This window comes from Poecilia reticulata, chromosome 14 (genome assembly GCF_904066995.2).
Source record: "Poecilia reticulata chromosome 14, P_reticulata-male-v2, whole genome shotgun sequence".
Taxonomy (NCBI): domain Eukaryota; kingdom Metazoa; phylum Chordata; class Actinopteri; order Cyprinodontiformes; family Poeciliidae; genus Poecilia; species Poecilia reticulata.
Genome location: NC_088843.1, coordinates 2,416,801 through 2,527,289, shown reverse-complemented (window position 1 = coordinate 2,527,289; position 110,489 = coordinate 2,416,801). Strand labels below are relative to the sequence as shown.

General features: G+C 37.0%; 1 protein-coding gene across 2 annotated transcripts; it reads left to right on the top strand.

Annotated features, from left to right (window-relative positions):
• Positions 1–12,554: 12,554 nt before the first annotated feature.
• On the top strand, positions 12,555–67,033 carry gabrb2b (gamma-aminobutyric acid type A receptor subunit beta2b). Of its 2 annotated transcripts, XM_008426911.3 has the most exons (10): positions 12,555–13,049; positions 13,204–13,301; positions 13,891–13,958; positions 35,365–35,585; positions 41,715–41,797; positions 56,089–56,226; positions 57,575–57,727; positions 59,514–59,758; positions 60,992–61,132; positions 61,353–67,033. In XM_008426911.3, the coding sequence occupies exons 1-10, from the start codon at positions 12,874–12,876 to the stop codon at positions 61,698–61,700; spliced, it is 1,671 nt and encodes a 556-aa protein (XP_008425133.2). In that variant the 5' UTR covers positions 12,555–12,873; the 3' UTR covers positions 61,701–67,033. The 2 variants fall into 2 exon arrangements, with proteins under 2 accessions (XP_008425133.2, XP_008425134.2); XM_008426912.3 differs by lacking the exon at positions 13,204–13,301 and having other exon boundaries at positions 12,962–13,049.
• Positions 67,034–110,489: the final 43,456 nt, after the last annotated feature.

Below are 110,489 nucleotides of genomic sequence, written 5' to 3'. Positions count from 1 at the left end.
GAATGTGAAGGAGATCTTACACGTCTACTGTAGGAACAATTTCAACCGAAGTCATGCTGAAGACCCTTTGCTAAACAGTGTAATTTCTGTCGCACTGCTGCTCCCTCTCAGCCTTTACACTGTATGCCTGCCCTGCACATGAGGGAGAAGCAAAGACAAAAAAGACAAGGAAAAAAACACGAACATTTAGAAAAGTATGATTCACATGGTGGTTCGGTGGTTGAGTGGAGTGGGTGGTAGGTACATTTAGTGCACTATGAAACTCCATAGACCAGGAGCAAGGGGACAGAGCATCCAACCAAACTGAGGAATTACCACAAAGTACATTTTTTTGCGAGTGTAACCTCAACACAGCTGAATAAATGAGTCCTTCCTTTTATTCCGTTGTGTTCAATGATTTGCTTTCAGCAGAGACCAGGGTTGTTGTCTGTTCAGGCACCAGAGCCGTTCTCTAGCTATGTGGGGCCCCAAAGAAAAACGTGACGTCGGGTCAGGGGAAGCCTCACGTCATCATCATGATAAATACTAACAATGATAAGAGGAAATCAATCTGTCCACTTGACGGTTCTTTGAATTTGTTTTCTGCATTATTTTAAAATGTTTATGGTCTAAATTATTGAATTTGTGCGTTGCCTGTTAAAATACCTGGTAGTAGTGAAGTAGTGTAGCGTTGTGCCTGAACTCTGTAACAGACTGAATGAAACAGGAAGTTGGCACATGCCCACTGACGTCCCCAGTCTGTCTAATAAGGAATCACTGTGCCATATTTAGTTTTTTTTATCGGCTGTAAATGCCCAGTGAAAATGTTCAGGGTGAGGTAGAAGGTTTTGTACCACACTGATAAGGGGCGATGCTGAGCCCCAACTGCACAGTTACCAGTTGCTCTTATGGGAACCCCCCCCCCCCCCCAAAACTATAAACAATCAAAAAAATACAGTCTTATCATTTTGTTTAACAGTATGAAATAGCTGTTTAAACTAGAAAAATAGCTGTTCCTAGCGAAACAGCCGTGAGAATGCATATTTGCAGAATGACTGCTGCAGAAATGCAAGAAAAAGTAGAGAAAAGTTTAAGGAGTAGAAGAAAGCAGAAGAAAGCAGAAGAAATAGAAAAAATAGTTGAATCAGTTGAATAGTGAATATACTATATTAATATATTTAATAGTGAATTAATAGTGAATTATACTGCATAAATTATACAATTATATAATATATAAATTATAGCAGAATTCAGCAGAAGCAGGAGTTTGTGTGCAACCTGAATTATTTGAAAAAGTCAAAAAGTGAAACAGAGTTTAAGAAAGAGCATAATTGAAACAACAGGAAATTAGTGCAATCCCAGGAATAGTTGAAACAATTGAATAGTGAAAGTAATAAGTATAACAAGCAAAGCCAGTGATGCAGCACCTGGGATTGCACAACTTCTCGCTAACTGCACTGGTTGTTATTCTATGAGAGCATGCTCCGTCTGTCTGTACGTCGCAAATAACATGGTTAAAAACATTTAATGTCTTAACTGATTTCCCATAATTAATTCCAAGTATTTAATGTACTGTTTTTATAGTCACCAACTGTGTGTGTAACGTGTTTCGTGTGCTCAGGAGCGATCGAAAACGGCATGTTACTCGAGACGGCAAACGCCATACAGATTCGAGGTGGGGTATTCAGTTCTCTGCCTCATCGCTGGGGGCGCTCATGAACCCAGATATTGTAACTCCACAAACGAAGAAGGGAGAACGTAACGGCAGAGAACGCCAAGCAGAACGTCAGAGACATTCAGGAGCACTTGGATATTTTCACTTCGAAAGATTTGGCACCAGCTTTTCTTTATTATCATTATTATTTATTTTTTTAGCTTTTAAAAAGAGGCTTGAAGTCATATATGAAGTATATGAAGACACTTCCTCTACCAACATTACTCTAAAAAAATGTATTTTTCCACCACAAGGTATTTCATTTAAGTACAACCAACTAAAGGCTGAGGTCATGGAAGCACGGTAAGCTCTTTCTAGAAACTTGACCTGAGCTTTGCTTTGGTGGTCCATTATATTGTTCTGGTTTATAACAAGAACAATATGATCAAAGTCAATATTTCAACAAACTTGTACCATGGGTTCAATGTGTGGACAGAAAATATGACCCTCACCACACCACCAGCCAGAACCAGAGCAGGATGGATCCACACAGTAATGTTGACTCATCAAACCAGGCTATGTTTTTTCTAATCTGTTATTAGTTTGGTGAGCTGCTTTTAACTGAAGTCTTAACTTTCTGTTCTGAGCTAACAGCAGTGGCACTCTGTGTGGTTTATGCTACTGTAGCCCATCTGCTTCAGGGTCTAGTGGCATTGATGCAGCAAGTGATTAAGTTTCTGCAGAACTACGTCATCAGCCAGGCAACCAATTCTGTTCTGTCCTCTTACATTAGCACAAACTTTTCACTGGATATTTTCTCTTTTGTAAAACGGAGAGATGGTTGTGAGTGGAAATCCCTGTACATCAGCAGTTTCTAAAATAATAAGCCCAGGCTCTCTTGCTGTTCAAACTCACTCACATCCTTTCTTCTAAATCGTGATGATCTGTGTGAACTCCAGATTATTCTCTTTACCATGCAGAAACGTCTGAATGCATTGGCGATTCATTTACTTTATTTCACGGGGAAAATGTACAACTCCAAAATAAAGTCAAGCTTTAATCTGCTGTTTCACACTATAGTTTTAGCTATATTAATATTCATAATAATTTACTGTGAGTTAACAACCAATTAAGCATCTGTACCTAACTGTTAAATACACAACACAACAGTTTGGTTTAAAAAAATTTCAAAGGTTAAAAAACTTTAATAATACTGTGCTGGAGTGACATTTATTGCACTTCCACAAATAATGAGGAAGAAGATTAATCACAACACCTTCAGTAAGCAAAACTTCCACCTGGAGAAGAAAAGAGCAGATTTCCTGAAACAGAGAAAAAAGGAGCATCAAATGTTCTCTGCACAATGTTAGCAAGCTTCTGTAGCCTTATGTCTTGAGTGATCAATGACCTAGAATACATTCTGTCTTTTAGCTATGCATTACTTTTTCATTATAAGGGATATCATAGTCATAGTATCAATAATTCATATGAGGGAGAAAAATATAGGATTTTGCTGTGGCAGGATGAAAATGTGAAGACTGATTGCGCAATAAAATCCCTCAACTCTTGTCTTCTTTTCTCCTTAAGCCATAACTTACACAATGACCTTAAAATATTACTTGAAGAAATGCAAACAATGGCAGATTAGATTTGCATATGACAGAATTAGATTAAACATCATGGGTGGATCTGGTTTAATGATTTAAATTGCCTCTCAGGTTTTAAACAATGTCTGGGTTTGTACAGTTCACAGCATAGACATGTGTTCAGAGGAGTTGTGATGAAACAGGCTTATAAAGTGCACCGTGTAAACAACATTAAACTTGCCAGTAGACATATTAGGCATGCCAACAGTTAAAAATGTTTCCTAAATTTACGTCGAACCCACAATCCAGAAGTTATAGTTATCGCCATATAGCAGCGATTGCAGTTAGAATTTTTATTAGAAGTAGATCAGTGTCAATTTTTGAATCTCTTTTGGATGGTTGACAGTGTCCTCTGACCTTGGTGTGTTTATCATCTTGATCCCATTGGATCGTCTGTCCCATCACTGTGTGCTGCCCATGACAGGCTTCTGGCCTCATTTGTTTTTGTGCCACAGAATGGGATTGTGGATGATCCTTGGGCTGGGAGAAAAACTCATTTTGCCTGTTTCTCATGGATTGAATATGCTTCATGCGTTTCTGAAATGGGTTTGATAACTGATGGGTTCACATGAATAAGGGAAACACACAAACACACACAGTGTTGCATGATACCAATTGTTGCTGTAATCCCTTAATCCATAGTAGATGGCTTTATGTTGCCATAGACACACCCAGTGATGGTAATAAAATGCTTGTTTAGATATTAATGTACTTTATTCTTTAGAATGAAATATTTACACACGTTACTTAACTGAACGGGTTTGCCAGAAGCTACAACAGTATGCTTGCTCCCACACATGGTACATATTATACAGGTATCTAACCTACTTAAATGTCCCACTGTAAATTTGCATGTAGAGGAAAGAAACTGACACATCCACCTGCCAGTTTCTTTCCCACACATGCAAATTTACAGTTTCTTACAAAGGTGTTCATACACCTGTACATTTTTCATATTTTCTCACATTGCAACCACAGACATCTTTGCACATGATTGTGATTGTTTTGTGACAGCCCAAAGCCAAGTAGTGCATTACTGAGAGGGGGAAGGAAACTGACACATGGTTTTCAAAATGTTTTTACAAATTAAAACCAGGAATGTGTCTCATTTGCATATTTTTATCTTCTTTTGATGGTCCAACATAATACCCAGTGAAACCAACTTGACTTATAAGTCACATATTTAGCAAAAAGAGTCAATTTGTGGGTGATTTAATCTCAGAATAAAGACAGATCCTTTCCCTAGTGTTTCTTTTTTTGATAGAATAGTGAAAAAACAATCCAAACAATCAAGAACAAAGCTGTAAAGAAATGTAATAAAATTGTCAAAGTTCTGGTCAGTCCATCAACTTAAGTTCAAGAATTGTCTGAAGACTCTTTATTGAAGTGTTTTAAAAGCAAAAACCTTTATTAAATGACAGACATATATAACATCAATTTTAAAGTCAGCCAAATTCAATTTAGGGAACTGAGAACACGTTAAAAATCATATTAAAGAGCGCAAAAACTGTGGAAGAGTTTCACCTCCTAGCTTGACGTCAACTCTAACAACACACTAGGAACCACAATAGAAAAAGTTTAAAGCATATGGATGTGCTGGGAAGGTCTATTCAAAGTTCAAACCTAAATCCAGCTGAGTCTTGAGCTTAATCTGCAATTATTTTAATATGCAAAGCTGGTAGAGACGAACTTTAAGATTGCTAAAGTGAAAAAAAATAAAAATAAATGTATCACTTTTCTAGTACTTCAGAATTTGTGTTGGTATTTCACATAAAATCCTAATAAATAAAATTGAAGCTTAAGATTGCGATTTTGCAAGTCACTGTCGTCTGTCTGATTGCTTGGTTGACTGGTTTGTTAAGTGGCTGATTTCTAAAAGACTAGTAAGTGTTTCCTCTGTGGTAATCTAAAGTACAGACAACTACAAGAATCCAATACTTGACTTCCTGACTGGATCAATGGCAATCTGGACACTCCATCCTGGACCATGCTCTGTCAGGCATCAAACCTCCACAGTAAGTGGTGCAAGGAAAGGAGAAGTAAATGTTTTGACTGACTGTATTGGGAGGCAGCTAAGTGCAGGTTGTTAGACATTAAGTCTAGATCCTGAAAGCTAGTAGCAGTAACAGTGAGCTCCGGCTTTATTGATTATCCTGCTACACCAAGCGCAGTCTTGATATTTCACTACTTCCTTTTGGTGCAGTTCAGGCTTCCATTGTAAATGGTCATTAGGTTTTTAAAAACCCAGTTCAGTGAATAATTCTAAATAATGGGTGGGGGGGTCATTACATCCTGTAGATAATATTTCTGCAAAATATAAAGTACTGTAACAATGTGTTGGACTGGAGCTTTGAAGTGAGATGAGAAAAGCCCAGTGATTATGATGGATTGCAATTATGAATGCCCCATTCCATGAGAACAATGCACCTCATATGCCAGGGATGTGGGAAGCAATTCAATTATGTCATTTTAAGAAGTACAATTACTTGTAAGATAAGGAAACATACTTCGAAATCCACTGGGTTTTGGAGAAGATAAAAAAACGCATCAGCAGGAGTTTGTTAATGAGTTCATTACTCAACAAAAAATGGTTTTAATTAAATAAGTCATGATATGCCTTCTGTGTTTGATTCTACTTAACACACAAAACAAGACTGCAAGGCTGCATAGCTTGCAGATGAATGTAAGAAAGTTTTCTAAACCTGCTGACCCTTTCAAGGTAGCAGACTCTGAATTGGCAGGAAAAGAAGTGTTAAGCTGCATGCTAAAGTAGACGCAAATGCAAAGAAAGGACAAATGAAGAAATACGAGATACATATGCCTTGTTCAAGTCATGTTTATTTTTTTCTGCTCCATGGACAGGTTTAATGTCACATGTTTCTGAATTATTGTGATGTAAACAATCAAACACAATCCAAAATCACTCTTGACTCAGTATCCATTTTTCACATTGTGTATTTTATTTCTGGTTATTACTAAAAAGAAGAGCATTGTCTACACCCAATTCTGGCCACACCACAATGCTTCTATAAATACATGATTTCTCCCACATGAGATGGACCCACTGTATTTTATGAGCCTCACCATGTGGTATCTATGGTAACCACTTAGAGTAGAAGAAACTCAGCATGCATGGTGCAATTTGAGTTTGAGTGTGTTTCAAGACTATTAAGAACCGAGTGTGTTCACAAAATTGAAAAATAGAACAAATGTTCAGGTCACAGCCAGTAAAATGACTTGAACCCAATGTCAGGTAAAATGTGAAGTTAGAACCAAGCTAAAAGTTCAGAATGAGCTTCAATCACTACGTAGTGAACAGAAGGTCTAAAGTTGCAACAGCAATTTTGAGATACTGTTTTGGGAGTCGGTGAGGCAAATGTAATAAAAGAAATAAGTGCATTGACTAGTGAATGGTTAGAACAATATCTTACCTTTGTAACTCACACTGTAGTAGACAATTCAAGTAATTTGAAGAATTGTCTAGGGATCATTTAAAATTAATTATTAGAAAATATTAGACTTAATTTCAATAGCAGTACTGCAGAATCTCTACCTAGTTCAAATGCTACGCTACAACACCTGCATTTGACATCAGGGACAATCTTACCATGCCAGAAAAATCCAGACAATAATTCAAAGAAAATGTGATTTTTAGAAAACGGTTGACCTTTTGAATGTTCAAAACCCACATCCATACTCATACTTTGCCATTCAGTTGACCTACCAGTCATGTTTTTGGACAATGAGAGGAATCCAGAATAGCCAGAGATAACTCATGCATGCACAGGGAGAACCATGTAGAGAGACTCAAGATGAACCCAAAGCCCAGCTGATGCAAGGCAACAGTGCTAAAAACAACCCAATCATGAACAAACTCACCGGACACAATAAGAGCAGTAATTTAATCTTATCAGCACTTTCATGTTTAAGTGGCTCAAATCAGACTCCTGTGTAGCAATGTGCAACATCCTACTGATGTTTCAGAACCATTTGCCTAAGTGTGTGTAAGGAGTCCATGCCTACAGCCTCTCTAACAGAGCCCAAACAAGAAGGGTGATGAAGACAAATTCTTATGACCTTCTCGCCTCCTCTCACGATCTTCTGTATTTGTCTAGTTGCAGCTTGAAAGGCTGGATTTGTTATGGGGCCACAGCTGAACTGAACCTGTTTGGTCTACCATTTAAAAAAATGTTAGAACAGAGAAAAAAAGGGTTGAACCTGGATTTTGTTTCCAATCACAGTTGAAAACATTAACAACTCGGATCTCAATGACTATCAAACAAATGAGTATGTAAAAAAGCTAGTGGCAATACAGAAAACCTACTAAAACTATCAGACATGTTGTTTTGTTGATGACTGTTTTTCTTCCTAAAATTAAGAAAAATCCTTCATCCTGTGAAAATAAAGTGCTGACATTTTTAAACATTGCAGTGCATTTGAATTTCCTCTTTTAGCCCATGTATGAATAGAATGTCACTATCCAGTCTCTATGGTTACCCACTCTGGAAAAAAACCCCATCAATGTTAACTTAAAGTCAAGGAGCCTGCAGAGGTAGTACTTGGCAGACTAAACAGAACTATATTTTCACACTGATGTGATCTGATTAAGCAGATGCTTATTTTCAGGAGTATTGCTTCATTTGAATTTTCTTTTACTTGACAAATAGCTGCATAAATAGAGTCTGAAAGCTGATGTTTTTGTACTGTCAACATACCATCTATTATAAATGAACAAGTCTCCAATGTTTATAAAATTGTAATCCCCTACGGTCTCTTTGAATGTCAGCTTCACTGCATCATGGGAGCTCTTGATCTTTGTAATCTGCAGGTGGTTTGGAGGAACAGCAAGAGCAGAGGCCAACCACTGCGTTGTCATCCTGTGTCACAGTCTAATCACCGCTTTTGATGCCAAGACACCAAAATAGGGTCGTTTGGCAGAAGTTGTCCAATAATCCTTCCCTTCGTTTCCCTTTTCTATCAGTCCCTCCATCTTTCCTTCCATCCAACTGTGGCTAAAGCTGACACTCAACCTGGACTCGAGTCAGCAGTTCTGGCAGAGCTGGCCAGCGTCTGTCAGGGGCAGGGTGAACAACTGAGAGAGAGATGAAAAGAAACAGAGTTGGCCAGCAGTCCATGGTTTTGGTATTGGTCAGATGGGTAAGGACATTGCAACCTTGAAAAAAAAGCAGGTGGCGCCTCCTCTGGTAGTAGTAAGGTAATGAGGCATAAGGAAGGTAGTTGGTGGAATTTGTTTGTTTAACAATGATTAAGAGGTCAAAACTGTTGCCATGAAAACGTAAGGGATATGAGGAAATAAAGGGTTAATAACAGCTTTCGACTGGATACCTGACGTGTTGTGTACCTCAGTAAGATTGGACTGCGAAAAATGAGGCACATGCAGTTTGTGCAATCACTTAAGCATTATATAATATCCATGGTCAGTACTTCAGCAAAATGGATGTATAAAAAAAACCTTTAATATTTAACATTTGTTAAAATGAGTTACAGCTGCAGTACAACTTTTATAAAAATATGTTTTTTCCATATTTATTAAAACTGTCACCATGTCGTCACAACATACTGCGAGTCAGATAATCTGTGAAAAAAAATAGCTCCTGCACCTCCTCCCAGTGCTACTAATGCACCGCTCCCAGTCAAAAACAGCCAATCAGAGCCAGAAGGAAGGAGCACTGTAAAAACAACTTACAGCTACAGAAAAATCATTTATCGGTGGCTATGGTAACTGGCCTTAGCATTTGTGGCAACCTATGTTTTGGTGAACCAGGTGCAGCTTAGCAAAGAGCAAGCAGGAGGGGGGTGAGCACTAGAGTTATTAACAGTGCTATCGCCCTCCTCCTGGCTCTGATTGGTTGTTTCCTTCCAACATATTGAGTATATTAACGGTGGTTCACATACATAATTTTAGTGAGCCATATAATCAAGATGTACTATATAAAAATGGATAAATAAAAAGATAATGTCACGTTAAAGCAAAAATCTGATTTGATCAATTCAGTCGCACATTTGTTTTACCATTTAGAGACGAAGGCTGCATCCACTCTATTAATGTAGTGTTGGGTCCATCCATCCATCCATCCATCCATCCATCCATCCATCCATCCATCCATCCATCCATCCATCCATCCATCCATCCATCCATTTTCTTACACCCTTGTCCCTTAGTGGGGTCGGGAGAGGTGCTGGTGCCCATCTCCAGCTAACGTACCGGGCGAGAGGCGTGGTCACCCTGGACGGGTCACCTGGACAGGTCGCCAGTCTGTCGCAGGGCAACACAGAGACACAGGACACACAACCATGCACACACACACTCACACCTAGGGGCAATTTGGAGAGGCCAATTAACCTGACAGTCATGTTTTTGGACTGTGGGAGGAAACCGGAGTACCAGGAGAAAACCCACGCATGACCAGGGAGAACATGCAAACTCCATGCAGAAAGACCGGGGCCGGGAATCGAACCCAGAACCTTCTTGCTACAAGGCAACAGCTCTACCAACTGCGCCACTGTGAAGCCGTGTTGGGTCAGATACTAAAAAAAATAAAAATAAAAATAGCAAGTTAATAGAAGGCATGCCTGTAAATATGAAAGCTCCCCTGCTGAGTTAGAGAGTTTTAATCAGCAGTGTCAATGCTGTAATTATACCATACATAAAAGAGAAATACAGAGAGATGTTTTAATTATAGGCAAACGAGAAGGCAAAACCAGATGAATTGTGTTTGATTATTCCACATATATATATATCCAAAAACATACTCAATATGTCTGAGTGGTGTAATAAACTATATATATGTATATATAACGTATGATGCAGATCATTTTAAGCTCTGGTGCAGATAGGTGAAACAAGGAGGCAATTACTGTACTTTATCTGGGCCATGTGCTCTGGCATGCAGCCAGTCTATCAACACAGTCCTGGGTAGATATCAGCCTGCCAATCCATGGGAGGTGTTACCTGCTGAGAGCAGACCAGGTGCAAGCTCCACAGTAAGACAGCATGAAGTAAAGGTTTATCAAGCACTGCATGGCAATTCACCCTCTTTTCGTAGCACGGTCATTCTGCACACGCTGGTAATGTATCAATAAGTAAAAGCCAATTGTGATTGATTGCTATGGTCTTGTTGGCTAAATAAATGGTAAAGACTTTTACATGTCTTGAAAAAATTTCTTGGTAAACATTTAGAAATGTACATCTTTCAGAACTTTATACAGATGGTAGAATTTAGAAGGCTATTTGACAGTCTGATTCCATTTGTTGCTAAACTTTGTTTAAAACACGTTAAAAAATAATTTGAATTCTGACTTTTCTGTTCTGAAGAACTAACTTTGGAGCTGTGAATTTGTGTCTTTTTAAAAACAAGGTGACTTCCTGCCATTCTCTTGCTTAAAATCAAATTTAAACCATTTTAACATTTAATGTCATTCCCACCTAAACAACAAAATGTCCATCATCGTTGACTCCTTTTACCATGTTTAAGGTTTTAAAATGACATCTCAGAACAAGAAAACAGAAAAAAAAACACTACTAATAGAAACCTGGATGACTGGTCAGACATCTGCTATCTGTGTATTCAGGCACTTCTCAGCACATTTCTTCATCAATTTATGATGCTGTTTACTAAGTTTATTTCCAGCATTAAGAGTATTTTTTCAATTTAGCAAAAGAGCCACATTATACTGTCAGAAAAGTGTGGTGTTTTATTAAAGGGCTCATAAAATCTATTATATTCCTCTTCTTGCAGAGATAAACACAACAGATAGCAGATCCAGTTTGAAAATATTAAACAATAAATACATCAGTACCTATAGTTTTATCTGTTCCATCTTATTAGTTGAAACACTGACTTCTTTTAAATCTCGACTAAAAATCCACCTGTTTAGAGTTGTATTTGAAACTTAATCAACTATAAATTTAAAGATAGCATTTGACTCAGCTATGTCCTTTGGTTGCCCCTCTCTTCTCCATTCACTGGGCTGTTTGTTTTAATGGGTCGGTGCTTCTCAAGTTGATATGCTGACCTGAATTTCATTCAGTCATCACATTGAACAAAGTTCGACACAACTGCATGTCACATTTTTTCTTCAATTTTTTATAAAAAAAAATCTTGTTCCTCTTTTTCTCCCATTTCAAAAGCCAAACTTTGTTTTGGCCAATCACACATAATCAAAATAAACTACATTGAACCTTCTGGTTTGGTACTGTATTCAGTACAGAATGTTCATCTGTTTTATTTGATAAAAAGAACCTATGCATATATTAATTTTATTAGTTCAGATGTATATAAGATGCTAATTTATGTTGATCTTTTTTAGCTCAGTATTTTTGCACTTTTACAGATTTTAATAGAAGCTTCAGGTCAAGCTAAGTTCAGAATTGTTCTTGATCATATTGAAAAAGAATTGGATTCCATATTCATGAGATGAATAGATCAGCAGTCTAGAGATAAATAAAGTCATTAATTATGCATTTACAGTTCAGAACACCCTGCAGATTATGCTTCGTTCTTTGACTTTATAATGTGCTCATTCCTCTGACTTCCAGCTCTGATGGTACCATATCCATGACGATTTGTGTCCAAGTTCACACAGCGGAGCTCATCCTGCTAAGCAGTGCATGGAGCCAGCCAGCAGCGAGCGTGCATGGCTGTGAAAAAAAACAGCTACGGAGGAACCGGCTCATGCCCCATCAGCCCCGAGGCGCTGCATGGACACTGCGCTTCCCTGGGCATTAAGGCTCTCCTCTCATCAGAAACCCGGATGAGTTGAGATCGATGCGTGAGCAAATGTTGGTACAGAGAATCATTTGTAGCATGAAACCCCAAAGTTTACTACATTTTTTCACAAGGAAAGAGGCACTGTGAAGTGCGTGTTGGGGAGTGAGGTTGGAGACGCATTCAGCACCATGGACAGAGCAACTGGATGGGTTTCTGTAGCAGCAGGTAATTTATATGATAGATAGATAGATAGATAGATAGATAGATAGATAGATAGATAGATAGATAGATAGATAGATAGATAGATAGATAGATAGATAGATAGATAGATAGATAGATAGATAGATAGATAGATAGATAGATAGATAGATAGATAGATAGATAGATAGATAGATAGATAGATAGATAGATAGATAGATAGATAGATAGATAGATAGATAGATAGATAGATAGATAGATAGATAGATAGATAGATAGATAGATTGATTGATTGATTGATTGATTGATTGATTTAATGTTATTTTGTCGGGTCTCCCCACCCCGGTGCTCCAGTAACTCTGCTGGAGCAAGCAGGGTTGCAGGACTTGTTTTTACGTCAGGTTCAGGAACAGCGAATGGAAAGAGAACACCCCACCCACATTTCCTCACTTTTTTCCTAAACTTTTTTCCTGCGGTCCCCCACACCCTTCTCCCCCCTTTTTTTCTTAAACACTTAAAACCGAACTTAAATATGGGAAGACCCCTTGTCCTTTTGGGTAACACGGAGTCATGATTCTCCTTTAAATTCTTTCTTGTCTGGATCTGCCACTGGCATCAACAGCAGCACCGCTGCTGCTTCTTGATGTTGTGATCTGAAACACGCATGCGCCCGGTATTGGAATTACTGCACTGGCGAGAACAACTTAGACCTCGTCAAGTCTTCACTAAAAGAAACCGAAAACCATATAATTTTAAAATTGCAGCCGTACGCGCAAGAGGGATGAGGACGACGTGTGTCTTGCTGATCTTCTTCATGGCAGCTGTGATGCGCGCTCAAAGGTGAGTGAAAGGGGGTCGGAGGATGCTCCACTCATTTTACTAAGTGTGACTGTCTCACAAGCGGGATGCAAAAACAATTGGCATGTATTGCACAGCAGTTCTCCGTCTCTAAAGCTCTGCTCTCTGCTTTCTCTTTCTTTTCTTCCTCCTATAGTGCCAGTGTAAATGACCCTAGCAATATGCCTTTGGTCAAAGAAACGGTGGACAGACTGTTAAAAGGTTATGATATACGACTGAGGCCAGATTTCGGAGGTAATTAGGTCCATTACAAACATTTTGTTCCAGTTTGAGCTTTGCCAGGCGGGAGTAGGACGGCGTTATTAGTCCAACTTGGTTTGCAATTCCCGAAAGTACTTATATCACTAATCTAAGAATTTTGATGATAAAACATTCCTAGACAATCTACATGATACAGTCTGATGATAAGTTGAAACATCCTGCCGTAATGCTGGCTCAAATGAGTAACATATACTCAGACATCAATAACACTAAAATACTAAAAAAATAAACAAGAAAGAAAGAAAATGTGTCAGTTATCTCCGTGTTGATTTCTTTTTAATATCTCAATATTTTGGCGATCAGAAAAGCATATTTGGAGGGATTGTGATTTAATGTGTGGAAGACACTTTGATTGCAGGTCGGCGCATCTAATCCTAACCCTGGCGTGAGCACCGCGAACTAATCATCCGCCTGACAACAGCTACATTTACAAGTGTTAATCTGTGTTCCCATTACACACCTATTTTAAACTCTTTCTACTGATGAAAGTCAATCATTTGATTCCTTTTGGTGGTAACTCCTGCTGTTTTCTGATGCTTACTGTGTTTTTCATCTGTCCCAGGTCCTCCAGTTGGAGTGGGAATGAATATAGACATAGCCAGCATAGACATGGTGTCAGAAGTCAACATGGTAAGAAAACCAACAACATTTATAATTTAAAGAAACTGGTGCCCGTTGTAATCGCCTCCTGAGGGAGACACCCCCCTTCCCCTCCCTCCTCCCTCAATGCGCAATGGGGAAACCCTCCGTTACGGGAACTTACGTGACACTGACCTGACCACGTTCAGAATACAAGGGCCATTAAAGTTGCAAGGATGATGTCACGACTTTATTTTTGCTGATCCCTTAGAAAGTCTTGATAAAAAGAGATGTTTTACTTTAAGTTTTGCACTTAACATTTGTGAAGCGGAGAAATTATCATTCCAAGAATCACCATCTTTATAAAATCAATATTTGGAGAGTACTTTAACCCATCTTTTAATATGTTCTGAAGGAACATTTCTTGATCAAGGCGTGTTTTTTTTTAAAACTTATTTCCTGATGTAGAAGGTTTGTCGTAACTGTTTCTCAAGGAGCGGAGGCAGTGGATGAACGTTGGTGTTGCGTGTCTGAGCATCGGAGGTTAAGTTTCATACAAGTGCGCCTCTTAGTGTTGAAATTGTAGAACTGCACTTGATTATTATTTTTTCCGGACAGACCAGGCTGCATCTCATCACGGTTGAAGGTCACTCTTGACATGATTAAGGTGACAAAGTGAGAAAAAAATATTTTTAAGCTAACATGCATTCTTAGATCCATTGTCATCAAAGTTTTTACTTTTATTTTGGTTAGATACTTCTTCCTGTGCTTGACCTACACTGAGGTAATGTTTTTCTATTGCATATTTTTAAATATGCAATAAATATGCAATGGTAGAATCACCAGAAAGCTGATAGAAGTAAATTTTTATATTAGTCCTGCAAAAATTTTAGTTACAGATAAGATCAAGCCTGATATTTTATGTCTGTTCACTTGTATTTACACAGAAGACTGGCTTGGAAACTGGTTCAAGCAGATAAATATGCATAAACATACAGAACAAATTTTCAGTAACCTCCATCCATCCAAAAGAGATGTTATAAACAGAAGAGTCAGGCTTCTGGAAAGTCTTCATTTCCACACATTACCTTTAGCATGAATTATTTCATCAATGCAGCATGGCATGGATACAGCGTTATTAGTCCAACTTGGTTTGCAAGTGGTATTGTGAAGTCATGAGCCAGGTTGCTTTGATAGCAACTTAAAGGTCATCTGCATTGTTGGGTCTGGTGTCTTTCATTTTCCTCTTGACAATACTTCATAGATTCTCTGTGGGTTTAAGTCATGCTTGTTTGCCGGCCAGGCAAGCAGAGTAACACCAAGAACAAGCTTTTAGTACCTTTGGCAGTGTAAGCAGGTGGCGAGTTCTGCCGGAAAATGAAATGAGCATCTCCACTGAGAAGCTCCCCAAAATTCACTCATGGATTTTGCTCAGCAATACTCAACAGGAATGCTACTCTCCCTTTTGCTGATGCCTTCTTTCCTACCACACTTTTTCCTTTCACTTAACTTTCTATGAATGTGCTATAACTTTTTAACATTATTCTAATTTTATGAGACACTGAATTTTGGGTTTTCATTCTCTTTCATTATCAAGTGTAGCTTCTTCTGATTTATTTTTCAACCCCGTACGCCTTAGCCTTTTCCCTGTCCACATAAACAGTTAGTTAGACATAACTGTTGCTCTTCTGCAACATTTGACAAGAGCTAAGACCACAATGTTTTATTCAAAAAATAAAACAATACTCAAGGAGAATAACTAAAGTTAGGCAAAAGTTATTTTTCCTGAAATTAATTCCTCCTTTCTTTTTTAACATTAACAACTTTGAGAAGATGTTAAAGTACAAAGTTACACCTGTGCTCAAAAGTTGCTTGCTTCAAAACAAGTTAGAGCTGAAGTTTTCTGTATACACACACCCATCCAAACAAAAAAAGTCCAACTCTGCTAACATACAAAGCGAGTGCCGTGCAGCCCCTTTGATCATCCCGTTCCTTTGAGAGGGTTTGGCTCGCTCAACACCCTCTAATGTGAAAGGGAGTCATTACCACCTGACCCATCGCAGCCTCGTAAAAAAGAAAAGGCCACGTGTGTGTGTAATGGTCTCATCCTCTTTGATCTGCTCTCCCCACTAATATAAATGTAGCCACTTTTCAGAATAGCAGCTGGTGTAGAAGCACTTTCCTTTCTTCCATTTCCTGTACCCCATCTGGCTCTCTATCCGGCACTTATTTGGTGCATGGGTAGAACCGCCCTATGTTCTGTCTTTTAGTGAACAGATAGGGAACTGAGTTGAGGGTAATGGAAATATGTCACAGAGGGATGTTTCCAACAGTGTCCTTTTTGTCGTTATGGCAGAGCAGGACATCAATGCTTTGTTCTGTATGAATGATGCAGAAGGTTATTTCTTGCCTATGTACACTGTTGGAGACTTCACATTAGAAGCAGACACAAAATGAGGCTAAATGTTTTCTCCTAAAACAATCTCATGTTATTCAGTTATTACCAATGTAATAGGGAAGAAAAAAAAGTCTCGTTTACTACAGATGAATTACCATCCAAAAGGTCAGTATGGAAGTTCACCTGATGGCAATTCAGCTTGTTTTTGTCAAAAAAGAAAAACAGGAAACAGTCTTCAAATCCACAATACAGACTCAAATGTTTTTTTTTCAGTTTTACACTCAGAACAAAAAATGAAATGCTACTAGAATGCAAAGATAGGATAAAATTAGAAAACATTTGTTGATGTTCGGTGCTTTACAGAAGTCATACTAGACTTTATGTTTCAGGTTTTGATTAAAGGGGGAACCAAGTATCTACACAGCATCCTTCATGTATATTTATTAAACATTGCATTGCTCCAAATTTATGGTTGTAAAGCTGCAACATATGAAAAAGTTAAAGAGAGGGATACTTATGCAAGTATTCATATCTGGACTTCTGCAGCCTTTTGTACTCATGCATCATGTAGACAACATGAGGCCAAAATGTCATTCAGGCCTGGAGCCGGACATGAAATAAGGAGGCTGTTGCTAGTGTTTCTTGCACGTCCAGAAAAGGTCAGAACTTTCTGAGCATCACAGTACAGATCCTAGGCCTGCTAAGGGTAAAACAGATAGGGTGCGATTGTATAAGACCTGTGGGTCAAATGTTCACCCCTCAGCATGTGATATAAATAGAAAGAGAAACGGATGGAGACAGACATGAGATGGAGCTCTAACATTATCAAGTTGCCACATGGAGAAACCACTGTGCTGTTAATGTTGGGGGGAAGGTAGTGCACCTACTGGTGCTGAGGGTTCATTGTGCATGAGCCAGAGGTGGACATACACGTAGTCCTACACACACACCACATGCTGATGTCGCGTAAGATGTCTGGGCAGAGCACTTTGGCTACTAAAGCCTTCAATTTTTCTCCTGAAAAAAAAGGATGGAGAATAAGAGAGTGTACCACTGCTAGATGTCTCTCTCTATTTTATCTCCAAGCAATTCCCTTCAGTGATCCTCTGCTGCCATTCTACTCTCAATATTTACTTTTAGTTGAGCCCCTGAACACTTGAATTATAAGCCAGCAGCTTTTACAGGGGAGGAATACTCCTGTCTAAGGATGAACTAAAACGCTCATCCTCATCCAAAAGGCAGAAATACTATTATTGATGCACATAAAGGTCGAGAGGAGCTTATCGATTGTTGGAGGAAGGCTATGAAATTCTTCCCCAACTACCCCTCCACTCCACCACAATGTCAGTATGTTGTGATTTCCTTCTCTCAACATGTCTACTGTAAACGCATAAGCATTGCGCTGCAAAAACAGCCCGACTGCTTACATTATACAGATGTGATACATTATGATGTACTTTGCAATATTAAAAGGAAGGAAGTTGGATGAAGCACTTATGTGTTATTGCGTTATACATCATCCAGGCCGAACAGCCATTAAATTATATTAATTCTGTATTAGTGTTGTGTCTAAATCTGTTTTACAGTCACTGTCAATATCCTGCTCTTTATTTGGACAGATCTCCTAATTCATTAGTGGCTGGAATCAGTACAACCCGTCATCTAAAGGCTAAAGGATTTTGGAGGAATTTCCATCAGAGGCTCTTAACCTCTATATCATAAGATGGCTGGAAAAATCTCTCTTTAATTAATAGAAAGTTATATTATTGATCCTGGCTATATAATTGTGTTTATAGATGTTTAGAACAAAAATCATATATCTTTGTTAGCCATTTGGACTTTTGACACTAATTATGCTTCAACTTAAATGGGATGTATCATAAACAAAAATGGATTTATACTTTTGTCAGTATGTTTTATATTAAAGAATAAAATAACAGATTGCTCCATATTCTACCATAGAACCAGTCTTTGATACTTGGCAGGTACATTTAAATTTTATTAAAACAATAAAAAACTATACCATAATTAACATGTTTTGAGTAAATAAAAGATATTAGAATCATCTGAAGTCCAGAAGCATCTTTTCCGCCTAAATATGTTGCCTTTTTAAACGTGCTTTCAAAATAAATCCAGTCACACCAGCATTAGATGTGGCTGAAAACCTATTCATAATGTTAGAACATGTCAAATGAAGAGTTCTTAACCCTTTTTACCAACAGCAGGTGAGCAGTAATTAAGGGGGAGAGAAACAGCACACAGGACTATTTTCTTTAAATCCTGAAAAGGACAAGAGAACAAGGATTACACAATTAAGAGAGTGCCACTCAAACCCCAGGATGAAGAAAGACAAACCATGAATGGATCTGCATAACGAAAAGCCTGACATCAGAGAGTATCATCGACAATGTGAAACAACTGTGTGTGCTCTCGAATGAAATCTGCTTTCAGGTTTTATTTGGTTCCTTGTTTTTTCATTGCTTGTAGTTAAGTTGACCTTTAAGTTTTCACTTATTATATTCTTAAAAACATCTGCTCAATATTTAGAAAACATTTCCTAACTGTGTTCTTTATATCCACTTGTCATGTACAAAATATGAACAAAGTAATACAACTAATGAATTGTAGGGGAGTTAAGCATTTCTTAAACCAAGACCTGTTAGAAAGATTTCCCAATCTATTGTTTGTGATTGTCTGAGAATATTCTCTATACTCACTAAAAACTAGTTTAAATACCACACACATTTCACGCAGATATAACTTGTTTCCTAGATTTTCATTAAATACGATTTGAAGCCTAATTTTGAGAGTTATTAACAGTTCCAGTCTAATTTAGACCATCTGTATTATTAGTTTACAATCACCTGAAAACAAGTCCAAAAATCCTTATAACAAAAATAGCAAGAGTACTACAAACAAGCATACTGAAAAATACACAGTACATGTTCATGTATGTTGTTCTGAACCCTAAATGAAAATATACAATTGCCCAATTTTTGTGTAATTTAACTTTACCTTTTGCATAAAAGGTAGCCAGGGTCTCTTGTTTGTTTTGCAACTAATAAGGTTAGGAACCACTTAAATAAAAAACACTGGAATTACAAACTAGAAAACAGAACATCATGTACTGAGGAAAGTCTGAGGGGAAATGGGGAGAAGGAAGAATACATGGATTGGGTGAGCAAAGTGTTGAATCGACCCACACTCAAACTTGCATTATTGATGTGTGAAGGTTTCAATACCCTTGCTGCTCTACAGAGTTTAAGTAATCCATTTGGATCACATTCTGGGACTGCTTTAATGCAATAAAAAGAGCATGCATTAATACAGTATATCTTACTAAAGAAAGGGTTTACATATTTTATTCATGCATATATAAAGAAGGGACAGTGACCATGGATAACACAAACACTGCAACATACTGCAACCACAAGGCTGCTGGTTGCATTTTGAATATGATCTGGCAGATAAATGCAACATGGGAGACAATAAAAGAGGACGAGTTCTTTCTAACCCTCCTCACAGGGACATAATAAACATCACACAGTATATTTACTGAAACAATTAAAAATATGGACAGTATCTTATAGGATGTGCATCAGTTGATTGTGAGGATACGCCTCATTGTATTCAGTTTTAACTTCTCTAAAATGCAGCCTGAAGGACTAGACTAGAAAGATCCTGTGGGTAAAGCAGTGCTAAATTAACAAAGCACTGAAAATTCAATATTGATATTAATACATTTCTAAATCAGTATATTTGTCATTAATAATAATAATAATAATTGTAGAAATTATTATACTAAGATTTCTAGAAAAACTTCATAGCGAAGATGTTTTGATGTTTTTGAATTGACAAACACTTGTAATAAGTTATTCAAGAATTTGCCAAATGCATTTAATAAATGCAACATCTTAGATAAATGCCACTTATTTCTCCTCAGCCTCCCCAAGAACTTGTCACTGTGTAAAGCTCAGAAACTATATGTAGTGTTTGTAACCGAGAATATAACAGACCCGAACTGTAGATCAGACACTGGTGCTTCAAACACTGAAATTGTGGGTAGATATATTAGTAAAGTTGTGGATTATTTTGTTTTTATTTATTACTTCTACCATTTCTGTTGCAAATAGAGGATTGTGGCACAAAACTTCTAACTTTTACTGTCTTTAATTCTTAATTAATGCTTTATTTCCGTGGATATTATGTTCTTTTTAGGTTTTAAAACATAGCTACTTAGGATGCAGTTTAATTGATTATTTATCCATATAAACAGAGGCTAAAATATCTGAACACATTGTTTTTCTCAAATAATAGATTTATAACAATTCTACTGACATGCAATTGACACAAATTGTTGACAACAACCCATGTAATCCACCCAAAATAAAATCCAAATGAATGTTGCATGCTAAACATTTGGTTAAGTGGAAAAAAGCTGTAAAAACAATTCTTGTAAAAATATCGTCTCCAAACCTTGCTGAAGAAAGACGAGTAAACACGCCTTTCAAGTTAAACATTTTCACTATCCTTCTTAGCAGTTTTCTGTTACTGTAGTTCAAGAACAGACTGTCTTATTTGAAAGGAAGCTTGGGGAATTCAAAGCATACTGCCTCTTTTCTGTACACTACAAATGGGAAATATAGTTCACAGTTGTCTCGTGTCGTATGTCTCATGTTCGCATTGCGCCCATATTCTTTTTATCTCTGGTTTCAGTCTCATGTCTGTTTTTTTCCTCTGCTTGTTTGATGATGACACCGTACTTGGGCCCTGCTGCAGGGCGGATTAGACAGAGTTGCAAATCAAAGTGGGTTAATCGGCTAGAGTACCGTTTCAGGAGTCATCTCTCAGCTTACTGGCCACACTGCTCCATTTAAGTGCTGCAGTTGACATTTACACATGTTTCAGGCTTTAGGGAAGCAAAGACTCTTAAGAAAAATACGAATCTTTCAACAGAAAGATTAGCAATGTGATCCCATCGTTGTCTAATTTACATATTGGTATTTCATTACGTAGGATATTCATGTGCTGATCACCATAAAACCACCATAGGTGGGATAAAGCAATTGTTTTGCAAATCACAAGTAATTTTCTTATCTTTGTGGCCAACTTTTGAGTCGAGCACCAAGTGAAGGCATGAAAGTCCCAAGTTGAGCTGAAAGTCCTGAATTTTAATTTCAAATCTCAAAAAAGTCACATGACCCTTTACGTAATTTAATCAGAATAAATCTGATGCCGAGATTTATCAACTGTTTTAGACAACCAGCATAAGGGAGTAGACTTTAAAATGTCTGAAAATTAGTGATGATGTCGCTTCTTATAGATATTAACAGAGGTGAAACAAATATTAAGTAATTTCACAAAATACTGAGCACATTGACCCATCGCAATCGGATTTATGTGCAAAATAAAAAAAATATTTTCAACTGCAACACAAACCCGCTCTACAGTAATAAATAATTAAACCCACATTAATAAAAAAAAAAGCAAAGTATTTATGCAGCTGTATAGAAAAGATTTGTATGAGTGGGTTCATTTATAGAACATGACTGCAGGATCAGCCTGGATGCACTTTGTTTGTCGATGAGGCTGAAAGTAGAGAGACTTGCCTTGTGTACATATAATAATCATTGTTAATGTTATTAATTAACATTCACACTTTTTCCACTTTGTCTATTACAACCTCTTTCCCATGGTTTGCACTGCAGAACTCTGTTCTATTCATTGAATGTTGTTTGGTAAAAACCATTAACTCTTTTTTCATCATGAGAGTTTTAGTGCATGATTAAATGAGAAGTTCATTACATTTTGACATTGATTCTGATCACTTTCTAAAAAACTGTTTGAAATAAATGGCCTCAGGATTGACCTTGGTGGTGGAGTGCATTCTGAGTGCCTTTTTAACTCTGATGTGCTAAACGTGAACCAACAGATATTTGCTTTTAAAACTTCTGCCTGGACATATTTTGTGTCATGGCTTCAGGCCAGGTGGTTGTTTATGTTAAAAGCATCAAATTGTGTCTCATTCATAGTTTATTGTAAACAGTCTGCTCCCAGGGACAGTTGTTCAGTATGTCGTAATGCGTTAGCTCTTGTCAGATCATACTTGTTCCATTATTTATTTATTATATATTTGGTCACATCCACGATTAACTCAAATGTAACAAATGTTTTTTTGTCAGTACACCAATATTACACCGCAGACTCATGTCCAGAGGAAGGTCATCTAAAAAAACTAATCACTATGAAACTGTAAGAGGGAAAACAGAAAAAGGAACATGTGTTACTTGTATATAAGCCTGTGGGTGAGCACAGAGTTACTCCATGATCTGATGTGAGAAGTACAACATATGATATAAAACCTAATACCTAGATTCCATCTACATGCTCTGAAAAGCACACAGTACACTTAGTTTCAAAGTTTAAATAAAGAATCCACGATGACATTGTAATCTAAAGGAGGTGTATTGTGTTTTTGAAATGGGCTTCTGGATGTATGTGTTACTAACAAAGTGAGTTTGTAATGACTGGTAGGATCAACAATTACATTCTTACAGTTTTAAGTGCCTGCAGTTTGGGACTCACTTCCTGTTGATTTAAAGCCTGTAACCAGTTTTAATACGTTCAAAACAAACAAAACTCTGGTTATGTCAAAAACAGAACTGTACCCATGTTTGATGTTTTACATTTCTCTGTTTGTTTACATTATGTTGTGCTATTTTAAATGATTATCACTTCAATTTTTATTTTTTAAAAGCCCATAAGTGCTGCTGTTGCTATTGCACTATGACGCAAACATGGGATGATGTTTTATTCAGTTTGTCGATGTGTGTCTGTCCCCATCAAATAAACTTTATAATAATAATAAGTGTTTTTATTAATATACGTCTTTATTTCACTGACATAACAGAAATCCATTTGGTTGATTGCAGGTATAAACAGTAGTCTGGTTGTAATCTTTTCTCTTAGCTCTGGTCTAAAGGGGCTCAACCCGTCAGGTTACTGTTAAACAAGTTTAATGGAGGGTTTGACACAGGATGATTTATTGCATAATTATAACACCCCCTGAAGTGACTGTACAGGGTTCAAAATCATATGTGTAAACATTAAACCTTCTGAACATTGATATGATGAAACATTAGGATGTAATATTGATTGTTCTAAATTTCTTTGATCTAAAAGTGATGATTTATAACTGAGGATGATTCTTTAAGTACACTGTATCTGTCACTTGTATTTGAATTTAGAGCTGTGACTCAGAGAAGATCATGACTGTGACATTAATGTGTCATTGACTGTTAAATGAGTTCATAAGACATTTTTGCCTTTTGTGTCTTTTCCAACGTTGAGCACCAGAGCTTTCTAATGAGCTTAATGTCTTTCTGTGAACCTTCCTTCACTTTAAAAAGGACGGTGCCATTAATGCGTTGTGTAAACACCGGTTACACACAGTATCAATTTCCCTCTTCAGATTTAAATGTTTATTAAAATGCTATTGAGAACCTAATAGTTTCTTTATCTGTACAGTCATGGCCAAACGTTTTGAGAATGACACAAATATTATATTTTCACATGATCTGCTGCCCTCTGGGTTTCATGTCAGATGTTTTCATCACATACAGAAATACAATTGCAATCATATTATGAGCAACAAAAGCTTTTATTGACAGTTAGAATGAGTTAATGCAGCAAGTCAATATTTGCATTGTTGACCCCTCTTCTGCAATTCTCCCTGGTATGCTCTCAATCAACTTCTGGACCAAATCCTGACTGATAGCCGTCCATTCTTGCACAATCAATGCTTGCATTTTGTCAGAATTCCTAGGTTTTTGTTTGTCTCTTGATTATTGACCACAAGTTTTCAATGGGATTAAGATCTGGGGAGTTTCCAGGCCATGGACCCAAAATCTCTGTTTTGTTCCCTGAGCCAGTTAGTTATCACCTTTGCTTTATGGCAAGGTGCTCCATCATGCTGGAAAAGGCTTTGTTCATCACCAAACTGCTCTTGGATGGTTGGGAGAAGTTGCTCTCGGAGGACATTCTGGTACCATTCTTTATTCATGGCTGTGTTTTTAGGCCAGACTGTGAGAGAGCCGACTCCCTTGGCTGAGAAGCAACCCCACACATGAATGGTTTCAGGATGCTTTACAGTTGGCATGAGACAAGACTGGTGGTAGCGCTCACCTCGTCTTCTCCCAACAAACTGTTTTCCAGATGTCCCAAACAATCGGAAAGGGGATTCATCAGAGAAAATGACTTTACCCCAGTCCTCAGCATTCCACTCCCTGTACCTTTTGCAGAATATCAGTCTGTCCCTGATGTTTTTCCTGGAGAGAAGAGGCTTCTTTGCTGCCCTCCTTGAGACCAGGCCTTGCTCCAAGAATCTCCGCCTCACAGTGCGTGCAGATGCACTCACACCTGCCTGCTGCCATTCCTGAGCAAGCTTTGCACTGCTGGTAGCCCGATCCCGCAGCTGAAACACTTTTAAGAGACGGTCCTGGTGCTTGTTGGTCTTTCTTGGGCGCCCTGGAGCCTTTTTGGCAACAATGGAACCTCTCTCCCTGAAGTTCTTGATGAAGCGATAGATTGTTGACTGAGGTGCAATCTAGCTGCGATACTCTTCCCTGTTAGGCCATTTTTGTGCAGTGCAATGATGACTGCATGTGTTTATTTTTAGATAACCGTGGTTCACAGAAGAGAAACGATGATGCCAAGCACCAGCCTCTTTTTAAAGGGTCCAGTGGTGTCATTCTTACTTAATCATGACAGATTGATCTCCAGCCCTGTCCTCATCAACACCCACACCGGTGTTAATGGAGCAGTCACTGAAACGATGTTAGCTGGTCCTTTTAAAGGCTACAATGAAGTTGAAATGTGTTTTGGGGGATAAAGTTCATTTTCTAGGCAAATATTGACTTTGCAATTAATTGCTGTTAAGCTGATCACTCTTTATAACATTCTGGAGTTTATGCAAATTGCCATTATAAAAACTGAAGCAGTAGACTTTGTAAATATTAACATTTGAATAATTCTCAAAACTTTTGGCCATGACTGTACAAACCACTGTACAAGTTACTGATACCAGCATTCTGCATCCTAAGACTGAATTTTTGTTAAGATTCAAAACGTTTTAAATTGCAAATATTTGTTAATCATAAACTTAATCAGCTTATTCTTTTGAAAAAGTTATATAAGCCCAACATTTTTAAAAGAGTACTTAGTGCCTAACATCATGCATTATCTTTAATATGAAAAGAATATGAGTTAAATATAACAATATAAATCAGGAGCTATTGATTTAAGGTGGTGAGCTATAATAATTAATTAATCCAACTTTATAATGTATTCTATTATGTTTTGTTGTAAACATGTGTGCAGACATTAACTAAGAAGTTAAATGTTTCTCTGTCTTTGACTGAGAAACCTATTTTTATTTATTTTTTCCCCTTATTGCTTTTAATATGCAGTTTTAAATAGACAGTTGAAGAAACCTGCCGCAGTGGGTCTAAACCTAATCATAGCAGCTTCCACTGTGTTTGATTTATATGAAATATTTAATGATGGCAACAAAAGGAAAAGAGTGAAACAAAAGTAGAAATGACCATTTGTGTTGACTGTTTCAGATGTATTGGTGTGTGTGTGTGTGTGGGGGTGTGTGTGTGTGTGTGTGTGTGTGTGTGTGTGTGTGTGTGTGTGTGTGTGTGTGTGTGTGTGTGTGTGTGTGTGTGTGTGTGTGTGTGTGTGTTTATTTGAACATAGCCTTTCACATTATTCCAGCAGCGCTGTTGTTGCAGTCTTATAATTGGACAGTTTGTGTAATTTGGCGTTTGTCTGGCAACAACACAGATTTTCACAGTATGTAGAAACCCTTCACTGTTAGTGGACTGCAGTTCTGGTTTCAGCTTTAACTGTGATCATCAGAATTCACACAGTTGATGTCTGAGCTGGAGAGGTTTTAAGTGTGGGTTGGTCTTCACAGCAGCTGAAAATTACACTGAGAGATGAATATGTGTTAGTATTGAGAGGCAGAGAGCATCGCTTGCTTTAGGTGCCTTCTTCCACCGCGCCTTTAGAGGTTTATAGAACAATCTAACACTGTCATGTTTTACATTTTTATAGAGCAAAATCAGACAAACAAAAACTGTCATTGTTCACTGTCTCTTATAATAGCACAAATAGGGAAAGATGGCAAATAGTTCCGTGGTTAAATTGAGCAGGGAAACATCTATATCCAATAAATCCATCATTAGACTCCAGCAAACCTGGAGAAAGGCTGAAGAGAACAACCATTTAAACCAGATTAATTGCAACAAAGAAACTTTGTAGGTACTCAAGACATCAGGGCTGAAGATAATCAATTACCCACCTCTGATCTGTAGTTCAAACTAAGAATAACTTTAGCAGTTAAACTAGTGCATCTCTATTTAGTCCAGTGGAAGAATCAGATATGTTATCTCACATCCGTCCTGGTTTTTGAGTGTTATTAGTTTTGTTTGACTTTCATAAGCATCTCAACAGATGGGTTAATAATATTGCATTTCTTCAAAGTGAGTGCATGTCGGGGTCAGAGGGCATGGTTGTTTGCTCTGTATGTTCATGTGTTGCAGTGTGCAGGTCTGGTCTGCCCAGCTTCCCATCATCTTCAGAGTAGCTACAGTTTGAATTTCTTGCAGACACCTTTAAGCCATTTTAAAGTAAGACTTTTGAGTACATTTATATTTATAGTTACAAAAATGTAGACCAGTCAGTGATTGTTAATTGCTGATGATGTTGAAAAAGTGAAATACAGAAAGATAACTTTTTTTAAGTGTTAATAATGAATTTGCTGGTCTTTCTTGTTCCTCAATTATCTATGATTTTGTGATTTTGCAGAAAGGGAAACAATGAATCAATTTAAAAAGGCTTTTTTAAAATGTTACTACATTTGTATGTCACCTCCAAACACACCGGCTCTCCTGCCAACACACAGCAGGCTTGATGCCCCAAAGGCCCCCTGTGTCTCGTATAGGTCACTCCTACTGGGGGGAAATATTGCTTCTTCAAGGGTGTTCTTGCTCAAGGAAATAGTGCAGACAAGCCATCAAACCTGTAGTCACAGAACTCTGGACTTTGACAAAAAACAGAGAAGTTCACTCAGAACCATTCATGAATTGGTTCTTGAAAAAAAAAGTGTTTTGATCTGTCTGAAGATGTTTTCACATTTTAGATGAATGAAGACTGTATTGCATTTTCACCTTATGGACAAAGTGATTTGTGCTTTTTGGAATTAGACAGTAAAACTTTTCCCCTGATCTCTCCAGACTTCTATAATGCTTCATTTGTGGCATCATTTCAATGGGATGTTTTCTGACACCAAACCGTCTCAACTACATGCTCTTTAAGCAGAGTCAGAAAGAAAATCATTTATTTTATTTGACACCTCTTTATATAGTGTCATATTACACCATTAGCTTGCAGTGCATTCTATTAGAAGCTGAAGTGATAGGCCAACATGAAGTAGCACATTAAGAAAAATCATACATGGTTTTATTTAAGTAAATAAAAGGGGAAATCTGAACACTGTAGCAAGACTTTACATCTAGAACCATCTTTACTCAGATTAGAAAAACTGAACAATTAATTGCCTTCAAAAGTCACTTTCCTGTGTTTAATCTCACTCATTTTTCAGCTGCTCTGTGAAAGCCTCAGTGGTTTCTTAGAGAACACATTCTGCATGCTGACACTTATAAAGACCAAGAAACATGCATGACAGGTCAAAGTTGAAGGTGTGTAGAAGTTTAATGCTGAGTTTGGTTATAAAACTATGTCACACTCTTTAAATATCCTTTATCTGAAAGTGGAAACTAAAACTGTAGACCTACCAACATGCTGCTGTCCACCTAAACAAACTGGCTTTGCAGCCAAGAGACCCACAGGAACTGTGGAAGAGCTGCAAAGAAGAAAAAGGACATAGAGTCAACAAATCTGGAAGAGCTTCACTGACACAGCTGTTGTTGAAAGTAATGTTTAATATATTCAATTTAAAACTAATTCTGCATCACAGTGAACATACTATGCATCCAAACTGTGGGTTCTGGTTTCCCATAAAATCACAAAATTGTATGAAGTTTGTGGTTTGAATGTGACAAAAAAAGGTTCAAGTGCAGTTTCCCAAAAGCCAATGAAGTGATTAATCTACTCCTGTCATCCACCTCTACACTAAAACACACATACAATTTATTCCACCAGAAGCCGGAATAGGGACATATTCCTCCTAAAACATATTCAATTTTTAACCCTCATTTCTGTAGCCAGCTAACCTTCTGTTTCATGGGAATGACGGCTGGAATTGAACATTCCTGCAAGCTCTCTCCCGTCTTCCAGTGCAATTCAAATGCACCCTAATAATCTGCCTTCTGCTCTGCTGTGTAGCCCCCCACCACCACCAGTCCATGACCTCCCAATCTGAATTGCCACTCCACTCAACTCATCTCCAGAGACGGAAAAAGCCTGCAGATGCTCCAATCAACTCTAATAAATTCTATGTAGTCAGTTTAGCTGCACGACTGCCAACTGGCAAAGCTGTGAACTTCTACTTTGGGAGAACTAAAGGATAGGGACGGGAGAGAGGGTCGTTTTCTAAATTTGATTCACCTTCAGTGAGTTCTCTTGAAAGCCATGTCCAGGCCCAAGTAAATGATAAAAGAGTATGGAGGGAAAATGGGATGTGTACTAAAAGATGGAAGGGACACTGAAAAAGCATGACAGCATCCATGTAATGGAAAAAGAGGTTAGACAAAGTACAAGTAAACAAACAAGAGTCCATGCTTTTTTTGTGCTGAAATACATTATCTTGTTTTGAACAAGCCATAAAATAAGGAAATGGGTTTCAGAGGAAAAATATAAATAACATATGTAGTCTAAAAGCTTTGGCCATACTAATATCCTCTTAGGACCTTAATTTCAAGGCACACATAGGAAGCAAACACTTTTTCTATTGCTGACCAAAATTTAAATTAAATGTGTCGTAGCTCAGATTTTGCCTGCGGTGGGACAAACTAGCATGCAAACTAAAACTTTCTGTGTTTAGTTTGCAGGCTTTTCCTCTGTCTACGCTTTTCTCCAGGTTTCAATACACAGTCCAACAATCAAAGATGCTTGGGTAATTGGAGACTGGTGAACCTTCGATGGGGTTGTTTGTGTGAACGTTACATGTCTAAAGTTTCTCTGTGGCAGCTTTGATGGACTGTGGGATCTGTGCAGAGTTCACTCCAATTCCTGCCCACTGACCACTGATAATAAGAAGCAGCCCCCCCCATAACCATGAACAGGATGTAGACGACAGGCTAATGATTGAAAGTCTAGAAATTCAATGGCCACTTACATCAAAATACCCTGTCATTACTGTAAAAAGTAAGCTGTCCCAATAAACCATGAAGAACTGGCATCTACTATTATCAGTGAACAGCTTGAATTTGTTGAACCTCTCTGCCTTAAAAAATGTTTTATTGCAGTGATTATTATTTATCTTTGATGATTGTGTTAGATTTTCAGCTTTTCATTGAGCGTTCTTGGTGTAAAGAAACGAAACCTTTCATTTTGAATATGGCATGAGTTCAAAATGTTACAGGTACATCTTGAAAATTGGAACATTACATGAAAGTGGAATATTTCTTGGTAGTGATCTCAAAGTGAAACTCATTATCTAGAAACACCAACAGCTAATGATATATTCCAAGCCTTTCATTCCTGTAAATGTAAATGGATTACTGTGCAATAGCATGTTGGTCAACGGTGTCGTTTATATCCATAGTCCATACTCATTAAACTCGCAAAACAATAAAAGACTGAAATATTTCACTCTTTGTGTTATGTGTCTGTATGAATTGAGTACTTCACTTCCTGAGATGACTGGCAAGAAATATTGCCTTTTATGCAATAATCAGATTTTGCTTAAATCTACCTACAGATTAAGTCTTCACGTAGCCTAAAGATATTTTGATTACAATTTTATTTGAATTTTCTTCTTATGCTTTCACAATTTTAAGAACTGTTTTAGTGTAGAGAAATGTATATCATGTTCCACCATTTTGCATTTCAAAACTAATCATTTGATTTTTGTACTTGTTTGCCATTGATATTGTAGGTTTTTAGAAAATTGAATAATTGTATCTTTTAATTTCAAGTGTCACTATTTGATTGTTTCCTCACCTTCAAGTCTTCTGTCATTTTTCAGTTTGTTATATTATTTGTTATTGTGTTTTTAATCTCTGCTCTGCATTTTTACACCTATATTCAAGAAACAGAAACTAAATCTAGAGGAGAAAAACAACTGGAAAAGAAAAAATGTATAGCTAGAGCACAGAACAGAATAGGACAGAGAAAGAAGAGGGTGTGCACAGGAAGGTCACTGCTGGTTCTGAAATCAGAACCAGAGAATAAAAGCAATTTGCATCACTGCTCCACTGAGCTTTGAAATGTCTTTCATATACCCCCAGCTAAGCCTCTGTGCCTTCCTTCCCTTTAAGCAAACTTGTCATACTTTCCCACATCTGTCACAGAAAACAAGATTTAAGGTGAAATGTAAGGATGTATAACCATGATATCCACTTTCAGTCAATTAAAAAAAAAAATTATAATGACAAAATTTTAGGTCCATGGACTTTATATGAAAATAAAAGTAAGATACCCAATTTTCAAATGAATCAGAAAAAAGAAAGGTCAACCAAAGAAAACTTTCCAGTTTTGAAAAATCTAATTTGACCTGGTTGCCATTATATTTTTTAATTGTATGGAATTGATTAGAACATGTTAAAATCTTTAGATATAGTACATAATATCTATCTGATAAATCCAATATTAGCTCATATTTTGGATTAGGGATTTATACATCCTGTTCTGGGAGACCTATGAAAATTACCATGTCACTGGAAATGATTTGTTTTCAGTGCTGGTCATTGTGACCTCAAGCCTTCATTCAACATTGAAAGCATTTTGATTCCTAATCTAATACTTTCTCATAAACTGCTCTTAGATCCTAGTGCTGCACTGAAAATGAGTCAAAGTTTTATACTAGCAGTGGATCTAAATTCTGGTCCACCTGCATCTGTATCTGAAGTGGATTTAGCTCCATTGTTACTCGTCTTTTGGTAAAATAATTTTAAATGACTTGCATTGCCATCTCTACTCCACTGTCCGTTCATTGCTGACCTTTAGCAGTTGTTGGTGGTCTTCTTTTTGTTGATACTTTTCAGTAATTATAGCAATGTAACATTATGCTTGTAAAACGTTTTTGGATATAATTTCCTGTGGGTGGCAGGTGTAGAATAAAAAAATAAAATAAAAATCCTTGTTGATCTCAGAGGTCAGGGTAATGGGCTCAGACTGGTTTAGAATGATGAGGCAAAAGTAGCTCAAACAACCATTCATCGTAACCAAGGTTTGCAGAACGTCAAATATCAAATGCATGTTAACCCTCGAAGCACTGGAATGAAACTTACAACCTTCCCATTGCATGACACCCACTGTTCCCACTGTTCCCACTGCGCTCCTGCTGCAGAGCACAATCAGAAAAATAAACTCAGTGAACTTCATTAAACTGAGTAAGGTTATATTCTAATATGTTCTGTTCTAATAATGCCTGTAGAATTATTCTTCCATTGTTTTTCCTCTTCTTTCTTTTGGACCTGCATGTTTTTAATAAAATGGGGTAAGTAAAAAAGACTAAAAACACCTTGTGGCATACTTCCAAGTGGTTTGCATTAAAACATGGATCTGATCTTAAAATTAGACCGTCAAAGAGTTACATATTTAGCTCTTTCTACACCTTCACTTGCTATGGGTTCTGAGCCCACTGGCATAAGACAGTCCATACAATAAAATAAAATTGGTTACGTTTAACAAGTTTAATTATAAACAGTTTGGTAAGAAGTTATCTTAATTAGGAACCTATTACCTCTGCAGGCAATGGGAACTGGGTATTATTACATTTTGATAATGAATTCTGTAACAGCCTTGATGGCACATTGTCTTCCTTTGTAGCTGGGGAGCTGCTTTCATAAATTCAACATCTTTATTTCATAATCGCTGCCTCGTTTTCCATTCCTCTCCTGCGATCTCTTTTCACATCTCCATAGTTTATGTACTGATGCTCATTATGACAGTTTTTATGACAACCCCCAGCTCCAACACACACCCCGTCATTGCAGTTTGGTTGGAGATGTGGAGCCTCATTTTTTTTTCCAGTTTCCCACAGAGAGGAAACACCAAAGACACAGGAGCTGGATGTTCAAAGTAAAATCTCAATGCTGGCACAGTAGCCACAGTGCAGATATGATGTGTTGCATTTAGTTGACTGTGTACGTCTCATTTCTTGATTCTGTACTGATAGCCTGACATAAAAGCTTCATTATGCATATGTAAGAGAGGCATTTCTACAGTTTCGCACGTCAAAGTAAGTGCTAAAGACTGGCGATATGTTTTAATGACTGTAAAGTAGGTAGTTTTAGAGGATGGCATGGCAACAAGCATATCTTCGCTGCACACGCTGTGGTGCTCAGCATGCTGGAAAGAAGAGTGTGAGCTGTTACATAATCACCAACCTGGGACCAAAGAGCAGAGCAGGCAGCACATGCAGTCAGAGATGTGCTTGTGCAACCCAAATTGCAAACATCAATTTGCAATTGATGCAAACTTTCTTCAAAGTTAAAAACAAATTACAGTAAAGATGTTATTCAGTTATCTTCCATACATTTTGATGCATTTTGCCTTCGGGTTGGAGCAAATTATTTTTGTATATAGTGCCCCTCTTTTTCTCTTTAATCCATTTCTTTCTCAAACATATTTCACAGATGCCCTCCCATGTAAATAATTGAATAGTACCATGCTGAGTTTTAACTCTGATCTGCTCAGATCAGGATTTTCTTCCTAGACCAATTATGGTGTCGCATGCTACTGCTCCCACTAATGTCTTTAAATAAAACTCTGTTCTCAAACATGGCTGTCAGCCAGTAGCAAAATATGCTACAAATAACAATAACATGACAGAACCTATTTAAGTCAAACATAAGGAAGGCTGCTCCCATTACCCTGACTCGCCTTAATCAACATCCCAGCTTACAGATCCCAAGGTGCTGGTGGATGTCAGATCCATAGCCAATGGGCGTATTCAAAAATGCATGTTCAGCCCCTTTGTGGTGAAGTGGCTGAGCCTGTCATGACAAAATGTTTCCTGAAACAGCTATTTTATTTAACCTAGTTTTTATGGAGGATCTGTAGGCTTCTTGCTTTATTCGGTTTCAGGAGAATCTCACTCCTGGGTTTGTTTCTGACATGTCCTAGATTTACTATCAAGGAAAACTTTTGTAATCCGTTAAACTGCTTCCATTTGTTTATAAATAATTAACTTACAGTACAGGCTTCAGTACGATATGCTTGTGTGTGAGAAAGTTTATATTCACAAGTATTGAGAATACGTGTGCTTAAATACAAGATGTTTTATGAAATTGCTGGATATTAACAGAGCAAACAGATACTTGACTGCAAGGATGTTAATACTTTCTGTCCAACTGCCCATTATTTTAATCTTATGTGGTTTATAACCTTAATTTGAGGTACAACAACAACAAAAAAGATGTCTATGTCACAGTGGCACTTTGTGCCTCTCTAATTCTGAGTTTCAATGACAATAGTTTAATCAATAAATGGAAATGCATATATTAAGAATCTGACTAAAGTCTGACAGTAGAAGCTTTGCACAAACAAAGACACTCACACACAGTTTTAATCTCAACTTTTTTTTTTCCAAGTTCATATTCTGTCCACAATTCATTAAGATCTTTATCATTCACTATATAACTATTGTTCTTGGTTCTTAATTTCAGTATTTGGTGATAAAGGTTCACCAGAATTTATTAATTTACTGTAAAAGTAAGTAAAATGTAAATAGAGTATTTCACAGTTGAGACAGTGCACCTCAGAGCCAGCGAAGGGATTTTATTCAGGCATCACTTTCTAACAATGCCCATCATGCATAAGCTACCGTTTAAATACATATTTTGGTGTTTCGAAGTAGGTACAAAAATAACTGGTTGTGTTTGCAAGCAGTCACATAAAACTTATAATACTTTAGTGTTACATATCTTGAGAGAATTCTGATATCTAAAACATCCCTTTGAAATTCATTCATTTGCTTGAGGCTCACATTTTTCACTGTAGCTCCTACAGTGAACACCTTTTGATGTTGCTGCAAAGAAAATCTGCCTGTAATTTGCAACAGGGAGCAGAAGAGGAATCTACAACTCCAACCAAATAGTTTGATCTTGTAAGCATGAGAAACTGCTGCTCTTCCTGTTGTGGAAATACCAACCAGGATGTTCACATAGAGCTGGAGAAATGAGAATATGCACAACTGGTTGAATCAACAGAACCGATATCCTTCTGACCAGCTGGAGCAATGATTTTATTGTCATTTTTTCTGATGCCAGGAAACATGGATCACCTTCAGGAATCTGGTGTTCATGTCTTGGTGGATCAGAGCATCAAAGGTGGGAACCAACCCACTAATAATTAGGTGGTCACAATGTTTTGTCAGATCCATCAATTTATCACAGTCCCATAAACGTTAAACCAGGGAAGCTGTAAGAAAGTCTTGTACTTTCTTTGTGTGGCTGTATTGTACATTTATGACCCAGATTTTTATAAGCAACATAGTAAATAGACATTTTTATCTCATTGTAAGAAGCACAGTTGGTGCAATCCTGACCACTGGTGCTTCTCACTTACTTCAATCATCTACTGAAGTTTCTGTTTTGTACTGAGCCCTTCTTTACCCAGCACAGCTCCTACTCCTCCATTTGCTTGAGTCGGAATTTCATTCAATATTAAAATCCAGTCTTATCTAAACTTAGATCTTGCCAGTAAAAAAAGTATAAGAGCACATTTTTGCAAAATGCTTGCTTTGTGAAATAACCATTTCCTCTCTTGCTCGTCTCTTTTGTACGTCTTTGCTGATTTGACAGCTTATCTCTATCGTTTTTTCTGTTTCTCTCTCCTCCTTTGCCCTTCTGTGTGCACTCACAGGACTACACATTGACAATGTACTTCCAGCAGGCCTGGCGAGACAAGCGGCTGTCCTACTCAGAGATCCCCCTCAATCTGACCTTAGATAACCGGGTGGCTGACCAGCTCTGGGTCCCCGATACCTACTTCCTCAATGACAAGAAGTCGTTTGTTCATGGTGTCACAGTGAAAAATCGAATGATCCGACTGCATCCGGATGGCACCGTGTTGTATGGCCTAAGGTCAGATTTTAATCTCTTCAAATAGTATTTACAAGACATCTGGGTTGGATTTCATGTTTGTCTTTAAAGCACAAATAAAGTAAATAATGATGGGTGCTTTCAGTAAGTTAGAACATAAAATTTAAACCAAATTAATTTTTCACCTTCACTATAGCAGTAAATCTACACTCAGAGGCAAATTATGGAAATACAATGTATCTTGCATACATTGTATTTCAGAGCAGATATGCATAATAAATGACTTTTATGTTAGATTATGGGTTTTGCAAAGATTTAAAGGACCTTAAATTTCAAATTGAAAACCTTCTTTCTTAATGTACACCAGGGATTAGCATCACTGACCAGTTTGCAGGCTAATTATCTGCTCAGCTCCATCACTTTGAAATTCAGCAAATATAGATGCTTTTATTATAGTCACTGCTACAATGCAGCTTAATTATGCATATTTTAAAGTGTGTTGATTCTGTGTTCTTGCAATGACTAGGTTTTTTTGTTTTATTTAACAAGATGTTTTACAGTGGAGACTACTTTTTAAAGTTACAGTCTAAAACCTAAAAGTTTAATTCTTTTGAGGAGAAACCAAAGAAAATGTGGGTGTGACTGAAGTTTTCTGTATGTTGCATGGCGTTAGGCAGTGCCGTCTCTCACCCTGCTGCCCCATATTAAAGACATCCTACATTGAGACGATGTTAAAGACATACATTTTAGGAAAAACAATTTCACTGATTAGGGTTTGGATCAATCTCTCGGGTTTTCTCTTTGGGCTGTGCTTGGCTGGGCTCCATGGGTCCATGAGGTGCTTGCCAGTGGGCCCCATGTCCTGGTCTGGCTCCAGAGGGGGCCCTGGTGAGGAAACACCAGCTGCATTCACATTAACTATAGAATTGCACAATTTGAAATTATGAAAATAAATTTGCTTCATGGAAACACATCAGTTTCGAAATAACAAAATTTTGGAAATGAAAGTTCTTGCACTAGGATAAAGTGGTTTTTCAGTCAAATCAAAATAGATGTATTTCATAGAACTGTAATGGAAACAGTTCCTTCGCGTCAAACGAGTCATGTGATCAACACCACTGGAGCAAACCACTAAGATGACAACAGGAAGTGGTCTTCTTCATAGTTGGTAGTGTTTTGATGGGGGTCCGGGGGGATGTTGGACAATGTGCAGCTGATTCCTTGAACCAAAGCTCTCGCAGAAAGACAGCTCGTTAAAAACATGTGCATCATTCAAATGAGTTGAATCCATAGCTCTTCTGTAAAACTGCTCACTACAATTTCTCTAAAATGTCGAATACGTAGTACATAGTATTCAAGTGAAGGAGCTTGTACCTACAAAGGCTGAATGAGACACCAACGTCTCCTCTGATTGGCGGATAGTTAATGGGTGATTGCACCATGGCTGAATGATGAATAGTTTATTCAAAGATTGTATGTAAGGTGAATGACTTAATTTTAAAAAGAGCCATTCTTTCATAGCCTCTGTGGTTGAACATTTGAAGGATATTGAGAAGGAGTTATAGCATTTTTTTTTTATTGTCACTTGCTCTCTGGTCTTCATCTCATCTTTTGTTCTCACGCTCCATTTTGTTTTCAGCATACTGTAATTGGCTTGTGTGGATTTTCCTTTTTTCTGAAAGCCCTTTACACTACAACGGCTGACAGAATAAAACCATCTGTTCCAGTAAACAGCTTTGATTTAAACTGTTAAATGACTTGCATGTATCCCACAGTGGAAAGTAACAATCCTTTTCTTCATTATTGGTTGAAGTTAAAGTTTTCAAACTATTTCTGTTTTCAGAGGTTTGACTTTCAACTTTTTTTCAGTTCGTCAAGCTGGAAGCACCATCACTTAATATGACGTTGTAATGTGGTGTATTTTCTCTAAATGTGAGGAAATGCTTAACCACAGCGCTAAGGAATCCCTTCTCTCTTTTCTGTTTTTATTAAAAGTTGTTTAAGGAGATGGATGCTGGCAGCAGAGGCAGACTGTGGCATTTTTATAACTCTTCCTTTTCAGTTTTGTTCCAACTTGTAGCTCACAATGGTTGTATTAATTCCAATGTCTGAAAGTTAGGAAGATGTTAAAAAAGAAAAAAACAAAGGAAAGAACATAGTAAGCCAAGGACACAGTCACATGATTAAAAAGTGAAGAAGTTAAGTATGAAAACTGTGCATAAAACATGGACTACCAAAGACTGAAGTGATGGTGCTTTTCTGAAAGTCTGAGTATAAGTGGCAGTGGTCAAAAAAACGTGACATGAAGAGGAAAAAGCATATATGCTATAAGTCTCACTGGACAAGTCGGATTAATTTATAAATGTTGGAACAAAGGGGAAACGTCGTCCATGTTGATATTCAGTGGCACCTTGTGTTCAGTTATCCATTATTCAACAAAAACAGAAAAACTGTCAACTGTCAAAAATACATAAATACCAGGATTCATCATCAACACACCAAGGAACTTCATAATTCTAAATGGGACTAACATGTTTGTAGTGATTTTATTAAAATATTAAAATCATTCCATCTGTATTAGCAGCATCCCCACAAGGAAAATGGTTCTGAAGGCAAAAAGAGGTCCAACCTGGAGTTAGTCTGCATGTGTGTGTTACAAAGTGTTTGCCTTGTGTTTCTGAACATGATGTTTTTCCTGAATAGACACATTGGGTGTAGGATTACATAAAGTCACTTGCTGAGCTGTTTATCAAGCTTTATCATAGCAAAACGAGGAACATGCAGAGGCAACAGCAAGACATCTAAACTGCGCAGCTTTATTGACTATTAAGGATTTAAAAATGCAATAATCAGAGATCAACTAATTAGGCTTTTTCAGTAAAAATGTCAAACAGCAATATTTTCCCTAAGATCCACCACCCTTATGTTTTCATGATAGGCTGTGGGTGGGAAGCAGCTGGCAGTGGGGGCTGACTGCGCTCTGAATGCTGTCATTACCTTAAATATCAAATGATGCATCACTGGTAGTCGGCAAATAGTGCGCTTTTGAATGGAATTGCCATGGTAATGAAGTCTTCAGATCCTACACAGTAAATGTCATCTATGAAAAGAACATTTCAGTGCACAGAAAAAAAGGGAAAGCAATTTCAGAGTCTCTTTCGAAGTGTTGCACTTTCTGATTTGCTCTTTTCTTTCACTTCTTTAATCACATATTAGTGAAGATAATATCACACCCTGATAACATTACTGGTAACATTATTACTTACCTATTTGACAATCTATCATACACTCAATTTAAAACTATTTAGTAAATGTATATACATGTTTTTGCACTCAGAAAAAAACAATCATAGCTAACAGCATTTGACTAAATGTCAGCCACTAACTGATTGACAGAAGCTTCAAAGATTCACATCGGGTTAAACCAAAGGACTAAACGGGTTTGGATTGCACCTTTTAGTTTGACATATTAATGACTTTATAAGTGATCCACCTGCAGAAACCTTTTCCAGGCACCAAGGTAGTCTTCTGGGACCAATATTATTCTCTCCATTACCGCTACACATATGAAGATTATTAAAAAAATTACCCCAGAACGTAATACCAGTTGAGGAAATGGGACTAATTTCTTTACCAGTTTGGATAAAGTTTATTCGTTGGAGAGTGTTAAATGTTTTACATTGGTTGAAATTCTACATTGTAATTCAGTTATATTAGTTTAAACACAGTTCATATTTCTTGTGGACTTTAGCCATAACAGAATTGAAATCACTGATATCTCCTGTGGAGTAAACATATTAGTTCTATTCAAACAAATAATTTACGTGGTTTATGTTCTCAAGCAGATATAAAAGCTTTTAGTGCCTCAAAGTTGAAACATATCTTTAGACTTAAGTTTCATGTAGATATATCAACATTAAAAATAAATTATCTAAACTACTATTTTGTTAAAGCTCAACAGCATTTTCAACATTTTTGTGGAATTATAACCAACTAAGAATTCAGAATCAGATTCATTTAGATTCATATTTATTCATGTTCCAAGTGGTCAATTGATGTTACAGCAAGTATGAAAACTAAAAGACAAAGTATCAAGTTAAAAACTAAACAACACACAAAACAGACATCAAATATAAATCAATACCTAATAGGAAGAGTACAGCAGTGTCTGTCGTTGGCGACCAACAGTTACTACGGAAACCAACAATCAGATGCGAGTCGGCTGCTCCTACCTGCTACTTTTCATACTGAGAAGAATTTGATCAATTAAAAATAAATGCAAAGTAATGATTTAACCAACGGTGACATAACTGCATTTATTTTTTTATTTTTACATAGATTACATGTATTTGCAATGAGTATAAATACATTTTAAAGTGATTCCCACTTTTCTCAAAAACATCTGATGTTACATATCTTGTATTGAGACCCAAATGTACTTTTTGACCTCTAAAATATATAGTCACAGATTATCAATCGTAGGTTTGATTCATCCATAATCTGGTTCACTGCATGCGACTGTGGAAACGTTGATATGATTCTAATTCTTTTTAACCTACTCCCAAGCCATAAAGGACCGTATCAAGGGAGGAGTGTTGCTGCGGGCCACTTAATTGAAACAGCGAGCTTGAAAGGAAGATAATAGTAGGGAGGCATTTTGACCATCCAGGGCCGATCAGATTCACAGCAACAAACAATGCTTCACTCAAACATTCAGTTAGTTTTCCCCAAACTCTGCCTGAGGCTATTGTACCGAGTTCTACACCATAAAGTTGTTTAATCATAAAGTTGTCTGTAAGTAACCAGCAAATTACTCCTCGGCCAAAACCTTTGAAGTCCATTCCTACCAGCAAATCCACTGCATGGAGGTAAATGCTGACAAAGTCAGGCGACAAGATGGGAATAAAAAGAAAATCCATTTAAGCTTCCAAAACACACAACTTTCTTATCTTGTGCAGCTGAAGGAGTCAAAAATCCCAGACAGTGTAATATGAAACAGAATATTAAAATATGAGCTCTTTCCTTTGAACTTATTCATTTATTATTGTTTTTATATTTTTCTCTCTTAACCACCTTGTATATCTGTCCTGAAATATGTTTTATTAGGAATATCAGTTTGTCTTTATTTAATGCTGTTGCATTATTTTAACCAGATCATTTTGCCAATTTGATCAATTTACAAGATCAGCAATTGATTTTGTCAATACAGTGTTTATCAAAAACCATTTAAAACCTTTAGGTGATAAGACAAATATGTAACTAGATACAGTGTACTTATGAATTATGACTGTAGTTTATTCAACAAAATTGTGTTACTAATAAAAAAAAACATTTATAAAAAGCTCTTTATTTGGCATAACTGTATAAAAATGTAGCAACAAGTGACAATTCACAAACCAAATGTTATCACATATCACTAAACGTCTCGTTATGAATGGAACTTCAAATAAACAATAATCTTCACAGCCCTATATTGTTCTTGAGCCATCTTATTTTTACGGCAGGCAGTTGTCAGACTAAAACACCATCGCTGATATTTCTGGCTTACAGCTATCCTGCAGAGTTTGATCCCCGCTGTTGCTCACATCTCAGAAGGGGGCAAACAGAGGACCCACAGGATTATCCTGTAAACTGGGACAGAGAGATCAGCTGTGAACCTCTGATCCCTGGTGGAGTCCCTGCCACAACCACCAGAGCTCAGAAGAATGCACCTGTAATGTGTTTTTAAAAATTATATTCATTTGAATACCACTTGTAATCATAAGTTGTTCAAAATACAACTTTTGGCTGAACGAGTTAAAACTAACAGCATGTAAATCAGATAAGCATAAATTGCAATTTTACTGAGAAACAGCACAGCAGATTTTTAAATATGGCCTCTACTGGCTGCATCACAAGGCGATTTCCTAAAACTGTCTAACCTCCAAACTCATGCCCAGTTAATATTGTGTGATTGTTTTGCAACTTAATTTATTGAAAATGGTTTTTATTTGGTTCTAGAAAGCAGCTTCTTACATGCTTTTGCAATTCTGTGTATTTCCCTGTAAAAGGCACCTAATATTTACTGTTTTCTTCTTTATAGAAGGGAATTTACAGTTGTCTCAACTTCATGAGTTATGTCTACAGTATAACTCACTCAGTTTATTCTCTCTTTTCTGTTTTACTTTTCAGAATTACAACCACAGCTGCTTGTATGATGGACCTAAGAAGGTATCCACTAGACGAGCAAAACTGCACTCTGGAAATAGAGAGTTGTAAGTAAAAAAAATCATTTTTGTTAACTAGCAACAAAGTTCCCAAGTCACAACTCAAAAGATTTTAATCAAACCTCATGAGGCTTATAAACCTCGACACTGATTGGGAGGATTTATTTTGGTATTATACAGGATGACAGCGTAGTTTAACTGAGCTTTAAAAATCCCATGTTTGTGTAAGATTACTGCCAAGTATTGTTCTCTTACTGTAATATATTGAGTCAATTAGAACTAATTCCATCCATCCATCCATCCATCCATTTTCTTACACCCTTGTCCCTCAGTGGGGTCGGGAGGGTTGCTGGTGCTAATCTCCAGCTAACGTTCCGGGCGAGAGGCGGGGGTCACCTGGACAGGTCGCCAGTCTGCCGCAGAGCAACACAGAGACACACAGGACAAACAACCATGCACACACACACTCACACCTAGGGGCAATTTGGTCATGTTTTTGGACTGTGGGAGGAAACCGGAGTACCTGGAGAAAACCCACGCATGCACAGGGAGAACATGGAGACTCCATGCAGAAAGACTGGGGCTGGGAATCGAACCCAGAACCTTCTTGCTGCAAGTCAACAGCTCTACCAACTGCGCCACTGTGCAGCCCAGAACTAATTCTAGTAATGTGCAATAGATTTTCAACTAGTTTTTTTTTTTTTTAAACTTTATTTTTATTTATTTTTACCAAAAACACATTCCAACAGTTACATTCTTCTGTCTCTTACTGACATACATCTTCAGCATTGCAACTTGACAAAAGACGAGACAGCACATGTTCTAACAAATGTAATACTGAAAATAACAACAGAGTAAAATAAAAAGACAGCTAACAGCAAAATTAAATAAAAACAAAACACACAAATAAATCCCCTCTGAGGTAAGATGGTCCACACATTCCAAATCGCAAAATTTTAAACTGACCCAAAAGTACACAGTGAATGCAAAAGGGCAGCCCTGTTAATGTGTCACTGAATTAATAATGGTATGACAGAGCTCCACCTTATGTTAAAAACTGCTTTTTGGAGCCTTAGGGAATATGTAATTTCTTCCATCAAATAAATGTCCCAGACTTTTTGTATCCATGTGTCATATGTAGGAGGCCCTGGCTTCAGCCACCTGATGGTTATGCTTTTCAAAGCTGCCGTAAGCAAAATATTTAGGATATATCGATCACCCTTTCTGTCTATTCCATCGGGTATTTCTCCCAAAACTGCCACAAGGGGGGTTTTTGGAATGTCTCTCCTGCAAATTACCTTAAGGGCTTCAAAAATCTCCTCCCAGAATACACTTAGTTTAGGGCAAGACCAAAAAATGTGTGTATGATTTGCGTTCTGCGCTCCGCAATTTCTCCAGCATGAGCTAGTTTGTGTTTGGCCCATTTTACTAGTTATAGCTGGCGTTCTGAAAAACCGGGCTATTACTTTCCATTTGAATTCCCTCCATGTATTGGAATTTGTTGATAATTGTGCTTCAGTGCAAATTTCTTCCCATGTGTCCCCTGCTATTGACACCTGCAGTTCAGACTCCCATCTATGCTTTATGTTTGTGGAGTCGTGCCTATTCATAGATAAAAACAGGTCATATATTTTACTAATTACTTTTTTATTCTCCTTTCCCCTTTGTATGTCCATTAGAAAATTTTCTATAGGTGTAGCTTCGTGAAGTTTAGTCCAATTTTTGTGTGTCATCACAAAGGTTCTGAGTTGTAAGTATCTATAGAAGTCTGTCCTAGGGAGACCAAATTCATTTTTTATCTGTTGAAAGGTTTTGAAATTTCCCTCTTTGATTAATTGATGGATATAAGATAGTCCATAATTAGACCAGTTTTTGAATCCAGTATCTAAATTGTTTGGTGCAAATGTCTTCATGAATCCTATACTTGATAAAGGTGAGATCTGTTTTAATAGCTTAAAAGCTGATTGTATTTTGTTCCAAATTTTGAGGGTGTTTTTTGTCCAGATTGTCATTTCCTTTGCAGGAGCATCTAAGAAGGGTAATGTTTTTAATGGTACTGTGCACGAGCTTTCCTCTATTTCCAACCATCGAGTATCTGTACTATTCTGTAGCCATACTAATAAGGGTTTAAGTTGCGCAGCCCAGTAATAATATTTTAAGTTCGGTAGTTTGAGGCCCCCCTTGGGTTTAGATAACTGCAAGGTTTTTAGTCTGATTCTAGGACGCTTTTTTTGCCAAATAAATCCAGTTATCATTTTATCTAAGGTGTCAAAGGTAGATTTGGGAATCGTCACAGGCAGCATCTGGAAAAAATAGAGTAGTCTTGGTAAGACATTCATACGGATACTTTCAACACGGCCTATCAAAGAAATAGGGAGTGTATCCCAGCGCTCTAGGTCATTTTTAATGGCTCGTAGAAGTTTGCTGTAATTTGCCTCATAGAGATTAGCTAAAGATAGAGGTATATGAATACCCAGGTATTTGATGCCATTCTTGGGCCACTTAAATTCACTCTGTAATTTTATGGAATCTGAGATTGTACTGTTAACATCCATAGCTTCCGTTTTTTCAATATTTATTTTGTAGCCCGAGTAGAATCCATATTGAGCAATTAGCTCTTTTAGGTGGGGATTGATGATTTAGGGTCGGACAAGTACAGTAATACATCATCGGCATATAATGAGATTTTGTGTACTTCCTTGTTAATTTCTATTCCTTTAATATAAGCATCATCTCTAATGATTTGGGCCAACGGTTCAATACTAATGGCGAACAGTAGGGGTGAGAGTGAGCACCCCTGTCTGCACCCCCGCTCTAGTGGGAATCTATCAGACCTAAAGCCGTTAACTTTAACTGCTGCCTGTGGAGAGGAGTAAAGTGTTTGCACCCAGTCAACAAAATGTGGGCCAAATCCAAAGTGTTTCAGAGTATGAATTAGATATTTCCAGGACACTCTGTCAAATGCCTTTTGGGCATCTAATGATATGATTGCTGATTCAATCTTTCTTTCTTTTGGATGCTTATTAGGTTTAGTAAACGCCTTAAATTATCAGCATAGTACCTGCCTGCGATAAATCCTGTCTGATCAGGGTGAATGATTTGGGTGATGAATTTGTTAAGTCGTCTTGCTAGAATTGCTGTAAGTATGCGTAGATCTGTATTCAGTAGTGATATGGGTCTATAGGACTGGCAGTCTGTAGGATCCTTGCCCTCTTTGTGGATTACTACTATTGTGGCTTCTGTCCAAGATGGTGCCATAGATTTGGATTTTAAAGCATGATGATATGCTTTTAATAGCAAAGGAGTCAGAAGGTCTATAAAGCTTTTGTAAAAGTCATTAGCAAAGCCGTCTGGGCCTGGACTTTTGTTGTTCTTAAGCGATTTAATTGTCTGCTTGATCTCCCATTCCTCAATCGGTTGATCTAATTTCAAAGCCGCCTCATCCGTTAATTGGTTCAATTTTATGTTATTTAAAAAATCAGTAAGCTCTTGGTCATTATTACAGGTATCAGTGTTTGTATATAATAATTTGTAAAATTTTGCAAAAGTCTCTGCTATTTTGTCAGGTTTTGTCTCAACAGTATCTTGAGATTTTATTTTGTGAACCATATTGGAGGACTGTTGTTTTCTCAGTCTAAATGCCAGTAGCCGACTAGCCTTCTGACCATATTCAAAATATTTTTGGTTAGTGAACCTCAAATTGCCCTCTACTTTATCTGACAAGAGACTATTTAGTTGTCTGCGGGTTACATTTAATTCTTTCATGATTTTAACTGAAGCGTGTCTTTTATGTTTAAACTCCAGATCTTTGATTTTGTCCTCTAGATCTTTTTGTTTAGCATTCTTCTGTTTTTTCCTTGCGGATGAGAAAGAAATTATGCGGCCCCGAAGGAATGCTTTGGCACAGTCCCATATTATCAGAGGTGATGTTTCTGCAGATATATTAGTTTCTAAATACGCCTTGAGCTCTTCTGTAATAAATGCAATGAATACATTGTCGTTAAGCAGAGACGTGTTAAGCCTCCATTGTTTAGATGTTGGCCTGTGTCCTATGTCCCATTTTAATAAGATAGGTGCATGGTCAGAGATAGTAATAGGTAATATTTCTATATCTACTATTCTATGCAGCTCTGACTTTGAGGTAAAAAAATAGTCAATCCTAGAGTAGGATGCATGTCTGCTTGAGTAGAAAGTGAAGTCTTTAGTTCTGGGAAACCTGCTTCGCCATACGTCTACAATTCCTGTCTCTATAATCTGATATTTAAGCATCCTACTCATTCTAGAGAGTGGGTTTTTTGGAGTGGGTAATCTGTCCAGTATTTGTGACAGAATACAGTTGAAGTCCCCACCCAGTAATAGCAGCCCGGCACTATGCTGTAATATTACCTTAAAAAGTGATTTTATAAATTCAGGTGCATCTGTATTGGGTGCATACACATTTACAAGCGATACTTCTATGCCATCAATTGTACCATTAACTAATATATATCTTCCCTCTGTATCTCTATGCAGCAACGTTTGCGTGAAATTAACCCCCCGATGCACCAGTATGACAACACCCTTTGTTTTCCCTGATGGGTGGGATGAGTAGAAAGCCTTATCTGCCCAAGATTTTTTTAATTTTTCGTGCTCTGTGTCAGACAGATGGGTTTCTTGCAAAAAGCTATGTGACAGTTAATTTGTTTTAATTGATTCAATATTTTCTTTCTTTTGATTGGATTGTGGAGCCCATTTACATTATAAGTTACAATTTTAAGTGGGTCACCCATTATCTCTATAAGATCTAAGTTTTGATCTCTCAGAAAATATCATAAATGACCACACACCCTTTATGCATAACACTGTCTTATTTGTGTGGGGTCTAAGGGATATAGGTATACAATGTACACAGGACCAAACAGAGAAGGATAAAGCAAAATTTTGACAACTGTAACCGGCATTTCTAGACTCTAAAAAAGGAGTGTAAACAAGTAATGATGCCAAAAGATAACAGACAGAAAATAAACTTGCAGAAAAAAATTGCGCAGGGTCCCCGGGGAACAGAGGGACCAGAACAAGAAAAACACAGAACGGGTAAATACTATGTTTAAGTACTTGGGACATAGTCCCCAGCAGCTAGAAGTAAGCCGCTAAAGTGCACAGCCAAGGTAGAATGTGAGTGTGCAGCAGGTGCGCTTAGATATGTACAAGGTGGGAAATACACAAAAGTCACAATGGAAAAAAAACAACAATACAGCTACGTAAGCTATACACATAGTTCACAAGCTCCTGCAACCTTAGAAAAGGAATCAAAAATAAAACAGCGAATTTGCTCGTTTCGTTAAGATCTATAGATGTATCTTCATAAAACTTATGAAGAGAGCTGTATGAAAATTAGCCATAACAATGAACATATTTTCGAATATTATTGTCTCTACGGGCTCACGGTACCTTTATTCGGCTGTCTCTGTCGGAGAAATGTTGCTCCGGACATATTCCATGGCTGTTTTGGGGTCCAGGAACTCCTTTTCTTCATTATGATATGTGATTCGGAGTCGGGCCGGGTAGAGCAGGCCGTAGCGGACCTCCTTGATACCCCGCAGCGCCTTCCGCACCTCCGTGAAAGCGGCTCTTGCTTTGGCTACGCTGGCCGTGTAGTCGGGGAAGAAGGCGACGCGGTGCCCGTTGTAGGAGAGCGGAGCTCCGTCTCGGGCTCTTCTCAGGATCTCCGCCGCGTCCCCGTCATTATGTAATTTAGCAATGATGACTCTTGGTGACTCACGGTCCCTCGGTCTTTTGCCGGTAACTGTGCGGTGTGAACGGTCCACCTTTATATCTCGATCCAATTGCAGAACTTCTTTGATAATTTTAGCCACAGCTTGTGGGGAGCTGGATCCCGGGAGCTCTTCAATGCCCGCAATGCGGATATTGGACCTTCTCATTCTTCCCTCCAGATCTTCACATTTATCTTTGAGCGTTGACATTTCTTTCTGTAAGCTTGTGACAGCAGACTGTAGTGAAGTGACTTCGTCTGACCACGTTGATAGGCCACCTTTTAAGTCCAAGACGTCCGCCTTTACAACGTCCACTTCAGCTTGTATGGACTTTGAGCTGTTAGCAATTTCAGAGCGGACCGCTTGCAGTTCGGATCTTATAGCTTGAAACTCTTCCGCCAGTGCGCCTTTAAGCTCGTCTCTTATCACTTTAGCGATTTCTCCTCTCAGTGACGATAAAATATCTGCTTTCATTTCTTCTTTGCTCATGTTTGGACCTTCAGACCCAGTGGTTATCGGTGGGTCCGCGTCGCCTGTTGTCCGCTGCCTCGTGGTCCTAGCAGGCCTTACAGCATTAGCATCGCTTCCGTATCTATACTTTTGCAGTTTTTCGGCCATTCAGGATGATTTTGTTCGGGTTGTCCGACTATTTGTAATCCTTAGGTTTTCGCTCAAGTTTTTTTGACTTATATTAATGTGTTTAATGCTGTTTTTTATGTAATTTTTACGGATATTGCAGGAGCTCTGAAAAGTACGTCCTACGCCATATCTTGCTCACCAGCGCCCCTCAACTAGTTTTTAGGTGAATGTTAACCAACATCAGACTACAACCTAGGGGAAAAGCAGAGTCACCTGACATGGAGTTTAAACCAGATTGAGCTTTTTCCCTGTTGCACTCATAAACAGGACAATAAAATATGTGATGAGTGGGAGCAACCTAAGAGCTACTACTATTATGTTCCAAGCAATTTGCCTGGAATATGCACAGACTCCTCTGCTGACTGGATTGCTAATGCACATAAGCGAGATACTCCAGATACGAACTGAAGGCTAAGCTCATTGAGGATGAACATACTTTTAAAATCACACAGTTTTTTGCCATCATCTGTTTTGAATAATTAGAAATTAGAGACTCTACTTGAAATGATGGGACTGCAAAAACATATATAAAAAATAGGATATCTTCAAAATGTGTGTACAGTTGTCAACTTCTGATGTAATGTTCTTCCCTGAAAATGTGAACTTCTACAACCTGTTTATTGATTCATGCATTCACCAGCAGCAAGCGCCCAACAAATCATCAGAGTTGGTTACTAGATTAAGCTTCACTATTTTCCCTTCCAGTCTTTTAATAGAGAAACTAAATGATTTTACCATGGTAAGATCTTTGTGCTTAATTTGTGTTTAAATCAGATTTACACATATTACGGTGTGTGCTGTGTGGGATGAACTTACCACTATTTATTTGAACATACCTTTGGCAGTCTTAGCAATTCAGAGGAAGACAAAGAGACACTGAATGGTTACAAATGAAACATTACACAGCAAGTGATCAAGGTGTGGGCAACAAAGTTGCCCCTATGGACTATGTTGGCCACCTTCAGGGTGTGAATTGGCTGCAAAAATGTTTTAATGGGTGTCAAGAATGAATCTAACACCTAAGTTGATGTCAGGATGAATCTTTTTCTAGCCAAATGATATGAATGCTGTTACACACTTTTGCTGCAACGTCAAGACAGTTCATTGTATGAAAAGGCAATTTTCCCCAAAGATAAAGAAAGACTAAAAAGCTCAAAACACACGCGCACGTGCAGGCGCACACACACACACGCACCCATGTACTTTCCACTTGTTTAATCTCAGCAGTGGGGCTTTGGGAAACACACTAATAATATCTGAAGGAAATCAAGTATTCTGTGAGGTTTCATTTGTTATACTGCCTTCATTGTGTTCAATCATTTGTTGGAAGATTGATTTACATCCTGCTCCCTCCAATAATCTCCAAATTTGCATTTTCTCGGTTCTTACAGTTTCTGTTGCCCTACTTTGATACTTTCTCTTTTTATACATGTTCAGATACATAATTAACCATTTAATTTATCCATCAGGATGACCATTAATTATGACCATTAATTATTGCCTTTGTAACTGCTGTGTTAGACATAATACCATGAACAGTTTGCTTGTACTCAGCTCTTGTACCTACGGAAGCGCATTGCTATCACGCAGGGGAAAAAAAATTCGAGCGCTAACGTTATAACGTGATACGTATCTTGTTAAAACGTGTTACGTATCTTGTTAAAACATGTTATGTAACTTGTTAAAACGTGATACGTATCTTGTTAAAACGTGATATGTATCTTGTTAAAACGTGTTATGTAACTTGTTAAAACGTGATATGTATCTTGTTAAAACGTGATATGTAACTTGTTAAAACGTGATATGTATCTTGTTAAAACGTGTTATGTAACTTGTTAAAACGTGATATGTATCTTGTTAAAACGTGATACGTATCTTGTTAAAACGTGATATGTATCTTGTTAAAACGTGTTATGTAACTTGTTAAAACGTGATATGTATCTTGTTAAAACGTGTTATGTAACTTGTTAAAACGTGATACGTATCTTGTGTTAAGGAAGAATTTTTATATTACTGGTAAATTTAGCAAAACTCTGGCTCTGATACTTCCTTTTGATCCCGGGTTTTCTCGCGTGGCCACGTGCGGGGACAAAAACACAACAATGCGTGTTGACGTCACAGAATTACAGGATTTAATCCAATCAGAAGAAAATATAAGATAGTACAGGAAACTAAAGAAAGACAGATACAAACATTGTTACCTGAGACAAGAAGACAAAGAAATATCAAGGACGTCCTTGGAGAAAGAGCTGGTGCAGAAGTAAAGTAAATCAGCTTTTTTCTGAATTGATTCCCTTGTGCACAAACTTTTATACCTGTAGGTGTGTTTTCCTCTTTAATGTATTCAAATAAGGCGTATCTCTACTTAACCAATTGGAAGGCATCTCTGGCCCTTTTAAATTTAGAAAAAGTCCCGCAGTTTGTTCACAAGATCAAACACCTTTTGTTAAATAAGGTAGAAGCAGACTCTCCGAATTCATGGTGGTTTATGGCTTTCACAAATCAGTGTGAAAAGCTAGAACTTCCTACTGATTGTTTCCCAACAGACAAAGAGCAGATCAGAAGATCTTGGCAAACAATCTGCTTTAACTACAGTAAAATATATCAATAGGTCAGAATATGTTATAAATTTTAAAACTATAATTATGGTATTTCAATCAAGTCATAATAAATTCTAAAACTAACTTATTTTAAATTTATTTTCTTAACAGTATCCGGCCTCCTGTGGCTCTACAGCCATCTGGGCAAAGAGAAACAGATGCAGGAACCTCACAGGTAGCTGTGAAATTCTGGTTTCTCTTCTGCTCTGCCAGGAACAAACCTTTAATTCTGTATTTTAATTCAATGAAAAGTTCTCCAAAAACCCAATTTGTTCTTCTGCACTCAGCATCTCCAAAGTTTAGTCCTGATATCAAACCAAAAGCAATAGATAATAAACAGAAAATAATGAAGTACAATTCCTGTTTCTAATTAGGAATTAGAAACAAATAAGAATTAAGACATTCATTCACCATAAACCTAAGTATTTTCTAATACTAAACAAAACATTTTCATGTGATTCTAATATAGTCAGAAATAATACAATTTCAAATACATTCATCATTAACTAAATTAATTCTAAAACAAGATAATAGAATTTTTAGTCAAAACATGTTATTAATAACTAAGAAAAATGTCTTACAAATTAAATGTTAGTGATTTAAAACATTTTATGTTATATTCAGTTTTTGCACCATGTCAGATGTTAGTTCTGGAAGACTTCTCATCCTGGTTACGTGAACCGACCAAAGTTCCCTTTCTCACAGTAATTCAAGTGATAATGTCCTCCACCTCCCTGCATATGTTAATTTATGACCTCCTGTCTTTAATGATAAGACTCCAGGGGTCTGAGCCGAAATTCTCCTGCAGATCCTATAGTTCTTCGGGTTTTAAATCACTAACACAAACCTGTTCAAACTTAAGAAATTCGTTCTAAAAGGTTTAAACTGTGTTAAACACTCAAAATAATAATTTTTCTCAACACTTGTTAAAACGTGTTACGTATCTTGTTAAAACGTGATATGTATCTTGTTAAAACGTGTTACGTATCTTGTTAAAACGTGATATGTATCTTGTTAAAACGTGTTATGTAACTTGTTAAAACGTGATATGTATCTTGTTAAAACGTGTTATGTAACTTGTTAAAACGTGATATGTATCTTGTCAAAACGTGATACGTATCTTGTTAAACGTGTTATGTAACTTGTTAAAACGTGATATGTATCTTGTTAAAACGTGTTACTATCTTGTTAAAACGTGATATGTATCTTGTTAAAATGTGTTACTATCTTGTTAAAACGTGATACTTATCTTGTTAAAACGTGTTACGTATCTTGTATAAATGTGATAATTTTATGTCCAGGAAGTGGCGATATTATGCTAGGCTATTACAGTGGCTAACATGAATTGGTCAGGTTTCCCTTCATGTTTGGTCTACACGGATACGGATGCTGCTTTGCACTGTGGTTAAAACCATTAATAGCATGCTACTCTGAGCAGGATTTTTTTGTAATTGTAAAAAGTGTTAGAAGGTGACGTGAAAAATAATTAAATTCAAAGCTTTTTTATGATTTATTTTGGAGAGAGGAAGTCTTTTATTTTGAAGAATGCTTAACAGGATCTAGTTTTGTCTTTTGCCACTATCTAGCCTTCTGTTGATTTCGGTTGCTTGGTTACGAACAGCCGTTGCCGTTGTTCAGCAAGTACTGTTAAAAAAAAAAGAAATCTGAACAGAAAATATTCAGCAAATACATCTGAGCCTCCGTTATAATCGCTCTTAAGCCATTTCCCGAATCAGAAGCTACAATCGGAAGCCAACTTCAGCTTCGATCCAGACAGTCAGGAACGCCGCCACAGCTAGAGAACCGAATTGACGTTTCCTTCTGTGCAGCCCCGTTCTGTGTAGGATCCTGCTCAGAGTAGCTATTAATGGTTTTAACCACAGTGCAAAGCAGCATCCATATCCGTGTAGACCAAACATGAAGGGAAACCTGACCAATTCCTGTTAGCCACTGTAATAGCCTAGCATAATATGGCCACTTCCTGGACATAAAAGTATCACGTTTATACAAGATACGTATCACGTTTTAACAAGATAAGTATCACGTTTTAACAAGATACTTATCACGTTATAACAAGATAAGTATCACGTTTTAACAAGATACGTATCACGTTATAACAAGATACTATCACGTTTTAACAAGATACGTATCACGTAATAACAAGATACTATCACGTTTTAACAAGATACGTATCACGTTATAACGTGATAGCGCTCGAATTTTTTTTTTCCCTGCATGATAGATTTTTTTTTACTTCTCCGATTGTTCAAAGCAAAAATCTGAATCCATTTTTTTTTTTTACTTTGTATGTTTAAACTCATTCAACACACAGAGTGGTGTAGTGAAGATTGCATGCTATCCATTTGTATGAACACATACTTTATCATTTATTTCAACCTACTAGTATCTGGTCACACAAACGTTGTTCTTACTGTTATCGTTTTTGTTATCAGAAATTTATTTGTACAACTAATTAATTTTTCTATTCAAATTACAAAATGCTCATGTTCTTCAGCATTGATATTCAACAATCTTTTGTTGTTGACAAGGACAAAGCTTGGTTCCAGAATACATATTTAATGTTAAACTATTATGCTAACTAAATGTTAATATAACATTCTTCCATGGCAATCATTAAAAACGATTCATGTAATGTATTTATTCATACTATAAAAAAACAGATCATGAAGCTGAAAGAAAATAAAGCAAAGCTGAGTTAGGCCTCACAGAGGCCCACAAAATCTGATGATCTCACTTTGTATTTAGACTCTAGGAAAATAAAAGTAAATGTTTGAAATTCCAGTAATTTATTTCCACATGCTGAGGACGTTTGGCAAATCCAAGTTGTGGGAATGTCAGATACATTTACTCAATGAAGCAGTTTGAGTATGACTGTAGTTATTGGATCAGAGAAAAGTAAATGGAAAACAAAATTATACTTACAGCTGGATATGAATAGAGTTAACATAACCAGTATATTCAACACATTCAGAAGCAGAATTTGCGTCTTAGGGCCTTTTATATGGATGTTACACAGAAATATGTTTCCTACTGATTAGCAGGTTAAAATGTTTTTCAGTGGCTGAAAAAACAAAGAGCACAACAAAGACAAACCTTCAGGACTCGGTGTTTGCTCTCATACATGCTACAACAGAAACATCACATGGAGGTAAAAGGACTTTGCTGTTCATTTCTCCTTCAGCTTCTGTAAACTTACAGAGAAACTAATATTTTGTAACAGCATTTCTCCAAAATAGCAGCCATATTATCTGCTCCAGCAATCCACATCATAGAGACGGATTCATCTTTCCTTTCTATTTCACATCTGCTGGTTGAGCTCAAACTATTTCTAGAAACTGCAGACATCCTGTGGGGTGTTAATGGTTTTCACACTCAGGTTACGTGGCTTATTTATTTTTTTCTACCTTCAAATGATTCCTCCGTGTTCAGACACAGTGATGAACAGTTTGCAGCACACTGCAAAATCATTTTTAATTACTAGACGAGGAATTACGTTACAGTCACTTTGAACTTAATGAAATTCATTTGAGGAACATTTGGGAGTGAACTGGGTCATCCTCGCTCACTGCAGAGGATGAGGAGAAGGTTGTTGTCAGCAGGAATGTTTTGAAATGCTTTATGTTTTTGAAGCATTGTCCTTTGGTCAAATATGAAAACTGGGATTATAACCACACATCTAACTAATGTGATACGATTATGTACAACTTACCTGGATAATGCTTTGTGAGACAGTCTTCTGTCTGGGGAGAAATATTTTAAAGTTCTGAGATAACAGCTCCAGTCAAGCCCACAATCTTAGTTTAAAAAAACAGCATCTATTTTTGTATTTATACTAATTTGTCCATGCATTAGTGTAGTGGAGCTAGTGTTATTTAACAAAGTTACTTAGTTAACCTTATCTTGCTGAGTTAGTTAACTGAGAATAGTTCTCTCCAGAGTAACTAATTAACCTTAGCAGCCATTTTCCTGGACTGTGGGAGGAAACTGGGCTGGAGAACCCACAGAGAACTCAAGCTTGGATGGGAAGAACTTCCCAGAAACGCATGTAGAAAGAGCCCAAACTGGCATTTGCATACAGGACTTCCCTGCACCATGCAACATCACATGTTCCAGCCCTTTCAATAAAAATTATATATGTATTTTTTTTTTGGTTTGTTGTTAACAAAATAATAGCAAAAGCTTTATTTAATATTTTTAACCCTAAGGCAGATCAAAATGTTTGTTTTTTTTATCTTCCTCCAAAATCCTTTTCTCTTATTGAAACAAATCAACTGTGACATTATTTCATAACTGAAAAAGAAAAGAGCCTGGAGTCAGATTCGGTAGAGTCCCAGTTAAATAGCTTTAGTATCATATTGTTTTTCCATTTGACGTTATCATGAACAATTTTATTTATTTTGCTCTGTGCAAATGTTTTACCCCTGCAACAACAGGCGGACTTAATGTGTCTATTTGACTTCTTTCAAATTATGGACCATTTGGTTTGGCTTCTATTAATGACTTTTGTATTAAACTGTTTATGAGGAAAAGGGTGAAGAAAAAACATTGAATTAATAAAATTAATCTTTCTACTTGTTCATAGACAAATAAGTACAACTATTGCTGTAGTTAAAAACAAAACCACCTTAAAGAACCTTAAAGAATAAACGATCAACCAATTACTAATTAAAGATTAATTACGTAGAACTTTAAACCCAGAATGCTATCTTGACGAAGCATTTTCTAAAATCCTATCTAGCTCTACATTACAACAGCAACAGACTAAATTAGGTGATTATGACTGCGCAAGTTAGTGTGACATTAAAATCACCTACTTTACCAAAGTGACAAACACTGACTTCACAAAAATATAATACATTTTGGTAAATGCAATAATATAAACAGATTATAGGACGGCTCACAAGGTAGCACCTAGTATTGGTTTTGTTATTCTACTAACTGTTCAGATGCACTGAGCAAATTTTTACAGGTCATATAAAGCACTTTGTATCATTTCCTCATGAACTACTGGTATTTTTCTATCATATGAAGCACATTGATGTTTTTTATACCTGATACAAAGTTATTATTTGCTCCTAATAAGATAAATAAATCAGTTTTATTCAATTATGTCTCTCTTGCTCCCTTCACTGAAACAGCTAACTTTGTCTTATTCCTTCAGCAACATCTCTAATCTCATTGGCCCCATTACCAAATATTGTCCCCTTAACATAAAAATGTTAAAAGTTGCTCATGTTTTAGTGCAAAGTGGCATTTAAATACCTGCACAGGTAAAAGGTGGGTCATATGTATGAAAACATTTGTCGATGTTTGTTCTCTGTACCAGATGGTTACACCACTGATGACATTGAATTCTACTGGCGAGGAGGAGACAACGCTGTGACAGGGGTGGACAAGATCGAACTGCCCCAGTTCTCTATTGTGGATCATAAACTTATCTCCAAGAATGTTGTCTTCTCCACAGGTAATTGTCATGTGCGTACGTCACATTATATGCCATCATAAAAGTAAATGTTTATGCTATTAGCTACAACTTTGGTAAGAAATGAAACTTGCTGTAAAGTCTGGGATTGAAATAGTCATGCAAAGGCAACATACCTCTGGCTGCAGCACCATGCTGGGAGATAAAGAAAAACACAACATAATCAGTTATTTAGCTATGATGGAAAACACACACAAAAAAATCTGGCACAATAAAGTCATCTTAGACTTTTAGCATATTTATACATGTGCTTTGCAGTTTAGCATTTACTGAGGACGATGGGTTTTTTGAATATAGTGTAGAGATGTAGATACTGAACTGTGTAACTAGTGATATTAAAAGAATGCAGAGACAGAGTTTGTTTTTTTTGCAGTATTTTCAAAATCTGAAAGCCTTTTAATAACCTTTCTGTAAGTGCAGAATCCACAATGTAGACCATCACTGTACGTTCTTGGGCAGGTATGAGTGACTTTCATACTGGACTAACTTTATATCTATGTGTGACAAAAACTGAGCAAATGTACTATTTACATCCGACTGAGTTTTCCAATAATAGTAATGTAATAAGTGTGTTACATTAATGTGTGAGGCTAAATGTAGTTCAGTTACATCACTCAGATTTAAACAATAAAAGATTAAAATCATGAATAAAAACATTGAGCTTGATACTTTTTTTTAAGGTTTTGTTGGCTGTAGTGGCCTGTATTTAATAGTGAACTGACAGGTAATGGGTAATGAGAGATGGGGGAAGCCATGTGGCAAAGGTCACCAGGTCGGGAATTGAACCTGCGACAGCCACGTCAAGGATTAAGGCCTCCACCCTGGCACCACCACAGCACCGCCAGAACTTGGTACTTAATGTCCTTTCAGCCTGAAGTGACTTTTGGTTATTTGTAGTTTTTTATTGTTTCTTAAAAAAAGGTTTCCATTACCGTCACATTTTCACGGCAGATTGAAAGTATGCTTGGATTAATGCGCATTTTTACTGCATGAATTGTGCGTGAAATATTGTGCACACTTTTATCTGTGGCACTGTTTAAATAAACACACACAATGTGTTGTAACACTTGATTCAGACCAAATGATGGCCGATGCTCCCTGAACCAATTTTTCAGGATCTGACCCTGACAAATTCTGGCGTTGTCATTCCATGTGATGTGATTCTTTAAAGTACTGTGTCACATGGTTTGTTTAGGGAGTGAGAAGCTGCTTGCTTCTGCAGTTAGTATTAAAACAGTAGTTCCCAGCTAAAGAATTTAGAAATGAAAATTACATCTTATAGTATTCAGATTTTTTTTTTAATCAGTTCCCTTTTTTCTCATCTGACCAGGTTCTTATCCACGTCTTTCCCTGAGTTTCAAGCTAAAGAGGAATATTGGATATTTCATCTTGCAAACATACATGCCTTCTATACTTATCACCATTCTGTCCTGGGTCTCTTTCTGGATCAACTACGATGCCTCTGCAGCCAGAGTGGCTCTAGGTGAGAACACAGTGAAAGTTTGATTAACGTTACCTTGTATTAAGCTTCCTAATCGTTGCATGTTATGAAGCACAAAGTGTATGAAGCACAAAGTGTTCATAAATAACACTTTGTGCTACTACACACGCTGGTGTGTGTAGTAGAACACACCAGCGGTGTGTTCTACTACAGGTAGACATTTTCCTGTAGTATCCATCACATCAGATGGACTTTTAGGAACTCCAATATTCACAATTGCAGTAAATTCAGCTTAAGTATCCTTACATTTTTAACTCCTCCTCTGGTTTGTAAAACCAGCATAGGCTTGTTTCAGATTTTGCATTTATCAGAAGCTTCTCTTTTTTTTTTTTTAATCACAAAACTCCATCAAGCTAGCTTCATCCTCAATCCCCAGTTTAGCCCACAGGGCAATTTCACTGATTGACGACTATGCCGCATTTAGTGATCCTGTGGGAAGGCATGCGTGGGATGAAAAAAAATAAAAACAAAAGGTAATGCTCTGTAATGGAGGCAGGTCAACAGTGTTGGGAAATATTCCGTCATGCTCCTTTCCACACTGGATTTAGGAACCACTTAACTCTGACCTGATTTCTGAATCACATGGTTGCTGTGTCCAAAAATCCTTTGTTAGTGTTGTTAAGCCTTTACAAAAACTGTGTGGGACATTGCTTCAATCCTTTTTAAACACAGGTCAATGTTGTGGCAGTGGTATAGTAGAAGAAAAAAAAAACATGTTTTCTGTGACTAAATAGAAATTAGCTTATTTTTTGTTTGTTTTTTAAAAACTGTTGTCTTTGAGAGGATTTCATGGTGTTTTATGTGCTCTAACCCCACGATTCTGTTTGCTCTGGAAAAGTAAAGCTAAGCTTCAGGATTAGGCTTCTAATGTTATTTACAAAACACATTCCCCAATGATTAGCAGCCTTGGTAAAGATGTGTGCAAAAACATCAATGTTTTCAAGATTTCAGTGAGTCTCTCACCATCCTGCTTACTGTATGCGGATGCAACGTAATTGTGGACACTTCTCCAACTTTGTCGAAGTTGTAATTGTGCTAAACTTTTCACTGATTGCTCCTACACCAGATATGGGTAGGTTAAGGTAACTAGCTACATTTCTTGCATCCATTGACTTAGGAAGATTAACACTCATCTGCTTCATTTCAATATCAATTTCTCTTGTAGTTTTCCATATTTTAAGATGGACCAAGAGAAACTTCCTCCTGTTTCCCATAATATTTATATTCTAAGAAAACAGGAAGTAATTTATTACAAATTAAAAGTTCCTAAATAAAGTGAAAATGTCAAGTGTAAATTAGGAAAATATTTGAGCCATTATGTATTTTATCAAAGGTTGAATAAAAAACCCCTCAGATTATGCAACTGTGTTTACTAAATAATAGCACTATTGTGAATCAGGATGACACTAAAAATGAGAATATTCATAGAAATTGCTATATATAAAAGTTGGCTTATCAAATACTAGAAGCTCCTGACAAGTAAACACAATTAAAGTTGACATATAAATTTAAAATGGCTGCACTACTTCAGGTTAGAGTGCTTTATCTTGTCCCTCAAAGTGTATTAAAATGACTAGAGTGTCATTGATGTTGGCAGCTTTAATGAATCAGAAATTGTTTCCCTCTTTGGTGTCAATAGGTCACATTTGTGAGATGGTTTAATCTTACAGAGTTACATATTTTTGTTGTTCTTCTCAGGGGTAGTTTTATGTAGTGATGCAGTGCTAGCCTATGTCCTTCATGCTGTGAAATTATTCTTCTTTACCAGGTATTACCACGGTGCTCACCATGACAACCATTAACACCCACCTGAGAGAAACCCTTCCCAAAATTCCTTATGTCAAGGCCATAGACATGTACCTCATGGGCTGCTTTGTGTTTGTCTTCCTGGCTCTGCTGGAGTATGCTCTGGTGAACTACATCTTCTTTGGCCAGGGCCCTCAGCGTCAGAAAAAGGCTGCTGAGAAGACAGCAATGGCAAACAATGAAAAGATGAGGATGGATCCAAATAAGGTAAAAGCTTACTATATGTACTTGGCATGTTGCAGAGTCCAGATCAATTTCAGCTTTAATGTTTATTTAAAGATGTCTTCATGTTTTCTTTATATCATCCTGACAAACCCCGACATTTCCCTCTCAGAGCTTCACAGGTGGTGTGAGGCGTTTTTCCTGTAACAGGTTTATGTCAAACATCATCTGCTCTGGTGTCCAGTTTAAGATTATACTCATGTGTCAGAAAAACAATTTTTAAAACTCTCTGGTCTATTTATACATTCTATCTGCCAAATAAAGTCTGGGCTTAGTGTGTTAGAGGTTCCCATCTTGCAAAACTCTATCAATGTTAACCAGACGCAGTCTCTTAATGCTTATGTGGGCGTGTTCTTTCACTTAGAACAAGAGCCTGTTGTAGGTCTTGTAATGATTTTTTAGCAATGTTTATTACTTTTATCATCTAGTGGTCAGCTTTCAGGGGAAGTTGTTTGCAGTCAGGTCTGAGCATGTTGTCAGTTGCTTTGACTATCCACTTGTCGAGTGTTTTCCTTACAGTCGAATTGATTTTTTTCAAATTCCTTTGAAATGTCTTTAAATCTTTTACTAGACTTAAAAGCTTCTACACCAAAAAAGCACTTTTGATCTCACTGTGGTTTTCACTCTAGCTTTAACAGTCAAGACCACATCAAGCTATCTGGTATAAAGCTTATGTTGGCCAAACCGTTATTTAGTTGCAGGTTTCTATTACGTTTGACAACATTTAGAAACGTTATTTTGTTCAGAATATATTGTTTGATAGTTTTATTTGAATTTTTGGTATGGTATGGGTAAAGTTCATACTAAATATCAAATTTCCAAATATGTTACACACATTACCTCCTCCTCATGAATTTAATAAAATTGTAAAAGATTAATTTGTGGTAAGTGGATTGATTTGAACATAATATGAACCAAGTTTGCTTCTATAGCTGCATTTGATTTGGACCTGTTTGCACAGTGAGCTAAGATGGTAATTGCTATAATTGTCTATTATTGTCTCTTAAGGAAATATGAGATGTTCCAGTCAAGTGAAACCATGTAGTGTACCCTTTTTTTGGAGTTACATGTGGCATTGAAAACACTATGCTTACATAACAGTAACATAAATTTAGGACATAGTTTCAAAACATTTTTTTCCCCACAAATGTTCCGCTATCATTCAGATATTAAATTTCTTCATGTTTTCTTAAAGTTTTCTTTGCTACTTGTCTGCAGTGGCTTGTGGGAAACGTGGTTGGCAGAGATGATACTCTGTACGCAAGAATGAAACAAAGAGACCTTGCAGGTCATGATTCAATGTGGGAGCCAATCTTTATGGATGACGCAGCAATTGGGCTTGGAGATCAAAAAAACAAGGTACTGCAAAATCCGTTTCTATACATTCATAGCATACATAGTATTAACTAACATGCCCACCCCAACACAAACAAACTGAACCTTATGCAGTTTGTTAACTTATTGAGTAAATAATACCAACACAGGAAAGTGAAAAGGTATTGAAATTGACATTTTTCTTTACATAATAAATATTTATTTTTACTCTTCGGTGATATATTTGCAACTCTTCTGTTGACAGATGGACACACATGAAAACATCCTCTTGGGCACTCTGGATATCAAGAATGACATGGGTGTTACAGAGCTGGCTCTGGGTCTCAATGACCCGCGAAATACCATGTTAACATATGACAGCTCAAATCTGCAATATCGCAAATCAGGGCTGACAAGGCACAACTTTGGGCGAAATGCACTGGAGCGCCACATGACTCAAAAGAAAAGCCGACTTCGGAGGCGGGCCTCTCAGTTAAAAATCACCATCCCGGACTTGACTGATGTAAACTCTATCGACAAATGGTCCCGAATGATCTTCCCAACTGTTTTTTCCTTCTTCAACATTGTTTACTGGCTCTACTATGTAAATTAAAGACAAACAGGACATGAGTGAAATCAAGCACATCACAGGTAAATAAGAATTTAACGTTTGTATTTGAGTGACTTCATATTTATGTTCTCTTGTAAAGCAGATGGATTTGCTGTATTCGGGACTGGATCCATGATTCTGGGAGCACAATCTTTGCTGGCTAACACACGAAAACCTTATGGAAAAGAGATTACATACTTATAAGGTGCCTGTTCCTGAAAATTTGTTTATACTGTTGTCTGTTTTCTTTTTATCGAATATCTTAACATCTCTTGGTCTGTTTGTTTTCAACCATTAAGTCAATTTTTATTTAAAGTACACATCATTAACAATGCTAGACATAAACTTATAAAAAAACAATTTCAAAAATGTTTACTTTCACTGAGACTGCTTAAAAATGATGAAAATGACAAAGTCTACAGGGTTATCTCACAATAATCATGTCAAAGACTATAGGCTATCACTGATCTAATTGCATGAACTTGCTAAAAAAAATACTGTAAAAATGCTTAATGAAAATATATTGTATGATATAAAGTTAACATTTTTATAACACCGTGATTTTTAAAACTTTTTATAATGTAATAAATTGATAGCACTACAAAACTGTATTTTCCTGACATTTTTGTCAGTTTGTCATCCTCTTCTGTAAATTTACAAAAAATACCAACAATGTGTACAAATATCTTAATATGCTTGTCGATTTAAACAAATAAAAAATAGGATATAACTACTATGACTAAACCATTTAAAACCTGTAGTTGGGTTCACTGTATCAAATTCCAGAAAGAAAAAGGAAAAAGGAACGGCAAAAAAAAGATATCAAAATTCTGTTCTTGATTACTTTATTTTAGTTAAAAGCACATGCGTAAATAAAAAAGGCTCCATGGTTCATTTCAATGAAAAGAATGCAAGAAAAGAGTACAAAATGTTGCATCTCCTTTTTTATGGCACCACTTGAATATCTTTATATAGGTTTACTGATTATTAACTTCTGAAAACATTTTTCTGATAGTTGTAGATTTAATTATTTTTCCAAATCAGGAAAAGGCTCATTGTAATTAAACAAGTTTATCACACACACTATGATTCTAAGCTACAAGTATGCTTTTATTTTAGATTGTTTACAAGCCAGGAGGCTTAACCACACTCCTGCACTTGGTGCTTTTGGGCCTCGTCTTGAGCCAAACTTAATTATCATTACTTTATTTTTGTTGTCAAAATTTACTAGGAATTAAATTGCTTGCAAAATATACTTAGATCTTATGTACTTTCTGCATAACTTCAGCTCTAAGATTTATAAATTATGAACTCTTAAGATCTAAACGACATTAAATTTGTGACAAATTATGAAGTTAAAAATGTGTTCAAAGCTGCATTGTATTGCATTAACAATGTTACTCTAGATCAGTGGTTCTTAACCTGGGTTCGATCGAACCTCAGGGGTTCGGTGAGTCGGTCTCAGGGGTTCGGCGGAGCCTCTGCCGCGGAGGTAAAGACACACTTGTGTAAAGTCGTGATGACGCCCCGCTTTGCCATCACTTGCTGCAGAGGATCACGTTACATTGCTTAGCCAATCAGAGGATCACGTTACATTGCTTAGCCAATCAGAGGATCATGTTACATTGCTTAGCCAATCAGAGAATCACGTTACATTGCTTAGCCAATCAGAGCTGCGGAGCAGCACTGATTGAAGGATCTCCACTCTAAGCATGGATTTGAACTTGTCTTTATTTACTTCAGCAAATCTCACCGTAGCTTTCGGTGTACTTCTAAATCTGCTCCGTAGTCGCATCTTTTCGGGGTTGCTACTGCCTCTAGTGGCGTGGGGGTGGTAACACAACTAATATAAATACATTACTAAATCAGAATACCGCAGTCTTTATTATTTATTATTAATTTTTCATTCTCTTAATTATGTAGAGCTAATTATATAATCTAAACGAGACCTTAAAGTGGTTCCAGTTTCTCTTGATGGCCAACCTGTTGAAACTGTGGCAAATTTTAAATACCTTGGGTCGTTCCTGGACAGTCAGCGCAACTTTGCTGAAAACACTGACTATATTTTGAAGAACTGTTCTCAGAGACTCTACCTTTTAAGAAGACTTAGTGATTTCAGGGTGACCCAACTAGACTCTAGTTCTGTCACCCCTATGTCTTGAATTTGGGGGGAAAAAATTCAGATTTTATTTATCACTACAGAAGGGTTCATATGAATGCGCATATAAAACTGGTGGGTTTGGTACCTCAAAAAAGGTTAAGAACCACTGCTCTAGAATATGAAGTAGTTGTGAATATCTGAATACCTTTAATGTCAGGGATTTACAATGGATTTTTTCCCCAGGTGTTTTTGGGGCTTGTATTTTATGATGCTATATCCATTACTTTGAAAATTGAGAATTTTGTGAAAACACAATGCCAAACTCAGACATCAATGCATATCACAATAGTCACCCAAAATGAGAGCTGTGACGGCTAAATCTTCAGTTCCAATTTAGGTTCATAAAGTGAAGGATTCAACAGGTAATTGTTCAGTGCAGTACCTTTAATACTTAGCAAACCAGCACCCTACATGTATTTGAAAGGGCTCTGTGGTAAACTCAGTGTGCCTGTAATTCACCACAATGTTAATAGGCAACTTGTGATAAAAACTATCAAAAGTAAAAAGTTCAGCAGAACGTTGAGAGTTCTGCTCCGTGTTAATCAGGTTTGTTGGGCTGCTTTGACATAGAAAGTGGCGTGTACAGTGCGGCCCTCAAAACTCTCTTACGAATATCTTGTTCAATGCTAAGGGATGCGCCATGCAGAGCATTCTACCATGTGCCATACGATCAAGTTTAAATATTTTAACTTGTGCATCAGGCTTTTTGTGATCTCAGCATTCCCAGTCAGAAGAACTCAGAAGGATCACAGTAGCAAACGCCATTGATTTCAGAAAACCAGGTTCTTTTTAATCCTTCCTCTCCACTCAGTGTCAAGTTAATTCCCACAATTCAACCATACTATTGCTGCTCACATTCCTCTTCCATCCATGATCAGTAAATGTCTGTGTATTGGTTTCTCTTTACCACATTGATGCATACTAGTTTTCACCTAAATAAAAGCACTATTTGTAACAACTGAGCCAGTGTGCAGTTTCCAATGCTCCCTTCTCCCCAACACCAGAATGCACCAGAGCTGAACAAAAAAAAAATGCTACTTCCTATGTAAAACCAGCCTTATTCTGATGCCACGTGTCAGATTCATAAAAGCTATGTCACCAAAATATGTCATGTGAGAAAGTCATTTTTTTAAAATTGGCATCATAGTTCACAACTTCTCCTTATGTTTGCTGATTGGCCCATTTGAAATTCTACCACAGAAATCCAATAGGAGAAAGCAAGGATGGAGCACTGACAGCTTAGGAAAGGAAAGATTAGAATCGAGAGGAAGGAAGGAAACGGCCATTATGACGAAAATGGCCTAAACAAAAACAGAAAATTAAAACAAAATCAACAAAAGAAACTGAAAATAAGTGGCTCAATTTCAAAATGAATACACACAAAGCTAAGGCACAGGTTAGAGAAAGAAAATACAGAAATGTCTCAGATTAAAATGAATAGAAATTGATATAAAAATAGCTTTAAATGAATGCAAAAAAATATTAACAAGTAAATAAATATGAAGAACTGAGGGAAAATATATATTTTTGCACTAATTACAAGTGGGGAAGGTGTAAGTGAACATATGTAGAAAGACAAACAATGCAATCAGAAAAAAAATGACTAAAGACAAACTACAACTATGTATATATCAGGAAAGATCACTAGTCTTGATTTGGAACATATTACTGTACATAAACAAAATTTGGAAATTAAAGCAACATTTCTAGTTTTTTTCTTCTGCTATGTAAACAGAGGGTGATGTGAAACGATGTAAATAGTCTGCTGTGGAGTCACTTCTACTTTGTTTATGAAAGTCCATGTCGTTTTTACCAAAGTCTAAAGTTGTATTCATGAATGTAGCTCATGCTTTTGCACCATGGATTTACTGACTATCAGGAAAAGTAAAGCAAGTTCTACAGCACATGATTTACTAAAGCCGGATTTTAACTGATACCCTTCATCAGGCCACAATTCAGCTTCAAAAAACAAAAATTCAACTAATACCAGTCGCAGTTCTTGCCCTGGAGGAGCCCCGTCTTCTGTTGCCCCGAACCAACCAAAACGTAAAAAACTAAATTCTAGGTCAAAATTAAATAAGTTGCCGTCCCACACGAAGCACATTTCACCTTTCAACAGCAAACACTGACTCCCTTCAGACAGCACATGCAAAAAGAAGCAATAGAAAACCTTTTCAAAATGCAACTAGTAGAGGAGTTATATTTTTTTTATTTTGTGCTGGCCTTTCTAATGTCACCCTAAAAAAACCACCAAAATAGCACACGTCTGTTACTGGGGATATAAAGATTTGTTTAATAAACATATTTGTTGTTCTTAAGAGAGAGGGGCTTTGTGAGCTTGTTTCTGATGTTTTCATTTGTTTTGTTGCTTTCTGTGTTCATTACACAGTTAGCTTAAGCAGAATTGTATCTGTGTTCCACTAAACACAAAATCTAGCCATTGTAACATATTTTGAAGTGTCTTTTACATACTAAGTCCACCTCAGCTATAGTTTTAGCTTTGTAATATTCAGAGTACTACTGTACATGGTTTGATGTGGTGTATTTAAATGTGAGCGTGCTAGGAGTGAATGTTTTCCAGATACATGCGTTTTAAAGCACACTGGTAAAAATATACATGTGTAACTCACTGATTTATTTGTTATTTTGTTATTTGGTTTCATATATTTTTATACTTCTATATTCTATGTAAAGAAAATAATCAAATTTTCATATTTATAATATTGAGAAAGATTACACTGCCCCATCGGGCAGAAAATGTTAGGATATTTATTAGAATCAAATCCTTTCATAATTGTGCAAAATTCACAACTACAAGGTCACAAATGGTTTGAAGTTCACTTATTTTCTTTGTTGTGCATTAGCTTGAAGGTTTTGGAAACGGAAGGTGTATTGCAGAGAGTTATGTCCTCTGGAGCATAAAAGGGCGGCTCTGTAAACGCCTCAGAAACGGTGTATGTTTGCACACACTCACAGAAGAAGCCTTAGCCTCCTGCTGCCCTGGACCTCCTGCCAAACTGCTTCAGCCCCCATTCACCTCCTCAACACCCTCTGCCCTGAAACCAAGAGCTCTTCCCTTTTTGAAGATAGGCCCTGTAAAAAGTCAGTTTTTGTCTATATTATAAAAACAATGGAATTTACTACATTGTTAATAAATATTGTATAAAGTTCTGAATACGAGTGATTATTTATTATGAATTTATGGCCTGTTCTGCTCTAGTATGGCCATGAGTTACATTTATGTTTATGTAGCTTATAAAAAGACAGATGATGCTGTTTGGGTCCAGCAGGATTTACTTTAGCTACATTCACGCAGCAGGCAAATGCAACTCAAACCTGCTTTTTAATGTGATATGTGATCTACATCCGGCCTTTCACCTCAGTCTGAACAACCCAATTCTGATCTTTTCTTTTTCAGTACCACTTCTGTATGTGATTTTAATTTGGATCCCATTTTTTTTCAAGAAGTCTGCAGTTTAAAAAGTCATGTCACATTTTATCTGGCTTTTACATAGTTGAAGTGAGACATGCATCATAATTTTGGACCAGAAAAATTAGAAAATGTAGGGAACAAAGATTTATAAAATTAGCTTAGGCTTTAAAGCAAGCAGTCTAAGGCCAAGATTTGAAACAGTGCCACTGTTGTGTAGGAATAGCGCTTTGGTGTCTCTGGATAGTAAGACATGAGTCATGACACAGAACTGTAGGCAGGCCTGGCATTCCAACAAAGACATTAGAGCCTAATACAAAATGTTCCTTTCCATCCCACAGCTCTGCATTTTTGTCATCACCCTGTGGCTTTAGTTTCACATTACACTGACAGAGGAGAGCAGTGTTTGTCCAGCCAATGATATCATACGATTGTAAAGCACAAATCACAGATGACGTGTAACTGGAATACAAAACATGACAAATACTGCAGAATTTCAATCAATTTTTTTGAGATGAGACTAGCTGTTATTTTGTGAGAATGCTTTTTTTCAAATGTTTCTCCCTCTTGCATGAATCACATTTGTCAAGACATATATATTTATTGCTCTACAGCACTGTCAGATTAGGACTCAGCTCTGTAGTGAATTCTGCTCTGTATCGGAAAATCCAGGAGGAAGAGGCCCGGCCATCAGTATGTGACCTTACGCTCAAACATACCTGGAATATGCAGCTGCATGACAACCATCTGGGAGCAAATACCTCTTCACAGCATGTTGCACAGCTAAAAGATGTTCACTTTCTGGATAATGTAGAGGATCACATTCCTTGTTTTCTGTTGGAAAAATGTTTGTTCATTATCATTTTTGTCTTACATGTCTGCTAATCATCAACCGTCTTCTAACCCTACATTTCCAAACAGTCTGGCTATGGCCAGCATGACATTTGGCTTTTGGAAAATGAACTGGTCATTGTGACACCTTCTTCATTCACAGCTTGAGCTCATTCCCCGTCTATGTGCACATCCTGTATTTGTGCCAAATTGGGCACAAATGCAGACACTGTTTAAAAACAGAAAGCTTTGAACATTTGGTCATCAGTACCTTGCATTATGTAGTCATTGTACTCCTGCTTCCTGGGAAGTAAAACATTCAAAGAGACCAACTCTTGTGATTTCCGTATTGGTTGGTTCAAATCTTTCTAACATATTTATACAAAAATGGATTAAAGAGTTCCTTAATTCTCCTTTGGGCCTTAGAATCCGACTCATTGCTTTTAGTTTTTTTTAGCCATATTTTGATTTGAATTGACTATGTGATCAGACCAAATCAAATACAGATTAATCTAATAAATATAATTAGTATCTATTTTTGTTTGCCATTGTCTGTCCCACCAAATTTGTAAAGCTGACCTGATCCATTTCTGTTAGTGAGGCAGAATAAGGCTGACAGATTAAAGCTTCACATTTGCTTTGTCTTATTCATTTCTTGGCTCATTAAACTTCAAGAAATGTCTGATTTCTTTGTCACTTCCTCTCCTTCCCTGAGTGTGTGTCCCTGGTTAATTGGGAGAAATATATGTTAATGTGACGCTGCTAGCACAGTAATTAAGTTCTGATTGGAGTGAAGATACTGTCAGCTCGCACCAATTTATGCACACATTTGCTTGTGTGTGTGTTTCAGAATTTCTGGTTGTAAGGCCCATTTTTCTAACAAATACTATGTTCCTTATGGGGCCCAAAGCCCAGGCCCCATAGAAGTGTTGTTTTGGGGACAAAAGTATGTAATGAGTTTAGATTATGATTTGGGATAATCTCGGTATAAATTAGGTAGTGGTTATGTTTAGGTTTAGGGTAAGGATTAGGTTATAGAAACTGATGAAAAATGAACTCCTGCTCTACTTGCTAAAGTCAAAGCCTGAGTTTTAAATGGTAAATGGACTGAACTTATATAGCGCTTTATCTGATCATTTTTGACCACTCAAAGTGCTTTACACTAGAGTCACATTCACCCATTTGCACGCACAAATGCTCACACATTTATACACTGATAAGCAGCTCGGTAGGCAATTTAGGGTTGAGTGCCTTGCCCAGGGGCACATTGACACATGGCAGGAGGAAGCTGGAATCAAACCTACAACCTTCCGATCGCAAGACGACTACCCTACCTGCAGAGCCACAGTCGCCCATTTAGAAAGAATCACAAATTAAAAAATGAAATGTATCCATTGATGCCAATGGCTATTATTTGTTTTTCCTTATTTTACATTTGCACTTACTGTCTATGTGTCAGATTGTGCTACTGCACACTTCAACCCTTTCTTTATTTTTTAGTTTTTACTCATTTGATCTGCCACAAATAACATTAACAGAAGCTGAGATAATTACTATAAAAGTTTAAAAAGGGCTTCTGTAGGCCGATGTTTTGTGACTATGGAAATTGTTCCAACAGTGACAAGCCTTACATAAAATCCTCAATCAATGGATAAACATTGATGGTACCCATTTGTGTAATGAAGTTAGATCTTCCTAGATAACAGTGGTTCCTGCCACGCAGGGTTGACCCCACTGCTTACCCATAAGTTAGAACAACCCAAAAAGAGACCACAACCAGCTCTCCAAAGCAACACTCAACCTTTCATGAATAGGTCCCCAAACTCACTCTGCACTAAGGGGACAAACAAGCCAAGACCACAGTTAACTGCAGCACACCAGCTGCCAACAAAGTAACCAATACCTGCAACACACAAGCTGTACCACGTGGCCCAGTGGCACTGAGACTAGATCCACACCAGGCTTCATACTCTGCTCCTGAGGGATCAGAGTGAAACAAGCTATGCCTGTTTGATGCTCAGCAGCAGCAAAACTAAGGGGAAGAACAACATGCAGCATGGCTGCATGAAACACTCAGTTTCTGCTTTTAATATCAGATAAAAACAATCTGAGTACATCCAACATGCGGTTTTCAAATTAGGTTTGATGCCAGCAGTGCAAACTGTTGGTCAGACGTCCTACGTGGATGGAGAGCATAATCCAGCAATGAAACACCAAAACGGTTCAAGACGTCACATTACCAACTCCTGATCATGTCGATTTTCCATGTGATCTTTAATGTTTAATATTTTCCAAAGAGACTTGAGTGAGCACCTCTGATATTTTAGAAATACATTTTGAGATTTTAGCCTGAATGACCATCATAAAGATCAATCAAGTGCATCTGTACCGCACATTTAAATTTCAAACAGACTTATTGGAGTTCCATCGTTATGCTTTAGTACGAATTTAAACATTTTTATATAAATGCTAATTCAGCAATATTTTTACATGAAACTATCAGCGCTGGCAGACGTATGGAGCTCAAAACACTGTAAAAATGCTTTAATTCATATGAATAGTTCATTCCTATTGAAGGGACTCACAGAAGCACATTAATAGAAAGAAAAGTAAGTCCTGATTACTACAGTTAAACGAGCAGCAAACATCACACTAAGCCATACTGTTTGTCAATTTCTAAAAATTGCTGAAACAATTCCAAAGATTTTTGCAAGATAGAGAAAAAAACTGAGAATAAGAGTTTTATTCTCATCAAATGTCTGTTTAGTGTTTAATTTTAAAGTCAGGACACAGAAATCATTTTTGCCCACTTATAGCTAGTGAGTTTGTGGAACTAACAGTTTGGGTGGTTTTGGCCGGAGACGTGGTTCACCAAGTCCATCACAAGGTCACTGGAAGGAAAAAACAACAGCACATTTTACACAGTCAATTTACGATTGTTAATTAACTTCAAATATATCTTATCACAGTGTGGGAGGAAAGCATGATAGTCAGACTAACCCCATGCAGCCAATGGCAGAAAATAAACATTCCTGTTACAAACACAGCATCTCACTGTCAGGGGGTAAGCATGGATGTTAAAACATGTCTTAAGCAAATGATGTCTAACTTTTTGTTTATAACAAATCTAAGCAATAAGAACAATATTAATTTATTACTGGAATTTAAAAAAAACATCCTGCCATGCCCTTGAACTATGTGTCTCTTATAATTCACCTATTGTGAATAATGTGCATGTACTGGACAAATGTGCAAAATTTCATCTTTTGCTGCATCATCATTAGATACATTAGGTTAATACGTTTTAACAATTAAATGTCAATGTTCAGTGAGTACCCACAGATGGTCAGATATTTATTAGGCATAATTAATCTCAAAGTTACACCATCAGCTTCATTTTCTTTACTCATTTCTTTAAGAAACAAACAAATTCTTTAAACATTTCATGTTGTATGACGGTTCTAGTCACAGTATTCAGCTTTCACATGCAGAATGTGGCATTTCACTTGAGAAGAGACAGTTATGAGCGCCCTCATACTCACATGGAAATGTGCAATATTCACATGTTGTTATTAAGGACATTTCCACAAAGACACTGATGGCACTCTAAGTGTTATGGCAAATGTCTATGCCCACTCAGAACAGATTTGAAATAGCTTGAAAACAGCCTTCCACCCTGCAGTCAGCTTTCTAAAATAGACATCATTGATGTTATCACCACTATAGAGAGTAATATAAAGGCATAAGAAGCATTTGGAGAATGAGGTCATGGTTTAACATGACCACCACATCCTGGGAACAGCATGAGTCAGGAAAAAGAGATGCTGTGAACCCAAAACCATGTGCTTCTCATGCCAGGTGGGTCCTGCAGAGTGAACTGGCTGTGCACAAATGCTGTATAATTACATGTTAATTTGCCTCTGAATTGTAGGAACAAGCAACGAAAAAACAAAGAGCCTAAATAATTAAGTTCACCTAAATAACTTAGCTGACTGTCAAAGTCAAGAAAATGGCACGTTAACCAAATTACACAAAATTATATGGCTTAAGATCTCCAAGAAAAGCTCCACTTTGACCTACCAGCACAAGCATCTAACGTTACTAGGTGAGCAAATGTCTGTTTGGTGAGTTTTTTCATACACACATAATTCAAAAAATACAAACAAATAGTAGATTTTGTTCTGACACCCATCACATGACGTCATCTTGCTCAAGTTTGTAGTAGGAGCGTCGGACAGGACAGACAAACTAAGCATAGACTAAATAGATTAGTTATGGAAATTAAAACTGCTATTTTATATGACACTGCTCATTGTTTTAAGAAAATGTATTTATAAATTACATTATTGCTTTCCTGACCCGTCAGATCTCTTTATGTTAGGTTTGTGATGCTGGGTGAGTTGATGTTTTTTTTCCCCATCTCAGAGTCCGAAAAGGTTGCCAAGGTGACACCAATTACATTTTCCACTACTCTGACTCTTTGTTGTGGTCTGCTTATGTCCTGTATGACGGCTGAACCTGAAGCACTTCACCAATTACTTTGTAAAACTTGATCAGTAGCACTGAGGCAAGTTCAACAGGAACAACTTTCTCTGCTCAGCTTTTTCATAATGATGTGTCAGTGCTGGATTTTAGATGGATGGATACACTAAATTATGTAACTGGAGAGAGTAGCGTGTATGCCTGTATGACCGACCTTCAGCACAGCTGGTGTTATGACTCCCTTTCTACTATATATCCCAATAATCCCAGGAGATTTTATGAATTTAGGGCAGACAATCTAAACCCAAGCTGTCGTATCCTGGAGTGTATATCTGACATCTAGCATGGACCTAGAAAGAGTTGTTCCTGCCTTCCTTAGGAGTTAAAGTGACTGTATAAACTGGTTCATGGTATTGTGTGTTTGAGTCGACTCTGTGGTGATGACCAGACAGATCCATGTTTTGTCGTGTCCACTGATAGCTGGAGATGTTCACCAGCCCCCCAGTGGTCACACAGGGATCAGGTGGATTTAGATCATCAAGAAAGTTGATTACTTTCAGACTTTTTAACTCTGAATAAGATTCAAGTTTGAATTCAATTTAAAAACTGGGACAGTAGATATTAATGAACATGTATGTGTCAATACACGATTATAGCCAAGTGGTTAATTTCCAACACTAGTCCCACTCACAGGTTGATGTTAAAACACATAGTAAAAGATAAGGATGGAAACTACAGATATAAAATGAGAAACCATAGGATGATCATATGTTCAAAGTTTGCAAAAATATGCAGTTTATTTTTGTTTGTTTCCTAGTAATAGGTATAGGATCAAAATAATTCAAGCGTTTATTGAAGAGAAGTGGGCTGCTCTACAAAAAAAAACTCCCAAGCAACAAAATCAGTTCGGTCTTTTATCAGGCATGTACACTGCAGTACATTAACACAAAACAGCTTTGCCAGAATTTGTTACACGTTGCAGAAAAACGTGTAAAAACCAAAAAGCAAGCAGTTGTTAATAGATTAGAAAATTGTATTTGATCAAACGCTGTGGTTGTACAAATACAGCCACCTGTGGTTGGCACAACATTAGAATCATTTGGTCGTAAGTTGTTTGCCATTTTAGTTGATAATGTGGCAATTATACCACAGCGCAGAAGGTGCCTGTTAAGTATTTACTTTTAGATAATCATAGGCAACAGCCATTGATCAGTACTGTGGCATATGTTCATACAAAATGTGCAAATGCTGATCCAGCTCAGATCCAATCTCACACCTGACCTTCGACATAAACTGACCCTGGAAATGTAGTAACTTACTTAAGACATACTTTTGAAATGCTAAAGCTCTACATTGGCATCAAAGTGAAAAAATTATACAATTGTCTTTGTGTTCAAAGACAATTATTAAAAACTTTAGTAGTTTTAAACAAAATCTATTTCTCAAACAGCACAAAGTACTACACAGATATTCAGAAAAAAAATACTTTTTAAAATACCACTATTTATTTACAAAATACTTCAAGTTCTAGTTTAAATACTTTAATCAAACTTTAACTGAGTTTGTTTGATTCAACAAAACTACTTAGTAAAAATGAAAATAAGGAAACAAAAAAAAACTATGGAAAAAAAGTAGTATGAAGGAATACATAAGTGATGCAGTGATATCATAATTTGATGCAAACATGCATGTTTAAGAACCAATTTCTGATTTGAGACATTGGGATTGAGGCAAAGTTAGTTTTGAAACTAATCCTAAGTGTTCAAACAACCAATTCACAATTCAAAGCAGAAGGGAAAACTTAAAAAAGTAAATAATATTAAAAAGTAATAATAATTCTTGAATTAGAAATCAGTCTTTTGGACAACTGATTCCTAATGTTGTGTTAACTATCCATCACGGTGACTGATTGAAATATGCTACTCATCTCATAGCAAATGTAGGTGCTTTAAATGCAGTGTGCAGCAAGCTCAGAAACTGAACATTCACAGATGCAGATGGAGAGACACTATAGGAATTCAAATAATTTTAAAGGATTCTGTGTCCCAAAATAGAAGAAGTAATAATAGCCATGGTGACTAATCCTTTCATTTTAGAGCATTGTGTGAATATTAATATCATGCTGGCAAGATTGTGTGCATGCTCTTTGGAGAGTTAGAGGAGACTGAAATGAGAAGTTGGAAGAAAAGCTTTCAATAAGAGATCTTACAGAGTAAATCCCTTATGTTGAGTGTCAGAAAATTGAATTGGAGCCCACATTTGTGGGTTATCATAACAAAGCATTACATTTCCAGCAGCATTTAAAAAACAAAGACAACACAATGGGAATTACTTAGGGGACGCAAAGATTGTTACAGGATGTCGCATCCATCGACTGCATTCATTTGTAAGCCAGAACAAAACATCTGTATCCACAGTGACAGAGGAGTGGCTCCTGGTTCATCAGCATCTCTCTATACAGTTACCGTGCTTTTACACAAGAGGAGCCATGTACAACGTATAATATTGAACTCCTGAGCCAAACTGTCTACACTAAAGCGTTGCTACTTGCCACTGCTACTCAGCACAATGTGTTACAATAAGATTAAGGTAGCTATCATTATGATACATAGCATTGTTTAATAGTAGATGTCTGCCACCCAAAATGTCCTGCCACATTGCTAAAGCCACTGCTCAAATTTTCTCTTCCTTCTAATGAGAATTAGAGCAAACTAGCAGCAACTTTGGCACATTGTTGCCCCCTACAGGTGTGAACTACAACTTGAATGTATTTTTTTTCTGTTCAAACTGCCAGCCCGCCGTGGTGGTGTGTGGCTATTCGTATTCACACGCCACTTCAATCATTTACCTGCATTTGGCCAGTGGTAGATGCCATTTCCACCCCTGCATTCCAAGTTATTTACCGTATTTTCCGCACTATAAGGCACCTAAAAACCTTCAATTTCCTCAAAAGCCGACAGTGCGCCTTATAACTCGGTGCACCTTATATATGGACCAATATTGAGCCACAACAGGTCTAGCAGCTACGGTAAGCAGCCGCCGACTTCATTTTCGCCCGTAGAAGAAGAAGTGCGCAGTGCATGCTGGGATAGTTGTCAGAACGCTGGTTTGTTAATAAAGTTTGACTGACCTATCTACCTACCGACCTGATAATCAGGTCGTCTGCAGGTCATTTAGCACCACGTTCTCCACCAACATGCTGCGCGCGAACGGAGAAGGGTCACCATCGTCCGGCCACGCCCCGGCCCAGAAGGCTCTCCTCGCCGACCCGAGTCGAACTGTTTTGTTGACATTCTTTATGTCAACAAAGTGGCTTTAGATATTCATCCGGGTGCTTCGACTAGGGTTACCAAGGGACCAGCCCCTATACATTTAAAGCCGGAGGGAAGAGAGACAGAGACTGCGGCGGCAGCGTGTCGGTTGGTCTGTGTTACCCAGAAAGCAGTTGGGCACAATATCGCAACACCAACACCGTGAGTGAAACAATGACTGGGGCAGCCTACTATATAAAGTACTCAGGGACCACTTCTTTATTATTATACATCCATATGTGTAGAGAACGGAACAAATCATGACCCGTATAGGTTCAATAGGACGGGTGGGAACTGTAACCGTAGCGTCTATTCCATGCGCCTCATATATTAAAAAAAGTTTTAAAATAGGCCATTCATTGAAGGTGCGCTTTATAATCCGGTGTGCCTTTATAGTGCGGAAAATACTAAATAAACTGACTCATACATTTCATCACTAATTATGAAAATGTTTTATCATGGGTATATCATTGCTGCTCTAAAAATGATCCTGTGGAACAGGATTTCTTCATGGTGCTCACTGTGCTTTTCTCTTTTGCTGGTTGCTTCTCCAGAAAGTAAGCCAGTCCAGCAGTGACATTTGTGGTAAATCTTTCTGAAGAGAGTGCTTTATTTTGCTTTGGCTACTTATCCTGCCTTTTCTGCTGTTTTCGCTTTGCTTTTTTCTGTTTGTATCTCGATTAAACAAATTATGTGTTGCTTTTTGGGTTTTAAATCTGCCTTTGTCTTTATACCGGGACCTAATACTGTTACTTCCCTCCATTTCCTTGACATTTTGTCATCCATCCACTGCCTCCCATTTGTCTGAGATCTGTTTGGGGGAGTAATGAATCCAGCAGGGGAAACCCAGCCATCCCTCACTAGTGACACTCTCCAGCTCATTCTAATGGATTTTCAAAGCAGTGCATTTTGGGTTTCTCCCAGGTTCTCCTCCCAATTGGACCGGAACAGGGAGAGTTCTCCTTATCAGACGTCTGAACCATTTCACCTGATGCTGTTCAATTTAGAATATTTCCACATATATACTAGGTAGTTCATTGATAATTTGAACAGTTTGTGCACAAAATGAGATGAGATGAGCAAAACATAAATAAGCAAATATAAGTAAGTGCAATTAAACTGATTATATACAGTATATATTTATAAACTAAAACCTTTTAAGGGCCTTAAATAAGGTCTACACAATTTGAGTCATCCCTTCTCCCAGGACAGTCGTGACTCAGCAGCAGGAAATATGGCTTCCATGAGAGAATTGAAAGGCAAAAACCACTGCTGACCAAAAATAGCACATTTTCCAGAAAAAGTACCATGCAAAAAAAAAAAGAAGAACTTTAGATACAGTGTGTTTAGAATAAATCGGTAAGGGGGCAAATAACTCTAGGAAATGATATTATTCAATATGTAAAAGTCAGGCTGGAAACCAAATTGTCACGTAAAAATAATTCATTTAAAAATCTGGCAAGGGACTATTAAAAAGGTATTGCAACTGTATAAAAAACAAACATGTCCTATTGTGTACAATTAAGATTCATGCAAAGGAAATCAATCTCCTGAAAAAGCCTATAACTTTGATCCATTAGTTAGTTAGATAGTTAGATCATATTCAATTATTGAGTTGTTAGAATTCCCTCACTAGGAAACATTTCTTACAATAATGAAGGTTTATACAAGCACCACTGAAACATCTTTAATGTCATTAATCAGGTTAAAATGTCACTGACACATTATCAAATGTCAAGTTCATTTTCATTATTTTTTCAGCTGCTTTAATATCATTTGAATGTCAGCAATGTGTAACAATGAAAGTCTCCCCTTCTGAGTGTGTAGGCTTCTGATACTTAGTAATCACAAGATAGACTAACTTATCTTCATGTACTTCTGTTAATTAGAATTGAATACTATAAAAAATATTAAAATGTTTTTTTTAGGAACACTTACTGCTCAACAACTCCCAAAACGCAGTTTTGGACCTTGACATGCTGATTGCGCTTGCAGCTAACAACATGATCTGCAGCAACGCTCTGATGCTGTGATCCCCATTTAGATTTGTTTCTCCTTGAATCAGCTACAAAGTATATGATTTATGTCACAGCTTTTAGCATAAGCGGATTGACAAAAAACTGTTTTTTAGTTTTTTAGTTTTTTTTTAGCAAAACATTCAACCAGCATGCAAAGTTTATTCTGGCCACTTAATCCTGTGTGACTATATTTTTAAATGTGTGAATATTTTCTACACTACTTTTCTGCTCAGAAGTCCCCAAATCCCTGAAGTAATTTTCAGATGCAGACCCTGGTCTTGGTAGCAAAAGTGGTCCACCAGTGTAACATCCTCTTCTTTTAAAGCTGTTTTAACTGCATCAGTAAATCTATCCTTTTATATTTTCATGTGAATAGTTCTTCAAGATGCATCTCAGATCAGAGACATTCTTGTCTTTTTTATTACAAAAATTAAATCAGTTACTAAATTATCACATCAGGTTCAAATGGGTAGCACAGAAATAAAGGCATATCCTGGTAAGCATAAAAAGCATGTTTTTTTTCTCTTTTTTTGGTGACAAGAATCTTAATTTAAAAATGAGTCAATCAGATCAGTATTTATGTTGGTGTTCATTTATGTTGTCTGTTTCAGAAGATGCTTCTATTAAGATAAAACTGTTAACAGTGCAGATGTGACATGTATTGTTCTCCTCTTATCTTATTACTGGAGCAAAGATATTTAGCTAAATATTATTAAATAATATTCTAATAATAATCAATATTAGGAGAGGATAAGTTTGAAAATACCCTACTTCAATGTATGACATATTTTGTCATTAAGTTATTGAATATTTCATCCATTTTAGTTAAAAACATAAAATAAAATAAATAATAGCCATGTAGTGTGAAGCACTTTGGGGTCCAATGGATTTGATAAAATACTACACAAGTACAGACCATTTACTTACTAATCCCAAACTTCAAACATCCGATGGATCTCTATTCAATACATCATCCAAAGATGGTGCAGCAAAACCCCTAACATATTGGTTCCCTCAAACTGATGGGCCTAGCAATGAGCACATTAATCACAGAAGCAAAAAAAGCTCTACTGTAACTCTGGAGGGGAAAAAATACCATTTGTGGTAGAAACAAAGAAATATGGAAGAAGATACTCCAGTCATTTGACATCATAACTTAACTTTTTGGGTAATATAAAAACAGGGAGATTCAATTCTTAAAAAAAAAAAAAAAAAGGTAAATTAAGTTGGATAACTCTGTTAATTTACCAGATTTACTTTTTTAAAACCTCATAAGCTGATACCAATGTTACACAAAGAAGCAGCATATACAGCTCTTCTAAATTAATTATATTTACAAAAGAAATCAAAAACACAAGCTTTAGTGTCCTCCTGTAACAGCAGGAAAATCCTCAGGATGGATTTCAGCTTGAGCTGCTATCATTTCCACCTGAACAATGTTTGAAAAGATGACTGGATGCCTGTCAGCTGAATAAATGCTTCACTTGTTTGAATTCCACTCCTTCCTCTTCTCTTTTTGCTTCAAATGCCAACTGCATGGTATGGTGAAAGTGTTGCAAAGAAGTAGGAAGGATGGTGAAAGGTTCACTTTTTTGTCCTAAGTGCAACCAGTTTAACTGACATCTTTGGCATTTGGACCCTTACATTCAGTTTGAGATCAGTTTTCACAATTTCTGTCAGGTTTGGACTATTTTATATTTGACTATCCAACAAAGTCGTTATAAAAATGGGAAGGAACCCTAACTAAAACTCACAGCAGATACACAATATTATAACTAATTTTTATGATTTTAAAGACTTTTTGTTGTAGTTTTAATTTTTTATGCAGTTTTTATATAATTCTAGATATTTGAGTAAAGAATTTGATCAACTTTGGACATGTAATGTTTTTCCTCAAATAGTGAAACATCAAAGTGCTGAAATTGTGTTTTAAATTTTAGAATGCGGTTTGAGTCACTAGTTTCATATGCAAACAAAACATCTAAAACCAGACGTCTTAATAATTATTCAGAACTAAGAACTTTTTTTTCCTCATGATAAAATCTCAGTATTGCTAATAATGCTACAAGCTGGAACCCTTAACTGGGTTTGACATCACTCCCAATGTAACAGCTTCCAGTTCTGCTAAACATTATCCTCACAGTAATTTAAGAAACATTGGTTGGAGTGCTTTGTTAGGGAAAGACTGACCTCTAAAGAGATTCACTGCCTCAAAATGAGAAGCTAGCAGAACACTGAAGCATTTTCTATGCACATATTGAACATATTGAAAGGCTCTGCAACTGTTTATGATGACAAACTGTCCTCACAATTTAAACCAAAGTAATCTTAGAAAAGTGAGGGAGCTAAAGTCTGTGAGCTACATTACCAAATCAAAATCAAATGACAAAAAGCAACTGGGATAAAATAACTCATCCCTCTTTTTCATCTCTTCATGTAACAAAATAGTAGAAATGTTTATTTGTATAACTTTAATAGATTACCCTGTTAAGACATTTGAAAATGTCCCCAACTTACCATTATAAATCTACTTGTTTTCCTCATCATTCAGCATTCTTTGAAAAGAAACTTCTCCTTCGTGCTTGTTTTTGTTTAGACGAGACCTGAACCACAAAGCAAAGCTGGAGCTTGAAAAGTCATGCTCTTGGGACAGAGAAAGGCAATGAAGATGAAATATGGATGGGCAGACGTAGCAAGCAACCAAGAGGCTCAGAGATTGGAAAGGGGTCAGATATGAGAGGGAAAATGTTATAGAAACGCGTTAGGAGGAGTGTAGAGCTAAAAATCCCAGCTGTGAAGGGACACGATGGATGGGTATTTTGGGGAAACCAGCTGGAAGAAAGGAAGAGGTTTGGTTGTCTCAAGCTGTGCCAGCTGGTGCACCTTCAGACTGAAAGTCAGGAAGATGCATTTATGTCAAGTGAACTTTAGCCTTTCCAAGCAAATGCATACACAATAGAGGTTCAAGTCAAGACATTCAACACCATTAAATACATGAACATATTAGCAGAAACTACTCATACATGAAAGTAGGAAAATATAAAAAGTATTTAGTTTCACTATGTTCCTTAAGGTAAAAAACTGCAATGACTTAAACGTGTTGACCAATAGAACTGCACCATGTTAACAGTCAAAACAACTTTATAATTGCCAAATAATATAAACTTGTATTTTATAGTCTCTATTCTGCTTTGTCCCCAAAATGACTGAGGCTGAACTATTTTGAAACAGGACAAATACTTTAGGCTTTAGATATGCAAACCTGGTAAGACATAGTTTTTTTTTTAAACTGAGATAAGTATATCTCTGTTTTTGTCAACCCTGCTGTTGACAGAGCCTCATATTTGTTACATTGACTTTCCTCTTGTTATGCCTTTTACAGGACTGTCCCTGCAGACTTCACACTTAAACAGAGTTTGAAAAAGGTCATGTTGGGCCGGGACTCTGGAGGCTGGGAAAAGCCATTTTCACTTTCAAGGCCTAAATTTACTCTTAGAATCCTGATAGGTTCTCAAGTTATAATTGTTTTAAGGAGCCACATGATAAGCCACTTGGTGTTGAGGAGTGACTGTGAAAAATGCTTTGCTCCTACTTTTGTTGTCAAAATCTGTGGGAAATGCTGTGGCGTTAGAGGTTGCAGTGACTTGGGGTCTGACACACTACGGTCAGAGCAGTTTTTCCCCACTTTTTGGACAACAGAAATACAGTTCTTGCCATACACTTTATCATCTAATTTTGCTCCGTACTCATTTATTTTCAGAACATCCACATTACGTTGTGCATTTCTTCAAAATTCTTCACCATGTGAGAGATAATATTAAATATTTATTATTTCTTTCTTCCCAACACATCAGATAGAAACATGTTCAATTTCATACAGTTTTCTTGTCTCTCTCCTAATCAATCCCTTTAAAGTGTAAGTGCTAGCATGAAAGCAAATATGATATGAAGTGTAGGTTAAGATGGAAAATCTCATGAGAATTTGATCCCATCATGCTTTAGGACAATAATACAAACTGCACAGTTCAAGTCTAATTATCCTGCAAAGCAAATGCTAAGCTGTTGTACAACACAGCACAGCGTTTAAGCTTTGGCATCTTTTATTTTATATGGTTTCCCCTAGTAATTCATAAACCTGGGGGAGATTACACCAATTCAGAAATGTCTCCAATGTGAACTGAAGGCGGCTGACATGACTTTCATTTTAAATCGACACTATGTAAAAAGATCCATGTTTTCTGAAGATTCTTATTGATTCACAATCATTTTCAAAACATGCATGTATCAAAAATATTTAAGATCTTTACTTTCATTTAATGTTAATCTAAATGTTTCACTAAATGACTTAAATTAGTATAGTTGGAGAAACAGGCTTGCTTTCAGCACAGATTATAGCCATAGTATTTGCATTAATCTAATCTTGATCTTATTAAATTATTAACTGATTTCATTTTTATTCTTCTAATAATTTTTTTTCAGCATTTTCACCTCACATTAAATTCAGACAAAACTAGATTTTTCCCCTTTGTCAAAAAGCATTCAGTCTGTCTGCTACTTCATAGACAAACACGGGATCTAAAAAAAAAACAGAAACAACATTATTGACACTTCTTTTTAATTCAAATGTATTATCCAGATTCCATTCACTGCCTTATGTGTGTGAATCTAGATTCTAACACACCTTGACAGGAAGACCTAGCTAAAGAGACCCACCAGGCCTAAAGTCTCTTTCCTATTGGAGCCGCCTGAGGTTTATATGGCGATGTGGACTTTTATTGACTGCTCCAGGGCTCCCTGAAGACAGAGAGACAGGAGGCAGGAGCTGGACCGCTCGCTGTGACTGGCAGTTGGCTTTGTGCTCGCTGGCTCTTGGCTCTTTCCATCACCTGTAGCCGAAGCTTTTGACAGAGGCTGAAACAGCCCAAAGCCTTTGGCTACAACTTTCAACATGACATCAAACTTCTCCGGACAGCTTGTTGCATCAATCCACCTTTATCACTTTGCAGTTCCTCAAAACTATAAACCAGATTGTAAAATGAGCAAATATGCATAAGGGAAAAGATTACAAAAAGAAAGAACAAACAAAATCCAAGCATGCTGTCAAATCCAACTTTTCTTGAATTACTGTTAACTTACACATTTACAGTTGTATCTGAGTGTTAGGAATCGTTACATCGGGCTTTTAGGACAGCAGCATGTCCAAGTTTTTTCCACCTTTGTCTTTTAGTTTCCAAGTGATTGTGAAATAATGTGAAGTCAGCATGATCTTTACTTGCTGAATTGTCACCTCTACAATGAAACAGTCAACATAAAATCTGCTTTGGCAACTTGCTGTAGCTTCATGAATTCTCCTTGTAAATATTCATGGTAGTCTGACAAAAAAAATAATTTCAATTCAGTTTGTTTATGTAGCTCCTGTCACTGCTACTGTTTTCATATTGTGCACAGTTTAGATTAGCATGCCTGAATGTATCCTTGTTGAAGAACTGGCATTCTCCACATGTGAGCAACTGTGATTAAGGAGCTAATGAGTGAAGCGGTCAATGAGACTGAGAAAAGGACAGATGGAGTGACTGTGAGAGAGAATGGCAGATGGAATCAGATGGAATGACTAGACGTTGGGTAAATGAAAAGAGATGAATGATCACCAATGAATGAGCTCAGTGCATGTGATACGTGTCAGTAGTAGGGGTGGAATGTCCTGTCACCGTCTAATTGTCTTTGTCTGAAATTGCAGTTCCAGTGGACTCCCAGAGATCCCATCAGGATGACCTTCAGAAGCTAATTGAGGGGGAATGGGAAAAATGGATACGGGGCAGGAAGAACTGTGAGAAAGAAATCCATTAAATATTTTTATGTTGGGAAATTCTATTATAATAAAGCTAATAGAATGGGTATTATAGGGAAAAGGAACATTTTCAGCTATGGATATCTTGAATGTCACACTAGTGTACTTCTAAAAGTGGAAATATTTTGTTAAAATATGATTATGTTGTGGAGAGAAGCTGATTGTGTTTATTCTGTATGTGTTATAGGGCACAATCTGCTTAATCAGTTATTCTACAATATGACACCTCACCAAGCAGGTATTCATAAAACAATTATACTAAGAGCCTTTTGACTTAATTTCTGGTAATCATCTGCTTCCCAAAATTGGTGATTTAGGTTTAAATTACAACATTTATGAACACTGCCGTTGGCACTTATTAATGTTTTATTCATAGCTACACTATTTTAGCACAACATTTAAGAAGAAGAAGAAGAAGAACACGGTGAAAGCAATGCTGCAAGTCAAAGATCTTTACCAACAACAACACGGCCTTCTGGTGAAGGAGTTAAAAAACATCTGGCAGAGCATAAAAAACTTGGTGCTCTGCAACCTACTTAAACACCCATGAGACAAAAAATAATCAGCTTCAACAAACTGCTAATTATTAAAACAAATGTGTTTGTGTTAGATAATATTAAAGTAGGTTACCTCAAAAACCTTTTAAAACAAGATATTTGGCTGAGGTTCTGAGCACTGTGTGTTAAAATAAGTAAAGTCCTATTTAAACAGCCATTTCAAACAACTCTCTTTCTGTAAGAAACCTTAACAGATTGTTGTCCATCTGCTATTTCCAGTCTCTTTTCTGCCTCTAGTTCTGCCTTCATTCAAATTCAGCTGGATATCAAATCAAGACATGCACATAAAACTTTAAAACTTGAAAATGTTCAATAAAATAGCAATTTCCCCTTGGGGGTCAATAAAGTGTAGTCTGTTCTGTGGATGACTGCTAGTTTTTCCTCAAAACTGTGGTTACAGTTTCAAAAGTTAAAAAAATATAAATATATAAAATAAAAAATGGTACCTAGCCATCAAAACTAATGTGACTCAGAGGGGAGAAATGCTGAAGTAACACCAGAAAGACAAGTTAAAAGGTGGTTATGATTATCCAGTTGCTTTATGTTTAATTTTGGTATCCACTGATTTTTCATAGTCCAATCTGTTTTTATCACAAAACACCTCATGAGCACATGCAGTGTGAACACCCGCAGAAATATAATTTACAGATGTGCTTGATATAAATGCCATCTCAGCTTTTTCCATTACAGTTAACCATGTACCCAGTGATCTACTGTTAAATATTTTGTCAACATAGCTAAATAAAATAGTCTTCCTTTTGTTCCTCTTACAGTATGTGTTTGCACAACAAGCCTTGCATCATGGAGCACTGGGGGTGGACAGCCTGTCTGTGTGTAGCAGGCTAGGAGGCCTTATTCCCAAAGGTCAGCTGTGCTGTGCATAAACAGGCATGAACCACTGGCCCAGATATTTTCAGCAGCTTGTGAGGCAGTTCACAGCTAGATAAGAACAAATCAGACACAGTGCCAGTCAGACCCTTTAAGCGCTTCGGCACCGTCTGGGTTTGAATTCATCCATGAGTGGAAAACCTCAGCAGGTTAAAAAGAAAGCAGTGATAAATAATGAGAGATAAAGGAGCACATAGACTTATCCAGTGAAAAAGTTTTTTAAAAACCCAGAATTTTCAGTTTTAGGATGGATGGTGTTAATACATGATGGTTTCACATTAGCTCAGGTTGGGTCTGAAAGCTTAAGTGAGGAATAGCAATGGCCTTAAATTTAGGTAGACAGTCCCAAAGATGTAGAAATCTGGAAATTAAATTTCTGACTACCTAAATGAGCACGTCTTGTCCTCTCCCAAACACTTGAGGTGGCTTTTTTGGGACCTTCATAAAACGACCTTGGTCAGAAAAAAGGTCAAGGGCTCAGTAATCTGGAGGTCAGTTAGAGTAGACCTCCTGCTCCTCTGCGATGAAAGCAGCTCGTTCTGGGGGGTTGAGTACAGTGCCTATAAACGTATTCACCCCTTTGGTAGAGGTGAGTATTAATTATTATTAACTTGAGTAAGTTTTAGGAAAAACACTATTCTTTTAGGGTTAGTTTTACTGCAACATTTACTTTTACTTGAGTACTATTTGTTTTGAAATATTGCTATTCTTACTCGAGAACATTTTTTTGGCTAGTTCACCTACTTAAAATAATTTCAATGAATTAAGAACAAACATATTTTACCCCAAAATGCACCAGACACAAACAAGAGAGACTCCTTGTTTGTGCAGAAGCTTTTATGTTCTGATGTTATTTTCTATCTGCTGAGCATTTTATGCCATCTGGAAATGAAGAAGATACAGTTTATTGTTACTGGAAGTACTTTACCAGTCAGATTAGCCTTTAAAATACCAGAATTCATTATACTTTGGTCAGTTTGATAACATTTGTATTACTGTAACAATGAATGTCGCCTATTTTGTTTTATGATGTTAAAATTACTATTGGAAAAGCTAACAGCAGTTTATGGATATATGTGACATTTTTTATGTTTTCTTGTGCCTATAGGTTGTCCCGCTTCACAGCTTGATGAAATGGGCAGTTGAAACAGTGTTATTTTTTCTGATTGTGTGTGTTTGTGTCAAGGACAATAAAATACAGACCGTCATGTCATTGCTTGTTGTGTTTGTGAGTAGCCCAGAAATTCAGTGGTATTAACTGGCCGATCCAGGATGTTACATGCAGACATCATGTCATATTAATTTTAGGATTTTATTGATGAGTTGGAATATTTTTTTTTTTCCTGGGTAAAAGGAATATATAATATGAAACTGTGAGGATTTCTAAAGAAGAATCGATTGCACAAGTTTTCATTTATTGTGGATTTTCTCTCTTTGCATTTCGTGCTGGTGAATCATAACTAGGTTGTAAGTGGAGCTTCAAAATGTAAATAAGAAGAAACAGTGGCTAGAGATAAAAAAAAAAAAATCAGGAAAACTATTGGAAACTGCATTTAACCTCAATTTGGTTGAACAAGCTAATGAAAAGTTGAAGGCCTTAATGCAAAACAGTCAAAATCTCAGTCAAAATAAATCTGGTTTTGTGTTTTTTCTGTCATCAACTCCTAATGGTAAAGGCAAGAAATATTCTTGTTGCTGAGCATTGTGGGATTGTTAAGAGAAATGACTTTTACAAGTTACCTGCATTGCAATCCAATAACCAGAAGACAACCAGTGTGTCCAGATTCACGAGCTGCATCTTTCAAAGGCCAGTGAGTCGGTCTCAGGGGTTCGGTGGAGCCTCTGCCACAGTGGTAAAGACACACTTGTGTAAAGTTGTGATGATGCCCCGCTTTGCCATCACTTGCTGCAGAGGATCACGTTACATTGCTTAGCCAATCAGAGGATCACGTTACATTGCTTAGCCAATCAGAGGATCACGTTACATTGCTTAGCCAATCAGAGGATCACGTTACATTGCTTAGCCAATCAGAGGATCACGTTACATTGCTTAGCCAATCAGAGGATCACGTTACATTGCTTAGCCAATCAGAGAATCACGTTACATTGCTTAGCCAATCAGTGCTGCGGAGGAGCCCTGATTGAAGGAGTTTCACTCTCAGCATGGATTTGAACTTGTGTCTTTTATTACTTCAGCAAAGCTCACCGTTTTTACCAAATTCTGTAGCTTTTGGTGTACTGGGTCTTGAATTTGGGGGAAAAAATGTTTATTTTATTTATCACTACAGAAGGGTTCAGTGAATGCGCATGTGACACTGGTGGGTTTGGTACCTCAAAAAAGGTTAAGAACCACTGGTCTAAATGCATTGGCGCCTGAAGTTGATAAAAGTAAGTTTGTGCATGGGTAAGTGATTGTGTTTAATTTCTGTGACTGTTTCCTTTGTGTTAACAGATAAAACAAAAGAGGAGGGCCAATATTTGAAGCTTCTGTATATGTTGGCAGTCACCTGCTTACCCTCAGTTCACTTTTCAAAATATTTGTCTGAGCAGGCCTGTGCCCAATATCTGTGTGCATTTCTCTATCTATGTGTGCTCACGCACTTGTAGCGATCTGCACTAGCAGTAAACAAGCAGGCTTTCCTCGCTGCATCCTTCGTTTGAGCATTAAGGTCAGCTGTCCTTGTAGCCTACCAGCTCCGTCCATGCAGCAAATGAAAGTTGACATTAGAAAGTTGTTCTCTCCAAACAGTGTGCAGGTGGCACTGCAATCAGCTGTCCTGTCTTTTAAATGAGTCTGACTGTTCCTGCACTCTAATAACTTAAAAGGGAACAGATTTTAAATTAGTTGTTGCAGCTGGATACGGTTAGGGATAAATTACCTGTTGTAGTTTTTTGTACTTTCGACAAAATGAGTCAAGAAGTAATCATATCTTATGAAATATGTCAAAAGGCTTGTGTTTTTTTTCTGTCTTGCACATTCCCCCTACCAGCTGCTTTTTTTTTCTTTTATTAGGGGTTATATGATTTTCAGGGAATCTTGTTAATTTTTTTCTTCTAGATTGTATTATGGAAACAATGCCTGTCTTTGGAACACATTTTAATAAAGTGCCTGAAGGTATAATTTAATATTAATTTGTTTTCTTACATGTCTGCCAGCTGTAGAGAACAACTCCCTTGATAACCTGATCTTGCAAGGTTCAGTGAATCCTAAGTCGGTGTTAGAACACACTAATTAGAGAATAAAACAAAAAGATAACTGGAGTGTTAAAAGATAAATCCTTCAAGCAACTGAATATTAACTACTGTAAAAATGCATATTTGTGGAAATGCAAAATTAAAAATCCGTCTAAAACTGTGTTGAATGAAATATATGCTAATCAATTCTGGAGCATTCTTTCTCTGTGACAGAGCTGGAGGTAACTCCTCTGCTATGCATGTATGAGGAACAGCAAGTCTTTTTTTCATATTAATTTTTATTTCTGTTTTTATCCAGTAAAACTGCTGACCTACATGCCTGAAGCCACTGACATAGATACTGTGAGTGGCTGGTTTCTGTCAAGAGGTCAGAGAAGCAGGTTTGTGGAAGCAAAAGCAAACACACATGATCTCATGAACTTTTTGTTGGGATTCAACACATTCAACAGCCTATTAGATCATTTCCACCTCAAGGTTCTGACTCACCTTCAACATAGCTACGCAACTACAATTTTCCCTCCAACTGCAGACAACAGCCTGACTGATGTGTGACTAGTTTTGGATGTTCATAAAAAAAGGGAGAGAGAATACTATTTCCATTGCTGATTAACTGTGTTCATTCTTTTTGCAGACAATAGTACCTAAATATGTAAAAAGCAAATGACAAAAAACAAATTCTCATGACGCCCCAAATCAAATGCTCTAGTTATATAATCTTGTAGTTTGGAAATAATCTAAATCACTTTCAAAATATTGTATGAATCCAGTTGGAGCAGTGTAGTGGATTATAAAGATTTAGATTGTATTTATTTTTTAACACTCATAGAATTAGCATTAAAAAGAAAGTTTAATTGGATATCATGTGCATCACATATGTGACTGGCCATGGGGGAAAGGAGGAATTCGCCAGCACACAAACTGAGATGAGCATGTAGTTTGTTGCTGTGGTTTCTCTTTTTTTTCTATTTCTGCAGGATGGAAGCAGACTTCTAGGCTGTTGACCTATACTCTCTTTTCTTTAAACCTTTCCTCCCACCTTGCTCATTTCCCTTTCTCCTTTCTTTCCCATCTCTTTTTCTATTACATTTTAAATTGTAGCATCACTGCAGGAGGCATAATCTTTGTGAATTTTGCTTCAGAGTGGCTCTTATATCACATAATAAATGAACCTTCATAGAGAGTACTTATTGCAAAATAAATTATTTTGATACTGAATTTGGAAAAAACACGGTGGTGTTTCTCTTTTCATCTGTTCTTCTGAGTATACAAGTGTGCTTAAATTGTGGAACATCTATTTATCCATTTTGTATCCCCTCTATTCAAAAAGCTCTAATTTTCTATCTTACATTCCATCTTGATTTCCACATTTGAGGTGCTTACTACTTTAAAGCAGCTCTTTTTCTAACTGCTAGCACCTGTAAAAGCTACAATTTCCTATTTTTTTTTTCTATAACTGTTCTTCAAATTGTCCTCTTCCTTTTACTTCTGCATAATCTTTTTATGTCTATGCATTCATTGCCTCACTAATGTATGCTCATACCCACTTTATCTCTATAATCCCAACTTTAGGAAAATCTGTAAAGACCAACCTCACCAAAATGTTTACAACTAAAAGATTGAGTTAAACTTCAGCTATGTATTTCTATAACAATGTGTTGACATTAAAAAGGCCCATTTTAGAATGGTTTATCTGCTACCCTGCTATTCTTGTAGCTCTTCAAAACTTTGTGCATGTTCTTTTCCAAGTCAGATGACTTTTACCACTTTCAACAGTCTATTTGTGCCATCGTTCCTTGAAAATAGTGCAGCATCAGCAGGATATGAAAACCAGGACATGGCTCTCAGGGACCAGATAGAAGTAAAGGCAGCAAGGGGCATTATGGATAACAACTGTTTTAGGCCCTGCAGTGTCTTTGACCTGCAGCAGTCCTGCAAGAAAGGGGTCAATTCTCTAACCTTGTTCATCTCTGCCTAGTACAGAGGTTCCCAAACTGTGGGGCGCGCCCCCTAGGGGGGGGCGCCGTGCCATTGCAGGGGGGCGCGGGAAGCCGTCTGGATGAAAAAAAACCACAAAAAAAACCCATGAATGCTGTATGCGCTGGGTTTTTACCTTAGAATGGCCAACTCTCTGTTATTCCTAAGTAAATTTGATTCAGTAGGGGCTTCCACAATCCCCATATCTGTGTCCTCACTTTTATCAGCAGTTAAAACGGTTTAATCCGTTGTTAACATGTCGTAACCTGTTTTTCCGAGTCGCCTTTAAACGCAACATGAGCGCTACGACGCTCGCGCTGGGTTTACACCTGTACGTCAGTGAAGGAGACCTGCTGCTGCTTGCAGGTGTGTTAGAATCATGGCAGCAAACCAGCAAAACGCAAAGAACTTTTCACAGTTTTTCCCCCAAACTAACAGATTGTTAAGTAAAGCTGTTGAATGCAGGTAATGTTAGCTAAAAGATGACTAGCTAATATCAATACATCACCTTAAGCTTGTTAACAAGTAGCTTGCAGGCTGCTTGTGTTGTTGTCTATGTTCAGCTACGATTTATTTTGCCCCCCAAAAAGTTGATTCCCCCCTCCTCTTGTTCATCTGGAGCCTGGGCTGAGTATAACAGGGAGTCTCTAAGAATCCACCCCCCAACCCCTTCACTCACGCACATCGTTCAACCAGACAGCTATTTGTAAGCCATAGGAGGGCCCAGAAAAAGTTTGGGAACCACTGGCCTAGTCTTTTAGCAGCTAAGCTTGCAGCATCTTTCCCATCAACATGCATTTACATGCAGTTGAAATATTTTTTATGGGGCCTTTAGTACAACCTAAGAAATCTATGTATAAAAATAATCTAAGGGGACATGGAGGAAAAAGAAAACTAAAAAGAAATCCCGACTTATTTGTGGCATCCTTGCAAACAGGATGCCACAAATTGTTGTTTTGTCGACAGTCTTTTAGTCACTGTTCCAAGAAAGTACAGTGAATATTTGTCCTGTGAACAGATTCTCTCACTTGACCAGTGGATTTTTGTTAGCTAAAAAAAATATCAAACCATGTATAAATTTCCTTCCATTTCATAGTTATATAGTAGTATGTGTTGTAAAAATGTGAAAAAGTCTGAGAACAATGAATACTTTTTAAAGCTATTAGCCTCTGGACATATTTAATCTACAAAAAATGTAAGAAAAGTGCTCATATTCTAATGTTTTTCAAGATCTATATACATATATAATATTTCATTTTCCAGCCTTTTGTTTCTGTTAATTTTATTAAGACATATTCTAATGTTTTTCAAAATCAAAAATGTCTGATTTTCCTGCCTTTTGTTTCTGTTGATTTTATTAAGACATTAGAGTTGAATTGGTTAGTGTGAGGATTGAACCCATGACCTTGGTGTTATTAGCACTATCCTCTAACCAGCTGAGCTAACCAGCCATACACACTATTCAGATTAATTGGATTTAAGAAAGAGGTACTTGATCTTAATGAAAATGTAATAAAAGTGCTCATATTCTAATGTTTTTCAAAATCAAAATGTATAATATTTGATTTACCAATCAACACACTGTTTTCTATGTGTTGATTTTATTTTCCCAGCAGTTTTTAGTTTTGAAGTGTTGATTGTCTGAAAGACTTTATTTGCCCAGTAGGGACATTGAACCCATGACCTCAGTTTTTATTAGTACCACGCTCTTACCAGCTGAGCTAACCTACCTACCTCAGATAATGTTGAGTTTCTGTGTTTTTAAGAAATACGTACTTGATCTTAATGAAAATTTAAGAAAAGTGCTCATATTCAGTTTTTCAAAATCAATATATATATATATATATATATATATATATATATATATATATATAATATCTGATTTTCCAGCCTTTTGTTTGTGTAGATTTTGATCAGACTTTAGAGTTGAATTGGCTGGTGTGGGGATTGAACCCATGACCTTGGTGTTATTAGCTCTAACCAGCTGAGCTAACCTGCCATACACACTGTTTAGATTCCCTGGATTTAAGAAAGAGGTACTTGATCTTAACGACAAATTAGGAAGCAACACTGATTGACCCGACGAGGGTCCCCGTTGTCAATCAGTGTAGCTTCCTAAGTGGACAGTTTGATTTCACAGGAGTTTGATTTACTTGGAGTTATATTGTGTTGTTTAAGTGTTCCCTTTATTTTTTTGAGCAGTGTACAATGTGACCTTGCAGCCAGAAAATATTAGCGATATAAGTCTTGTCGATAGGTTATAGATAACTGAAGTCTAGGCAGTGCTTTAAAAAGGCATTTTGGCTTCGGTTAGTCGTATTATGGAGGTTCATGTGGGGACGTGGTAAGTAAACTGGGTGCACCATGATGTGTGTGTGTGTGTGTGTGTGTGTGTGTGTGTGTTTGTGTGTGTGTGTGTGTGTGTGTGTGTGTGTGCATGCGTGCGTGCGTGTGTGTGTGTGTTTGCATTTATCAGAGACCAGCACTCCCCCCTGCTGGCTACTCTGCTGATCTGCTAAAATTTAAATGTGACCTTTGAAGAGCCTCAGACATTATGACAAGAGAAACGTGTATTTAAGCAGGGGGAATAGTTTTATTTCAGTATTTGGTTTGTTCTGTTAAGAAGTATGAAACTTAGACGCAAATGCAAATATTAAAAATACTTAAGTGAAATCTAACTTTACCCACTTAAAGGATCATTAGTTTCTGAACTAATGCAACTAAATGTTTTTAATCAAAAATTAGTTTGGAGATATTCATAACAATTATGCTCCTTTTTAATAACAATAAGAATGGAACAAAATGGCCTCAACTTTGTCCTCATAAGACACTCGTCCTACATGTTGTCATTTCCTGTTTTGAGTCTCATACGGAGCAGCCTGAAGCTCCTCCTCCAGCTGCATGCCCTTTTTTCTTTTCATTCACCAATCATCGCTGCTTTGATTTCTTCTTTTCGCTCCTTTTCACTTTAACACCTTCTCTTTTTCTAACCCTCCCCGTCTGCGCAATGTCATCATTAGTATGCGAAGAAACCAGCAGCAGCTTAACCTGAACATCAGTCACTCAGACAATCAGTCAGCTGTCTCTCTGTCAGTCAGCCGGCTGATCGCTGCCCCAGCTCATATTCTCAAATAACTCAGTCACCTGTGTGGTTGATCACTTCACCACTTGCCCCTGGTTATCTTTATTTTTTTACATCCCTTATGTTTACAGTCATGCTTCACATGCTTCCAGCTGTAAAGCTGAATTTTTTGGTCTCTCAATAAAAATACGGATGATTTTGTTCATTTTTGTACATTGCATATTTAAAAAAAGAACCTAATGCTCACAACATGATGGTAAAATCAGCACAGTATTGACCTACATGGAATAAAATGCATTCATTGGATTTGATTTGATTTCATAAATCAGAATGTATTTGCACTAAACTTGAACCACAGGTGTACCGCAATACCTTTTGGAGCTTCTTACCACTGCAGCAACATTGGCCCCCCGCCATCAAAGGAAAAAACTAAATCTTGCCATTCATATTGTCATATATTTGCATACTTTTATCAGTAGTTTAAAGGGAACAATAGCTACAGCTCCATGACTGACCTAGAAAAGAGGTTGTGAATAAAAAACGCGGGGTGGTGAAGAAAAAAGACCAATCTCCTGTTTCTGCCGTGATTACATTCTGTTCAGGCCCTGTTGCAGAGAAAAGGAGGAAGATCAGGCTTCGGCCACAGAATATGAATTTTATATCTGCAATGCAGCCGGGAGGTACGTTCATGTAACAACCTGCCTGACTCTAGACGCTTAGAAGTGGTTGTCTCTATGTGGCAGCTGATTTGTTTATGTTTTCATACCATATTTTATCTCAACAGCATGTCTGGCTGCAGCCTTATGTTTTCATGTTTTATCATATGACTTTTACTGTAGGCAGCTGCCACCAGGCACCTGAATACATTTTGTTCAAACAGCAGCGACACATGAACATAGACAGCAGGCTGCTCACAAAAACAGAAAAGCATAAACCAGGCGCCATGTGTTGAAGAGTATAATCAAGGGATAGTTGGTTGCATTGATAAATTGGTGCATGTTGTAGTGCTGAAAGAAAGGTCATTAAGGGCTAACCAATGACAAAGTGATGGATGAGTAGATAAATGCTGACATGTACATTTTATTGTCTAATCCTCAATAAAGGTTGAGTAATATGATGTCAGCACTTTTCGAGGATTAATCAATCTATGTGAGGTTTTCCTAACTTTTGTTTCACAACAAAACAGAAAGTTTAATGACTCTGGAGAAGGAAGATATAAAGAACTATGACTGTGCAATCATACACCTTTTGTCATTTTAAATTTAGAAGACAAATTTCAGAAATTTTCATTCAAAGATCATAATAATGCTTTTGCAGAAAATGTTGACTTTTGAAATTGGGTTTTGTGGAGTAGGCATTAGTACTCAGTCACAGAAAGTTTACAGAATTTAGATAAGCAAGAAAAATGAACAAAAAGGAGTAACTCTACTTGTCAAGCAGGGGGTTCAAATAAATGCTTTGTGTTTGGCAGGTTTAAAAAACAGCAGCCTCACCACACATAACTCCACATACAAGATAGACATTGTTTGGATGTCTGGAATAAAATAAATGCATGCATCCTGCAATTTAACTGCACAATCAAAAAAAGACTTTTTTCAACTTTCTGTATTGTTCTTTCCTGTTCCTGTCAGATTTTGTGTTCTCCTCCATGTCCTGGTTGTTGTCTACTGATTGCTGCTTCATGCCTCCTGTGCCTCTGCCTCTCGTCAGCCACTGTCAAGTGTCCCATGTCTGAGTTTGACAACATGAATGCAAAAACACCACATTCAAACACACAGGCACAGCTTTAAAACACACACATATCCATGTTGACACACATAAACTTACACAAGTGTGTTGGTGTTGCAGCATTTCTGTTGGGCTTGTTAACAAATTCACTCATTCTTATGCAAAGCAAAATTTCATTTCCACACAGATGAAATCAAGTTGGTGTCAACAGTGCAAATGCAATTCCAGCACTGACAGGAATGGAGAAACTGGCACTGCTTGACAAGAGGGGGGGAAAAAAAATCATTATATTGCATTTATGCATATTCTTTTTAAAAACCTATTCATGTTCAGCATCAGCTACTACAAGCAGAACATAACTGGCTTCATAATGTACCACAGGCTAATTTTCAGATCATTTCAACACGCCGTTAACATGCATCCTGAAAAGCAACACAAAGTAAAGTAGGGAGAGACGAAAGGAGTCTGGGTGATGTGGAGTGCTTGGTTCATCACTCACTGATGTACCGACACCATACAATATCTGTAATTTGCATAACAATGTGATTATGATCAGTCTGATTTTTTCCCCCAGTCTACAGCTCCCATTTCGGTTAACAATCGCATCACCACCATATCTTCAAGTGATAATTTAGGCAAAGCGATGGCTGTTTAATCAGGTGAAGTGACTGACACCCTTATTGAAGAACCATCCCTCTTAAAGCATTAATCATAAGATAATTAGATTGAAAATTAGACAGACAGTGTCTTTGTATCCCATTAGTTTGGAGGGGATGTCCCTTCACTCATTGACAGTGAACATGTCTTCCTATGTTTGGATGCTCTGGAGTTGCCATTCACCGTAACGCAGACAAAGTTACAAAAAAAAGTGATAAAAAAATTAAAAGAATTGTTTAGTGTATTTTTGTTGCTTTCTGCTGCTTCACAATAAATTCATGGTGCTATAAAGTTGGTTCTTCTTTTGAACAAGAATTTTAAATGGACTTAATATTATTTTTTAACACTATTCTTGTTATTGCAATGCACACTGGAAAATATTAGTAGATCTCTGAGCTTGCTTAAAAGATCTCATGCAGGTTTAGTGTTCCAAAATATTTAACAAAATGGCAGACTGTTGTTGTTTCACGTATAAGGAACCTGTAATGACTGTCTAAAGCATCATTTCCAGCAGAAAGATGTTTTCAGCTCAAATTTCAGTCACCCTAGGTCACAAACGGGTGTTTGTGATTTAAAGCTGTTTTCACAAAACATCCAAACTTTCCCCTCAGCGTCTCACAGATGGGCTTAGAGTTTGGCATCTGGCAGTGTTGATTTTGCCAAGTATGTTTATTATCTTTTAAAACTAACAGGACATATAACAATTAGAACCTAAAATAATTGGCTAATTTACACCTTGCATTTGTTTACATCCATCTTCTTACACCCTTGTCCCTCAGTGGGGTCAGGAGGGTTGCTGGTGCCAATGTCCAGCTAACGTTCCGGGCGAGAGGCGGGGTCACCCTGGACAGGTCGCCAGTCTGTCACAGGGCAACACAGAGACACACAGGACACACAACCATGCACACACACACTCACACCTAGGGACAATTTGGAGAGACCAATTAACCTGACAGTCATGTTTTTGGACTGTGGGAGGAAACCGGAGTACCTGGAGAAAACCCACCATGCACAGGGAGAACATGCAAACTGCAAACATTACAGTCGAACAAATACAGCCCTACAGGAATGTTACTAAAATAAACTAAACACAGGACCCTGACAAACAAAATGTTGTGCTCCAGTTAAACCAGGGCTGCTTGATGATCGCTCCATGCTTGAAGCGTTGGGATAAAACTGTTTTCCTGAAAAGCTGTCAGTAAGTTGCAGACTTTAATTCTCCTCTGGAGTCGCCCTGCCAGGTGGGATTGAATGAGCGAACAGATGCAGACTTCAGTGCACATACAAACTTTAGGTACAACAACAGTATTTGTTTTGTTTGTTCTTTAATAAGCACACTTTTTGCATTTTATTTCATTTCATTGTAAACATGGCCACAGCTATTCAGTGTCTTACTCAAAAGTAAAATTATTTTCAAAGAAAGTGACTCAAAACCTGTTTTTATTGCTAAGAAAAGTAAATGTTTCCTTTTTTCTCAAAAGAATTTGAAAACTATTTCCTTGTATTTCAATAAGGCAAAACCATAAAACACTTTAAGTTTTTGATTGTCAGTGGTTACATCTACAACACCAAACATCTTTTCTACAGGGAATCTTACTTGTCTGATGGTTTATTTAAAATTTTGTTTGGTTAGTTTATTTTTAAGCATGAACAAAAAAAATCACAAGATAAATTTTGGTAATTTTAGTTTTTTCAAATGTATATTTTTTTGGCCTGCAACTACTTCTGACCTGGTTTCTAGTTCAGCACAGAAGCAAGTAGAAGGAGAGGCAAGTGACTTTTCTGTTAACTTTATTATTTTTATTTATTTAATATTTATAAAAAAATGTTAAAAGAAACAGACCAGGCAGCTGGAACAAAACATGGACCTGGCAGGAGTGTAATAGACAGAACACTACTTAATTAGACAACAATATTCAAGTGGCCACTGCAAAAACAGACAAGTTTTTTGAGTCTCTAAAGGAAATCAGTTTTTTACAAAGAGGGAAAAATAAGAAAGAAAATCACCACCTTGGACATTTATAGTTAATTTTGTGCTGCTGTGTTTATGTCACAGTTTACAAGAGTAACATGTCAGACAAGCTTGGCTCACAAATCATTTTGTGTTTTATGTTTTTCTTTCCCCAGCTGACATCTTGTTATCTAAACCATTGCTCACTGCTGTCACTTTAAAGCTCCACTAAAGAACAGAAATTGCTTTTCTAACATATCTTTTGAATTTTTCTTGTTCCAGATCATATATCTGTAACATGATTATATCACAAAGCTTCTCACACAAAGTTATACAACATGTGTACCACATATGAGGATGTTTTATGAGCCTTCATTAAATATTATAGCATGTTTAAAAAGTTTGACATTTTCACACACTGATTCCTTTTTACTATCACTATTTATCACGTTTGCTTCAAAGCATTTTGTTTTTTAATGATGCATTTGTTGATAAAACCTTAGTTATGTCTTCAGGACATATATTTTCAGTCATACTTGTGAACCTCTGAAGCTCATGAAGCTACATTCTTGTTTTGAAACTATTGTTATGTGTAAGACATGATTACAACAAACCCACTGATTCAATTCAAGCCTATTCCTCAGTGGGAATCAATAAAATGCATCAGATACTTACAATTTATTTGTGGCTGCATAGTTTAGCTTCATTCTGTCAACAAGGACAGACATTTAATGCTTTTTTGTCCTGAAGGCTCAATCAATTAAAATAAACCTGATCAAAAATGTTAAAACATACCATACCAACTTTATTTATAAAGCACTTTAAAACAACCACAGCTGATACAAAGTGCTGTACATTAAAACACAGCATAATAAAAAAAAAAAAACTCTTACAGTTTAAAAACAAAAACATACACTCTAAAACTAGATCCCGCAGGAGTTAAAAGCCAAGTAAAATAAATGATTTTAAGACGAACTTTAAAAGTGGACAGTGAAGGGGCCTCTCTGACCTGCAAAGGCAAGTCATTCCATAACTTAGGACCTATGACAGAGAAAGCCCTGTCCCCTCTGAGCTTCCTCCTGAATCTTGGTACCTCCAAGAGCAGCTGATCTGCTGACCTGAGTGACCGATAAGGTACGTAGGGGTGAAGAAGCTCAGAGAGGTAAGCCGGGGCAAGATTATGCAGTGATTTAAAAACAAACAAAAGAATTTTTAAATGAATCCTAAAATATACAGGAGGTCAGTGAAGTGAGGCCAGGACAGGGGTCACTTCACTGAACAGAAGAAGGAAGATTTATTTTTGTCATGAAACAATTCACTGTTACGACACTAATATATTTTATTCTAATATTGAGTAATAACAAAGTCACTAACTGAAACTTTGTGTTGTGAGATTCCAGTTGTTCCGTGACCTTTTGTCACGCTGTGGGTAAGATGTGTCCAGAACTGGACTGCCTTGAGCTTACCTTCACAACGTGTCTGTCTTTGTTCTATATGAAGCAGTTTTAACAAGGTCTGTGGAAAGAATTAGCCTGAACGTGTCATGATGCTCTGACAAGCCTGCCAACATCTTACGCTGGCAAAGACTACCATGCTTACACATCTCAAAACCCTCAAACTCGACCCTTTCTAAGGTGACATATATGTCCTCTATATAAATGCCCTTTGTCTGAGTCGTTTTAAGTCTCTCACTGGATGTGACGCATGTGCTAAAGAAAATCTGGTAGATTTTAGTTCAGGACATGAAACATACACCTAAATGTTACTCACCTATTGTTAGTATTTTCCAGTCGCTTGCATGAAATATACATAAAAAAAACACAGTTTTAGGATTACAAAGCATGCACAGGATGATTAATTTATCCACTATTGCTCCTTTGTGGGTTTGTATTTTTATATACATTAAGTTTCTCCTAGTAAAGTAAAACCAGAGAGTAAAAATGGGGAAGTTTGTGTTTGCTGAGGTGAAAATTAAGCAGCAGACTGGGATTCAATGGAATGTGAAGTAACCCACATGAAACATTGGGCTAAAACCTAAACTATTTCTAAGTTAAGTTATAATACCTGGAGTGTCCACCAGACATTTCTACTGACCTGAGAAATTACAATAATACATGTAGTTTAGTTATTTTTTCTCATATTCTGAGGCATCATCTTGATTTGTGGACCAACCTAATAAACTGTGGGCCAAACATTCTGTAGAGAGACATTAAGGGTGAATAAGATGTTGGCTAAACATGACAAGATAAGTACAGAACTTTTACATTTCTAAAGAAAATATAATTATTTAATTTAAATCGGTAAGACAGATATCCTGAGACACACTCCAGCACAGTAGATGGCGATAATTTACCTAAATGTCACCTACCATAAAATGAAAAAAGAAGAACTGGGGACCTTGTGACCCAACTATCTGTGGCACACGGGGCTAGGACACACGAATCTGCTGGCCCTGTTTAGGGATTCATAATTAAACTAGAGTAACTAAGAATAACTAGACACAATAAACTTGAATCACTGAGAAAGTATGAAACTAAAGTAAAACAGAAACAAGACTGATCTAATCTAAAGAGACTAAGGAACAAAGAATAATCAAACCTCAGAAACAACTCAGGACTTAACAACTGGTGATTCAGTTTGACATACAAATAACTGAACTTGCATAAATTACCTAAAATTACTATGGAAAAAGACAGGTTGAAAGAAAGGAACAGAAAAACCTGAGATCCCTTCTTATTTTTCACAGACAGAGTTGGATCTTCACTCTCAGCCCACTAAAATGTGAAAAGTTTCACTCTGGAAACAATAGACAAGGGGAAGAGAAGAAAGCTGGACAGGTGCACTGATAGAGATTAATGTTTATGTGGACTAATGTCTTTGCACTAACCGTGGACTAACTCTCTTTTCTTTAACCTCATATAAGCTGCTTGGCTTTGCAGGGTGACGCCGGGCTGCAGTGAGGTGATACACAGAATTTATTAGTGTCTCTTGGCAAAACGCCAGATTTCCCAAAGCCTCACTATCCTGTGATCTGCATTTTAATTGTTTCTGTATTTACATTATGATCTGGTGCGTCGTTATCTCATTGAGACATTGTGATCTTGATGGTCCATGTTAGAGTTCTCATCTTGGATTGTGACCCTCAGTGAGTTTTTCTGATTTATTTTTTAACTATGAACAGGTTTCTGTAAGATAAGATTTGTCTAATTGTATTTTGTTTTGAAACTCTTTTCTAAACATTGAATGGAATCATAGAAAATGGCTGCAATAGTTGTAATTAACATAAAACAAGTGTATTGCAAACATACAGGAAAATCATGTCCCTACTTTACACTTTCTTAATTTTTTGAGAAGCAAAAAGAAAAGTTTTAACTAATATGTTTTTAAATAATACTTACAGTCCTCCGTATTAAAACAGATGACCAAATGCTTAACACAGCAAATCAGCCAGTGGTATGGCTGCAAGGATTTATGATTTATTTTAATAACTGAAATAAAAAATATTCAACAAAAATGCCTTTACACGATTTGTCGTGGGTCTTCTTTTAAAAAACAAGAGAAAGAAGGAGAGGTCTCCAACATTTTCAGTTTAGGCAGTCATCAAAATTCATTTATTTTACAATAAAAATGATTAAAACTTATTATTGTAGTTTTGTAAGCAGTATTCTTAAAATGCTTAACACTAATAACTAAATCCTTATGCCAACACTAGAGACAAAAGGGAAATGTTTAGTATTTCTCGTCATCATCTTGTCACATGTCACAGCCTCTCAGGAATCCTGGCCGTTCTCCCCGAGCCCCTGTCAGGTAAAGGAAACGTCTTGGGTGGAAACATGTGTTCTGAATGCAACACACACCCTCCTGCTTCTCTTTCAACCTATCTAGCTGTCTCTGAAACCGTGGTTGGCAGAGATCCATCAGGTGACAGAGTAAATAATAAGGCATCTCCTAAAGTTGCAGAGATGGCATTATGGTGGCGTTCAGATGGATGACTGCTGTGTCAGACTCAGATGTGTGCCTCCAACATCTCTTAAGAATTAAACACAGAACACAAGCTATTTTTTTTATCAGTACCTTACAATTTGTGGCGTTTTAGCCTAAATTATTTCTAGGTTCTAATGTTGTAATGAGTTTGTAACGTTTCTTTTCTGATCATATTTCAGTTCTACTTTATATAATGTATGAAAAACAGAGCTTATGGTTATCAGTCATGAATTGTGTCAAAGACTGTGGGACAATGTCAATAACGCAGCAAATGGTGACATTAATGGAATGAGATTTGGTCAGAGATTTCAGCTGAGCAGATTTTGTTTAATTGCACAAAGTACAACAATGGGTTTTTATAATTTTGTCTCTTATGTAAAGACTGAAAACATCAAACATTTTCTGTACACCAAATTTTGATTTTTCATATTTCTACACTTAAAAAATATGAAAATAGAATATCAAACTGAAAAGCAGACTTAACTCTGTCTGATCAATAACACAACACTCAAAATGCTAATTTGTTTTTGTGGTTTGTGATGTGAAGATTAAATTAATAACGTTTTAAAGATGTTTGCTTCAATTGCAGTTAGTTATTTTTGTTAATAAATTGAAAAAAAGTCAATCAAAACTATTTTCTTGTACCATGTAATAAATTTTCCCAAACACAAAGTTTACAAATTATATTGTCAAATCAAGAAAAATGTTATATTAATGTAATTTAGCAGATGATATTTTACTTGAAATTCACCTGCCCATGTCTTCCAATTATTTTTATCAAAAGCTTTTTCTTCAGTTCTTATTTTCTCATTCAATTTGAAATGGTGGAAACCCAACGACCAGGATCCGAACTGTTACAAATGTATATTGATTTTAATTTCCACATCAGTTGTGGGCAAACACAAGCAAACATGGGAGGCTCTGGAGTATCGCACCTTATTTCTTTAAACAAGGCATATTGTTGAATTACATGGAGGGAGAAAGGCTGGAAGCGACAGCTGGGAAAAGCCATGTGGAAGTGATGGGTTCTGACTTTGACAAGCAGCTGGTAATAAGCAAAGGAGCTTTAGAGAAAACGATTTCAACAAATCCGCTTGTTCCTGTGACAACCCGTCTCATTCATGACCAATGAAGGTGTTTACTTACTTGTCTTGAAGTGCTTTTTCTTCTTATGTGCTGTTTTAACTTCCTTGTACAAGCACTTTGAATTGTCTTTGACTGAAAAGGTGCTGTATAAATAAAGTTGCCTTGCTTTGCTCTGAGATAAACTATGTGACATTTTGAGTTGTTGACAAGCAGCTAATGATTACAAGAAGACAAACACAGCAGGATAAACACAAATGAAATTCTATATGTTATTCTAAATAACTTTTTTTAAATATTATTATTCGTTGCATTGTCTTCTTTCAAATCACAGAAGCATAAACATGAAAGTATTGAGGAGCCAACATAGTGAGAGACAAATAAACTAAACTTGTTAAAAGAGAATGATTTTATAACATGCACATAAACTTTTGAGTAAAAGGGTAGTTCCAGGAGCCAAAAGCAAAAGTCAGAAAAAGAGTGGTGACATTCAGTCTGACACGGTGCTTCCACCTGCCAGCCGGTCTCATGGCTACCTGTCCTTTACGCAGGTGGAGTCATTACTTATAAATGCCAGAGTCGTTTATGCACTGCAAAATGACATCCTGAGTGGATCAAAATAAAACCTTTGCTGGTAGTTTGTGATGGATGCCATATTTTTATTGCAAATACTGAATCCTGAGCTGCCCAGGAAGTAAATAAGGTGTGAAGTAGGATCAGGTCTGACAGCAGATCGTATTTAACAGCTTCAACATGTTCTGTGAATGTTTTTAATGCTGGCTAGACCTGGGAAATGAACAAAGTAAGTATTAAAAATCTTTGTAAAATTACTTCTTCAATTAATTCCAGTGATTTTGATCCCAAAGCGCTTCACACTCCATTCAGTTATTCACATGCTGACGGCGGTGAAGCCACAGCGGCTCTGCCCGTCTGACTGAAGCATCAACATTGTTAGTGACTCACAGGCACTTATATTTCTGTGGGAAGGAGTTTTTTATTGTAACTGTTGTTTTGTAACTTAGACACTATCATTTAGCTTTTAGGTTGGCAACATTAGTGTTTCACAACTATGAGCTGTACGCAGTTTGACCAGCGTGTGAATTCACACCGAAACAACTGAGGAGGCCCCCTTAGGTGAAAAGTAGATTTATATATCAAGGTAACATTTTCTTCTGGCTACACAATGAGAAACAACATTAAAACAATGTTGCCAAACATCTGAGACTTAAGACGATCTGCCCATTCCTCATGTTGAGTCTGGAAAGTGAGAGGAAGCCAGAAATCCCAGAGAAAGTGTAGAAAAAGCAGCTGAGACAATCAGATGGGAGTTGAACCAACTATCTTTTCACTCCAAAGCAAAAGAACCAATGAGACAAAATGAAAACTAACGTTAGTTTAGATTTATGCAGACATGAACACAAACTTAACATAACCCAGCATATAGTCATAAGCTAAGCACATTTTTGAAATCTAGAAGACAGAAGAGCTCCTGAGGTGCCATGAAGAACTACTGGTAGAAGCTAATTCAAGCCATAACACATCAAATAGCAACAGAGTAATGAAAGAACCCACAGCCTGAATATAACATATCTACTGATTCTCATATAAGCATATGATGAATATCCATTTACACACAGACTGCTGCCAGTGCAGCAAAGCTTCTATTACTTCCAGACCAGGCTTCCTGTTTATTCAGTCTATTACAGCGGTGCAGTTTGGTACCTTTAGATGGGTTTCCTAATGGGCCACTCATTATCATCCAGTATTCTACTGGCCTGGCTGTCAGCACACAGATTATTGTGGTCTCTAGCTGTTTAGAATGACAATGAAGTCTGCCCTCTCTCTTTTATTTTCTTTCTCCTTTTTGATAAACGGGCCGAGATGATACACAGTATCTCAGTAAATATTCACTTCTGGAAGAGAACTTCATATTTTGCTTTTTAAAAAATCTCAAAAACCAGTTCTTCAGTAACATCTGATGACAATTTAACAATTGAATACAATTTCAATGTATTTTTCACATGATTATCCAAAAATGTTATGCAATGCTTTGTGCTACCGGCTCAGAATATTTATATCCTCTGGAGCAGGTGATAGTTTTCCTGAGTTTGATCCCCGGCAGGTTATGACAGGGACACTTGTTACAGTGTTTATAATGACTCTGAGGTTCCCTGGCAGGTTGCAGGTCTGCCAGCAGAACCTGCAATTTGAAAAACAGCTTTTGTTGGATCTTCCTACAACCACTTTAATATTGAATTTGGTACAGCTGTAAATATACATGTTCTAATGTTGATTTAACAAACTGAAAATTTTAACTATTTTTGTAATTGGCTTTTACTCACTGGTCACCTTAATTATAACCCTATCAACACACTCCTTTGGGGGAAAATACTTGAAAATATATGGATGGCCATTATCTTATTCAAAATTTAACAAGACCATCTCATTAGTCCAGGCTTCATTAGCACTTACCTTTCCTCTCCCAAGAAAGGAGAAATGACCGTTTGTCACCTTTTCTAACTACGGCCCATTTTCTTGAAGGCTTTAATTAACACAAGCCAGGCAAGGAAAATGGTGCTGTCTGTATTGTGTACTTCTGTCTAAAATCAGGGCTACATCTGCTACCCATCAATATTTCACACACATGTATTATAATTATTTTAATGTATTTACGTAAGAAAAAAAATCAAGACTGGACTTCATCAAGAAGTGCAGTCTGCTCCGTCTCTTCACTGCTGTGTCTCTGGTTCAGTCTGTTGTCCAGGTGAACACAGGTGTTTATACTCCACCATCACTTCCACTTCTCCACACATGACCTAATCCTGTTTCTTTTGAAATCTACAATAATTTCCTTGGTTTTCTTCAAATAAAACAGGCAGTTAAATCATCTTTAGAGGGAGGTCTCAAGAATTCACAAATGTTAGCTATTTGTTAGCGGCTGTGGTTTGTAAGCCACGCAAATAATGGGAATCTACTGCAGTTTGAACCACTGAACCTTTACATTTTTGCATATTGCAACCAGAAACATTAATGTTCACTGCCTGTGCTTATTTCTGCCTGTTGTTTTCAAATGCAAATTAGAGAACATACATCCTTTAAAGTTAAAATAAAGAGTTTGATGTTTGATCTTGATGGTAATTTTAGCTTTGCCGGAGGTTTTTAAGCTACTAAAATATTAACAGTATAGCGAAATGACAGAGAAATCACAGAGGTCAATGCAGACATTAGCATGTGCTATTATGTCCATGCTTTAGCAAACACTACACTGTATGAAAACAAGCGGGAGGATACCTAGCAATCAAATTCAAGCAAACATGCAGCGATATGATGCCTGCAGCTGTTCTTCTTGCAGCAGTCACTGTATCTAATTAGTGCAGTTAGTGAATGTCCTGGTGTACTTTGGATGAGCCCACACTGAGTCTGTTGATAACAGCTGCCGCTAATTGAGATCATAAAAAGAGGCTTGACCGCTCAGTAATCAGCTGCGTTGCTCTGCAGTGCACACCTAGTCACTTTTTATGGATGTTGGTTGAGAAAATGAGATACTTAGACCTAAAGCAATTAGAGAATCCATATCGCCAAGTAATGCCTGAGCGTCTGCTAAAAGATTTCTAACGTAGTTCATTAGTGTAAACTTCAAGGACTAATATCCAATTAGTCCTTAGCAGGACAAACAGAGCCTATAAGATTTCAGTAAGATTAACTTTTCCCCTTTCAGTTCAGAGGTTGGAAACTCTTATGAAAGAATCATTGAGACGTCTACAGCAAAACAACCCTAACTGTAAGACATTTTCATCATGTCTTTAGAAGTCAGTTAAACTGGACTAAATAAAATAAAATAGGATTTGAACTCTGCGTTTGGACGCAGAGACTTGGCGAATTAAAATTCTTTAAAGGTCATAACCAATTTTATGGACAGTAAACCACAATAGCTGATTTAATATTTTATGTTAGTTTGTGTTCTTGCATATTGCTTCATATTATCAGTGCCACTGTTAAACATGTTAAGCTAAAGTTATTGAAACAGAGGAAGAATCCAGGACTGATTTAGTCAAGCTCTGGTTCTTTTTCTGTTCATTTTTTAAATATAACACAGATGTTATTGTCACCTATTGCATCAGACGTTGTACTTTCTGAAATTTGGATGAAATTATCGGAGGTAAACAAAGATTTTTGGATGATTTTCTTTCTGTTTTTTTGGACATTGGGAAACTTGACTTTCCAATTCCAGTTTTTGCTGGTCCTGATGGATCAGCTCATGTCCTTCCTCCTAAATGTTGGCTCAGCTTCCTGCTGCCTTATTACTTCACAATAATACGGATGAAAACATACAAATGCTTGTGATTTTTTTTTTTTCTTCAAAATGATACTGCTAACTCAATTTGCTTGTGAAAATGCTACAAGATTACATAAAATTCAGATGCTTTTGGTACCAGTCTAAGGTACCAAAAGAACCAAAGACTGGTCCTGTTCTTTGGTGGGTAGAAACCCTGCCTTAAAAGCTTAAGAGTTATAAAAGGTTGTCAACATTTTCAAAGAATGTTCCAGTATAAAGAAAGGTTGAAAGTGCCAAAAAATAAATAAAACAGTCACTTTGCTGTCATATGTTCATACTGCATTTGCCTCAGGGTCAATTTGCTCCCTGAGGCAAAACACAAGTGTCCAGCTCCCTCCAAGGCCCAGCTCTGTCAGTGCTGCTTGAATGAATCATGTTTCCTTTCAAATACAGCAACTTCTTATGGCTTCTCTACTTTATTTAGCTGCACTTACACATCACTTATGCTAACAATAACTAACATTGAGTTTTGCCTCTCAGAAACAACTTTACTCTGATATATTGCCAAGTAATGGTCTCAAATTGAGAGCAAGTTGAGGAAACCTTCAGCTTTCAGTTCACTGGTTATGAGACTGGATGATCTCCTTCCTCACATATAAAACATTCTGATGCACCTGCTGTGTAGAACATGTCAGAGGTGGAGTCTGGTCACGCCCAAAAGTCACTGCAGATGCAAGAGCTGCTACTGGCTTTGTTTGCTTTGCCAAAAGACCGTATTATTTTTTAACAGGATGCATGTAAACAAACTCTCAGGAACACATTTATTTGCTCACACCTACATATGCAACTGTGTTCACACACCTATTTATTATCAAAGTTCCCCATCCCAACCTCAAACAGCTGCAACAACAGGAGGTTAGAAAGTAGAATGTATTAACATCTGCTCATTGCAGATTAATGGGAAAAATCATCTGTAAATTAGGCTTGGAGCTTACTTTACTCATCTGCTCACTCATGCACTGAGGGAAGACGGAGAGAAAAGAGAAAAAGATGCAAAGCCACAGTGTGTCACCAGGAAGTCGGCTCATCTCCTCACATCCTTCATTCCACACAGTCATCTGTTGTTTCTGTTCATCATAAATAATTTGTCTTCCACTGAAGTGAAGCATTTACCTCACAGTCATTTAAAATATGCTTATAATTGATTATTTTTGCACAATTAATGAATATACAATTTAAACAAAATAATGTAAATCGGAGAGGTGCTCAGGAGAGTGTGACCCAGTAAACCTGGGGATGTGCCAACTACAAGCTTTGGACGACCCTTACTTAGGGTGTTTCAGTAAGATTTTGTCAAACCATCATTACTATACGATTAAGCACCAACAAAACAATGTATTATTGCATTTTCATATTTGTTCTGGTACTTGGCAAAGAAATCTCTTGAAAGTCCTTAAAATAAAATGTTAACTTTGAAACAAACTTCCTTCAGAAGAGAATTTCTTCTTTCATGTACTTGTTGCTCCTCCCAACCACATCCAAATATCCTTCTTGTAGCACCTTAATTATCTGAAGTTAAAATAAACTTTTTAAGCTGCAATTATTCTTCTGGAATTAACTTAAAATTTATTTTCTCCAGCAGGTTGATACCAGTCTGATTTGAAAGGGGAGAGAAGAGACTTAGTTTGTATATTAGTGATATACTGACCATAACAAATCTCCTTTCTAGGTCAAATGTACTTTGAATGCATGCTGTTTCATTTTATTAATTAACATAGCAACTTCTATTTGTTTTAGAATATAGTTAGATGAAAATAAAAGCATATCTTGGTGGGTCTGGTCTGAATTTGTAGGTTTTCTTAAGTAAGACAATTTAAGCTTTGAGCTTTTTCAGTTGATTTATGATTCAGAATTTTTCCAGACCAATGTTTGTTTCATGTAACAAATCATATTTGATTAATTTCACTAAATGTGAGGTCTAAAACAAGTTCATATTGTAAATGTATTCCTGTTTGTATGTAGGTTAATTATACATAACCTCCATATGTTGTAATCCATTTACAAAGTTTTAACGTTATTTGAATGCAAAAGAAAACTGCAGTATTAAATGTATCTTTACCCTAACTTTACCTTGGGTCTTTACTAATTGGAACCACATTATAATAATGAAATACAGAAACATGACATGGAAAAATCCTAGCAACCCTGGTTCCCAGAAAGTAAGAGGCAAGAAAACTGTCATTTAAATTGATTTGAACTGTCACCACATGTTATATGTACAACTACTCATCCCTTCCTGCTCACTGTAAACTCCTCCAACTTCTAATTTCTACCTTTTGTGCCCAATTCCAACTTTTCCTCTGCTGAAACCTGTCAACGGATCTGGAGGAGAGCAATGAATCAGCCTCCATTTATACCTTTAGCATGAAGAATTGAGATATGATGTGCAAATTTGACATCATTAAACTCAATGAATATGACTGTTATGCTTATAGCAGGAAATTCTGCATTATATGTATGCAAATCCATCGCTACAGCCTAGTTGTTAAAATTGATTGAGGTCACACTGCTCTAAGGTAATGCATATCCACCTGCAGTCATTTGTCCTGTTTTATTGATTCTGCTTCAGAGTCTTTATTAGTTGGCATATAATTTCCCTCGGCCGGCTTGGCCTGTGAAAATGAGCTACAAGCTTATCAATGGCCTGTGGCCAGGAAATACCTTCATGAAGAATAGGCGAGTAGCAAGGGGTGCAGACATTAACCGACACAAATTGACTTTCCTTGACAAGATCATTTTGAATTGACCATTGCCAGATATTTTTTGTCCTGTAAGAATTTAGATGGAATACTTAATGATTAGGGAAATGTGTTGAATATTTTTTTGGATTGTGTAGAAAGCTTTGAATCTGTCAGTAGATCCACTCATGATTTCAATCAAGGACCAATTAGATTTATGGGCTAATTTGTGATTGTAGGTTGGGCTGCAAAGGTCAACATCATCAGAGAATTTCAATCTGATCATCAACACATCTCTGTGTGACTATGAGCTTTAATTAGACATTATGCTGCCATCATTAAATATACTTCAAAGTCTCTTTTGAAGATATCCCAAAAGACATCCTCATGTGCATTATTTCACCTAAAAACCTAGATGAAGAAGGTACAGAATGACCTAATTACATGGAGCCTTGGCGCATCAATCCAGTGGATGATTTGTTTTTAATCTCTGACTTCAACTTGTAAAGTTAATAAACGTAGCTCCTGAAGTCAATCTGTAAACCACATGCTGGGAAATATGCTGCATTTGCACTGAGAAGTTAGGTTTGAAGTTTTA

What these genes read in the sequence shown, in the direction of transcription:
- gabrb2b (XM_008426911.3), top strand. Translation starts at nt 12,874, where the DNA reads ATGCGCCCGGTATTGGAATTACTGCACTGGCGAGAACAACTTAGACCT. An exon ending in GCTGTGATGCGCGCTCAAAG is followed by an intron (nt 13,050 to 13,203) that starts GTGAGTGAAAGG and finishes TTCCTCCTATAG; the next exon opens with TGCCAGTGTAAATGACCCTA. An exon ending in GAATGTTGTCTTCTCCACAG is followed by an intron (nt 56,227 to 57,574) that starts GTAATTGTCATG and finishes TCATCTGACCAG; the next exon opens with GTTCTTATCCACGTCTTTCC.